Source organism: Ixodes scapularis, unplaced genomic scaffold, assembly GCF_016920785.2.
Source record: "Ixodes scapularis isolate PalLabHiFi unplaced genomic scaffold, ASM1692078v2 PGA_scaffold7__128_contigs__length_106722199, whole genome shotgun sequence".
NCBI classification, from domain to species: domain Eukaryota; kingdom Metazoa; phylum Arthropoda; class Arachnida; order Ixodida; family Ixodidae; genus Ixodes; species Ixodes scapularis.
This window is the reverse complement of record NW_024609882.1, coordinates 88,278,408-88,422,586: the sequence shown is the minus strand read 5'-3', so window position 1 is coordinate 88,422,586 and position 144,179 is coordinate 88,278,408. Positions and strand designations below refer to the sequence as shown.

The 144,179-nt window shown below is 48.4% G+C and overlaps 1 protein-coding gene across 1 annotated transcript; it reads right to left on the bottom strand.

The window, feature by feature from the left end:
* Positions 1-38,976: 38,976 nt before the first annotated feature.
* LOC8037139 (venom serine carboxypeptidase-like) lies at positions 38,977-138,276 on the bottom strand. The gene is made up of 3 exons (XM_040211007.3): positions 138,148-138,276; positions 75,409-75,739; positions 38,977-39,758 (listed from the first exon to the last, which is right to left on the bottom strand). The coding sequence occupies exons 1-3, from the start codon at positions 138,259-138,261 to the stop codon at positions 38,977-38,979; spliced, it is 1,227 nt and encodes a 408-aa protein (XP_040066941.3). The 5' UTR covers positions 138,262-138,276.
* Between the last annotated feature and the right edge of the window lie 5,903 nt (positions 138,277-144,179).

The window sequence follows — 144,179 nt, the reverse complement described above, 5'->3', positions numbered from 1 at the left end:
AATCTAAATGTTTTTGACTGACAGCTCGGGACCAGCTCGTCGTTTTCAACAGAATATTACTTATTTTCCTACCTTTTCACCCGCACACGACCCGGCGTCAACTATATCTATGCGCCCGATTCAAGGTGACTCCCAAAGCCCCTAACTGCCGCCAAAGCAGACGGTCAAGCGGCCATTGCCGGCCAAGTGTTCTCCGCGTCCGCGCTGCAAAAGCTAAGCCTGGCCGTGCTTGCATCGTAGTTTCGTATTTTGTTTCGGGAAACTCGTTTGAAGCAGGGCGGTCGCATCCAGAACAGTGTTCGGCATGTTGTTCAAAAAACATATATATGATATATCTTCAATAATAAGGTAAATACAACATGTTAGAAAAATAGACAAAACGAACGTTCGCCAGGTGGCGCTACCTAGCTGTACGTGCGTGTTGTGAGGTGGAGCCACTGATCTCTATGACAATTGCTGGATCGCGTTTGCCCGCTCCGCGAATGCGGTCACTGGCGGCCAGCTTTAGGTAGAGTTATATCACCTCTAGCCAATGTAAGCTGCTGCAGCCGCTATCATCCATCCATGGCAGATAGCGTTTTGGCAGGTCGGTTGGCAGGCTGCGGTCAAAATAGCGTGGGTGATATTGCGTGCTTGATTAAAATTATTTGACGAAACATGTTTTTGAAACCCGGCGTGAACAGTAGTCCGGTTTTTGAGGACCTGGTAAAAGTTTCACGGAATCGCAGCACCGGGAGAAAAGCAGCAATGCACGTATCGAAAGTCGCATCGAAAAAAGCATCGAAAGCAGACGACGGTACGGAGTCTGCTTTTGATGCGAGCTGCGCTGCTTTCCCCCGGTACTGCGCTTTCGTAGAACTTTTGCCGGGTCCTCAAAGATGAGGCTACCGTTCACGCCGGGTTTCAAAAATCTGCTTCGTCGAACAACTTCAATCAAGCACGAAATGTCACCCACGGTACAGTGTACTAGATCTACGGCTATTTTTATGGCAGCCTGCCGCCATTGCGCTGTCCGCCATATTACTATCATGGCTAGAGATGATATAACTCTACCTAAAGATGGCCGCCAGTGACCGCATTCCGGTCCATAGGAGCATAGAGTTATTATAATGTACGCTAGAGGTTCAACTGGCGCTAGTGTCTATGCGACTTCCGTGACGCAAATTGAAGCAGACAGCAACCAGTCTACTTTTGCGGTGCTCCTGTGCATTCCTATGGGAAAACGCGCGTGCATTTCGTCTCTTCGCCGTAAAATAACATGAATAACTTTGGTTATTTCGGTCGTACCGAATAGTATGTGTCTTAATTAACATCGCAAAAGTGTAATTGCTCTAGTTAGCGCATTTTTCTTCATCAGTGAGCAATGTTTAACTTCGCTGCATTTCAGTCCCAAACGTGTGTTCCGCAGCAGGTGTGTAAAAACAAGCGACGATTCAAAGCAAAATTATGATCGAAACGAATATAAAGTGTGTTCAAGGTATTGGTTCAAGGCTCGCCAGCATTCCGGTGACGCTTGTATATTGATAATATGCCAGTCCTGTCACCATATGAAAATGATCCCGTCGTGCATGAGCGGATAAAAACCTTCAACGTAGAGAATAAAGTCCGTGGGATATGAAAGGTGTCTCTTCGTATTATTTTCTCTGCCGGGCAGCTTTTATTGCGCACTTGTTCTCAAAGGTGTCTAGCGCGCGGGTGATATTTTGAACGTAGAACACGCAGCTTCGCTCAGGACAGAAAGAATAAAGCGGTACTCACTTATTTAAAATTGAATAGATTACGTGGCCTTCAATTTATTTTGATCGTAGATGCACTGCGAGTTACTGATCAGGTGCTGCTGCGTAGTTCTTGCCGCCGCTCTTGATTTTCCAGATGTCCTTCGTTCGGTCGTTTGGCATGTATATCCCCCATGCTGGAAATCGCCGACGCCGCGTTCGCGCTAACAGTGTCCGCCACTGCACATAAATACACGCTCGCAGCCGTTTTAGCACCGTTTTAGTGCAATAAATTCGAGAGAAAAACGCCGTAACTGACCAATTCTTTCGTCGGCCTGACTGAGAAATGTTCCAAACTACCTAGTAAGTACGAATTATTTGGGATATTTGCTCTTATGATCGAGCGCAGGGAGAAAATGCACTCACTTTTTCCCATAGAAATGCATTACCGGAAGTCAATTTTCGACTGGTTGCTGTCTGCTTCAATTTGCGTCAGCACACTAGCGCCACTTGAACCTCTAGCGTACATTATAATAACTCTATGCATAGGAGAAGCTGGTCAAACGCGATCCAGCACAGGCATAGTGTAACTTATATAGGAAGCACTGACCCATAGAGTTATTACAATAAACGCTAGAGGCTCAGATGGCGCTAGTGTGCTGTTGCAAATTGAAGCAGACAGCAAGCAGTCAGAAATTGACTTCCGGTAATGCATTTCTATGGGAAAAAGCGAGTGCATTTTCTCTCTGCGCTCGATTATAAGAGCAAATATCACGAATAATTTGTACGTACTAGGCGCATTGGACATTTCTCAGTCACGCAGACGAAATAATTGGTCAGTTACGGCGTTTTTATGTGAAATTCGTGGCATGAAAAACGGTGCTAAAACCGCTTCGTACATGTATTTATGTGCACTGTCGGACACTGTTAGCGCGAACACGGCGTCGGCGCTTTCCACCATGCGGGATATACGTGTCAAACGAACGAACGACATGTGGATAACCAAGAGAGACGGCAAGAACTACGCAGTAACACTGGGTAAGTAACTCCTTGTGCTTGCAGACGATCAAAATAAGTTGAAAGTCACGTAATATAGTCCGATTTGCAATAAATAAGTACTGCTTTATTCTTTCTGCTCATGAATATGTGCGAAGATGCTTGTTCTGTGTTGAAATCATCACCCACACGCTCCAAAATCTTTGCAAATAGGGGGAAGCCAGAGGACGGGTGCGCGATAAAAACTGCCCAACATAGGAAATAATAAGAAAACACACCTTTCGTAGCCCACGTACTTTATTCTTTACGTTTCGAACGTTTTTTTTAACCGCGTAAAGATGCACGACGGGGTCATTCTCATATTGAGGAGTTTCAGCGACGGTGTCACCGCCCTGGCGGCCGGTCGCCGAAAGAGAACGAGGGGGACAGGTTCGCTGGGCGGTCAGGGCGGTGGCTTTGTGTATATGCGTTGGCCGCGAACGTAGGCTTATGAACTTCGGCAGCAAGAATATTACGCGGCTCTAGTGTTTCGGTACGAGCAACAGAGGTGACACAATCTGCTACGACCAGCTACGACCACCCGCCGCAGCGATGCAGGCGTCGAAGGAGCGCAACCTGTGTACTACGCAGTCAGCCGCCGTCGCCCGACGCAGATAGTTCGGCATTCAGGGCTTTCCGCCCCGGGTTCTTCGCTTGTACTTGGAACCGAGTATTATTTCCTGTGCTTGTGTATGTGCTCAGTGGCTGGATATGGACCTCATAGAGCAGTTCTTCAGACTCAACAGCGATTCAAAGTTGACGGCGGAAGGGCTGGCAGCAACGCTTTCGGTTGGTGCACGGCTGCGACGACTACACGGATAAACTTTAAGATTGCTGCTTGCAAGGTGGGCCATAGTCGCTTTATGTTGACACGATTTTGAGTGTAAGTACTCCGTGCAAAGGCGAATCTATCGCGTTTCTAATCCACCTTTGTTTTTGTTGTTTTTAGCACGCACGACCGACTGCTAAGCACATGCTTCTGTACCGATCACGGAGTGAATGTCTTCGGCCTTACATTGCGGAACGCCCAATAAAAAGTCATATTCGTTCAGCGAGAAAACTTCCCTTTCGGGTGACCTTCTGATTGGTAATTTCTCCCGTACTTAAGTGCTTTAATCAACACGATCGATTAAGTTTGCTTCCCTAGTTAGGACATTTTTGTGCTACATGCGGCACTACTGCTTGGCACGATGTATGCCACTGGTGGTATTGTGAATTGGTTTACTTCCAAAGCTAACAGTGTGACAGGTGGGACCATTCAATTTGCTAAAAATGTGATGATATGGGAATTTCGTTGCATAACTAGCGTTTCACGTTTAAGATTGATAAGAAACATGCTCATGTGATAATGCATGTCTACAGCATAAGCTTTGCAGATCCAGAATAGATGTGCTATAGGCTACAGCCTCAAGATTTTTAATGGACCAAATTGGTGATTACACGGCAATAAATATTGTGGTGAAAAACTGCCCATTGACTCGGTGAGTTTTGATCGTGACCATTGGTGTGCTGTTGGCAAATTAGATAATGGCACACCTTTTCCCTGACCATCTGGCTTCAAGGGGCATTGCATCTAGATGTGCTTAAATATCTTTGTTTCAAGGTTCAGTGGACCCCTCTGCATCATTACAGGAAGGCAGTCTCAAGCCACAACGAACAGCAGTGAATATACAATGCATAATAACAGGCACCAGTGTCCAGGCGTATAGTCCGCAGAAGCCAATTTGAGCCTAAAAATGTTTCTGTTTTGTTTAGATAGTTTGCATTTGGTGTATAATCCGCAGGGCCCGATTTCCGCGCCCAGTGCATAGTCCGCCAAGCTGGTGCGTTGCGTCTTCGTGCTTTTTTTCCTGGGAGGCATTTTCTTCAGAAGTTCTTCGGTGAACGCTGTTGAGCCTGAAGAACTGCTTTTGAGGCCCATATCTCGCCATAGATCACACACAAGCACAGAAAATAACACTCGGTGCCAAGTACAAACAAAGCACCTAGGCAGAAAGCCGTGAATGCCAAACAAGCAGCGTCGGGCGACGGCGACTGACTGCGTTGCGCCCCTTCGACGCCTGCATCGCTGCGGTGGGTGGTCGTAGCTAGTCGTAGCGAGATGATCTTCACTTCAAGCAAGAAATCTTGTTATACCATAGTCAAGATATGTGTGCAAGTGTTCGACAACGTGGGCTCTCTCACGTTGGTGCAGTTGTCATCAAGAAAGGTGCATATCAACAATGTTGCGTGTTTGAGGCTGAAACTATGACGCATGCTTATCTAAACCTAAATTTATCGGTCTGCGGCTACAAACATTTTCGTTGATGTTGCTTAGATGATGTAACCATTCAGGCCTCGCATTAAATGGTGTTGCGACTCTTCGGTTCTGTATGAAAACCTATTTTTGCCCTAATAAAAGACATTTTCAAAAGGACATGTGTCTTCTGCTGATACATATCTTCCCATTTACAATGCAGAGGCAAACAGAAAATCAACTGCATACATCTACCACTTAGCATAAGCACCTTTGGCATTCATTCTTGAGCACACTCAAATATCAGCTTAGTTTGGTCTTGTTTTAGAAGCTTTGCCCTGTTCTGTAAAAAGAAAACAGTTAAAAAAGCTTTACCTTCGTTCTCCTTCTCGCATTTAATACAGACTTCTTTGTCAGCAGATATCACCGTGGCACATACAACTCGAATGACCGATGAGACTATTGCTATTACAATAAAGCTTTCCACAAGAGCCAAAACGAGGCTTGTAGGGGTGCACAAGCACATAGAAATGAGATTGGCGCTTCCGGGGCTTGTTTACATTACGCGTAAAAACAGGACGATCGGCTACCAGCTGATCGCAAGATAACACCAAGGATACCGATGTTTCGATACACAGAACGCAGGATAAAGACCTCAATCGTCCCTTGTATGCTGTATGCTATCCAACCGCTTTTTAGCACAATTAACTAGAACAACCGAAGAGTTCGCGACACCTTTTAATGCGAGGCCTGAATGGTTACATCATCTAAGCAACGTCAACGAAAATGTTTGTAGCCGCAGACCGATAAGTTTAGTCTGAGATAAAGTACGCGTCATAGTTCCAACGCGCGAACATTGTTGATATGTAAGTACCTTTCCTTGGACCCGCGTACATTCGGTTCAACTTGATGACAGCTGCACCAGAAGTGAGAGCTCACGTCGAACACTTGCACACATATCTTGACTCTGGCAAGATTTCTTGCCTTCAACTGGCTTGAAGACTTCATCTGTAGCATCACGGTAGGTCTTGGTTGAAACGATGATCGTCTCGCACACGGCAATAAACAGAGAACGACACGCTTTGTTTTATTTACACGCTACCGGTCTACGGGCGTCGCAAATCTATCCCCCTCTTGTCCGCCATGTTGGATCGATCGGAGCGCCCCCTATATTCGCTGAAACTCCTCAATAGTAAGAGGACAGGCATATTAGCAGTATATAAGCACCAACGGAATGCTGGCGAACTTTGAACACACTCTACATTCCTTTCGATCGTCATTTTGCTTAGAATCGTCGCTCGTTTCTACATACCTGCCATGGAACCGAGGTTTGGGCCTGAAATATAGCGAAGTTTAGCATCGTTCAGTGGTAAAGGAAAAATGCTGTAACTAAAGCAATTACGCTTTCACAATGTTAAAAAAAGTACATACTACCCGGTACAACCGAAATAACAAAAGTTATTAATGTTATTTTCCGGCGACGAGACAAAATTCACGCGCGTTTTCCCATAGGAATACACAGGAAGTCTGGAAAAGTAGACTGCATGCTGTCTGCTTCCATTTGCAACCGGAAGTCCCATAGACACTAGCGCCAGCTGAGCCTCTAGCGTTTATTGTAATAACTCTATGCACTGACCAAACCTATCTCTATGCACCAAACAGAACGGGATCGCCGAAGTCAACGGAGCACTGTCGTGAACCTTGGCTTGTGGTTGCGCACTCGTGGACCCTGTGACTCCCTTCGCTTTCAAAGCACACACGACGATTACGAATGATACTTTCCGTCTTCCGGGTCCATCACAGAGGCACTTCTCCCGGTCGCGTCTTCGCTACATGTGCTCGCAAACCGCGTCAAACGTGGACAAACCGAAGCAATACCGGCGCCATGTTGAACGTGCGTTGTTGCTAGATTTTCTCCGACCAAACAAAAACAACGAAAGCAAACCGGCTCTAGCTTCCAGCGTACATCGGCGTTGCGCCGTGGCCAGATTTTCTCTGTCAGCTCTAACTTAAAGACGACCTAAAGATGCAGCAACACTGGTATCAAGTTTTAACATGGCGGCCCCCACGGAGCGCAGTAAATTCTGAGGAGGGTGCATTGGAAGCGGCGGCACCCCCCCCCCCCCCCCCCCCCCCCTCTCCCCCCTGGCCTGCATACTCCGCCGCTTGCGGCAGCCAGAATGCATGGGAAAATGGCGGACCTTTTCCTCTAGAGTTAGTATGTATGATCTCTATGCGGCAGAGTATGTAGGCAGACCGGATCAACGTTATTAGAACAACCCAGTTCTGGAACTCCGCTCCGTAGGGGGGTCCCTTTGTGTGGCGCCTGTTAGAGGGCGCGCGCTCCGCATTAATACTCGCTATCATCATCATTGACGGCGCGCTTGTGGCCGTTGCCATAGAGATCGTACATGGCCGTTGCATCTGGCCTACTGAGCTTACGGATGTTCGTGGCGCTTTTTCTGACAGTAGCAGACGACTTTCAAATTGTTTCTGCTGCAGTTGGTAGTCATCGGTACATCTACTATTACAGTATGTACGAACTTGCCCTGATTGTAGCCACCGGATTGTGGCGCCGACGAATTTGGGTTGTTCGAAACGCTTCGCGCTGTCAGCACAGCTAAAGCAGCAGCATTTTACAACAATGCAAAGCGTATGCCAAAACGGTCGTAGCGCTTTTCATGCTCAAATTGTAATTTTTACTGGCGAAAGAGCAAAAATTAACCAAAAAACATGCTGAACCTCGAGAGGAGTCGGGACTCGCAAGCAGCCGCGGAGCAGTAGCAGACGAAAACACGTGAATGGATGGATGAATGGGAGGATAGATGAATACAGCTGAGCCCTTTGGATGGGTTTACTACAGTTGATCGAATGCCATTTCATCGAAGCACGTTTTAGAGAACGGGCTCGTTTTATCGAAGCACGGTTTAGAGAAAGGAGAGTCTCAGTTTAGAGAAACGTCGTTTATCGAAAAGGGAACAATATTTAAAAACGGCTTTCCTACTTCGCGCGTGCTTCACTGGTGCGCGTGTTAACCCAAGCCCCCTGCTGCGCTCCCGCCGCTTCGCGGCGGCAGTCTACGGCGGCTCATTACAAAAATGTTAAATCACCTGATTTACCCGTACACGCCGCTTCGCCGCGGCCGAATTCGCTAAAAGGAAGCTCATCGCCATTTTCTCTAAACTGGGTTCTCTACAAATGGATTCGATAAACTGGGGTCGGTAAAATGGCGTTCGCTAAAACGAGCTTCTCTAAACCGGATGACTCCGCCTTTGGATCGGGCGGTAGCTTACGCCACCTAGCCATTTTGTTTTATCATTTAAGCTTAGAATATTTAAATGTGAAATCTATATTCGTTCCGCAGTGCAAAGAAAGTGAGGCGATGAAACCCCCTTGCCATCAGTGAATAAGAAAATATCTAGTTTTCTCTCGATTTCTGCCACCATTCACTTAATCTTTGCTTGGTAATCTCTACAGTCTTGAAATCCACTCTCCCTTCGCTGTCTCTAAAACCCAATGACTTTATTAAATCTATGTTGTCTTCGGTAGGCATAGGGTGAAGCCCTTACAGTAGAGTATCAAGTGCTCAGCCGTCTCGTCCTCCTCTCCACAAGCAGTTCACACTGTATCCATTTCCTGGTACTTCACTCTGTATGTTCTGGTTCGCAGAACACCCGTCCTCGCCTCAGACAAGAATGAGCTTCCCTAGAATTGTCATATATGCTTTCTTTGGCAATAACTGTTTTGTTTAATCTCAAAGTGGCAATGCAGGCGAGTTGGTTCATCGTTACAAAATGGAATCAGCGCGCAAACAACGAAGAGACAAGCAACGAAGACACAAGACCAGCGCTTGTCCTGTCAATTTCTCTTCCTTGTGTCTTCGTTGTTTGCGCGCTGATTCCATTATGTTGTTTAATCTATAGCTTTCCAGAGCCGTCTTTGTCTGCATTCCCTCTAGCCACCGATCTCTTTCTGTGGCCTTAACTTCCTTCTTAACTGAGACCTGTTCTTCCGTATCTTCGCTATAGCCCAAAAACTTTCCTCTTAATTTCCTAGTGCGCTGTCTTCACTTTGTGTCTACACTCCTCATGTATAAATAGCTGAAAAACTTTCGTGCCCATTGCCCCCCATCCATTTGCCTCAATCTATCCTCAAATTCTATCTTGCTCACCGCTTCCCTGCTTTCAAATGACGCCCATCCCATGTCTCCTTGTACTCCCTGGTTTGGCGTTTTGCAATGTGCCCCCAAAGCCAGTCTACCTACTCCGCGCTGTTTTATTTCTAGTCTCGCATGCACTTCGAATTTCATGCATAGCACTGCGTTTCCAAAAGTCAAGCCAGGCACCATGACCCCCTTTTCAAATCTCTCTCACCACCTCATACCTGTTGTAATTCCAAAGTGCTCTATTTTTCAATACATGTGCATTTCTGTTGCCCTTACCTATTATATACTTTTCATGCTCACTGAGATACTCTGCACCATCACATATCCATACTCCTAGATACTTGTATTTACTAGCTCTCTCAACTGTAATATTCTGTATCTTCAGCCTCTCAACTTCATCCTCGTTAAAATCATGACTGCTGATTTTTCGCTACTGAATTCTAAACCTAATTCCTCTCCTTCCCTACCACAGATGCTCATTATTCCTGCAACTCTGTCCTGTTGTTAGCCATTAGTACGATATCATCCGCATACATCAATTCCGGTAAGGATTGCTGAATTTTTTGGCCTAGCTTACTGTAAGAAAGGTTGAATCCAAGCCCACTCTTCTCTAGTCTATCCTCCAATCCTCTCAGATACAACATAAACAGCAAAGGCGATAACGGGCACCCCTGCCTAAGGCCTCGTCTTATCTCTATTCTCCCTGTCGCCTTTCCTTCCCATGTTATAATCACCTTGTTATCTTTGTAAATGTTCCTCAATAGTGCTGTTAGTCCTTCATCTAGGTTTAAGCTCTCCATTATGTCCCATAGGTTCCTTTGGTTCACATCGTCATAGGCACCCTTGATATCCAGAAATGCCAGCCAGAGCTGTCTGTTTTCTTTTTGCGCTATTTCTATACACTGTGTCAGAGAAAATAAATTGTCCTCCAACCTTCTTTGTTTCTGAAACCCGTTCTGTAACTCGCCCAGTATGCCCTCGCAATCTACCCATTCCTCCAGTCTGTTCTTTATAATCTGCATTACCAACCTGTAAATAACCGGTGTCACGGTTATGGGACGATAATTCGTAATACCAGACTTATCTCCCTTTCCCTTATATATCATACTCATCCTACTAAGCCTCCATTCATCTGGAATATTTCCTTATGTTATCATGATACCCATTACCTCCCTTAGTTTTGCCTTAGATTTAGGACCCAAATTCTTCACCAGCTCGATTGGGATACCATCTGTGCCTGTCGACGTACCACTAGGGACTCTTCGTTCCGCCTTTTCCCATTCTCTTTGTCCAAAATCCGCGATGTCACAAACTGAACTGCTACTTCCTTCGGTTCTCCTATCTTCCACATGTACCCGTTCCCGAAATTTCTCCCCCATCACTGCTCCTATATATTGTATCGCATCATCTCCCTCTAATTGATCTCCCTGATGCGAGAGTATGAACCTCTGTCTAGCTTGCGTCGTTTCACCGAGTGAGTTCAAGTGCTCCCAAAACTTCTTGGCTGCGTTTCTATCTTTCTTACTTACATTACTCATCCATTCCTCACCCTTTCTCTTAATTTTCGCATTGATCAAACTGGATGCCTCTCGGCGACATGTTATAAAATTGTCCCATTTTCTTTTTACTTCTGTTTCGGACTCCCCACTACGCTTGGAATACCTGTGTTCTCTAGAGGCTTCCTGACGCTTTTGTATCGCTTGCTTCAGTTCTTTGTCCCACCAGCTTTTTGGTCTATATCCTTGCTTCCCCTTTCGTTTACTCTGAACTTTGTCTAGTTCCAGAGCAAAAAGCCTAGTTAGGCTCTCCTAGGTCCAATCTGTATACCGTTGCCTGAAACTGCTGCCTCTATTCTTTCAACAACTATTTCCAACACTTTGTCGCTGCAGAAAGTTTGCTTTGAATTATGTTCTCTAGTTTCAGCATTTACTTCTCTGGCAAAATTCAGCTTAATACGTTTGTGATCACTACCAAGACTTTTGGAAACTCCTTCATCTTTTTTCATTACTTGTAACTTACCATATATTTTGTGTGACATGAGTACGTAATCTATAGTTGAATGTACATTGCCAGTTTCCCAAGTTATGTGCCCGTCACACTTCTGACTGGTATTACATAAAACTAAGTCATGTTTTTCTACCAGTTCTAGTAATATGCTTCCAGTTGAGTCCGTATACCCATCCAGACCCTCAATATGGGCATTCCTGTCTCCCATAATAATTATTTCGGAGCCTTCCCCTAGTTCACTAATGTCTCTTGATATGCAATCAATCATTTTTCTCTTTTCCTCTTTAGCACCTGTCCCTGTCCATAAGTAAACGAGTCCAAGGACTGTTGAGTCCACAGCGACTTTTCCTTTCGGCCACAAATGTTCGGCGCACTCCTTTCTGATCCTTTGAAAGTTCATATTCTTCTTAATAAATGCTCCAATTCCACCTCCCTTCCTCGTTCCCTCCATTCTGTTGCATTCTTCCCACACATAGTCAGGGTTGCAAGGTGGCTGCTCCATGTCTCTGAGATGTGTTTCCACAAACCCATACACCATTAAATCCTCCTTTCTTAGTTGCTCCTCTACCTCTTCCCATTTTAACCTATTTCTACCACCCTGCTTGTTAATATATCCAATGTCTGATTGTGCAGTTTGTTTATACCTGTTCTTACGTTTTCTCCTATTTTTAACCCTGGGTGCCTCTCCTGACTTTGTTGGGTTTTCAGTTACTTCAGTGCCCCCCGGGCCCTCGGTCCCCCCAAAAAAGCAGTCACCGTGCGGCCCATCCTATCCCCCACCCTGTAACCCGTGGCCTCACTGTAGTGAATGCCATCTGTAAAAGGGCGGGAGCCAGCCTCGTACACTTCCCTGTTTACTTCCATTATGTCGTACCGAAGCTGTCGACTCATACCCTTAATTACTCTGTTGGCTTCGACAACCCTCCTCTCCGTTGCCCCGGACTGCCCCCAAACCTTTGGAATGGTGCACACAACCACGTGCACATTCTCAGACACGTCCCTCAGCTTACGCATTCCCACGTTTAGCTGCTTTCCAAGGTTCTGGCTCCTACCCTTGAGCACATCATTAAGCCCCGCATGAACTATCACGTGCTGCGGTCTTAGCATCCACCATACACTTCCCTGGCTGGACCTCTACGGTTACCCTCTGGTCTCCCTTCACCCTGTTATGTACACCCCTCCTAACCCGTGCTACGTTAGAGCTCCCCACTACCAGTACCCTAAATCCCCCTGGTGCCTGCACGCCTTTGTCCTGCGACTTACCTCCTGTCACCTGACTGCCCGACGCCTGCTGCTCGAAGGCGCCATTGAGCTGAGGTTCAATCAACTCTCCAGCGTCGTCGAGCCCGCCAGCCAAGAGGCCAGGCTCCCGATCACTAGGGACCCCAGCCAGCAGGCTGATGGTTCGTCCCGCTAGAACTGACACTTCTTCCTTTCTTCCCTCGCTACTCTCACTCGCTCGAATTACCCCTTCCAGGCGCTCTACCCTACTGTCACACTCTCTCTTACGCTCCTCTAAACCCGCCTTCCATACTTCCCCCAGCTCTTCCGCCTGCTTCTCGAGACCGACGCGCTGCTCCCTCTCATGATTAAGCTGCCTAGTCAGCTCCTCTACCTGGGCCTCGAGACCCACCCGCTTCTCTCCTTCTGCCTTAAGCTGGGCCTCAATCTCCCGAACTCTACCCTCCCATTCCCCAGTTACCTGCTGAAGCTTCACACAAAGCCGACACTCGAAACTCATCCCCGCCGCCTCCTCCAGGCTCCCAAAACCCGTCTCCTCTAGGTAACACCACCTCCCACACTCCTCGCACTGCACCAACCCGTCCCCACCCTTGTCATGCCGACCCAAATCTAGACCCATGTCTAGACCGGTACAAACCGTCCCTTCCCGCCAAAAATTCAAACAGAGCCTACTTTGCGAAACTAACGTTAACTGCTGCTGTTCAAACCTAATAGACGCTTTGCACACTCGCCAAATTACAGCCGCCATTGCTGACCTTCTCTTGTCTTACCGAGATGCCGAGCAACTGAAACGGTATTTGGCGAGCCTCTACAAAGGTCGATGCTTTAGAAAAGGACACAGTTGAATCTAATATGGCAATAACCTGGCCTGCTATGGTAATGATGAAGTGAAATAAACGAAATAAAAGGAAACAAAAACTGAGGTCAGTTATGGCGGCGTCCATGCACAGCTGCTGCAAAGCGTCTATACTGCTACCGCATAGTCACTTCCAATCAACTCTCAAAAAAAGAGAGAGAAAAGAAGAAAAACTGGCACTTAGCTTCGGATGCTCGAGGAGAACCAGGAAACACGTCCGCTCACCGCAACTGACCTAGCGGCAAAAAAAAAAATCGGACACGGTTTCGAACTTCCTCCAATGTACAGCGTCTATGGGAAATTCCAAAACTGAGTTGATCTATAGACAATTGCAAGCATGGCGCCACAAGTGGTGCCCCATGCGTGCAAGCGCGTGCAACGCGCGGGTGAACGTAGCTTTGGCAAGCTCGTAATCGCACGGGCGTGCCTGCTCGAGCAGAGACATGGCGGCGGCCAGTCGCCCAGCTTGCAATCGTCTATACTCTGTTTCACCTTATGATGTACCGCAGGAAAGGCTACAAGCGCGAGCTCCTTGCTCTGGGGCACATCTCGGCGGCACAAGCTCTCGTGCGGCTGCCAACGCTATGAGCTCGCGCTTCTAGCCTTCACCAGGCCGGCGCAGCCGTAGCCTTGGCTATTGTAACGCGCTCCGGGCGCCCGAGCGAGCGAAGATGCAAAAAAAGCGCGACCGATGAGCGAAAAAAAAAAAAGTGAAAAGTAGGGTGACGTCACGGCGACGTCAGATATGTTGATGACCCCCTCCGGCAACTAAGACGGGTAGAGCCGTTAACATCCATGTTCCTTCGGGGCGCTCTTTCTGCTCTTTCTGCGCTCAAGCGTACGGTTCTTGTTTCTGCCGCCTCAAAACATGGCGTTGCAATCGCCGCCTCTACCGGGCCGCCCTTACTCGCCCCTAGATGGCGCAAGTTGTCCTGTCTCTTCCCCGGCGGCCGGTTCGCGCCCGCTCGCTAAAACCTAATGATTTTAGAAACATCACGCGCCCAGCATTTGGTACTAAACTCCAATAAATTTCATACAAAAAGAGTCTTTTTCGTTTGTTTTTACGCAAAAACATGCTTTCTAAAAGCTCAAGGTGACCACAGTACAGACAAATGACAAAGAGTGGCGCTGTTGTCGTATTTAGCTCGGTCTCGGTGGACGCCAGCGGCCCAAGTTTCGACGGCAAGTTTCACAACTGAGTGTTCTACTAACGTTGGCTGCGGTACAACATAAGGTGAAACGAAGTATAGTAACGTTGGACCGGATCAACGAGGTAGAGGGGCTTAGAGCGATAAACCGGGGTTCCGGTCTGCACTCGAAAGTGACCCCCATAAAGGGGTGTCCAAACAGGACACTACAAAACCCGCGACTCCGACAAATCGTGAAAATCGAAGCGGACGCTTCTATTTTTACGGTCTGTCGGAGTCGTGAAAATGTTAGCAGGAGTCGTGAAAATTTTTACGATCACGACTGCTCCCCTCTTCAGATTGACGTCACACGCCACCTGCGTCTGTCTCACCTCGCCAACGCCCTCGCGTACCGCCGTCGCTTCGGCTCGAAGGCCAAGGAGGTCCGGCTTTGGGTGGATTTGGGACATTCCTGCGTCGAAGGGTGCGTTTCGCCCGCCTCGGATCTGCTTTCTTTGTCGAGATTCACTTTCGTCGTGATGGCGTCCGATGCGGTTCCGTATTGTGAACGGAGGCCTTGAGCAATAGGTGACCGGCGTTTGAGCCGGAAGTTTCGTCATCCGAAGCGAGGCACCACGTGACTTCACGCTTCCGGTTCGTCCGGCGCCGGTCGCGGTTCGTCCAGCTGCATCAAGAGCCCTTCTAGGCGTGGTGGCCGTGCTGTATTCGCGGTGAAAATGGCTTACAGTTCCGCGGTACGTTGTTCTAACGCAAGCCATAGAGGGCATAAGATGTTCCAGTTCCCGTGTAACAAAGCATGGAAGCAACGATGGGCCGTCGCTGTTAAGCGAGTGAAAAAGCGAGATGACCTGTGACAGACAAACGTCGGTGACCGTTTATGCGCGGCCAATATTGTTACAGGCCAGTACAACGTGTTCTCTCTTTCTTCGGGTAGGGCCCGCGGGAAATAACGATCTCTAACAGTCTTTTGGCACCCACCAAAAGCGTCTCGATTATTCCACGAAGGGGTGAGCACTGCTTGTCGTACAAGGCATCTGCGAGAACGCGGGGTGCGATCTCGCAGGCAATCAGTTCATGGCACGACGTTTCGTCAACATACAGTGCCATTGCCAGGCCGTTTAATCGTTACATCGACAGCTCGGATTAACATTTTCTGTGATGAGCCGCCGCAGACTGTTCCCGGGAAGCGGCGTGGATGGGTGGCTTGCTATAATATAAATAAACAAAAGGACAGGTCAGCTTTTTGTAATATAAAGAAACAAAAGCAAATGGGCAGCACCTTCATATTGACGGATAATAAAGCAGTAGCACGACCCTGCGTAGCTCACATCAAAATCGGTGCTCGTTTGTGTATGCTTTCTTTCTCGACATCATTAAAAAAAAACGTGCGAGAAGGGGGAAGGGGGGCGGAGGGTTATTGTAGTTCACGGGGGACAACTTAGTTGAAGTACCAAAAACGCGTGAGTGTTAAAAAGCAAGGATTGTCACGTAGTCAGATGTCGACGAAACTAACTTTCGCACGGAAGTGGCGTTTTAATCGCGCGAGAAAACATACTAGCTGAGTTTGAAACGCCGTCTGACCGACTTCTTTCCCCGTCTTAAACTTTTGATTGCCTGAAGATTTTCTTACCCAGGCTTAGGTGTTCTAACAAAGTGAGAAAAGTAGACCTCCGACCGGGCATTTCAGCTGGCCGTGTCTTACGGCTTACATTCGCGCCTATTTCAGTCGGTGATGTGATCTAACGCAACCACCAAAAATAAGCAGAACCCAAATGAAAAACGCTGGCTCAAAAGGAAAACGAAACAACCAACCTGAGTTTTCATGCGAAGATTCGGAAAGCGCGGTGCGAGTGCAGCTTGCCGCTGGCCGCACTCGCTCTGTGCTTTCATGGCCGTTCTCGATGCTTCTGCGTACCGATTAGTACTTAACATATCCGTAGAAGTAACTTGAGACGTTCAGAAGTGTGTAAGTCACCCAGCAGCAGAGGAGGGTGGCCCGGATTGATCGGGTTTCAACACCGCACACGCTTCCGTAGCCGCCATGGGGCTGCGTCGGCTGCTAGCTACGAACCGGAAGTGAATATTACCCAGAGTTCTTTGAGGCTGCTGCCAAACGCCGGTCACCTATTGACCGACAGCCAACAGAGCGTGCGAGTGGCTCTCCGGACCCACGTGATAAGCAGAGCAAGGCCGCCGTGGAGGAAGCGAGGGGGAGATTTGACGGAGGGAAGTTTCCCCCCGGGAAGAATTGACGGAGGGAAATTTCCCTCTGACGGCCGGAAGCGGATCGCGGCAGAGCGCGGCACGATTTGCCGGAGTCGCGGGTTTTGTAGTGTCCTGTTTGGACACCCCTTAAGGCGGCTGCCATTGTACGCAAATTTGACCACACGTCACATGACCAAACCAAATACGTGACGTCACAGGGAAGATGGCAGCGCCCATGCAGCGGCTGGCCCCAGCTGGGCCGGAGCTTGTCAGATGCTTTGTTGGTTGTCGTTCGTCTCGGCGAGTTGATTTCAGACGTGGAAGCCGTCATATGAAGCCGGTCGAAAGCGAGTTCAGAGTTCAGCGTGGTGTTTGACGTAGGTATGACGTGAAAATACGGAGGAACGGTGTGCATTTCGCTGGTGACCGACCGGGATATTGCCACGGAAGAGACAATCTGACCTACGTTGCTCGGACCTCGGATTGATTCGGATACCGCTAGGATAAAATTTAAGGCGACGTCTCTGTGCTCTCGTTGACCATCGGAATCTTCGAGGTTTGCAGTGAAGCGTGTGCAATATATTTGGATACACAGTTTAGCTACGGAAATTGCGTGAGTCGTGATTGGCGGTGTGCAATCGTGGTGCAGCTTCGATCAAATGACCGAGGGCTCACTTCGGTTGTGCGGCGCACCGGAAGGCTGCCTTGAAGCTGGTAGTTCCAGTGCCGTGCTGAATGATGCTGTGCTGCTGACAAATTGTTCCGGCGTAGAAGTGCACTTTCACGGAGCACAGATGTGCGGCGCACCGAAGAGCTGCCTTCAAGCTGGTAGTTCCTGTGCCATGCTTAGGTGATGCTGTGGTGCTTCGGAAATTGTTCCGGCGTAGACGTGCACTTTCACGGAGCACAGGTGTTGCAGTTGGTATTGATCCCGCTGGTCTGTCGCACGTTTCGTCAACACAAACGTTTCATCCACACTCGTTACGCGAATTGCAAGCTGTCCGGACATTTCATCGAGCGTGTTACGTACCCAGCTCACGCCGCTTTGTGGCAACAGTCTGCAGTGGCTCACTACCAGAAAAGTGGTCCCACATCCATTTCAGTTCAGTTCGTCCGCGGCAGTCGCCAAACCCCGAAGGAGAGGATTTATTCAGACAATGCCACTAAAGCAATGCAGCTTCTTCAGTGGTCAGGATAGATTCTCTTCTGAGAGTTTTGTTATACTGTCACGGATCCTTGTTCCAGTCCTATCTTCTATCAATATTCACTATTCTGGGACACTGCAGGTCATGCTCAGCTGTAATCGTATGTTCTGGTGGAGGTGCTGGGCACCCATATCCCTTCACTCTGTGTGAACCCGGCGGCTCTTCAGCCAAGTTACTCGATAATGGGACACGGCTGGCGGACTATCCTGCGTCTTATACCCCCGTCGAGCCGTAAGCAAAGCCCTGACCCGAGCCTGGCAGAACAACCGCAAGACGACCGAGTACCACAAGGAGTAACCTCGGAAATACACCACAAAGCACCTGAAATCCGAGCCAGTTGCTGCTACCAGGAAAAACCACCGGAATTCGGTCTCCTGTCAGAAAATCCGAAGCTGACTAAGCCAACAATGACAAACCTGTAGCAGCAAACCCTGTCCCCTCCCACCATTGTTTGCATGCTGTCGCAAATCATACTCCGACGCTTTTTCACGCTAGCTGTATGAATACGTTAAGGACTGGATTGAACAATATGACAGTGTCGCCCGCCACATTGGGTGGACAGACAACCAGCTCCTGCAGAACCTATACTTCTCGTGGAAGAAACTGCCGGCGCTGGTCTGAGAACCATGGATCCTCCTTAACGTCATGGGAAGTTTGCAAGATCGAGCTGAAGCGCGCATTCGTCAGCCACCATCAATGAGAGAGAGCCGCATTCTTGATTCTGTCCAGGACACTGCCCCAACGAGAGCGCCACCGCACTCGTGGAGGATGTTTTGCGCTTGATCGAGCGCCCACGCCCACGCCGACCTTGATGCTACAGAAGACAAGAACCTAAGAATCCCATGCCCCTCACGTGAGGGACAACACCTTCGGCAGCCTTGTCCGCAACCCCCAAAAACAGTCGAAGCGTTCATATCACCGAGGCTTCCAACATGGAATGCGCACTGCATGCCCGAGCCTAGCTGTCACTATGAACAACTTCTTGGCGTCTCGACACTCGAGTTGTCCAGCTGCTACTTTGACGCCAGCCTCCCAGGCATCCACGACGTTGTCTGGGGGGAGATCAGGAAGCTAATTCCTGCCATCAGTTGCCCGGCTTTTATTTTGATTGCCGAGATTGTTTCGGAACAAGTTTGACAGGTACTTCAACCGAGACTTCTGCGAGCGAAGCGGCATCTGACAAACCAAGGGCAACTTACGCCACAATGGCACGACGACCGCCACCGGCTGCTCCTTAGTATTCAATGCCAATTCAATGAGACACTCTAACGCCGAAGCATTCCCGACATCGTGTGTAGGTCTGTGCTCAACAAAGTACACCGAGGAAAACGTAGGTGATGCGAATGTGCGACCGAAAACCACTTTGCTACCACTGCATGAAGCCGACCATGTCTGCCAAAGCAGCCCGTACCAATGAATTGGTCTGCGAGGGTTCGTGCCAAACGACCCTCAATTACGTCTCGAGGAGCGACCACGGGAGATTAAGGATTACCTTCGGCGACCTTTGTCCCTGATGTTGAAGGTGCTGAATCGAAGATTCTGAATCCCTGATTACCCCGAAGCTCCTCATGTCCATCACCTCAACAAGAGGTAAGCACGACAAAGCAGGTGAGCGGCGATGCAGTGACAGTGGATTTGGTGTCGGTTGTCGTCCAAGGACAATGCCTAAAAATTTGCTGACATCAATTTTCTGTGTCCACTCCACGAAGCACACAATTTCCAACTTTGAGGGAGTATGCCCCTGAGTGACTTGAAGGAATAGAATGGTTGGTTGCTCTCAAAAGTGAACTGCAAGCATCACCAGACTTGGATAGCAAACAAAAATTGTTGCCAGCTATCAAGTCAACGGTACAGCAAAAGGCACAGCCACGTAAGCAATACATGCCCGAGCTTGCTGCATTGATGCCGAAAACTACCAGGAAAATTTTTGGATTAGAAGCCAGCTCTGCAGCTTCAGTGCATCAGACGTCAGTGGCCGCACATGACGTATGATTACAAGACAGCATCAGTCGGTCAAAGTTGCCACTCGACCAAACTGAACACCGACGTGCCAGGAGCGTCATCTGGCAACAAGGTCCACAGGTACTACGACTGAACGCCTGACACGAGACTGTCGCAGAAAGAACTCGTTGTGGAACCATTAACTAAGAATCAATAATTATGTAATCAAGTGGAAATAAACATATTTGATACACTGACCAGATAAACATATTTCCGCTTGCCTTCATGCCTTGAGAGTCTACACACCGAGAATTGTGTTCACTGCACGCTCTGGACCTTACGAGGACACTCGCATCTCTGACCCTTCAATATTAATTAAGGGGTCATACCAGACTGGCAAACTTCTTGCAAGGGGCTGCGCTCGTTCATCCTTTCCTGAACATGTGGTGCATCCGAAAACCAACTCCAATGATGTGAAAATGTTATTTATTAATTTATTCCTTCCAGGGGCCTTTGTAGGCATTGCAGAGAGGATACTTAAAACTACACACATGATAATAGCATTAAAGCACACTGCTGTAACTTGTTAATTGGAAAAACAAACACACCTCTGAGCATATAGTTTAATAGTATGTGTTGATGCATTGTTATATAGCATGACACTTGCTATATGTATGACGCAATAGACCCTTTGCAGAACCTTATCAAGCAACACAACTGTCACCATTTTTTTCGGCGTAAAGCACACGAATGGGCCCCAGTTCACGTCGAACGCTAATGCAGCATTCGAGTCCAATACGTGCTGAGCCGAATTCACAGGGATGGCGGACATAACATCCTTGTCGAACAAATGCCCAAAAGTCTGAAAGCTTGGGGTAATTACAGTAGTAGCTACTGTAATTTGTTTCATCAGAATTTGGCAGACGGCAAAGGCTACGGTGTCGGTGAGTCAATACACACATTGGAGAGAGGCACATGACAACATATCACCAGAGTGCTCGTCTGCACAGATTTGTCACACACCTTCGCTCCGTCTCTCTGATTGGCTCGAGGGGGCTGTGGCGGTTGGCCTTTTCCAAGTTACGGTGATGCGAAGTATAGACACCTCACACTTTTAAAAAGAGTCTATTGAAGAGACCGAAAGGAATGGTAGTCAACATTTTTCAACAAGACTGCTCTCCAGGCAAGGGATGAACACAAATATGAATCATCTTATCCAGGTAATTAGAACAATTAAATAATTGACCGACTAATACAATGCACTCTTGATGGAAAAGAGTATAGCTGCAATAAATCCTACAAAACAGAAAAAATGCGCAGTTAATCTATGCATGCACCAAAACAGTTGTTCTTATAGCAAGTCGAATAGCTTTGAAGCAGGTGCCTGCAACGATTTATTCTTCCCCATACTCAATAAAACGCCATCCTCGTAGCTGAAAATAGGGGTGCACTTCGCACTCACACACACAAAAAAAAAAAAGGAAGAAAAGCGATCGAATGTAGAATCGTGGATTAGCACAAAAGAATCGCAGGAGCTTCCTCGCTAAAAGTTGCTATGGTTGTTCGGTGGTGACGGAGGGCTGACACAACTTCCCTTAGGCCCTAACGCGACGTATACATTTCGCGTAGATTCTCAGATATTTCAACGTTCAAACAAAGCTAAGAGAATGCGAAAATTTCATGTTAAAAGCACTCAAAGTTCTATCAGTCCTCGGACACATCCCGGAATCCGAGCACCGGTACGGCGATGCAGAGCTGATGCTGTCTCACAGACGTTAATATCCAGATGATCCAGAGCGATCTTGCGCAAAAACGGTATAAAGTCTCATTCCTTCATATTTTCACATTATATCTGCGTCAGCGAGCACGAAGAAGCCCGAAGTCGTCGGAAAGCAGCTGCACATCACGGCTACCGCGCACCGAACAAACTCGCATCCGCCAGCTCTGGGCGCTGCCATCTTACCTGTGACGTCACGGCTCTTGGGAGGTCACGTGACGAGTGGTCACATTTGCGTAAAATATGGCGGCAACCGGGAGGGTGCCACTTCCGAACTTCCGGTTTATCACTCTAAGCCCCTCTACCTCGTTGGACCGGATGGATAGACGGATGGATAGATGGATATTGGCTGTTCCCTTTATATCGGGCGGTAGCTTGCGCCACCTAGCCTTAAATTATTAATTAAAAAATTTGTTCTTCCTTTTCCCTTCTATTCTTTTTTCAATTTACCTCTCTGCAACTATCACCGGGCGGGTAGAGTACTTTCCAGGAGGACCTTTGGGGGATCGGGAAAAAAGAAATTAAACACCGCCCCCCGCCTCCTCCCCTGGGTGAGGGAGTCGCCAATTTTCCTCTGGTCAACCTTGTGGGTGTTCCTCCTTAAACCACACTCACTGGGAGACAGGTGTGAGACTTTGGGCCGGAGCCACGTCGGGAGGGAGTCCCAATATTCCTCTGCCCTCCTGACCCCCAGCTGTGCTAATTGTTCGTCCTTGTTTCGTTTTCCCTAGACTGTAGCCACCAGTTTTCCAATCTCCTTTTTGTGATGGTAACCCTTTTTTTCTCCATTCCTCCATCCTCGTCCGCAAAACCGAGCGCCCCCGGGGTCCCACCCTCGGGGCCCCACACATGGTTACCAAGACCTTTTCATCCTCCTCCGCATGGGCGCTGCCATCTTGGAATCACGTGACGCGGCAGCCATTAGGTTGCTTCAACTTGCTCCTCCGCCCACCCCTCCGCACCTTGGCGGATGCGTTGTATCCGTGTTTTTCGTTGCGTTTCACCGCGCTTTCTGGCCTTGCTTCGGAAACTGTAGTCCGATATGTCTACTCGACGACTAAAGCATCACGAGAATTTAAAGGTTCTTATGTTAACTGTGGTTTGTTTAGCAATAGTAACGGAACATTCCCAGCAAGAAGCGCATATAATTATATCGCGCATTTAGGATCGGAAGGCGTCAAGAATAGTCAGCGCAAGGAGACTATCGTTATTTCCTGAAAGTATCGTTCTTTGTATTCATAACATATCGAAAACAGTTGCTTTTGATTATGTAAGGAAACTCGCGGAGGAGATGGACAACGAATGTTTAACTTGTATTTTATCTGACGCTAGAAGTAATGGTACGTCAACATCAGGCGAATTGTTTGTTCATAATATCACACCTACATGTTGATGAGGTTCTCAATCTTTTTTTGCGACATGAATATTCGGTTGGTCGGTTTACTTATGAAGTTTAAGAAATTGTATACCGTGCTCGCTTCCATTTCGACAGACATTTAAGTGATTTATTGATTATATTTAGATAACCCGTGTCATCCACTCAATTTATTTTAACACAAAGGTTGGGACTTCCCGCGTAAGAAACTGCCACAGACACTTACGGTAGCGAGTTTTAGAATAGCGTGCACAAAGAAATAACGCCGTTTCTATTTGCAAATCCAAAACGCGGTTTGGGTTCGACGCATGCTCAATAACGACGACGCTTTTTTTTTATTTTTGCGTACGCGGTTTTAGTTTTTGTGCGTATCTAAAATCCGCAATATTTTACGCAAAAAAAAAAAAAAAAGAGCCGTTTGCATAACAATTTTTTTAGTCCAGGATTGTCGATGGTGCATAGAGGTTTACTTTTGGTGGCTGGCGACGCCTAAATTTAGAGAGCGAATCTGTTCAAAAAAATTAATATTTGTTCGCACAGGTTCGTAAAGTGGTGCCTAGCGCTAGAATTCAGCCAAACTATCCGGGGCATTTCTCTTCCTGAGCCCTTTAATTTTATTTGTCCACTTTAACGGAAGACAAATGCCAGATTTAATTTGACGTGCCTGTCACTTATATCTTCAGTAAGCAAATGTTCATATAAAAATAATTTATTTTCTAGGGCCAATATCGCGAAATGCTGCTTATGAGTACTTTAGCAGGGTTGGCAATTTAAGAAACTTCCTACTCAGCAAATCAAAGCATGCTCAAGTACTGAATTAAAAAAAAAAAAAAATAGACCGAGACGATACTACTCCTTTATACCATTTATCTGCGCCATTACACGAAAGGTTTTATTCTGCGAAGTTCACTAAAGGTTGGGTGCCCACGAAACCGAACAGTGAGTAGTAAACTCGCGAGTTCATCTGTTCTGGCCGATTCAGCACATTGCCGATCAAGCTGTCGATATGCTCATTTATATTCACATGTTAGTCTCTTCATTATATTGTTTTTCTGGAAACTGGTGTCATCGGGTACGGCTGTATACGATGGTAATTTCCCCTGTACACCAGTCAGGCGTTTCGCAACCGACCATAATCAGCTACATCAAAGGAGTGGGTAAACAAAAAGTCCACAATTTAGGCTAAGATACATCTTGTAGTTCTCAAGGTGACTCAATACCATTGTTTCATTTGTTGTGTGCTACAAGGAAACTAATCGAATCACAAAATTAAGCAAAAACAACGTGAAACAGCAACACAGCCGCGTTCACGTTGAAACCGAAACCAACCAAAGTGAAGCAACCTGATGGCGCCGAGTGTGTCAGCGCCCTCTATCCACCGGTGAGGCAACTAATAAAATGAAAAGGTCTATACACCGGCGTTGGGTCGACCTAGAGCATAGGGATCATGTCACATTCAATTGGGGCGCACGCAGCACCGCGAAAGTGCTGCCCCCAAGGCCGCGCCACCGCGCGGGTGCAGCGTATAACGCACTACCAAGTGAACACGAAGCATTCCGCCGTGCAACGCGCTTAGCGCGGTCACTTCAAGGGCAAAACATAAACGGGTGGACCACTGAAAAAAATCCGCCGCGAGTGGGGCGGCGGCGCGCGCCATCTAGCGAGAGTCTCCTGAGTCGCCATGTTTACCGAGGCGAGGAAGACGAAGCGAGGGAAAGAAGGGGCCGAAGGAGGCGGAGAGCGGTAGCTCAAGGCCGCGCCGGCCCGCAGTGCGCGAAGCTGCACGGTGTCCTTTCGACGGTGCAGCTGGTGCTGCAACGCGCCGGTGTCGTGCGCCGCACCAAGTCCCAAATGAACGTAGTGCAGCCGCACCGACACGACCATGTGAACGCGACGCGTCCGTCGGTGCAGCGCGGTGCGGTGTGGTGCGCCCCAATTGAATGTGACAATACTAACTCTAGAGGAAAAGGCCCGCCATTTTCCCATGCATTCTGGCTGCCGCAAGCGGCGGAGTATGCAGGCCATGGATAGAGTGCCTTCATACACACGCGCTTTTGCTTGAGTGGTGACATCTCCAGCCATTTTTCCGCCCAATCGTTCTTTTATGCGTCTTGAAGCCCACGCAATCTGGTGTCGCTCAGCTCGAGCGTGTAGCTTTGGCTAAGGCATAGTCGCCATTTTACCGCCCAAGTCACGCACCGAGTGCGCGAGAGCGTCACGCGCTGGCACATTCAGGGCAACAATGGATGTCTTCACCCTGAGACAGACAGACATGTAGGCACCCTAGCCATGGAGAATAGAAGGGTAGGAGAGGGCATGACGTCAGCCGCGTAGCCTCCACAAGCCATGCTCCCTTGACGCCTCGCACCTTTCTCATTTTCCTCCTTACTCTCCCCACTTATCACACCAACGTGACCAGATCACGTAATCGTAGCTAGCCTTCGTCTAGCTATGGTGTACTAGAATACACCACAGTCTAGCCTTCGATCTGATAAAACCTACCGGACGGAGCGCGCGCAAGCCCGCAATGAATCCTCCTACAATCAACCATCCATCTCGCACGTGACATGTCACGCGCACCAATCGCCAGAGAGATCTGCGGTCACGCTGGGCACAAAATCATTTAAGCTTTTTATGACTAGGCTTCACCAATATTGCAACCTGCCCCCTCCTAGTACTTCTAACCTCCTTGATGCAGGCAGACCCTCGGGCATAGAGATCATACATACTAACTCTAGAGGAAAAGGTCCGCCATTTTCCCATGCATTCTGGCTGCCGCAAGCGGCGGATCATGCAGGCAGACCCTCGGGGTCCCACATGGTTACCAACTGCCTTCGATTTCACAAATATATCATCAGAGCAGTTTCATGAACTTCAACAATCCACGAACTTACCGGTGGAAAGATAATCGCGTTCCTTTCGAAGCTTTCCTTTTGCATAGCACGCAGATGCACGGCCTCCCGTCAACCCTAAACTAAACCAGATAACCGGCTTCGGTTATCTGGTTTAGTTTCGCGTTTCCGGGCGCGGGTAGCCGCTCCCGGAAATACGAAACCGCGCAACTACCAGATTTTCGAGATTTCGACAGAAGAGAAGTTAATGCAGCGTAACCTTAGAATAGCTCAGAATTTAGTTTGCAACGTTAAATTATCACTGTTTTTATTGCTGAGAGTTTTCACTCTTCGCGATTACCATTGCGACTGTCGTCCTTCAGCTGGCAACACTAGTTTCTTTCTTTCGTGTTCTGTCGTTCTCTTTCGCGATCTTTCACTCGGGACCCAGGATGTCGGCGCGCGAAATATGCCACTCCTCCTCACCCACCTTTACCCCCCTGACCTAGAGCCACTCGATATGGCAGCCTATAGCTGCCAGAGTAGCCAGAGTTAAGAGGGCGCGGTACCTCTATTTATTCGTCCGTTTCAGCCACCAGATGGCGCGCGGCTCGTAACGTGGTTGAACGCGCGACTTCTAGATTGCGCCAGTATCGAAGTGTAAAAAGGCCCGCGTTATCCGCTGCGTGAAATAGATCCCCGAATCGTGCCGTGTTCTCCCGGCGGAGGAAGTTTCTCCCTCCCTCGCGCGCGCTTGGTATGTGTGGTCAGTCAGCTCAGTGTGCATTGCATCGGACGTCAGTGATAATACGCGCGGTGGCCGAGTCCGGCCTCTGCGCTGTGTGATGCAGTGGGTGGCGCTCGTTTCTGTTCGGAGGTAGGAATAAAAATGTCGGTCCCCTTTTTTACGACGCTCGTTTCTATAGCTTTTTTTTTTTTTTTTTATCTCAAGTGACCTACAGTACCGCCTCTTCGAAATCGTCCTTTGCGGTGAGCGATTGAGAGTCAGGTTAGCATTTTTATTTTGGTCAGCACTACACGTTCAATGGAGACCTCGGGCGGCGATGTAAATGATTATTGCTCCCCAAAATGTGTCCAAGGTGCGCAATGACAATTAGAAAGGGTATTGAAGGCGCGCGACTGCGGTTGGTAAAATACGCGCGTTAGATTCACTTATTCAGTCTAATAATTTTTGCCAACGTCTTTTATCTGTTTGGACAAATGACATGGTCGAGTCTATTGATAACCTTAGCTAGATTGGACGTACGGAGTGTCCGGGCTTTAAATAAATTTCCTTCGTTTATGCGAATGGATAACTGTTTTCTCTTTTCCGTGCTCGGTGCTATGCAAAAATCGCTTAGATGTTATGGTAGCGCAGTGTGGCGGCGTTTTGCACGCTGACTCGCTATTGCATTCGCTGTGCACAATATGTGTTCAGATGGAATGTGCCAAATCGTATTTCCGATCGATATGATAGATTTACTTTGCTACAGTGTTAATTATATTTTCCTGATTTAAACTGGTTCGTCCCTGATCTGAGCCTAAGTTGAAATGCGAAGGTGCAGACAGACCTAGCGTCGTAACAGCCGTAATGCGCAGAAAGAAATTAGAACCATGAAAGAAAAACAAAAGGATACGAGGTGGCTCGGTGTTATAGAAGTAATGAGTGTGCAAAAAATGCCATCGTACGTTGTTTTTTTTTTTTTTTTAATTCTCCGTATCGCTGGGAAACGCTCAAGGGTTCCCGGACATTTCATCGAACGCCGTTTCGTCGAACGCCGTTTCATCGAAAAAATGGACGTTTCATCCAACGCTGTTTTATCGAACGCCGTTTCATCGAATGTCTTTTATATAAAAAGTGTGAACGATGCTCTTTTATGCACGGATCGAGTGCATTTTCGTGTCATTCACCCATTTCATTGTCAGGTTTTTTAATCTCCAAACTTGTGGCTGTAACAATTTATTTTGATGCAAGTAACCCATGAGGATATTTGTACCAATTTTTATGTTTGTTTCGCATATCGTGCTTATCTGTTCATCCCCTCTGTATTACCCAATGGACCTTGAGGGTATTGTAACAAATAAATAAAAAGTCGCACTCCCGGTAAGAGCGCACTCCAACTCATGGAGGCCAGAAGGCGACTTAGGTTTTGCGCAGGCGCAACAACTTTAGCCATGTGAGCCTCCTAGCCTCTCATGTCTTTGTATTGATACTTTTTTACTACCCGAGGCTTGCAGTAGCTAAATCTGAGGTGCTATTTATGAAACTACAACAAAACATTTTTTTTTTTTTTTAAGGCTCAATGAAGTCAAAAGTAAATACGTCACTTCAAATTTTATTTGAAAACTTTCGGGGGTTCATGTGTTCGTGCGACAGCCATTCACCGTTTCAAATGATGAGCAACTGCCCTCAAAAAGTCCCCCACAGCCATGCTCTGTCGGTTCTCATAAAAAAGGCGAACCCTCTCACTTCTTGCCGCTATGGCCCTCCTCTGGCGAGGAGGCTCTTGGGAACTCAGCATCGCCTCCAGCCTGTCTTCAGTCAGTTGATGTTCTGCGGTGATGCACGTCAAAAACTTCCAGAACCCGGGATGGGCACCTCGGGCCAGCTTCAGGAAGCGGGAATGCCACCCGGGCGTTCGATAAGACGGCGTTCGATAAAACGGCGTTCGATGAAACGGTGTTCGATGAAACGGCGTTCGATGAAACGGCATTCGATGAAACGGCTTCGACGAAACGGCGTTCGATGAAATGTCCGGTCCCAACGCTCAAGGTACCAGCAAAGACAGCGAGCTGGCGTGAAATTTCCATCGAGCGGAAAACGAGTGTCACTTTTATTTCATCATGTGCTTTTATCTTGATATGGCTCAAAATGAGCGCGAAATAGCAACAGGTAAGGCAACAAAATTTAGATGTTAGGCCTGGAGCACCGCCATACACAGCCGTGTTGGGGGCATCTCTCGCGAATCAATACCGATACGTCAAAGGTATTGCGCGTCGAACTGTACGTGAGAGCTATCCATTTCAGCGAAACCTTGATTTCGCAAAACTATTGTGCGTTAGAGATATGCATCGTGTTAATCAGGTATGACTATACCCTATCTCACTAGTTTCGCGCAGTACTTGGAAGCCACGAGCGAGAAATAAATGACAATTGATTTTGAAGGACAATCGCGACGTGGAAACCCATAAAAGAGAGTCCCGATAAGACGAGAGCTTCCCCTTCTCTTCAAGTGCGTGCGTTACGCTCTCAACCCTGCACCTGTGGTAACACTGCAGGCTCCTAAAATCGTCTTCTCTGAAGAACACAGTAGCTACGCGAAAGCGAGCGACATGTCACGGGAACGAAGGCGAGGTGCTCCGGGCTTTGAAAACGTTCCTGATCGCAACAACAACTTTTTTTTTTTTTTTTTGTCGAGGCGCAATTTTTTTTTTTTTTCTTTTCGTCTATCTTGATACCCTATCAGCGCAAAAACCACCATAAAATAATAAAAAAAAAATAGTGGGCATACAACGACAACGCATCCACTGGGACCCGAGTCAAGGCAAGAACAACTAACTACTAAAAGGGGAAAAATCATGTTCGCATACACAGACAGAACGCCTCCATCGAAAGAAATGAATCATGCGCTTGTTCTGCCAGTCCCGTTGTGCGTCTGTCAAAAGCCACAAACGAGGAAGACAATCAGCGCCTACACCCCTCCCCCCCCCCCCCCCCCCCCCCTAAAAAGAAGAAAAGAAAGGTCTCTTGGGCGCGCGCGCGGTCGCCCAAGCGATGACCTTGGAAGGGTATGCGATTGTAGCACGTTTGTCCGCCGGTTGTGCCCCTGTCTCAAATGCCACGGTCCTTTTCTCCCAAGTACCCGTCTTATCTTCCCGAGTATCAACGCCGCAGTGATTCTGGATCATTCCGATGCTTTCCAACGTTGCAAAACGAATATTTGCACACAAGTATACACTGTTCGCAGTACTATTTACAGCGCTAAAATTCAAAAGCGCCGTGTTGGATTCGGGAACTCGTGTAGGTTTAGCTGATTGTTGGAACATTCTTATTCGCTCGATGAACTCCACAAAACGTGTAAATATTAGAACGAACTTTCCAGAGAACGATAGTTGTTGTCGGGGTTCCAGGCGACCGGACAGGTCGCAATTATTGGTTGATTAAAAATTTTATTTTATAATCACAATCGTATCATCAAGGGCACGCCATTTCCTCATCACTTCTTCTACGAAAAGAGTTGCTGTATTCGTAACACACAAACGGAAACGGTTGAGACTGTGCCCAAATAATAGAGAGTTTTAGTAGACCGTTTTCGGTTTCCCGCTCCGCTCTATGGAAAGCGGAGTCGCCATCGCGCATGCGCGACCCGCTCTGGGATTTGAGCGTGAAGCGTCAGCTCCGCTATCGTCGCCATTTTGAGAAGTACGTTCCACTCTCAGTGAAGGTTCACTAGATGGTGCTTTTCTGGAAAGGTGGGTGCTCGCTATTTGAAATCATGCTTGGGAGCGCGCTTGACCCTTATGAACCTCGCTGCACTAAGAAGCTGCGCAGACTTTGTTTGAAAAGGCGTCCCCCAGAAAACGTTTCACGGTAGTCAAGAACCTCTGGCTGCTTCGAGAAATCGCTGGCCGCAGTCCTTTCACGGCCCCTGAACGGTGGGGACAGGTGCTGCCTTGTCTAAGCCAGCGGGCTCGATTTTTCTATGCGAGATGAGGACGACGACGTTGAGAGGATGACACACCGGGCGACGGCGGTGTCTCAATCTGAGCCCTGGGCCTCGGTCCCTCGGAGGCGGCAGCTTCTACTTCGGCTGGACTACCTCCTTGGAGCATGATTCTTTGACCCCAGTGGACCCCAGTGAGCGATAGCGCCATTATGTTCCTGGTGCTCCTTCATGCACTGATCGAACGGCGTGCAAAATCTTCATAGCTCGCTGCTCACCCGCCCAACCCGCCTCCACGAAGTCTGGACTTCTGCGAATCGGACTGCCACCCTCCCCAATACCAACAACCCATGTCGTCGTCATCTTGCACGTATATACTCATCACATTACCAGGTTCCCTAGACGCGGCACCGCGGGCCTCGGTGGTACGGGCTGCTGCTTTCCGCGGTGCCGCAGCTCTCCAGAGCCAAAAATTAAAGGTTAAAGACCAAAGACTAAAGCAGTCGGCAAACGGACAGATATTTTGTTTGGTTACTTCAGGCATCAAGACAGTGAAAATTAGCGAAAGCGAGTGCTCCATTTATATCTCTACTTTTTTTTCCCGAATGAAATGAGTCTTTTCTTCTTCGTATGCCTCGGTTTGTGATATGGTGCCTTGGTGTTTATGTACACTGCGCGACACTGTTAGCGGGAGCATTCAATATCCTGTTTTCATTTTTCACCTTGAATTCGAGGGGCTGACATTTGCCTATTGGTGTGGAATAAAGCGCTCGTTTGGGGCACCAATCTGAGCGACACATTTTCAGCTTTTTCAATAGCTGTCAAAGAAATAAACTGCAAATAAAAGCGATTTTTTTCGTGTTCGCATTAACAGTGGAGCGCAGTGTATGTATCTGCCTTGGGGGTGACACGAAACCATTTTGCTTCACTATACACTTCTTTTTATTTCTTTTGTGTGTTTATGAAAGTGCGTTTTTCAGCTTAAGCTCCTGCCCAGTTTCTGCCTCACTTGTGCTACGGTCTCTTCTTGCAATAGAAGGCCACGCAACATAGTCTACTCTTACAATGCTGAATTCAACAGTAACACTGTAAATTGGTTAGATGCAATATTCACACGCACATCTGAGAAGTAAAATGGGAGTCGTTAGTAAACGTTTTTTATTAAAATATTTCTAGATGCCTTTCAGCCCAGTTGGACAGGTATTTCGCTCAGTACAAAAACTGGAACATAATTTACTGTGATAATTTTATGCATTCTAATATTAAACAACCAAAAAAAAAATGCCCATGGTCTTTGTAGGTTTCGTCCAGCCGTCAAATTATGCCGTCTGCGCACATCACTGCCTGGTGCTTCACGACGAGCACCCTCTTGTGCTCTTCTTCTAATTTTTTTGATGGACGGCATATGGGCATGCTGTGCGGTCAACAAAACCCTTGTCCTTGACGTTCCCTTGTCCTTGACGGCCTAATAAAAAAGACAAAGAAAAACACTCTTACAACACGGCAGTATTTAAACACTACCAAAACATGTGATATGGGACTTGTTACTCCTCTAAGATAAAGCGTATTTCCATTGTAGGGTTGTAAAAAACTGGGTATCGTAAATTAATATATATATATATATATATAGTTGTTTCTTAATTCTGCTAAGGTTTGAGGCCGTCAAACTGTGCATGCGAGGCCCGCTACGCCGGAATTCAAAACGAAACTTCTGAAAACTGTTCTAATCTACCACTATTGCTTAGAAGTCCAGGGTTGTGTTTGCTCAATTTTGCATTGTTTATGCCTGTCTGGTTTTCACCAGACAAAAAATTGACGTGGAATATTCTTTCGGCCGTTATTGGCAACTCTTTTCAAAACACCACCGGGTAACATATTCGGCCGCCATATTTTGGGCATCGCTTTTAGTGCGAGACTTGTGACTAGAACCCATTTCATATTCAGTATTGACGCAGCATTCGTGTCTAATACATTTAGACTCGCATCCGCGACAAACAATGACGTAGCTCTCTTGCCGCCTAGACACTTGGCCAAAATAAGGCGGCCTCGAAGACTAGCGGCACCATGGGTTGCACTTTTAAAAAGGCTGCATCCAAGTTTCTATTATTTTCTAAATCTACCAAGGAAATCCAACGCAAACATTTCTTGAGGAAAGTTAAACAATTCAAAAGTTGCGAGCGAGTGTGAATAAATAAAGCTAAGAGGAATGGTTTCTTTGGTGCAGCTTGCGAGTGCTATGCTCGTGGTCAGCTTTCAGTGGCATTTTCGACAGGAGGGCGCATGCACAGATATAATCGTCGTTCAAGCACGCGCACCCGTACATCTGACTGCATAGCCATAGGCCGTCCACAAAACGCGACGACTTTACCGACGCCGTGCTGGTTGCAAAGTGATACTCGTTCACTTCGTTTGATTATGCTGTTTTGTGTTACATAGAACTCAAATCGAATGGTTTACTTTTTACGCGCGGGGCGTACGCTTTACTTCTTGATTCGACCTCTTTCAAGCTAAGGTCACGGTCAAAAACATCGACGCGTATTGAATAAGTGCAGCCATCTTGAGATCTAAGCGATCACGCTAAGGACGCTGAGGGCAGTCCGCTCTACAACTTGCGAAGCGGAGCGCACGCTCACTCCGCTAACTTTACGCTCCAACTCAGAGCGGGCCACGCATGCGCGGTGGGGACGATGCTTCTCGCAGAGCGTAAAGTAGAGCAAAGAGGGCTCATAAAAGTGGCCTACTAATACTCATAGATTACGAACGCGCTCGTCGTGACTTCTCCTGACACTGCCCATGTACACCTTTGGCGTATAGAAAAAATTAACTTTTCACCAGACAGAGCAGCTGTGCTAGAAACAATGGAAACGCGAAATTTACACAAACCATGCAGGGTCTCACCTGTGAGCACAGCTCTAGTTTCGCCACGGTCAACCACCTATGTTCGTTTATGTCAGCAAGCAGGTGGCCGAACCTCTCGTTGATGTGACCCACGATGAGGTTCACAGAACTGAAGGACACCGACAAGTTCCGTCCAAACGCTCATCCAAGTACGAACAGACGGTCGGGATAGGCCAGTCGAGGAAGAACCATGCAAAGCGTCTCGCCAGATTGGCAACACCCTGCGCCGATCTGTCGGGTGCTGGTATTTGGAGGCCCGCACGCAGAACAGCCAGGTCCTTCTTTAAGCAGGATAGCTTCCTAAAGGGTTTCTTTTCTACGTTGGAAATATCCAGCAAACCGCGTTCGGAAAGGAAGCTTCGGCGCTTGATGGCACGAGGGATACGAATCATAGATTCGACGTCTCGCCATCTTAATCTCGTTAGTAGAAGTCTCCTTCCTTGTGAACAGCGGGGATTCATCGTGCAGTTGCCTTGCTAGCCTTGAGCAACACTGTACTCGTACTACGCAAAAGGATGTACTCCCAATGCGCAAACTTCGTCCTTTTCTCTTATTTTTCTACTTCGAATAAGTAAATATGTTTCAGTTTTAATTCGAGTGGAGCAGAAGCTACAAGAGCGAGCGCCGGCCTTTCAGGGTCCTTGATAAGCACGCGCGCTCGTGCAGTCCAAGCACTGTTTAGAGCAACATGCTCATGCTTATACCTTCGGCTTCACTCGCACACAAGGTGGAACGATTATATTTATATTTTATAGCTTAATATTTCTTCAGGTCTGTGCCTACTCTTTTGTGCTCAATATTCTCGCCTTCGTTTTTACTACCTCTACAATCACGCTCCCTTTTACTCTTTTGGTGTTAACGCTTAGGTTTTTTTGTTTTACTAGTACTATAAACGTCCACTTGTGGGGCTACGCAAGCAAATTTTTCGAACCCGCTCAAAACGCTCTTACGCTGAAGAAAAACGCTCTACTAAAACGCGTTTTTGGACCTCCGCTTTCCATTCCGGCGAAGCGGGCCGCGCATGCGCAGTTTGGCACCCTCAGAGCGGAGCGGAAGATGAAAACGGTATACTAAAACTCTCTAATATCTTCTTTTGGCAGGTATTGCGCAGCGATTACACACAATGCCTCTAACATAAACATGCTGCTCCACATGTGTATTCACAAGATGCAATACATCGTTCTCCCAACTTCGTTGAAATTTGGGCACGGAAGCGCGTAACCGTCGCTTTTTTGAAGTTCTACTTAGAGGCGAAGTGTTTACCGTAAAAAGTCGTTAATTATTTATTTTTTTCGTTCCACTACAAAGCTCGATTCGCTTCAATTTTTGTTTTTATGTCGTCTCTGCAGCGCTTTTACGTCAGTACTTTCGTGTTAAAGGACATCACATAATGTGCGAAAAAAAAAAAAAAAAAAAAACGGTACGATCGATGCTGCATAGCCTCTTTTTTGGGGTAGCGGACATTTCATCGAACGCCGTTTCATCGAACGCCGTTTCATCAAATGAATGGACATTTCATCGAACGCCATTTCATTGAACGCCGTTTCATCGAATCGCTAAGGGCTGTTTCATCGAATTTCTCTGTATCGAGTTTTGGGGCATAACAGTGCTTCATAGATGTTTTACCTTACATTTGTTAAGACCATACCTTGGCAAACCTCACTCATGAGGGCCCTCACTCACCCTCACTCACCCTCATCTTCACAGGTGAGGTGAGGGTGAGTGAGTTTCTGAACCAGGAAAATTCATGAGTGTGAGGGTGAGTGAGGGCTGTGAGTGCGGTGAGGGCGGTGAGGGCGGTGAGGGCGGTGAGGGCCGTGAGGGCGGTGAGGGCGATGAGGGTCATGAGTGCGTGAGGGGCGTGAGGGCGGTGAGTGGCGTGAGGGCGGTGAGTGCGTGGGGGGTGTGAGGGCCATGAGTGCGTGAGGGCAGTGAGTGGCATGAGAGGCGTGAGGGCCGTGAGGGCGGTGAGTGCATGAGGTGTGTGAGGGCCATGAGTGCGTGAGGGCGGTGGGTGCGTGAGGCCCCCTTCAGATCGAGCATCTTTCTCAGCAATTTTGGTGTTAATGGCGGGTTGTTCTCTAGCTTTCCCTAGATCAACACGAATTGCTGAGATCGGGTCCGGCTCGAAATAAGCAAGCAACTCGGAGCAATTCGAATACGTTTGAAGCGGCTGCATCCAATCAGGGACGCAAAATTTTCACGTGATACCTCGTGCCGGTGATGATGACACCGAATGACTTGGTTCTGGTCTGAAATCGATCGTTTTTTTGAAAATAAACTGGTTTCAGAAAGGTGCATCAGTATTCTTAACGAGGTTTAAATGCATAAAAACACGTTTATAACGTGTAATTCTGTCTAAATAGTGCAAGAAAAAGAAAATTTTATGATGACGATGGCAAATTGCAGCAATTGGTTGCTGCGTGTGATCCCGTGTTGCTGGTGTTGCGACGTAAAGTTTCCGGGCGAAATTGCCCCATCTGAAGCTGGCCTGAGTGGCGTGAGGGCCATGAGTGCGTGAGGGGCGTGAGGGCCGCATGGGCGGTGAGGGGCGTGAGGGCGGTGAGGGCGGTGAGTGGCGTGAGGGCCGTGAGGGCGGTGAGGGCGGTGAGGGCGGTGAGGGCGGTGAGGGCCGTGAGGGCGGTGAGTGGCGTGAGGGCCGTGAAGGCCGTGAGGGCGGTGAGGGCCGTGAGGGCGGTGAGGGCGGTGAGGGCGGTGAGGTCGGTGAGGGCCGCGAGGGCGGTGAGTGTCGTGAGGGCGGTGAGTGTCGTGAGGGCCATGAGTGAGTGAGGGCCGTGAGGGGCGTGAGGGCGGTGAGTGCGTGAGGGCCGTGAGGTTCAGTGAGGGTGAGTGAAGGGCTGAAGGTGAGTGTGACTGTGAGGGTGAGGGTGAGTGAGGGGCTGAAAATGAGCGTAGCTGTGAGGGTGAGGGTGAGTGAGGGGCTTAGGTGAGTGTGGCTGTGAGGGTGAGGGTGAGTGAGGGCGACCTAAAGTGCCGACCTCTGCTTAAATGTTTTCACTAAAAATAAACCATGTTCTGTTATCTAAACAACAACGAGTCCTTTCCCCAAATTCCACAAACACCACCACGCCACTCGACAAAAAGTGTTTTTTTCACGTCGATGCCAGATATTTTCTTACGTAGTTGCGCCATGAACTTCCTTCTCCGGCATTATGACGTAACCACTGCAGCGCTACGGCCTCCTCTTCTAGGAGGTGTTGGTGGCTGCGTATTTTCGGCACCGATTTAGTCTCCAGAGGGCGTGGCCAATGACGTCACGGACATCAAAATAACTGCTTTTATTTTGACGTCAACAACACGTTTTCTTTGGATGCCGCTGACTGCGTTTTGAAATGTCGGTCGCTCGGCGTGTGTGTGGTCGGGTGCTCGGCGGCTCGGCGGTGTCCGCGCTGGTGCGTGTTGTCGACGTTGCCGCCTGTACTCGTCGCGTTCTCAGGAACATCAAAATAAGCGTTCTCCATTTTCAAACTTGGCCCGGTGCCGTCTGTCACTCCTGTCGCAAATGAAGATTACGTCTACCGGAGGCGACAGAGCCCAGCCGCAGTAATTTTCTACGCATTTTTCTACACTTGTGTGTAATACGACGGATTATCACCCTTGCACAGAATAGCTGCAAAGGCCGTGGCGAGCGAGTAGCCTTGACTGGCATGGCTGCACCCGCTGCAGGAGTGCTCGTGCCGCGTGATCCAAAGAAACTAGCTCGCGCTTTTAGCACTGTCGTCGACAACATTCTTTTTCTTCTTTTTTTCAACGTTAATCGTAAAAAAGAAATGCCGTTAGTATCGCCAAATGCCCCAACAAAACGAAATGTTCCGAAAAAAGGAAAACAGTAAGCCTCCACTGCGGATCGAAACGCCGACCGCTTGCGTATGAGGCATACATCTTAACCGCTAAGCTACGCTACAGCTTCGGGAACCTCTTTTTGACAATTCGTTCTATACGAGACTTTCGGACGGCACTTAACACGGAGTATCGTCGGTGGAGTACCGTCGGACGGCGCTTGAACACTCTGCAAAAGTGCCGTCGGACGGTTCTGTAGTCGAATCTTCTTTTGCAGCAGGAGTGACCGACGGCACCGGCCGAAATGAAAAAACACTGTTTCTGGATGTGGGCAATGGATAGCGACGAGCCCAGGCGGCACGTCGACACACACCAGCGAGTCGAGCACCCGACCACGCGCACACACTCGCCGACCGACCGACGTTTCAAAATGCAGTCGGCATCCAAAATAAAATGTGTTTACATCAAAGAACACCAAACAGAATCTGGACGTCCGTGAATTCACTGGCCCCTGGACTTCAAATCGGTGCCGAAAATGCGCACCCGTTTTTCTATCGACGGTGGCCAGACTAGCTCCAGAAGTGCGGCTGCTTGCAAACGTCTGCAAGTCCTGCTTTAGGGCGCCGCCATTTTGCTCGTCTGGGTGCGCTTGGACGCGACATAATCGGATTGCGAAGCCTTGTTAAGGCGTCGTAATCAGATTATGGCCAAGTCCAAATGCACCCCACTGAGCAATATGGCGCCGCCCTGAAGTGGAACTTGCAAACGTGCATACCATACCAAGCATAACGAATCGTAACGCACGCATAACATTCTGCTCTCCCCGGGTTTGTCAGAATTATCGGGGCAAGTTTACTTTGTAATTCCTCAATACCTCCCACATTTTATCGGCTCCCATATTAGACAGATTACAAGGTGATTGAAGGAGACGCCAAGCTCTTTAGATCGACCGCAAAATTCGGTTTCTTAACCTATCGCGCTGCGACTTTGTGCAGCGTTGCCCACAGATGGTGCATTTCTTTTGTAAAATTTGCAAAGAGCAAACTTACCTGAGGAAAAAGTAGAGAAAGAAAAAGGCTTAGCTCCTATGGTAACGCAGCGACGCCACCGGTCTTCAAACAACACGGCGCCGTTTCGCACGGGAGACAAGATATGGCGCATGTAGTCACGACGCCAACTGCCGCCAACGAACGAGCATACGACACCGAGAGCCGACGTCTTTAGCAGATAGGGATCTGCAGTTCCTTGTTGATACCGCGCCTGTTTTTGTTTCTGTGACTGTCGCCGCCTGCGGAACGCCGCCGCTTTTGAGTCGAAAAGATCGCCTGCTAGAAACGCCGGCTCTCGGTGCCGTATGCTCGTACGTCGGCGGCGTTCGTTGCACCATCTCTTGTCTTCCGTGCGAAACGGCGCCGTGTTGTTTGAAGACCGGTGGCGTCGCTGCGTTTCCATAGAAGCTAGGCCTTTTTCTGTCTTTACTTTTTCCTCAGGTAAGTTCGCTCTTTGCAAATTTTACAAAAAAAAAAAAAAAAAAAGCACCATCTGAGGGCAACGCTGCACAAGGTCGTAGCGCGATAGGTTAAGAAACCGAATTTTGCGGTCGATTTAAAGAGCCTGGCGTCTCCTTGAATCACCCTGTAGTTAATTGATTAAATGTCGTTGACAAATAATCGGTGAACAGGCTTCATAATTGTGCAACATACGACTGAGGGACAGAGAAATAAAGTGAATGACAGTTTTTGTGGCTAGTCGTCCCGCGGATTGTACAGGATAATAACCAGCACTCATAATTTGATATGTTCATTCGTATTTATTAAGGCTTGCAAGAGTCGGGCGCGGAGGGCCCGGTTACTCGTGTGATATCCTCAGCGCATTTCAAACGAAAGGCTTGCCGTCTATGAACCTTGTAATCATATCGTATGCCACATCGGGTTGGTCGTACGGCAGGATGTGCCCTCCGTTTCGGACAAGGACCTCGGTGAAGTTGGCCGCCTGTCTCACGTAGCCGTAGACGTCCCCTCCTCCGGGAGTCCTCCAGACCTGTATGGAGGCAGCCGCGAGAGCACTTGCCCCGGTCCAATTGAGGGAAGCGAGGAAGTTCTCAGTGAAGGGGTACGCAACGACGATATCCAGCTGACCGCTGTACAGGAGGACCTTGTACTTCTCCAGCAAAGGGGTGAACAACGGCTTGGCAGACACCATCTGATCCGCATAGAAGTCATTGTACACCTTGTCGCTAGAGTCGTTAAAGGGGAGGCTCCCGACGTGTATCGACTTGCGCACTCGAGTTGTCTGAAGGAAAGGAACGTAATAGGCCTGATCTTCGGGCGCCTTGGTAAGGAGGTAATTGTAGTAATTGGTAAAGCCGGTGAAATTAGTGTAGAGGCTCGGACTGCCGTCGAAGACCGAAGAAATGGCGTCGTTGGCTTCCAGATAGCGTCCTTGCTTGATCAGGCCGATGGCGGCGTCGGTCTTCTGCCGTATGACGGCTGCCTGCTTCCTGTCCACCAGACTGATTCCGTACAGGTAGTCTGCGTAGTCCAGCATCGTTACGGGGTCGACAAAGCCGTTGCCAACGGCGATTCCCTTGAGGTTGATCTTGACCCGTGGCTGGACGGCAGTGTCGATGGCGTGTCCAATGGCGGGAACGTACTTGCCTGTCACCAAAGTATGGAGGAAACACAAATCAAACACAATGATTAATCAACAGATATCAATTGACTTACTTTACATTCACAGGCCTCTTAGGCATAATTAACGCCTCTATTTGCATGGAGAATCGGGAATATATCAGCTGGTCTCGTTGTTTCTTTGAATATCCTACGAGAAGTAAAAATATTATTTTTTCTGTTAATATTTTTTGTTGGTTTAATCTATGTATCTGTTTTAAGTTTAAATTACAGCAATAATTTGTCTTAACAATTATTTCGAGAGACATAAACTTCAACGGGCAGCAAGCCTCGGGAATACAGTTTGATCAACAAGGATATGTATTGTAACAAATAAAAACGTGCAGATGTAGACCATAAATGGTCTACATTCATCGACAAAGCCGTTGCCGTCGCCAAGGCTCCCCTTGAAGGGGAACCTTCAAGTTTAAAGAAAAAAGTCATCATGCGTCGGCGACGGAAGAGCGACTGTTTCGAAGCAGCCCCATACGGTTGCTTTGTCCGAAAGTGCTCTTTTTAACCTCGATCGCAAGGAGCAAAAGCGAACAATAATCCCGAACCCAGACGCTCACGGGAAGGGGGGGCTGCGTCGGCCTGCGCCGCCGCTTCCCGTTGAGGGCTTCTTCGCTGGTGTGCCGACTGCCGTTTCGCCGGCATCGGTCCTGTTTACCGCGGTATGTAAGTATAGTGCCCGTAATGTGAGAGCCGTGTGTCCATACGCCACTTTGCCGCTGTTTTGGTTTCCATCTAGCCGAGCCAGAAAACATCTCGCGACGAGTTGACCGCGCCGCGAGTGACGAAGAAGAAGCAAACATGACGACGGTTTGTGCGATTGCTTTGGTGGCTCCGGTGTTGAGTGTCTTCAACGTCCTCGTGAGAAGGTTCCCCTGCCCTTCGAAGTTATTGCAAGCACCGCGAAAGATGTGGAATCATCGTCTCAACTACAAATAAGCAGGCCTTCACAAGCAACAACGGTGCCGAGCAGGCGCTCGGCACAGTTGTGTCAGGCTCACGCAGCCAGCGGCACAGTTGTGCTGGTTGCGTCGTCAGATGTTCAACAACGCCGAGGTATTTTCATTTGTCATTTGGAATGGCTTCAAGAGTGGGAAATTAATCTATTTCGCGGATTGTTAACGCCGAGGCGAGTGCCCTCCGTTGCAGTGCCGTCGTCGCGCAAAGTGCAGAGAAAACCGGGTGGCGATGGCGGCGGTGCTCTTTGATCTTGCGCCGTCGGGTTCATGAAGTCCGGAGTAAACGCACGTACGTGCGTCTGCTGGATCGGTGTTTTGGACTTCCTCAAAACTCTTTCTCACGCGCATTTTCCTTGTGAAGCTTAGTAGCTCATTACACCTCATCGTCGACTGCGCTCATTTGACTACGACGGACGAGCCTGCGTGATGTGAATTTCACTGCCTAAGATCCTTGGTGTGCTGAAACGAGGGCTAATAAAATATCACCGCGAACTTCTGAACAAACGAGTCGAAGTTTCGTCTGCTATCATAACTGATCGCCTGTCACAATATTAATCAGTAGCGTTCCTAGACTCCGTCCTCACAGGCACCGTGCTTCGTTGCCCGATAGTGTCTCCTGGTACTGTTGTGTGTTGGCAACCGAGGATATCCAGGGATGCCGGTGAACTGGTGCACGCGCGCAGGCACGAGACGTTCGACTGCTCTGGCCCCAACCCGGTCGGTTGTGCCCGCTGTATGCTGTAATGTATATATTATGTAAAGATTAAATACACAACATTGGCGACGAAGTGGAGTCAACCTGCGGCGGAAGACCTTCTAGAGCGCCGTTCACGGCGCCATGGCAGAAGCAAAGGCATCAGCGGCGCCGGCATTCGGCGGCATTGAAGAGTTCGCACCGAGCACCGGTGCAACATGGCCACTGTACCACGAAAGACTTGAGTTCTACTTTATCGCTAATGAGATCAAGTCAGCCGAGAAGAAGCGTGCAATCCTGTGCACGGTCTGCGGGGCGGCAACGTACGCCATCGTTCGTTCACTCTGCTCACCGGCTCTACCTTCCGAGACGAGCTACGACGACATCGTCTCGCGACTGGCGGCCCACTTCAACCCGAGGCCGTCCGCCATTGTTCAGCGTTTCCAGTTCGGGAAGCGCGACCAGCGTCAAGGAGAAAGTATCGCCGACTACATCGCCGAGCTTCGTCGGCTGTCGGAGCACTGCGTTTTCGGGCCAACGTTGGACGACATGCTCAGAGACAGGTTAGTCTGCGGCCTCCGGGAAGAGTCCCTTCAGCGACGGCTTCTCTCCGAGCCGGAACTAACCTTCGCGGTGGCCAAAGAGAAGGCGATAGCAGCAGAGTACGCCCACCACCAGACAGAAAAGATCAGGGGGGCGTCCGCAGAGACCAGCGATGTGTGTCGTGTTGGTAAGCAAATGGCTCCGAGAGCTAAGCCTAATGCCGAGGCAGCAAGAGAAAGGACTGCGTCGAAGTCACAGCAAGACGCTGGCAAGTGTTTTCGCTGTGGAGGGTCACACGCACCAGACGAGTGTCGTTTTCGACACGCACAGTGCCACTTTTGCAAGCAGCGGGGCCATATCGTGAAAGTTTGTCGACGAAAAGCGAAACAGTCCTCACCGACGCCTAGGCCTACAGGTGGCAGCCGCCAGAACGGCCGGCGGCGCGACAGTGAAACAGCGGATGTTTTCGGCATCTTCCAAATGACTGCCGAGGAACCTGCTATCCGCGTGGTCGTAGAAGTGAACGGGAACCCTCTCGAGATGGAAGTCGACTCAGGAGCGGTGTGCTCCGTGATCAACGAGAGAACTATGCGTCAGCTGCGGTTGTCCAAGCACAAGCTGCGACCGTGTGAACTACGTCTTCGCACTTACAACCAGCAGGAATTGAAGGTGCTAGGCTCCGTGATGGTCCAAGTCACCTATAAAGGGCGTCAAAAACGACTGCGTCTCGTCGTGATCAAGGGAGCAGGCGTAGGCTTGCTTGGCCGAGACTGGTTCAAGGCTCTTGGGATTGAGCTGAGAGTCAATCAGCTGGAAGAAGCAACGAACAATCAGAGCCCGTCCAGCGCAGCAGTGCTGAGTCGTCACGCCGACGTTTTCCAACCAGGTCTAGGCAAGAGCAAGGGACCACCAGTTCGAGTCGAAGTGGAACCGACTGCCCAGCCCAAGTTTTTCAAACCGTCCAGTTCCCTTTGCCTTACTACCAAAAGTGGATGAAGCCTTGGACAAGCTCATCAGGCAAGGCATTTTGGAACCGGTCCGACATTCCAGTTGGGCGACTCCAATAGTACCTGTGGTAAAAAAGGATGGCACAGTGCGAATCTGTGGCGACTACAAGAGTACGGTAAACCCTGTGGTCCGTTGGGAAAGCTACCCCCTACCCACACCTGAGGAATTTTTCGCGAAGCTGGCAGGCTGTGCAAGGTTTTCCAAGCTTGATTTAGACCAAGCGTACCTGCAGCTGACAGTTGACAGTGAGACAGCTGACCTTCTCACCATCACCACACACCGTGGACTTTTCCGTGTCACGCGCCTACAGTTCGGAGTAGCTGTTGCAGTCGCTATTTTTCAGAGGTACATGGAAGAGCTGCTGCAAGGGCTGGAAGGGGTGCAAGTTTTTCTTGATGACATCCTGGTAGGCGGTAAAGATGAAGCCGAGCACAACACCCGTCTGCAAGCTGTGCTTCAAAGAATTCAAGACGACGGTGTCCGGCTAAAAAGGGACAAGTGCGTTTTTGGAGTGGATGAAGTATTCCTAGGATACAAGGTCAGCAAGGCAGGAATACAGCCGACAGACGACAAGGTCAAGGCTATCCATGGGGCACCCGAGCCAAAATGCAAGAAGGAGTTGCAAGCGTTCCTGGGGGCACTCAACTTCTACAACAGGTTCCTACGGGGAGCGGCACACACTTTGGAGCCCTTGTACAGGCTGCTCGACAACGGCCATAAGTGGAGATGGACTACGCAGGAAGCAGAGGCTTTTCTGCGGGCCAAGCAGCTACTGCAGTCTTCGGACGTCCTTGCCCATTACAGTGTCCACCAGCCACTAGTCATGGCATGTGATGCCTCTCCGTACGGACTTGGGGTGGTACTCAGCCACGTTGATAGCGAAGGCCGGGAGGTACCGGTAGCCTATGGCTCTCGAACTATGACAGCTGCCGAAAGGAACTACGCACAGACAGACCGGGAAGCTCTGGCGATAGGTTTTGGAATACGAAAGTTCCACAAGTTCATCTACGGTCGGCATTTTCGGATCGTGACCGATCACAAACCTCTACTGGGACTCTTGCATCACGCAAAACCGATGCCTCAAGTGCTGTCGCCGAGGATGTTGCGATGGTCGTTAATGTTGTCGGCTTACGACTACGAGCTGGAGTACAGGCCTGCTCATCAGCTCAGGAACGCGGATGCACTGAGTCGACTGCCTCTAACTGTGGAAGACAGCTCAACTGACGAGAAACTTTTTGAAGTCCGGATGCTGGAGACTGCGCCGGAGATTCCGTGGGATGCCCAGAAGATTGCCCGATGCACCCGGAACGACCCAACCTTGTCCAGAGTTCGACATTGGACGGGGGTTGGATGGCCTCAAGGCAGGCTGCCGGACGAGTTCAAGCCATTTGTTCGACGGCAGCACGAGTTGTCGGAGTATCGGGGATGCCTGCTGTGGGGATGTAGAGTCATCATTCCAGAGCAAGCGAGAGACCAGGTTTTGGAGCTGCTGCATACCACGCATCCCGGGATCGTCCGCATGAAGGCGCTTGCCAGAAGCACAGTTTGGTGGCCGGGTATCGACCAAGATATCGAAAGGAAGGTCCGAACCTGCCTGCCCTGCCAGGAGACAAGGCCGCAACCTGCACGTGCAAGACTGCATCCGTGGGAATTTGCCAGAAACCCATGGTCCCGAATCCACATCGATTTTGCAGGACCCTTCCAAGGAAAGGTTTTTCTTCTGGCGGTGGATGCGCATTCGAAATGGCTGGAAGTCATCCAGATAGCATCCATGTCGTCAGCAGCAGTGTGTCAAAGGTTGCGAGTGCTGTTCGCAACACACGGTGTTCCCGACACTATAGTCTCGGACAATGGGACAGCGTTCGTCTCACAAGAATTTGAAGAATTTTTGCAGAGAAACCAGATCCGGCACGTTAAGGTGGCGCCATATCATCCATCGTCAAATGGCCAAGTGGAGCGCATGGTCCAAGAAACTAAACAAGTCCTCAGGCGCATGGAAGGAGGCGACATGGCCACCAAGTTGGCCCGATTTCTTTTGAGTCAGCATATTCTCCCGCACTCAACGACCGGAAAGAGTCCGGCGGAATTGTTGATGGGTCGGAGACTCCGTACTGCACTGGACCGGCTTCACCCAGACCTACAAGCAGAGATGGTGGACAAGCAAGAGGAACAAGCGCTGCGGGGAAGACAAGGTGTACGTGAATTCGAGCCGCGAGAACCAGTCTTCATCCGCAATTATTTAGCAGGCCCCAAGTGGCTACCCGGTATCATCACTGAGATCACCGGTCCGCTGTCTTACAAGGTTCGCACCATCGACGGTCGTTTCTGGAAGCGGCACGTGGACCAAATCCGGAGACGGGAGTGGAGCACATACCTGGACGAGGAGGAGCCTACGACAGAGCTGTCACCTCAGCAGCTCTCCTTACCAAGCGAGCCATCGCTTAGGAATGAATCGGTGGAAGAGTGCCCACCATCTACGAGTCAAGCGGACTTCCCTGAGGAGTCAACCCCAGTGGCAACACCTCCAGCTTCCCCACTACGTTCACCTGCTTCACCCCATGAACCGAGGCACCAAACAGTGTTGCCAACTTCAGCGCCTGCGCAAGAACAGTCAAATCGTCCCCAGCGACAACGGCGACGTCCCGACTACCTAAAGGACTATGTGACCTAGGGGGGAGGGATGTTGTGTGTTGGCAACCGAGGATATCCAGGGATGCCGGTGAACTGGTACACGCGCGCAGGCACGAGACGTTCGACTGCTCTGGCCCCAACCCGGTCGGTTGTGCCAATACCACCTAGAACACAAGGCCTGCGCGTTTCCTCCTCTAAACGTCATCACTAGTAGATCCCCTCAGCGCCCCCTAGCTAGCCCGGATGAGCAACATCGTCTGCTACATCGTCTGCTCCATCGCCTGCTTCAGTGGTTTGTGTAACAGATAATGAAACAGATGCTCACGCCGAGTGTCTCTTGCAAATAGCATACGATGAAGTTAGACGTTCACGTGGAGCGTCAAATGCATGAGCGAAATTGCCTTACTGCTGCGCGAAGGGCTGTAAAGCCCTTCGTTGGACGCTGGACGCTGACGCTGGACGCCATTTTCGAGGGCGCTGTTTATACCTCGGGTAGCTGTTTCGAAGCGTTCTACCGCAGAACGAGCGCGCGCGCTAGAAATGCGCGTCTCAAAGCCAGGAGCGCGTGCTCGCTCGCGCTCCTGGCCGAGGGAGCGTTCGCGTGCCCGTCGCAAATGCACTGGAAGCTCGCTATCAGCTCGCGCTCAGCAGTCACACACACAGCTGCGGCCGCAAGTGAATGCGACGTAGTTGCGACGCGGCCTCTACTCTCGTCAAGCTTCGGGCTGTTTGCCGCGTGGGGCGGGTCGGGGATCTACTAACGAAACGTCATGCGCAGGCCTTGTCTTCTAGGTGGTATTGGTTGTGCCCGCTGTATGCTGTAATGTATATATTATGTAAAGATTATATACACAACAGGTACCTCGTAGAATTCCAGCTCCCACATCAAGTAAGTACCATCCTCTAGAACTGGCAATTAATAGTTTCGAACCCAGACGCTCGCAGTGTGTGTGTGTGTGTGTGGGGGGGGGGGGGGGGGGACGCGTAATAACATACTTGGAGCCCTCGTTTACGCCGCTTCGCAGCGGCAGACAAGGCGCCACATTACAAAAGAAAGCTAATCCGAGCTGTCTATGTAACCAGACCCATTCGCTCGTCATTCGATGAAACGTCGTGGTCTAGTTTTCATTCGCTAAAACGGCGTTCGATCAAGTGAACGCCTCCCACTTATTTCGGCTCGGCAGAGCCGCGCTGCCGCAGAAAGGCAAGCAGGTCGCGAAAATCGGTCTCAAACGTGCCACGAATGTAATGTCGTATACAAGAAGCCAACAATCAAGCATTTGAAAGCTACAAGAAAGCGGTAGCGAAATATTTACTACGCAATGAACCCGGACTGAAACGCGGATGTCAAGGGTCAGCAGACACCGAGAACATTTAAGACAAGAAAGGTTTTCTCTTGTTTTCTTGATCGAGATGGGTTCTCGAATGTTCGCGACATCTTATCTGTTGAAGAACGGGCCGCGGAGGCTTCTGGTGAAGACATCTTTCCCGATGTGCCGGTGCATTCGGACAACCTGCCGCATCCAGCTCCCCAAAGCGACGCCGCCAACGCAGCCCCCCCTCCTGCCTGCCAGTTCTCTCCGCGTGGTGGCGCGAGCGTTGATAAACATGGCGGCACCCTGGAATTGGCGAGGACACTGGTCTATAGGAACCGTGCGGATCTAATTCAAGCCCCGACCAGGGCGCCCCTAGCGGCAAATGGGTCCGTTGCATCGGGCATCCTCTGCCAGTCGCTGCGTTGGTTGTGCGTTGTAGTGGGTTAGCGCTGTAATTTCTGAGATGGCTATTCCGCACCAAGAAAGCCGCAACAATTGCTGCGTGGTCGGCAAGATCGCGCACGGCACGAAGTACTACATCGTCCCTTCGATGCCGTACGAGGCGGAGTACTGCGCGACCTGGGTACGACTTGTGCGTCCATACAGGTTAGTGGTGTTTCTTACCTTCCAGTTCACTTTGTTTAAGCTGCTGACGAATAATACAATTAACTTTTTTTCTCTTCTAGCGACGATGGAACAGCATCGACACCGACGGCAAACTCTAAAGTATGCAGCAAATACTTCACCGGAATCGAGAAGCGGAATGTGGTCGCCCTCCTAAGCCTACCGTTGGATGTTTCCATCAGCCTACAGGAAGATAGTAAAGAGAATCGCGGAACGGCGCGAAAAAAAATCGCCCAGTTATTGTCAAGCTGATTCAGAAATAAACGTACATAATTACCGCGGTCCACTCAACGCCAACAAAATTTTTTTGCGGGCGCGCTTAATTTTGTTTGCAGAGTACGGCGCTCCGTGACATCCACTTGTCCGTCGAAACAGACCTCCTTTACGTCGCACACGCGGCCAGATTCATGAAACAGTTTTCTCTTCGTCATATTGGCCCCACGGAAGAAGCTTTCTGGATTCGTAACCGCCTTAAACCCCGTCGTAATCACTCCGGGAACACTGTCCGCTGTGCTGCTAATCGCCACTGCTTCCCCCCGATGATTCTGCACCGGCTACCGAAGAAGCTTTCCGGACTCCTAGTCGCCCACTGTCCTCTGTGCTGTTCGTTGCTATTACTTCGCGGTGATTCTGAGCCGGCGGCACCGGCTTCCGAAGGAACTTTCCGAACTCGTAACTGCCTTAAATTCCGTCGTAATCACGACGGGGACACTGTCCGCCGTGCTGTTCGTCGCCATTGCTGCCCGATGCTCCTGCGGCGGCTACCGCCAGGTCGCGGCGAACAATGGGCGACCGCCGCGACACGGCCGGCTTGCTCGCTTCCTATAGAAGCAGCGGTAACACACAAAGCAGACACCCGGGAAAAACGACCATAATGGCCTTTCCTGGTTGGTCCGAGGTGAAATTCGATTCCGTGGCAGGTACGTGGGGATGTTTATTTGCCGCATTCTTAGCATGCTCACGAGTATGGCTATTGTTAATCCAGCATGTGCATGGAACAGGTAATTGACTGAACATGCGTACTTCAAAATTCCACGCCTTCACAGATCGTCATTGTGCAAAAGGTGGCCTTGCCAAATCAGACGATCTCTGCACAGCCTTCCATCCGCCAGCGTGAATGGTCGCGTACCCACAGCAGTGCAGGTCTTCTTTCAATACACCCAGATGAGACACATAGTTGCTGACCCTTAGTCTACGCTGCACCATAGCCTCCTCTACACTGACAAAGCCTGGCAGATTGCCATGAGGCGCGACCGCGGAAGGTGAAAGGTAAAGCGGCAGACAACGGATGAGAGGACAGGCATGTAACGGGCGCCCCGCTGCGGCGAGACGCCGAAACACATTTCTCCCGAGCGATGGAATGACCGCTCGTGCTTCTCGCGTTCTTCGGGCTACCGTTTCTTTTCTCGTCGGGTTTGAAAACCACGCCCCGGGTCCTCGCCGCTGCAGAAGCTGTACGCTGAATACCAGAGACACTGAATACCAGTGGTACCAGACTGTCGCGCTCCAAATCTACACTCTCAGAAAAAAGGGTATGGATAGTCGTCCCTTCGGGGAGGAACGGTCTTGTAACCTATGTTCCTTTAGAAAGGGAGAAACGTTCGTCCCTGAAGCAGGGGAGCAAAGTTCCTCCGTCGCTTGCATCTCAATATGGCGGCCCCGAATCGAGCAAATCGAGCCCAATAAGGCTTGACGAGGACGCTACGTCTCTCGTACGGGACGAGAGCAGCAGCAAATAAAAGCGCAACACGAGCTTTCCGCAAACTGTGTTTATTTCCGAAGCCAGATTCCCCTACAGGTACAGAAACTTGCGTTTCGAAAGCAGTTACTCAGTCTTCTCGTCGACAGCACTGCGATGTTAAACGGAGACAGCCGATACCCGGTTACTTCGCGCACTTTGCGTCTTACCTTTGGTGTTCCTCGAGTCACGATTCCTTCGTCAACCGCATATCACAGAGAAGGGCAAACTCAATCCGCGAAACCAAAAGCCGCTCTCGAAAGAACGAACTCGAAGCCGCTGTTTATCACGTGGCGTGAAAAGTTAAATCTCTAGCAACCAGATGGCGGGGTGGGTAAAGCAGAGTAATTGCAGGTAGCTGGGCTAGGTGGCGCTAGGTACCGCCCCATTCATGTTCTACAAAAAATAATTTGCTCTTTTTAGGCCACTACTGCGCTTGGGGATCCCTACTATGCACAGTATACACACATTACGCTTCTTACAAGCATCAGGTGAACATACATTGAGCACATACACGACACACACAAATATTAATACAACGGAACACCACACTAACCCGAACACTACACCCGTGCACTGCGTTTCCGTCTTTTATATTTGTCGTTAGGAACGTACGGAACTTTTCGGTGACTCCCTAAGCAATAAAAAAATATTCCCAGCATGTTGATTTTTTCCCAGCAATGTCATACCTCTGAAAGTATTTTGAATGGCTCAGGGGATTAATCTCCTATTAAAAAGTAAACGCTCGATCATGCCGTAATTATTTGAAAGCCAATAAATCAAGCCGCTTCAATGCGGTTCGAAGCGATGAGTTTGTTTCCCCACACGGCACGCCGTAGCCTGTATTTCTATTGGTTTTTCTATTTGCGATGTTCGCGCAAAGCTGCAATTGCCGTCTTGAATTAATCTCTGTAGAGCGGATATTCACTCAGCTGGAAGTGATGCTTCACGGGCTGAGAAATCGCTTTTCGATCAACTTGAATGCAGTCAAAGCCGCGACTTGCGGCAGGTGTTACGGAGCTACGCAGTGTCGAGCCCGAAAACGTCTAGCGCTCATCCCAGCGCGCCACTTGGAGGGCAGTTTCTCCAGGAACCGTAGTATATTTAAACAGCAAAATAAAGGGTAGCTTTTTTTTTTTTCGATTTTACCGACTATTGTTTTTTAATGCCGAAATTCCATACTGTAAATATACGTACTTTCCGTCACGATTTCGTACTGTTCAGTCCTTGCCCCAGAGCGCAATCGCTCTCGGGGTCGAGACAATAGACCCTTTCCGGAATTCAGTGCCATCTGGTGACTCAAATGGCGGTTTACCTTTTACTATACTAATCGCGGCAATGAACCTGTGGCCTGCAGTATTTAATGAAGCACCGTCACTTAAAGGTCAACGGTAAACGAAAATGTGCACTTCACTAAGATTATTTTTCAGTCTCTCATAGTGTCGATGGCGAAACAAACGCAGCCAGTCGGAACGAAGCGCCAACCCACATAGGCGCCTTGATAGAGTCCTGTACATCAAGGGGCTTTGAAGCCGAGTGAGTGCTACTAACAGATTGACTGGGACTGAGTTAGGAATGAACGCTTACGCAGCTCTTGAGTCAAATTCCTGCTTCACGTCGCGCTAACACCTAGAATGTAGAGGGCCTCGAATCATCTGCTTAGGAGCATCTTCAACTTCTTCCTTCATCAGTAACTAGCTCAACTCATTCCTGTAGTAAGTAAACAGAAGGCCGCCATTAGTATAGCGCATATGACGTTTTCACATGATGATGATAGTGATCAAAGTGGCCAGACTGAATTCCGGAAAGGGTCTATTCCCAGTCAAATTGGCCACTGTACGATAGCGATAGGAGCTTCTACTGTTCAGACCAGCGTTCCAACATGACTATCCGCACGTTGATCTATTGCACGTAATCCCTCAAGTGGTATTAAACTTTTTAATGTAAAGCGCAATGTCAACCTGCGACACCCGCCCCCTCCGATCACGGCCCGACCAACGGCATCAATGCCCGACAGTTTACGATCTCATCTTGTTACACCACTGATACGCGAACACACGGTCACATCGGCGATAATTCCACTGTTCTGTTCACAACCCACAACACTGCCATCACGATGTTGCAGCTATGTTGCTGACACGCACAAGTACAGAACCACGTTGAACGCCGGTTGCACTGGGCATCGGAAAAAAGAACCGAACTCAGGACGGAAGGCACCCAGGCAGCCGGCAGCAAAACCTGCCTGTCTTGGACGCAGTTCCTGCGGTTTCCATAACGTCGAAAACGTCGTCACAGTTCCGCGTGGTTTCGCTACCGTAATGACTGTAGTTCCGTGCCGCGCGAGTCCCGCACCCGCATTCCGGAGACGGCCATCCCCCAGTGTACGTGGCGCTGCTGGCATTGCTCCGGAACTTGGCTGTTTCTAGCGGCTTCGTTTGCTCGTTTGATAAAATTAGTGATGAAAACGTCAATGCAACCGAAATGTTCAGCACGTTTGGATTAGAAGACGGAATTACAGGCGGCCTTCGCTGCCGCTGAATTTTAATCAACTCAACATTAATTTATTAAACAACGTGCGCGACGTGCTCGAAAAACGAAACCGAAAGAAGATGAGTCGGGAGGGCGAAAGCTTTCTCCCGTCTGCCTGGAGAAGGAGAAAAACGTTTCGTTCCTCCCTGTTTCTTGTGTCCGCTTGGGGGCGCGTCAGTAGAAGGGAGGAAGACCCGCCGTTGCTACTTTTTTCCTCCATTTTTTCTTAGAGTGTACGACCGCGCACTCTATGGCTTCGTCGTCGAACTGCCAGGCTTTGTGAGTATAGAGGAGGCTATGGCTGCACTTATGACCACGTGAACCGACTTCTCTCGCGCCTGCCTGCTTGCTGCGTAATGCAAGCCGCAAGTGGCAAGTCGCGCGACTCTTTGTTTTAGACTTCTTTGTTGTTGTTTGTGAGCTAAAAAAAGTGAAAGCCGCTTACAACTCCCTGTAACGCCGAATTAGAGCGCAGCTCTTGAGGAGGAGGAGAGAAGGGCACTGGGGGGGGGGGGGTTAAACTAACCAGGGGGGGCCACGTGACCTTGGGGGGTCACGTGACCTTGGGGGTCGCGTGACCCCCAATGCCGATGATGTCATCACTGACGTCACTGATGACGTCATCAGTGACGATGACGATGCGGGTACCGATGACGTCATTAGTGACGTCACTGATGACTTCACCAGTGATGATGACGATGACGATGCGAATGTCGGTGACGTCATCAGTGACGTCGCTGATGACGTCATCAGTGATGATGACGATGACGATGCGGATGTCGGTAACGTCATCAGTGATGATGACGATGACGATGCGGATGCCGGTGACGTCATCAGTGATGATGACGATGACGATGCGGATGCCGGTGACGTCATCAGTGATGATGACGATGACGATGTGGATGCCGGTGACGACATCAGTGACGTCACTGATGACGTCATCAGTGATGATGACGATGACGATGCGGATGTCGGTAACGTCATCAGTGATGATGACGATGACGATGCGGATGCCGGTGACGTCATCAGTGATGATGACGATGACGATGTGAATGCCGGTGACGTCATCAGTGATGATGACGATGACGATGTAGATGCCGGTGACGTCATCATTGATGACGTCATCAGTGATGATGACGATGTGGATGCCGGTGACGTCATCAGTGACGATGACGTAATCGGAGGGTCACGCGACCTCGATGAGGGGTCACGTGACCTCAGAGGAGTCACGTGCCCCCCACGAGGTCACGTGACCCCGGTGGGAGGCTCGCGCGGTGCATTATGGGACATTTCCCATGATGCACCGGGGTCACGTGACCTCGGGGGGTCACGTGCCCCCCACGAGGTCACGTGACCCCGGTGGGGGGCTCGCGCGGTGCATTATGGGACATTTCCCATGATGCACCGCGCGGTTACGCCGACGGCGACGGCGACGGCGACGCCGCTCAAGCCGGAAACGGGCCCCTAAGAGCTGCGCTCTAAAAGAGCTACAGCAAGCTGGCTCTCTCTCTCAGCTTATTAGAAATAAGCTTGACAGTTATGGCGAATTCCACTGGGCGTTTTGGAGCGCGCCGGGATCAGTTGACCAGATCCGGATTGGAGCACAAGATCCGAACGGGGTCGCGCCACCTACGGATCCTCAGTGGAACATGACCACTGCTCCGGGATCGGCGGATGCCTTCCCGTCATTCAACTGCCCGGGAATCCCCTTTTCGCGGCCGCCGCAGTCGTTTCGAAGACGTTTTCGCTACGCGGAGCTAACACGTGTTCGACGCACGAGTGGCAGGAATGGCTCAGGCGCTTCTAGCAACGATTGTTGGAATGCCCGTAGCGCCGGCAAATACCTTCTCTTCTCCTTCCTGGAAAACGAACCGGCTGTCGAGCCAATGGGTAAGCAAGCGGCCATTAGGAATTCTTCTGATGTCGAGACAATCTAGGAGCCCAGCCCGCGACGTGCTTCTTCTTCTTCTGAGACGAGACGGGCGAGATCAGGCGAGATGCTCCACGAGAAAGGAAGTCACGTGTGTGCGCCGAGGGCTCCGAAATCGTGGGAACGACTTTTCTCGTGGCGAATTCCACGGGTCGTTTTGGAGCGTGCCGGGATCGATTTTCCCGGAGCGAGCCTATTTCACTGGGCGATCGGGATCGAGATGAACTTGTTCACTGGTCGTTTTGGATTAGCTCCCGCTCCATATCTCGATCTGGATCCGAGAAAAGTCGCTCCCCCGATTTCGGCGGATTCAACCGGAAGCCAGCCGGGTCAGCCCTCGGCGCACACACGTGACTTCCTTTCTCGCGGGCATCTCGCCTGATCTCGCCTCAGAAGAAATGGTAATGGCCGCTTGCTTACCCCTTGGCTCGACAGCCGGTTCGTTTTCCAGGAAGGAGAAGAGAAAGATTTTGCCGCGCTACGGGCATTCTGGCAATCTTTGCTAGACGCTCCTGAGCCATTCCTGCCGCTCGTGCGTCGAACACGTGTTAGCGCCGCAATCTCAAAAACGTTGATGCTTGGAACTTGGAACCAGCCGCTACCAGACAGCTGAATTGTTTAAGAAAAAAACAAAAAAACAAGGACGTTTTGGGGGAATGAATAGATCACATAGCAGGCGGTAGACAAGTAGACAGCATTGAAAACAATTTATTCCACCGATTGTTATGAAGGCCGATGGTGCCGGTGTCGCAGTTTTGGAGCACTGTCAGTTCAGCTCAACAACAGGTTACAAAAGACGGTTTGGGGTACTGCCGGTGCTAACGCAATTTCACAGTAGAAATAGGAATTGCATGAAAGAACCGGACAGAAACACTTTATACGGTGGCGTAAATGCCGAACATACAGGGTGTCACAAAAGAAAATTTACACGGTCTTTTTTACCGCAAATATAAACTAGGCATCGCCGAACGCTCATTCTCCGCCCAAAGGTAGTGCTATAGGTCACAACCAGATGCCAAAGTTTCAGCCCGATCCGATAACTTAATCAAAAGTTATAAATGATTTTCTGAAAATTTCAATGGGAAAATGGTGGCCGACGGAGTTCTCAAACACATGGGGCTCTATGGCACCAGAAACCGAAAACGGGCGAAAATGGGCTCCATTTTCCCATTGAGATTTTCAGAAAATCACGAATAACTTTTGATTAACTTATCGGATGGGGCTGAAACCTTAGCATCTGGTTGTGACCTCTAGCTCCACCTTTGGGCGGAGAATGAGCGTTCGGCGATGCCTAGTTTATTTTTGCGGTAAAAAAGACCGTGTAAATTTTCTTTTGTGACACCCTGTATATCAGCGATGTCACTTTCCTCGGTTAGGGCTATCTGCTTTGTCAGCGAATGAAGAACATCTCGATAAAATAAAGAGCGGAAAATACTCCCCGTGTCAAGTTTTCTAATTACAGCCACTGGTTGATGTCGTACCGTAGTAATTCCCGGCCCTTCGGACGCACTAGCGCTTTGTAGAGTCACATTTCCAGCGATTCCGCGCCGCACACGAACGAAGGTAAACAATCAAGATGGCGGAATGTTCCCCGTGTTGTCCTCGCCATCAGCACGGTGTGACAGGGTTGTCGGACAACAAATCGGGCAACACTCTTGCCGGGCGGCAGCAACATGTTGCCCGACTGTAGTTGAACACGTGTTAGCACCGCGATTGCGAAAACGTCTTCAAAACGACCGCGGCGGCCGCGGAAAGGGGATTCCCCGGCAGTCGAATGACATGAAGGCAAATGCCGATCCCGGAGCAGTGGTCATGTTCCACATGGGGATCCATCGCCGGCGCGACCCTGTTCGGATTGTGAGCTCCATTCCGGATCTGGTCAACTGATCCCGGCGCGCTCCAAAACGCCCAGTGGAATTCGCCATCGGATCCAGATCGAGATCTGGAGCGGGAGCTAATCCAAAACGACCAGTGAAACATGTCGGTCTCAATCCCGATCGCCCAGTGAAATAGGCTCGCTCCAGAAAAGTCGATCCCGGCGCGCTCCAAAACGACCAGTGGAATTCGCCATTAGTCCATGACCCAAGTAATTTAGTAGCGTTGTTGGAAACTGAGGTTGAGGAGAAGAAAGCGCGCAGGGGCGTAAGAAAAAACAACCGAGCTCTGGTTGGAATGATTAATGGGTAGACTCGAAGCTAGCTGCCCTTCTACCGCTGTTCGAAAGCGAACGCCCTACGCCGGCTCTCGGTGTTCGAACCCGTTCCCACCAGAGTCAGCTGTTCTGGCGTCCCCGAGCGTGTAATGTTCCAATTAAAAAAATAACCGGGCTGTGTACGGAAATATGTCAATCTTACTCAAATCGGAACTTTAGAACATTTTGACAAACACTAATGATTGAGAAATATAATGAATGTAGGGAATCAGTTCTGCCATAATACAACCAGAAGTTTGTCAACCCCATTGAGCGTCTGGTGACTCAGCTGTAGATAAGACATTTTGCCAGTGCAGTACAACATTGTATTCTTTTCACCCTTAAGTTCAGACTCCATCCAAAGCTACAAGCACGAGCTAGCCCGCACTTCTGGCTTTGAGAGGAGCATTTCCAGCGCGAGCGCTCGTTCTTCGGCAGAATATTTTCAAAGCAGCGACCTTGTGCTCTCGCACTTGGGGTATGAGGCCCGTAGCTCTCAAGTTTTGAGCAGCGCTCCAGGCGAGCAAAATAGAATATTTGTGGCTCGCGTTTCGAACATGCGTTATTACGCTTCTCCACTACAGTTTTCAGCGTAGCAGAGGCTAGACGAGCAACCTGGTTCAATCCCCACCCTTGCCCGTTTCGATCTGGATGAGCATCGTACCGGCGTGCGGTCGCGTATCACTACTGCATGCGTGGTGCACGTTAAAGACCCCAGGCTAGCACTCGTACTGCACTGGGTAAATTTCTCACCTTCAGCTGCGAGACAAGTCGCCCGGTGAGAAAGACTGGTTCACACAGACCCGTTTTCTTAAGGCTCGTTCACACAGACCCAGTGGCGTAGCCAGGATTTTATTTTTTCGGGAGGGGTTCAACGGTATCCCCCCCCCCCCCCCCCCTTCAATGACGCAGGGTCAGTTCGCGACACGGACGCTCAGGCAAAAATTAGGGAGGCGCTGTTAAGATGAAACGGGGAACGCTGCATTGTCATTTTTCAAAGCGGAGCAGGCTTCATTTACAGGGATACGGGCGTGGCAGCTCACTGTTTTAATGTCGTCGTACTTGCGGCCCACCAACTTTGAAAGCTTCCTCACAGCACACAACTCCCTCCGCTTTTCGAGGTAGCACTGCAATATAAACGCGTGAAGGCCAGACAAAACACAAAAATAGCTATACTTTCACACACACAAAAAAAGTTATACAGAAAAAAAAAATCTCGACACTAAAAAATTGAAGCAACCGACCACGCACAAACACTAGGGGCCCATATTTAGAACGAAAGTAATTCTGACCGATAACAAAACCAAAATCTATTATCTATTAAAGGTTAAACAAATTCGTGCAGATGCCGAAGGAAAGAGAGTGTTATCTTTGCACGGGCCGTTTTATCGTGCAGCGTGGTCCAAAGGCAGCAGCATCATATCCTCGTGGTGATGAGAAGTGATCAGTCCGAACTCGTCGTTCCGTCACTCGGAGAAATAACACGACACACCAAACACAAACACGCAAACCACACTCCGAACGTGGAAAGAAACTTGACTACCCTTGCGCCTATGCGTAGTGAGAATATGAAGGCTTGTCTCTTGGGAGTTTCTGATGTTCCGTGCAACGAAGAGATTCATCTAATAAAGAATTGCATCGGATGCCACCTCGACATACAAAGCAGAAAGCAAGACGGACTTGATCGCATCCGTGAGCGACGATTTTCGCAAAGTGAGGGAAACTTGGCCAAAAATAGGGAAATGTTAGGCGTCCAATGCAAGAGGAAGAAACGCGAAGCGCCCGTCACGTCTGCGCTCTCGGCGGTCGCCCTCCGTACGGAGGCCCCATTTCAGAACGTCCGTCGTCTCCTCAAGATCCTAGCGACTCTGCCCGTAACAACGGCGGAAGCTGAGCGCTCGTTCTCTTCACAGTTGAAAACATACCTGGGAGCGTCCACTTCGAATGAGCGACTTTGAGCTTAAATCCAGACGCAGTCGATACTACAAGCACCAGCATGTGGCCCTGAACAGTGCTTGCACTGCACGAGCGCGCGTGCTTGGCAGGGACGCTGAAAGCCAGGAGCTGGCGCTTGTAGCATCGGCTGCGTCTGGACCCAAGCTGAAACGAAGTATAGCGCTTTTGTACGTTCACCGCGACATTAAACTTCAAGCGGAGGACGTCCTGGAAATTTTTGTCCGTGAACGCAGGCGACTGCATTTTATTGTGTAGGCGCTTGGCATAAATGAGATGATAAAGAGAACCTGTAAAATGCTTTCTAATAAAACTTGTTCGCTTTTTATTCGCGGTAATTTCTAGTCGAAAGAAATTCTGATAACAAGAGGTGTGCGTGAGAGCAGCGCCACCCGTTGCTTACAGTGCGATTGTTTTTTCGCAATCTATTGATTATTTCTTACATCACTGGCACTGTTTTCTATTACCACCGTGTGTTCGTTCTATTTTGTTCACTTCGGTTTGATTGGACTGTGTATTTCAGTGAGGATAGTTTGTTATACTTTGTCTCGAAGTTGTCATCCTCACAAATATTTCGAAATATCCGTTCTCCATATATCTGAGTTCTGCATCCCATCGAATAAACATAAGGCAATATTGCATATATTTATCAATTTGAGCACCTGCTACCCCACAAACAATTTCCCGAAAGCATATAAGCTGGAGATGCTCCGTGCTCCCCCGTTGCTCCGTGCCCCGTGCAAAACCGACTTCGTGAGCAGGGGAGCGAGCGGGGGCCCCGTAAGGTGTTTTGACCCCCCCAATCTCCCCCTCTGCCTACGCCACTGCACAGACCTAGAGTGCCTCAATGTTCGTCTGTTTAGGGTGATGCCATTGTTTGTAGTACCCGATGCCGACAGCACGCGCTCACAGGGAAAATACAAAGAAATCTCAGGAAACAAAATGTCGCCGTGGCACAGTCAACGCCACGAGCGCGTGCAGGGACACGCTCTTTCACGCGCTTCAGAACAAAAAATATAAATAAGCGCTAGAAACAAAATGGTCAGATGTCATCACCCCAAGCAAAGCGCACATGAAGGCACCCTACACAGACCCGTTTTCTTACGTTACGTTACGAAAGGTAATCGCGAAATCTGTGCTTCGTATTAAGCGGGGCTACCATTTCAAGGAGATAGCCTGGCACGCGACATTCGAGCCACGAATGTTTCGGTGACTTAGACGTAACGTAAAAAAAACGGTGCTGCGCGAAAAGTTGAATTGAGCTCAACTCCTTACGTTACGTTACGACTAGGGTTCCTTCATGTGCGCTTTGCTTAGGGTGGAAACATCTGGCCATTTTGTCCCACACGTTTATTTTTTGTTCACAAGCGCGTGAAAGAGCGTGTCCCTGCACGCGTCTGCGGCGCTGACTGTGCTATGGCGATATTTTGTTTTCGTCCATTTCTTTGTATTTTCTCCATGAGCGCGTGCTGTCGGCATCGGGTACTACGAAGGGTGGCATCACCCTAAACAGAAGGACATTGAGGCACGCTAGTTACGACGAGCTTTGTGTCCTTGCTTACCACGGTAACTCACCGTCCTAGCTCGTCGTCACCGAAACATTCGTGTGTCGAATGTCGCGTGCCAGGCTATCTCCTTGAAATGGTAGCCCCGCTTAAGAGGGCGCGGTACCTCTATTTATTCGTCCGTTTCAGCCACCAGATGGCGCGCGGCTCGAAACGTGGTTGAACGCGCAACTTCTAGATGGCGCCAGTATCGAGGTGTGAAAAGGCCCGCGTTATCCGCTGCGTGAAATAGATCCCGAAATCTGCCGTGTTCTCCCGGCGGAGGAAGTTTCTGCATCCCTCGCGCGCGCTTGGTATGTACGCGCGGTGACCGAGTCCGGCCTCTGCGCTGTGTGATGCAGTGGGTGGCGCTCGTTTCTGTTCGGAGGTAGGAATAAAAATGCCGGTCCCCTTTTTTACGACGCTCGTTTCTATAGCTTGTTTTTCTTTTTTTTTTTATCTCAAGTGACCTACAGTACCGCCTGTTCGAAATCGTCCTTTGCGGTGAGCGATTGAGAGTCAGGTTAGCATTTTATTTGGGTCAGCACTACACGTTTAATGGAGACCTCGGGCGGCGATGTAAATATGCATTGCTTCCCAAAGTGTGTCCAAGGTGCGCAATGACAATTGGAAAGGGTATTGAAGGCGCGCGACCGTCGGTTGGTAAAATACGTGTGTTAGATTGACTTATTCAGTCTAATCATTTTTGCCAACGTCTTTTATCTGTTTCGACAAATGACATGGTCGAGTCTATTGATAACCTTAGCTAGATTGGACGTACGGAGTGTCCGGGCTTTAAAGGGACCATGAAATGATTTTAAAATCGAGTTTCATCCACCGCACGTCGTAAAAGGTGTGAAAAGAAACACAAAAACACAAAAATAGGGAGCCCAAAAAAATTATTTGCTATAGAACTTTTAAAAGAAAACTGGACTCTTTTGCGCCTTCCTTCCTTCGCCTGTTCACTACGATGCATACGCAGAATCGGTGCACGTCAGCCGAATCCACATCGCCTATTGGGTAAGAGCCTACCTCACCAGCACCGCGATCGTAAACAATAAATAGCCGGCGAATGTTTCCTAAAAGTTTTGTTAAATAATATTCAGATCCACATTTTGTAGCATAATTAGAGATGTGTGGCGAAAATTGCCAAATTTGATAATGCTGAGAGCCAAGCGCCATCTATCGTGTGGTAAACGAAGCAACTACTGCGCGTGCGCAGTAGGGCAGGGCCGCCAGTTACTTGGGTGACGGTGACCGACGAACATTTATTTTCTTTGTTTTCCTTCCTCTCAAAACTCTGACTGACTGAACGTTTATTTTTCTACGTGTTCTTCCCGCGCGTGCCGACTTCAAGCAGCAAGAAAACAGTACTTAAAACAGACCACGACGAACAAGAACGCTGGATTCACCGACTCCGACGAAGCGTAGAGGCCTAGCAGGCATTCCGACTCGGCGCTGCGTTGCTTCGTCGCAAGACCGTCTGCCTACGACCGGCTGGCGTGCTAAATGGAATATGCCCGCGCGACCCTTGTGGACCCTTCCCGTATTATAGTTTGATCACTGACCTCAATTCTAGATTAAGAGGTGAGGAGGTCAATCTCTTCCCCTTGTTTTCCGAGGCAGTGTTGACGAACACTCGTCGAAAAGGGACTCTCGTCGATTCTATCTTCTTGTTTTGTGTGATATAGAGCTGAAATAAACGCCGTATGGATTGCCTTCGTAACACGGTATGTACACTTTGTTATTGGTATGCCATTTTTATTCTGACAGACTGCACGTCACTGTCGACCCCGGTCCAACCTTTCTTTGCCGAGTGTCGCGTCAGTATCGAGTTGCAATCGTAAAAGAACGGTCCCGAAGCGCTTACCAACAGCGCGAATACAAGACTTCCATCAAGCGCGCGCGTCCGCTCCGAGTGTAAGCAGGTATTTACGTGGCTCTTGCTGACACTCGTAGTTCAAACGTATCTTTTTTAACGTCGGCTCGCTCCTGCATCTCCGAGGCCGCGAAAAACGCCATCTACGTCGCTTTGCAAACGACTGACACGGGCCGGCCCTTCTGCCAACAATGACGGGGTGGTGACAAGACTCGCTGCACTTCCCAACAGGCATACCGGCGTATGGGACTAGTCCCATGCTGTCGCTGTAGCGCAACATATCTCATTGAATTTCGCTCAGCTGCGATGCGGCGATGAGAGGCGCCGATTCAGGAAATACGTCGGTGACATCAGCGCAGCAAAACCTACCGGCGCACCCCAACTCGTTGCCGCTAACACTCCCATTCTCCTACTGCCGAGAGAACTTCCGGTTCCGGAAACGGTCTACGTCACGGCTTCTTTTGCGGTCAGTTGGAGAGAATGAAAAAGTCGATGTTTCAATAATTTTTTGTGTAAAAGTTAATAAACCGAGACGAAAACGGATGCCTGTTCGGCATTCAGTGAACATTGACGGTTTAATGTAAAAGTTATCTGGAAAAAGTAAAAAGGTCATTTCATGGTCCCTTTAAATAAATGTGCTTCGTTTATGTGAATAAATAACTGTTTTCTCTTTTCCGTGCTCGGTGCTATGCAAAAATCGCTGAGATGTTATGGTAGCTCAGTGTGGCGGCGTTTTGCACGCTGACTCGCTATTGCATTCGCTGTGCACAATATGTGTTCAGATGGAATGTGCCAAATCGTATTTCCGATCGATATGATAGATTTACTTTGCTACAGTGTTAATTATATTTTCCTGATTTAAACTGGTTCGTCCCTGATCTGAGCCTAAGTTTAAATTCGAAGGGCAGACAGACTTAGCGTCGTAACAGCCGTAATGCGCAGAAAGAAATTAGTACCATGAAAGAAAAACAAAAGGATACGAGGTGGCTCAGTGTTATAGAAGTAATGAGTGTGCAAAGGATGGGATACGGTCCATTCGTCACATGCACACTCGTCACAGGACGATTGGTCACAGGACGATTCGTCACACAGGAACATTCGTCATAGGATGACTCGTCACGCGGCCAACCGGCCTCACAATAGTTCGTCCCCCCAAAAATGTATTGTTCAATTTGGTTCGGGCGGACAAAGGCGAAGAATTTGTAAGGAACGTTTTAGCTACTGATTCGGTCCCGAACATTGAATGTTGGTTGGGCCTCAGAAAGTCGGTCACCTCTTATCTTAGCATGTCTTTCGCTTCTCGAGGTCAAAGAATTTGTAACAGACGTTCTAGCTATCTGGGTCCGTCCTGAACGGTGAATGCGGAGGCCATAGAAGAGCGACTATTTTTGAACTACATTCAAAAGGATGGAGGTGATCGCAACAGAGAGAGCCATGATGCTGCACGAGGGGTACTCGTACACATTCGGCAGAAGGAATTCCGATACTTGTTGGTTTTGTCGAATAGGTGTATGCAAGGCAAAACTAAAAACTAATTTGGCTGCCAGTCGGATTATTGCTCGTTCAAGCCTGCAACTGAGATCAACCTGCTGAAGACCCGTAATATAATGAAAGGAAAAGCGGATGAGTATTGTAATATTAGTTTATATAACCATTGGTTTACGTGACAGTGGAAAATTGTGAAACTCCTCATCAGGGTATGTAGGCAGATGTTGAAATTTACAATTTACTATCGTCCCCTGCTCGATCAATGAGACCAGTTGCCCGCATGACGAGTCATCCTGTGACAAATGTTCCTATGTGACGAATCATCCTGTGACCAATCGTCCTGTGACGAATGCGCATGTGACGAATCGTCCTCATCCCGCAAAGGATGCCATCGTACGTTTTTTTTTCTTTTTTTGTTTTTTTAACTCTCCGCATTGCTGGGAAACGCTCAAGGTACCAGCAAAGACAGCGAGCTGGCGTGAAATTTCCATCGAGCGGAAAACGAGTGTGACTTTTATTTCATCATGCGCTTTCATTTTGATATGGCTCAAAATGGGCGCGAAATAGTAACAGGTAAGGCAACAAAATTTAGATGTTAGGTCTGGAGCACCGCCATACTCAGCCGTGTTGGGGGCATCTCTCGCGAGTCAATACGGCAAAGGTATTGCGCGTCGAACTGTACGTGAGAGTTATCCATTTCAGCGAAACCTTGATTTCGCAAAACTATTGTGGCTCGAGTCGTGGCTTCCAGTACTTGAAAGCCACGAGCGAGAAATAAATGACAGTTGATTTTGAAGGACAATCGCGACGTGGAAACCCATAAAAGAGAGTTCCAATAAGACGAGAGCTTCCCCTTCTCTTCAAGTGCGTGGGTTACGCTCTCAATCCTGCACCTGTGGTAACACCGCAGGCTCCTAAAATGGCTTTGAAAACGTTCCTGATCGCAACAACTTTTTTTTTTTTTTTTTGTCGAGGCGCTATTTCATTTTTTTTTTACTTTTTGTCTGCCTTGATACCCCATCAGCGCAAAAACTACCATAAACTAAAAAAAAAATAGTGGGCATACAACGACAACGCACCCACTGGAACCCGAGTCAAGGCAAGAACAACTAACTACTAAAAGGGGAAAAAAATCATGTTCGCATACACAGACAGAACGCCTCCATCGAAAGAAATGAATCATGCGCTTGTTCTGCCAGTCTCGTTGTGCGTCTGTCAAAAGCCACAAAGGAGGAAGACAATCAGCGCCTGCACCACTCCCCACCCCTAAAATGAAAAAAAAAAGGTTTCTTGGGCGCGCGCGCGGTCGCCCAAGCGATGACCTTGGAAGGGTATGCGATTGTAGCACGTTTGTCCCCCGGTTCTGCCCCTGTCTCAAATGCCACGGTCCGTTTCTCCCAAGTGCCCGTCTTATCTTCCCGAGTATCAACTCCGCAGTGATTCTGAATCATTCCGATGCTTTCCAACGTTGCAAAACCGTTAGACGAATATTTGCACAGAAGTATACTCTGTTCGCAGAACTATCTACGGCGCTAAAATTCAAAAGCGCCGAGTTGGATTGGGGAACTCGTGTAGGTTTAGCTCATCGTTGGAATATTCTTATTCGCTCGATGAACTCCACAAAACGTGTAAATATTAGAATGAACTTTCCAGAGAACGAGAGTTGTTGTCGGGGTTCCAGGCGACCGGACAGGTCGCAATTATTGGCTGATTAAAAATTTTATTTCATAATCACAATCGTATCATCAAGGGCACGCCATTTCCTCATCACTTCTTCTACGAAAAGAGTTGCTGTATTCGTAGCACACACAGACGGAAACGGTTGAGACTGCCCAAATAATATCTTCTTTTGGCAGGTACTGCGCAGCGATTACACACAATGCCTCTAACATAAACATGCTGCTCCACATGTCTATTCACAAGATGCAATACATCGTTCTCCCAACTTTGTTGAAATGGGCATGAAAGCGCGTAACCGTCACTTTTTTGAAGTTCTACTTAGAGGTGAAGAGTTTACCGTAAAAAGTCGTTAATTATTTATTTTTTTCCGTTTACTACAAAGCTCGATTCCCTTAAATTTTTGTTTTTATATCGTCTCTACAGCGCTTTTACGTCGGTACTTTCGTGTTAGAGGACATCACATAATGTGCGAAAAAAACAACAAAAAAACGGTAGGATCGATGCTGCATAGCCTTTTTCTTTTTTTTTTGTGGACATCAAGAAAAAAAAAAAAAGATAGTAGTTGTCTTCACTTCGCACTGCATGTTTTGGCACGGAAGTTCCTATTTGGTTATGATGTCTTTACTTTCTTAAAAATTATATACAGTAATTTAAATTACCGAATTACAAAAACGTCGAAATTGTATAATTGCTTTTCGTTGGGACGCCATGACGACAGCGACACTCGTGTTCCCTCGTGGTTTTCGCCAGCATTTCTACGATGAATTGCCAGGATCGCGAGATGCAACAGCGTGACACTCCGTCTTCTGTGACGTCATTTGTTGCACTTCGGGACAACTTTTGATGTATGGCCAGCATAAGACGCTAACCACACCAGTCGGAGACGCGCTGCAGGTGCCATAGTACTGCTCGTAAAAGTAGCTGTCACGTGCTTTGCTCCGCGACTGAGGGTTGCCAAATTACGGTGAAACGGAGTATAGACAAAACAGACTGGACGACATTTACCGGGCATCTTTAGAGCTGCGAAGCTCAAAATCACGCGTACTCATAAGATTTTTTTTTCTCGCGTGTTTTAATTTTTATGATGTCCTGCAAGCTAGAAAAAAATATATATGGTGAAGTCACTCCGAGGGGGTAGCGATAACTGCGAGCCACGAACATGAAGGACTCGCTAACATCCGTCAGGAGTGTGAACGGTAAATCGTCACGCAAACATATTCTCACAAGCTGCAAATATTTATTTGGCTTAGCAAGTAGAATACTAGTATACTAACGACATGTGATTATTGTACACAAGATACCATTTCTCGGTTCTTCAAAACCATTTCCCAAGTCTGAACGGTCGCGCTACGGGCCGCGGCTAGCCGTGCCCTCGATAGACTACGGAGCTGCGTTGTGTCGTCTGCTACTGTACCGCCAACAGGAGAGCGATAGCTCTGTGTGTTCCACAGATGCGTGTTGCGGTATAACTCTGTACGTCTGTCCTAGAGGAAGACAAAGAGGTAGGCTCTGTGACCCCCTCCTAAGCTAACAAAAACAAACAGAAGTATACTCGTTTGGACTGAAAGGTTTACAAAATAGTGACCAGACATTGGAAAAGCATATGTCACAGAACTTGGTTTATGAAATGGCATCATTGTTTCGAGCAAGAAATCACCTTCTCACCACTGGGACGATGAAATCGTCACTATTTATTGCGTCAGGTATATTTGCGCTCATGAAGAAAAATCTGAACACATCCTTCTCCCAAAGTCCTATGTCGAATAATAAACACTTTTTTAAACATCTATGCACAAATAACTCATTTTTTTCTACACTTGTATATGCACGTTAATTGACGTCAAACCGCATTTTTGATTAGATCTTGATGTCTACACCAACTACATTCATATTTTTTAGGGCTTTATTGAACGATAACTTCAACTATAGTTAATGGAACACGATGGCTCGATCTCGACAAAAACCTCAACGTGCGAAGCTTCCACAGACGGTCGCTAGCGAGTATTCTCAATGTGAGACTTCAGAAGCTTTCGCTTGCCGTAGGGAGCTTGCTTTCGACTACAGCACTGCACGGGCCCGGAAAGCGCTGCTGTGTGGAGAGGTTGACTTACAAGATGACGTGTTACGTGGTCACGTAAGATGGCGTCATTTCGTGCAGCGTGATCACGTAAGATGACGTCATTTCGTGTAACGAGATCATGTAAGATGACGTGTTTGTGTCACGTCATCACGTAAGATGACGTCAGTTCGTATGAACTGACGTCATCTTACGACAACGCCAACAACATTAGTGCCGTCCGGAACCATTGACCTTAGAAACGCGCTTCTTCGCTTGAAGAGCTGATATGCGTTGATTGTTATTTGTTTCTTTTGCCTACTACAGACCATTCAAGAACTCGCCTTCTGGGTGCCACCAACTTCGTCTACTGGGCTGTAAAGCGCGTTCGAGCGTGCGCAATACCTCTTTAGGCCGAAAGATTGTACACTGAGTATGCGTTCACAGCTCAATCACTTTGGCATTTTTCGTCAGGATAGATGCTCCCACGAGAAGAGCGTAATGGATATGTGAATAGAATTGGAAATTTGAAATGTTCTTGTCCAATCGCATTTTTCTTTGGTTATCAACGCTTTTTAGCGTCATCACAAGACGTTCAACCCATAATACACTGGTGATTAAAAAATAAGCACCGAAAAACATGCACCGATTTTCGCTCAAAAATAAACACCGGAAAAAAAACATACCGTAATCATTACCCATGTCACCTTTTTGGGTGATATGTGAATTTCCAGAAGAACAGCGAGTTATCACCCTCCCCTAGGAATACCCTGACTACAGAGCAGGCGACCCGTTTTTCCCCGCGTTAGATTGTGGTGACCACGAACCGTACGGAGGTCACAGGACGTCCGTGAAAAATAAAAAGGAGGCAAACAACGATCTACTCTGTGCACGCTTCATCCCCAATTTCCACGACCCCAAGGCCGAAGGACGTTTGTGTGAAGGATAACAATAAAATAAAACTTTGCGTCAAAAAAAAAAAGCCCGTTTTTAAAAGAAAAAAAAAAAGTAGAAACAAGCACAACGCGTTGACGGACCGCGAGGTTGTGGAACACCTCGCGGTCCGCTTGCCACAGGACGGTTGTCTTCGACCCATAGCTCCAAGGTGAATTTGCCACTTGCGAAAACACGGAGACCTACCCAGCGAGAACCAGGAAAGCAAGACACGCACACTGACGCCTCGGCGTGCAGAATGAAACAGGATACGGGCGCGGAACACGGCCGCGGAAGAACACCTCGCACAGTGCCGATCCGGCCGATCTCCGAACGGACGATTTCGCATTTCGTGGACAGCGAGCGCCACCGCACGGGAGAGAGAGGTACCTTAAAAACGACGAAAACAAGCACCGACACCTTGGTTCTTTATATTTGCTGTAGTTACGGAACAAATCGACTTACATGAATAATTTGAATATTATTCGATTCCGTAATAAATTTAGAAGACATTAAACGCAATTCTTCTTATGTTTGAATTTAGATAATTTTGTAAATTCGCTCCGAACGCAAGAGTGCCGAATTAGCCGATTTTGACCATTTTCATGATTTTTTTAAAGAATATAATTAAATTTATGACGAAACATCTGTTGCGTTTAGTGTCTCGATAATGACTCAATGTCTTTAAAGCCGAAATTTTCAAGAAGATCCGCGCAGCCGTTATTATGTGAGAATTTTTTTAATTTGGTGAAAAACCTAATGTATTCTCTATGGGGCTCTGAGGTGCGCCCCCTCTTAATGCGAAGCAGAGATTTCCCGGTCACTTTTCGTAACTTAACGTAAGAAAACGGGCCTGTGTGAACGAGCCTTTACGTTACATTACGTTACGAAAGCTTATGTCCAAGTCACCGGGAAATCTGTGCTTCGTATTAAGCGTGGCTACCAATTGAAGGAGATAGCCTGGGATGCGACATTCTAAACACGAATGTTTCGGTGACGACGAGCTAGGACGGTGAGTTACCGTGGCAACGAAAGACACAAGGCCCGTCGTAAGGCAACGTAAGGGGTTGAGTTGAACTTTTCATACAGCACTGTTTTCTTACGTTACGTATAAGTCACCGAAACATTCGTGTCTCGAATGTCGCTTGCCAGGGAGGATTCGCTGGCGGCCATAGCTGTGTGCGCGGCTGCTGAGCGCGTGCTGACGGCGAGCTTCCGCAGTTCTTTTGCAACGCGCATTCCGCACCATCAATATTGCCGATTTTAACAGCCTATTAATGTGAGCTCGTTCTGACCATGCGCTCTAAACAGCACCCTCAAATATGGCGTCCAGTGAATACCCCCTATACCTCCTTGAATTGGTAGCCATGCTTGATACGAAGCACAGACTCCCGTGTGGCTTGTACGTAAGCTTACGTAACGCAACGTAAGGGGTCGGGGCTGTGTGAATCGCTAGAGGTTCAACTGGCGCTAGTGTCTATGCGACTTCCGTGACGCAAATTGAAGCAGACAGCAACCAGTCTACTTTTGCGATACTCCTGTGCATTCCTATGGGAAAACGCGCGTGCATTTTGCCTCTTCGCCGAAAAATAACACGGAACACTTTGGTTATTTGGGTCGTACCGAATAGTATGTACCTTGATTAACACTGTAAAAGTGTAATTGCTTTAGTTAGCGCATTTTTCTTCATCAGTGACCGATGTTTAACTTCGCTACATTTCAGTCCCAAACGTGTGTTCCGCAGCAGGTGTGTACAAACAAGCGACGATTCGAAGCAAAATTACAATCGAAAGCAATGTAGAGTGTGTTCAAGGCTCGCGAGCATTCCGGTGACGTTTGTATATTGATGTGCCAGTCCTGTGACTATATAAAAATGACCCCGTCGTGCATGAGCGGATAAAAACATTCAAAACGTAGAGAATAAAGTCCGTGGGCTATAAAAGGTGTCTCTTCGTATTGTTTTCTCTGCCGGGTAGCTTTTGTCGGGCACTTGTTCTCAAAGATTTCAAGCGTGCGGGTGATATTTTGAACGTAGAACAAGCAGCTTCGCTCAGAGCAGAAAGAATAAAGCGGCAATTACTTATTTAAAACAGGAATAGATTACGTGGCCTTCAATTTATTTTGATCGTATATGCACAGGGAGTTACTGATCCAGTGTTACTGCGTAGTTCTTGCCGTCTGTCTTAATTTCCTAATGTTCTTCGTTCGTTTGGCACGTATATCCCCCACGCTGAAAAGCGCCGACGTCGTGTTCGCGCTAACAATGTCCGACAGTGCACATAAATACACGTACGAAGCCGTTTTAGCACCGTTTTTAATGCGATGAATTTGAAAGAAAAACACCGTAACTGACCAATTCTTTCATCGGCCTGCCTGAGAAATGTTCCAAGCTGCCTAGTACGTACGAATTATTTGGGATATTTGCTCTTATGATCGAGCGCAGGGACAAAATGCACTCACTTTTTCCTATAGAAATGCATTACCGGAAGTCAATTTTGGACTGGTTGCTGTCTGCTTCAATTTGCGTCAGCACACTAGCGCCACTTGAGCCTTTAGCGAACATTATAATAACTCTATGGTGTGAATCAGCCTTAAGTGCTAGGCTGTATAAACAGACACACACCCCAATTATTAATAATTATTAGAAAAGCAACATCCGCACTTGCAGTGTCCCTGCCAGGCACGGGCGGTCGTGCAGTGCGAGTATCCTTCAAGGGAACATGCTTTTGTAGCTTCGGCTCCGCTTTCACTCAAAGTGAAGCATACGTGTTGACGGAGGCTAGCTGAAAGGAATGTTTGATAAAGCGCTGAAGCTGTGAACTGCGTTTTTTTTTTTACGTTTTTTTTATTGCGCGTGGACCGATGCTGCTGGCAGACGCTTGTATTCGAACGTGGCTCGTACGTAATCGAACGTTATAGCGCCGCTTTTATGGTCGTATCGCGTGGACGGTGCAGCCAGCATTAAAGTCACTGGATCCTGGAAAATAACGCCAAGCTCCCTATGTGGTCGCCATCTTGGTCCGTGAAATGAGCAATTTCTCCTTGACTCCTCCGTTCTTGGTGAGCCGATCTAGTATCGCTGGTGACGGGTAGCTTTATGGGGTGGTGTTTTGTATACCGAGATTCTGCTAACCACACACCGGCGAAACAAGCGTACACCTTCGTACCTCCAACAAATGGTGTGTCGGTGCTTGGAGGCACTGAAAAATAAGTTCACTGTCTTGAAATGCGCAAGAAGAACAATATAATTGTAAGAGATCCATGGAGATGGGCATGATTAATAAGTTGATCGCATAGGAAGTGCCAAAGACTCTTATATTGACGAGGAACGCTTCCAGTACGATGATGCTCCATGGTGATCGTTGCGCGACTAGTTTAGAACGACCCCCTGGAAGCTTCGAAGATTTAAATGGACCAAGATGGCGATTTCTATGGCAACCTAGGCCGATTAGCCAATCGCCTTGCGAGGTTTGGATCGTCTGTATGTTAGTATCCGTTTGTGTCCGGCTAGCAGGTACGGAAGGCAATGGCGCTACTTTTTAGCCAGCATAACATGGTCGCGTCTTGCGTAAAGCCCCTCTATCCTGGGAAAAGTGGCGCCATTCATTGTTGTGGAAATGCTCGAGACACGTGCCGCGCGCCACTTCTGAGGAATTCATGGCGTCTGAAATCTAGCCCAGTGCTGCGCTGTGCCGCCATGATCTTCCCAAGGGCTGCACTAGAGCCACTAAATAAGCTGCGCTTAGAGTATCGGCACTCCGTTCCCCTACATTGTTGTGGGCGCCGCCATTTTGGCTCGTATGCAGAGCAGACGCAACTGCCGATTGTCATGATTTGAAAGTGCGACTTCCTCAGCATTAGATTCGGTGTTAGGAAGGTCATGTAATATTGCTTTGCTCTGCCGCGACCTGTCTAAACATTTGTGGAGGACAGAAAAGCGTTTCCTGTGATTTCAGATAATGCTTCAGATAACTGGCAACCATGATTTTAAGACACAATATGGCCAAGTGTCGTTACTCTGAAGCGTAGCTTATTTAGTGGCACTAGGCTGCACGTTGCACGTACCTCGTGCATCGACGAACCTTGAGCTACTTTTGAAGCATAAAGGGGCTTTAGACTTGCGTAAAGCCCCTTCATACATCCACGAGACCCAAATTTAGCAAATTGCTACTTTACTAAAAATTCCTAAAGGGTTTAGAGACTCGTCATGTTTTTTTGAGAGGGCTATAGGGTCTGTTTCAATCCTTTCTGTTAAATCACGGCACCCACTAAAATCGTTTTAACAGGTCTGTGGGAGAGGTAACGTGGCCCTTCTGGATATATGTGTCGGGGTAGCCGCTTTGCCATTTTGTATCTGACGGCCGCAACGATTTTGGGAAATCGAGGAGACGTTTTACCGTTCTTTTTTGTCACTTTGGCTAACGCTTCCCCGTCGCTGTGTCTGTGTGTTTTGTGTACGTGTTTTACGGGCTGGACAAGGAGCACCCAAGGACGCCAACTCCCCGCTCACAAGGGAGAGAGGGCGCGTGAGGAAATGAATGGGGGGCCTTTTTCTGTTTTTTTTTTGAAGATAACCTGATTTTCGTCAGTCGAAATACAGCCTTCGTCTTCGACAGAAGCTAGTCACCAGGTTTTTTTCCCTGCCAACGAGAGCAAGCTAAACGCGCAACAACCAGCGGACGCTCGGTGTCAGCTTCCCGTTCCATGCGTGTGACCTCTCTTCTAAAACAGCTGGGTGCGCAGATCAAGAAGGTGTGCTTTGTTTCTTGTGCCTCTTTGTCCGTTTTACTTCAGAAGCATCCAGCGATCGAAAAATACACCGGAAGCGCCACCGCGACGCCACCATGGGACGACATCGTGACTGTGCTCATGATTTCTCAACGGCGGCGGATATGTTGGTTGCGTGCTCGTGGTTTTCTCTAAAGGTGCTACTGAAAGTGTGTATGAATGCGTACGTGGTGCAACTGCTCAATTTTATGAGTTGGACAACCGTACATCTCTGGAATTTACCCTGCGGCATTGTGAGTACCTCGAGAGGTATTTATTTGCGACAAACAACTCGGTTGTCTCTATTTCATAGGATCCCTTTCGTCTACAGCTGCTTGCACACTGGTCTGAGTAAACGTTGGTTGTTATTGTCTTTATGAGTTACAACAAGTATGTGAAACTCAATGTCTGAATAAATTTACATTAACGTCTACGGTTCACAGTCATTTGGGCGTCTAAAGTGTTGAAGGGTCATGTAGCCTGGAAGGCTGAAGGGTGTGAAGAGCTGGAGGTGTTTGAATGGCTGAAGGGGTTTGAAGTGCTGAGAAGGTGCCATAACACATCAGAGGTGAAGTGTTTTTTTTTTCGATATAGGCGTCAGAGCACTGGACGTGTCAGAGCGCCTTAAGCATGAGGGCGCCGGACACGTCGGGGCACCAGGTACGTCGGAGCGCCGGACGCGTCAGGGCGCGGACGCGTCAGAGTGCCAGACGTGTCAGAGCACCAGATGCGTCAAGGCGCCGGACGCGTCAGAGCACCGGACCCGTTAGGGCACCGGTTGCGTCAGGGCGCCGGATGCATCAAAACACCGTACGCGCTAGAGCGCTGATCTCTTAGAGTGCTGCGGTGTCAGAACGCCGGACGCGTTAGGGTGATGCACGCGTTAGAGCGCCGGACACGTCAAAGCAGCGGACGCGTAAGGCTGTTATAGGCTCCTTGCATTGACGTCACATCGCACACATTTGCACACCAAGTAAAAGGAGGAGAGGGAAGCTGCTTTTGTAAGAATTTTGAGTGACGGGTTAATCTTCTATAATCTTCTGGGAGGAGAATAGCGACGCCTGTGCAAATCCAGAAGGCACAAAGGAGGGTCCTGATAACAGGGGAGCTCCTTCTCCCCCTCTTCTCTGGAGGGCATCGGAAATGACGTCATGTGCAAGGAGCATATACGCATCAGCCCTGGGCGCGCCAAATACGGGCGCGCCAGAGCGCCAAATGCGCCAGAGCGCCGGTCGCGTTAAAGTGCCTGACACGTCAGGGCGCCGGACGCGTCGGGGGGCCGGAGGCGTCAGAGCGCCGGACATTTCAGAGCGCCGGGTGCGTCAGGGCCCGGAACGCGTCAGAGAACCGGACGCGTCAGAGCGCCTGTTGCGCCGGACGCGTCGCGGCGCCGAATACGTTAAAGCGCTGGACGAGTCAGGGCTCCAGACACCTCGAAGCGCCGGACGCATCAAGACGCCTGACACGTTAAGGCCGAAGACACAAAAGAAGAAAAAACATAGGCAGGTATAACAGGGCCGGCTAGAGAGAGCTATAGGATAAGATATCCAGTCTTCTTTACAAGACCATACAAAAATCTATAGGCGGCTAAAGAAACCACACAAAAACTATAGATAGCTATGGCAATGCCAGCTAAGAGAACTATAGGGTACAAAATAAAGAATTGTTTAACAGACCATACAACAAGCTACAGACGGCTAAAAAAACCAAGCTCAAAACTATAGGCAGCTACAGCATACTGACTAGAGGGAACTACTAGATAAGCGATAGAATTCTTTGAACAGCTCATAGAAATATCTATAGACAGCCAAGAAAACCAAAGAAAAATCCATTGGCAGGTATAGCATACCGGTTAAAGGGGCCCTGCAAGGACTTTTTAACTGATTTTTAATTTGCACCAAACCTGAGCGCATTGAACGCAGTTACTTAATGAAACATTTCTTTTCTCAAACTTCGCTTTATTTTAAAAGTTATAGGCAAATTAAAATTAGAAAAACAAGCAAAAATAATCTTCTTCATGACGTAATTGGTTGCTTAAGTGGCGGTGAACTGGAAAAGGGGTAGTGAGCTAAGCGAGCGCTCACGGCTGCCGCACTCCGTGTCGAAGGCGCGAGGGGGCGCCACTAAAGCATGTTCTGGATAGGCTGTATGCTGCGGGCAGCCAGAGCGGCTCTCATTGCATTTGCTGCGCGATTAAACACTATTTCGGCATGACACTTCATTGACCACAAACGACAGCAAACACGGGGTACAGATCGGTCCAAAATTGGAGCCACTTCGCGCTGCCATACCGCAAAACGGCCAAACCTCAAGACAATGCTGCTCGCCGAAGGCCTTCGGAAGGCTCGGAGCCGGTCGGATCCTCCAGTCGATACGACCGCAGCGCCGCCACATACATCCGGGATTTATGTGTGTCGGCGCCTGATCCCACTACTCCTTTCGAGTATGCGCTGCCTCTTCCACCGCTTAGTGGCGGGTATGTCCGACGGGTCATTTCTTCTTTCCGTACTTTATAAACTGCATTTGTTTCTTTTCTGAACTAAAGTACTGAACAAAAACTACTTTTATAAATAATTGAAACGGTTCGCGCCAATATATTTTGTATTTCGACTAAAAAGAAGCTTTTAGCGGCTCTGACCAGTAGTAAGGCCATTCGGTACCGCGGGTTGACCCCGTAGGTGGAGGAGGTTTCCGCGTCGTCCGTTTGAACTGACGCTCTGATATTTAATTACTCTCTCCGTGCCCGCTGGATTTCCCAAACTCCAAGAGACGTGGAAACCGCGAAAAAGGTAGACGCTTAAATATGATTGCAGGGTCCCTTTAACGTGCCACAAATAAGCCATAGAAACGTCTTTAGGTAAGGATAGATAAACTAAAGGCTCCTATAGCTAACGATAGAATTAACTAAAGGCTCATACAGGACTAGATGGAAAGCTAGACAACCATACACCATAAAATTTTCTTTAGCTATCCATAAAACCACTAAAGAGTCCAACAGCAAGACGGATCATAGGGTGAGCTAAGGACCAAGCTTACGAGCGACCGTAGGATAAGCTAAAGACAGCGATAGAAATGCTATAGCGGATTCGGCCAATTTTTTGTCGTCAACCATTCGAAAGATTTCTATACGATATGTTTGTATGGGTAAGCTGAAGATGCGTACCTGCGTAGGACTCCCCGGTGGCGTAGAAGTCGTTGCCGACGTATTCGGGGAAGAGCGTGAAGAACTGCTGCAGCGCCTCGAAGAGATCCCGGCCTACATCGCTCTCGTTGTGGGCGTAGCCCCGGTCCTGCTGCGTGAAGCTGAAGCCCACGCCCACCGGGTTGTCCACGTAGAGCATGGAATAGCGCCGCGCCCACGTGACCTTCCGCAATTGGAGGTTTCCTCCCTTGTCGACAAGGTACGGCCCGTTTTCCACGAACAGGCCGAGCATGGAAGAGCTGCCGGGTCCACCCTGCAACCAGAGCAGCACGGGAGCGGTCTTGGGATTTTCCTGCAGAACCGGTCGAAGCCGCTTTTTAGCAGTGGGTTTAGGACGATTTGTCGAACGCCCATTCGTCGACGGACAACTGGCGGAAAGAGTATTCGTCAAATAGGGTGATTTGCACTAGGCCGATTTGTAGAAATTATAACTTGTCGAAACAAAACAGGTATTTGTAAAAAACGACTACTATAAAACTGAGGCAACAATATTTTATTTATTTAAACTCCGTCCGAAATTTGTGCCTAATGTCCACACCAAAATTTGGACATTATAAATAAAAAATAATCATAAAAACGAGACGACTAAACCATAGCCTAAGATAACTTGCTTGTTCAATATATAGTCTGTTGGAGAAATCTTCACTAATACATCAATCGTGTATTTACTTTAGAGATGCATGAATAGTGAAATTTCATCTCGAATGGAATCTGAATAGCGAAGGGAGTGAAAAATAAACCGCTAAGATTACGAAAAAAAAAAGAAAGACCTTTACAACTCCTTGTAACGCGGAATTAGAGCGCAGCCCTTGAGGAGGAGGAGGGAAGAGTATGGAGAGAAGAGTATGCCCCTCCTCCTTCTCCTCTCCTCCTCCTTGTGCCCATCATCTTCACTCTCCTTCACTCCCCCTCGTGACGTCACTCGTGAAGGCCTCGTGAAACTCGTGACCTTCAGGAGTGATGGTCACGTGAAGGTCGTGACCTTCGCGTGACCTTCACGAATGTCTTTAGTGACGTCAGTGGTGACGTCACTCGTGATGTCATTTGTAACCCTCGTGACCGTCGTGACGTCACTTGTAACCCTCGTGACGTCACTTGTGACGTCATTATGGAAAACGTCCAGTGATGCAACGCGCGGGTCACGAGTGACCCGCGCGTTGCATCATAGGATATTTTCCCTATTGAAACGCGCGACACTCTCAAGACGTCACAGGTGACGTCACGTGTGAAGTCATCGGAAACGTCCCATGATGCAACGCGCGGGGCACGGTTGAGACCCGCGCGTTGCATCATGGGACGTTTCCCATAACGCAACGCGCGGGATCCTTGTGACGTCACTCGTGATTCCGTGACATCACACGTGACGTCACGTGTGACGTCATTGTCGAAAACGCCCCATGATGCAAGACACAGGTCACGAGTGAGACCAGCCCATTGCATTATGGGATGTTTCCCATAATGCAACGCGGGGTTAAGGCGACGGCGTCGGCGACGCCGCCCAAGCCGGAAACGGGCGCCTAGAGGCCCATAGGCACATTCGCGTTTGAGCGCGGTGCGTTCCGTAGCGGCAAGCGGACGCGTTGCGTTGCGAAGACCGCTTGCGCCAAACTTGTACGCACAGTTGCGTTGACACGCAGTCAACCGCAATCAAGAGCCAATAAGAACGCGCTATCGTCGCTAGTGGCTCACCAATAGTAAGCGAAATCCAAGGCAACATGGCGGTGCACGGCGACAGCGTCGAAGCGTTCGATCTTGGGACAATCTCGCCGGCTTCCCCGACGCTTTGTCAAGCTTGAACCATCGCAGCCTTGAAAAATGCAGTGTCCACTGCTCCCCAAAACGAAAAAGCAAGCACTGGGACCGGCGAACCGGCTCGCCGAGTCGGCCGGAGCGAACACGTCACCCCCTCTCCTCTTTCGGCTTCTGATTGGTCGAACGCGCCCGAACGCACCGCAACGCTTCGAAAAGTTGAGCGAGTCTCTACTCGCTTGCGTCGCGCTACCGAGCGTCGCGGGAAGGCGCGCGTCGGTCCGCAAGCGACCGCGCCTGGCCGCAAGGACTCCGCAACGCACTCAAACGCGTTCAAACGCGAATGTGCGTATCACACAGCCGTTTTTTCTCCCGGCGAAAACGCCGGCCGTCTTTTGCGCCGGGGGAGAGGGTGTTGGGACCGGTTTCCGGCCGAAATCGGGGCGCCGGACCCGAAAAGGGCCGAACGAGGATGTTCAACGTCCCCGCCTCCCCGGCACCGGCGGGAGACCGGGCCGCGTATTTCCAAAACCTGGCCATTCCAGATCTGCCGCGGAGCGGCGTGCTCTGATTGGCCAGATTACTGCCGCACAAAATATTGACGGCGACGCACATACGGCGCCGGTCGGCGGCAGGAGCGTCTGCTACACTCCGGCGGATACTTTGGTGCCGTGGTCCGTGGTGACTTAGTGGACGCGTTGTTTCATCTGCCAGTGCATATCCATTGAGTTATTCCGCATATCACGCGCATAAAAGTCGGTAGCAGAAGTTTCGAGCATGCCGATGTCCACAGTTCGACTGCTCCAACCTCGGCGATTCTCTACCCAAGCTCGAATGAAGTAGGCCTCGCTGCTCTGTTCCGTAATTGAAACCGTGTACACGTGGAGTACTTGCAGTGCTAATGCGCAGTGCTTTTCAACCATAATTCAAGAAGCGAGAACGATAGCCCTGCACAGCGTGTGTGGCTGGTGTCAACGTTTTCCGTGTGGCTCTCATCAAAGTAAGCCTTGTCGCCTTCCTACGCGCCCGCGTAGCGCCCGCAATCCTGTCAATCGTACCGCTGTTTTTCTTGCTCTGAAACGCTATGCAGATTTTATATCCACTTCAATGCTTCACAGCTGAATGAACACTTGTTTGTCGCTGAACAAGATTGCTGTAAGGATCGACGAGAGCTCCGCGGGTGGGCCGTTAGCACCAGGGAGATTTGACTGGGGGGAAAGCGCTGTTGTAAACACTTCCCTTGGCGGGCGACCTCGAGAGACAGGCGTACTTTACGACGCGGGGTTCGGGGCGCGCGTTTTCTGCCGAGAGAATCGGAGCGTGCGTTCCGGGCCGGAAAAGTAAAGTTACACCACCACCGCCACCAGAGCGCAGTGGCTCTGGCCGGCGCTGTTTACACGGCGCGTTTACATCGGTTTAGTCTTTCTCGCCCGAGTGTGGGGGGTCGCGGCAGAACGGCAACGTCAGACCGCCTCTGGCAGAATGAATTGCGGGATGGCTCACTTAGTCGGCGCTATCCACACTGGGGTCGGTTGTCCGCTTTGCCATGCGAGAAATGGCTTTGCTTGCATCCGAACCAGCCCGACCTTTGACCGTGAGATGAACGCAGACCGCGGGTTCCCACCCGGGAATGCAGGCAATTCCCACGTGGCGAGAAGGTGAGCCGATTGGTTGGCGGTGGGAAACGCCTGTCTCACAACGCGTCGAGGATTCGCCGGTCCACAAAAAGGGGACGGACCAACGAGTAACTGGGATTAGAAACTCAGCGAGTGAGGTCAGTTTGTGCTGGGGCTCGAGAGCTGTCGCTCCGTAATCGAGTCAGGTCGTGGGATTCCGAGGGACTTCTGTCCCCGTAATCGGGACGTAATCCCACGAGCCAGCCAACTCCCGAGCTTGGAGAAGCTAACACCCGACCACCTCCTTCCCAAACCCGTACAGGGGAAGTTACCATTTTGCAGTATCGTTTTTCTTTGTATTTTCATTCGTTTCAAAAGTATTAAATTGTTTTGTTTAAAAGTAATTCCCAAAGTCAACTGAATTAGTCGTCGACAGCCAAGGGAAGCAACTTCGTCTCCGGCAAGACCCGCCCAGCTTCCCACAACGAAGCCCGTCACCCCATCCGGACCTGGCGGTCTGGACGGCGCAAGGTGACCAGAGGAAAAAAAGAACCCGTACTGGCGCAGTCGACAGGATTGGCTTCGGCGACATTAAAATTCAAGAAACATCATCGAGCGGCAACAGAACGACTACCGCAGAGAGCCCACGCATCAGAGACCGACTAGCGTCAAGGGAGCCCACTGTCACCCCGTGCCATCCAGTCCAAGGGAGACTCCGCGGCGCCGGTGAGTGGAACCTTCACGTCTCTTTGGTGTGTGTGCAGACGTAGGAGTCAGTGTGCAGGAAAAGATGAAGAGATCGGGGGATAAAGCGAAAACTGCGGAAGGGGACAAAGGGACCGACGGAGGAGCGGAAGGGTCAGAAAGTCGGTCCGCCGACGAGCGCGCTGCCCATGCGCACGCGGAAGCCATGCGGCGCATGGAGCACGAGCACGAAATTGCCATATTAAAACTCAAGCTTGAGAGCGAGGAAAGAATCGCGGCAATGCGTGGACCGAGTGTCGGTGGGGCGGCTACCGTGACGACGGGAATGGGCAGGCTGGACCCTGTTTCGCAATGCGCGAAACTTCTTAAAAATCAGAAACTGCCACCTGACGCGGAAGTTCCTGTTTGGTTCGACGGTGTCGAAAAGATGTTCGCGGCCTACGGAGTGCCGAATGAGAGCCGAGTACATCTGATAATGCCGGCGTTGTCAGAAAGAGTTAAATATCTTTTTACGAGGTTATCTGCGGGGGAGATAGCTAGCTACGACACGGTCAAGGCCGCCGTCCTGGACGAGCTCCGACTCACCCCTGGCGAGTACCGGAAGCGGTTTGCCGGCGCGCGTAAGCGAAAAGACGAGGGGTGGGCGCAGTTCGCCTCGAGGACGGCGAGCTATTTCAGCTACTACCTGGAGGCGCGCAATGTAGAGAGTAAAGAGGACCTGATTCATCTGATGGTCGCAGACCAGGTGAAGTCGAGCCTCAGTGAGGAGTGTCTCCGGCACGTCACGCTGCGTGAAGAGACAAAGTGGCTGCAGGCGCACGAGCTAGCTAAGGTGGTACAGATGTACGAGGAGGCAGAAAGAGACGGACGAACGGCGAGGGGCATAGAAGTCAGAGGCGACGGCTCGAAGCCAGAGACCGACGCTTCTAAGCAGAGCCCTCCTCGCACTTCGCCTCGTTGCTTTGGCTGCAACCAAAGCGGGCACATTTCGCGAAACTGCCCTAACCGCAAAGAGCAAGACGAAACGGCTCGAAAGCCACTCGTGCAGGGAGTGATGGTAGGGGACAGAACTGCTGTTTTGAGTTTCCCTCAACAGCCAACGGCTGCAGTAGATAAGAATGACAAGTGGGGACCCAGAAGTTCAGGACTGATCCTAGTCGAACTTTTCTCCAGCGACCAAGAGCTAACGGCCGTGCTAGACACCGGAAGTGAAATAACAGTCGTCAGAGAGAGCGCCGTTCCGCCGGAACTGGTCGAGCATAGCGGCACAGTTCGCCTTGTTTCTGCCTTTGGGCAACAGGTAACAGCAAAACTCGTGCGTTTGCCGCTGCAGGCCAGGCTCCGGGGAGGGGTTGCTCAGAGTGATCCGGTCACCGTACTGTGTGCGGTTACCGATACACTGACTATCACGGCAGATTGCTTACTTTCATCGTATGACTGGAAGTTGCTGAACCGGCACAAAGACCAAGATATTGATGGGGGTGAACACAGGATAGCATCACCGAATGCTTTCGTGGCGGCTTCAGGTCCTGTGACTCGGGAGGGCGGAACCAAAGTGGTTCGTGCGAGCCGGCTGAGAAACAGCCGTGCTCGAGTGGGACATGTGGGAGTCATGCTTCACGAAGATGCTAACTTTGGAGAGGTAAACTGCGCGCCCCCCGAAAACGGCGCCACTGAACAAACAGGTGAGCTCATTCACGAGAAGTGTCAGGTTGCCGGGGGGTCAGTCACCCTCCCCGGGCACGTCGTGGGGTCTGGAACGAATAAACACGACCCAAATAAGGACGCCGCGACCGAGGGTTTAGATTACCCGCGTAATAAAAGGGAACCGCAGAGTGTCCCGGGACCGTGTGGCTACTTCCGAGAGTACGCAAAAGGCTACGCTGCTATCGCCGAGCTCTGCACGGCCCTTGCCAAAAAGGGCGAACTGAACGAAATACCTAGGCCGGAGGGGGCGGAGGGCGCATTCCCGCAGCTAAAGACAGCACTCTGTGAGGCGGCGATCCTTTCGACCCCGAGCTTGCAGGAGCCTTGCTGGCTTTTGACAGACGCGTCAGCAGTGGCACCAGGGTCGTGCCTGGGCCAGATCGGGAGTGGCGGAGCCGAGAAGCCGATTGCGTTCGCCAGCCATACGTTCACTCCTACTCAAACACGCTGGTCCACCATTGGGCGCGAGGCGTTCGCTCTCGTTTGGGCGCTTGTCACATTTTATGGCGGGCTCTTGGGCGCAAAAGTGCACATCGTGTTGGACCACAACCCTCTGTCCTACCTGACGTCCTGCAGACCGCATGGGGCAAAGCTATCAAAGTGGGCTCTAGCGCTACTGCGCTATGATGGGATCATGACCCACGGAAAGGGGTCCGTTAGCGGTAACGCAGACGCTTTGTCTCGCTTGCTGAACAGATTTTGGGGTACCACTGACTCAGCGCTGCGCCCACCCGAGAGCATGGGTGGTTCCGCCTACCGCGCGGCCTGACTTGTATACCCCAGGAGTGTGGTCTTGCTGCTGTGTCCGTGCGTGAAGAGACTTCGTCAAACTTCGTGGCTGCTGTGACTTGAGATTTTCCAGTGCACGAGCCTAGAGACAATTGTTTTGCGAAGCATTTTTTTTTTGTGTGTTCCGATGCGCGGTTATTGCAGCAGGCGTGTTCCGTTCAGCGTTCTTCTTTTTTTTTTTTTGTTCCTGGCGTAAACGTTGATGCCTGCATTGTGACATGTGCGCGTATTTTCTTTTATAGTGACGTACTGTCATTCAATATGGGGACATTGCATGGCGCGTGTCTAATGGCGTTTTTTTTTTGTCTTTTTGGTTTTGCAGCGTTGAAGAGCTCGGTCATGTCACTTGTATACGTATTCATCTTCAGTATTATGCACTGATGTTTACGAAGATAACCGTTTTTTTTTTCAACGCCACTTGCGTTTTTTTTTTTTTTGTGCATCGTATGTAGAAATGCGACTGATGTCTTCGATCCTTTTTTTCATGTTTGACTCTTAGATGTTCTTTCAGTCCAGCAAGAGTCTTAAGGGGGGAGGTGTAAGGATCGACGAGAGCTCCGCGGGTGGGCCGTTAGCACCAGGGAGATTTGACTGGGGGGAAAGCGCTGTTGTAAACACTTCCCTTGGCGGGCGACCTCGAGAGACAGGCGTACTTTACGACGCGGGGTTCGGGGCGCGCGTTTTCTGCCGAGAGAATCGGAGCGTGCGTTCCGGGCCGGAAAAGTAAAGTTACACCACCACCGCCACCAGAGCGCAGTGGCTCTGGCCGGCGCTGTTTACACGGCGCGTTTACATCGGTTTAGTCTTTCTCGCCCGAGTGTGGGGGGTCGCGGCAGAACGGCAACGTCAGACCGCCTCTGGCAGAATGAATTGCGGGATGGCTCACTTAGTCGGCGCTATCCACACTGGGGTCGGTTGTCCGCTTTGCCATGCGAGAAATGGCTTTGCTTGCATCCGAACCAGCCCGACCTTTGACCGTGAGATGAACGCAGACCGCGGGTTCCCACCCGGGAATGCAGGCAATTCCCACGTGGCGAGAAGGTGAGCCGATTGGTTGGCGGTGGGAAACGCCTGTCTCACAACGCGTCGAGGATTCGCCGGTCCACAAAAAGGGGACGGACCAACGAGTAACTGGGATTAGAAACTCAGCGAGTGAGGTCAGTTTGTGCTGGGGCTCGAGAGCTGTCGCTCCGTAATCGAGTCAGGTCGTGGGATTCCGAGGGACTTCTGTCCCCGTAATCGGGACGTAATCCCACGAGCCAGCCAACTCCCGAGCTTGGAGAAGCTAACACCCGACCACCTCCTTCCCAAACCCGTACAGGGGAAGTTACCATTTTGCAGTATCGTTTTTCTTTGTATTTTCATTCGTTTCAAAAGTATTAAATTGTTTTGTTTAAAAGTAATTCCCAAAGTCAACTGAATTAGTCGTCGACAGCCAAGGGAAGCAACTTCGTCTCCGGCAAGACCCGCCCAGCTTCCCACAACGAAGCCCGTCACCCCATCCGGACCTGGCAGTCTGGACGGCGCAAGGTGACCAGAGGAAAAAAAGAACCCGTACTATTGCCATGAACGGATTTACTTCCGCGGTTTTACGCCCCGCAAGTGTTTACTTTTTCTGCCGTATTTTAACGTTTTATTTCACAGACTGCTTTGATTTGTACCCGTTTTAGGCTATTTGGCGCATACCGAGTTTTGTGAAAGTAAAAGGACGCGAATTGGTTTCAAGCTGTTTGTTTCTTACGCCTATCATGACTTCACGTCGTGTTATTTTGATCAGCACTGGAGGTGAGCTAGGACTGCTCCAATAAGTTTTTTTAACCCCAAGGAGCAGAGAATAAAAACCCATACAGAACTCGGTTTTAATAGATGGGGGCCTTTTCCTGGTGCCTTTTTGTTCACTGTTCCCTTCTCTGCACTTGATACATAGGTACGTATGCCACCTGCCCTTTCAGCCTGTGGAGGTCCATAGGAATTAGAACGGAAGCATTAAAGCCATCTTCAGAATTACTTGTGCATTAAATCCTGTTACCCACGGGACATTCTTGTGTGAATCCAAAGTCCATGCTATTGAGAGCTTCTCCATGCTAGTGATAGACTCCAGCTACAATCTAGTTTTGTCATCTTTATTTCGGTCCCATCAATTTCCAGCTGCTGATGTCATCACTGTGTAATGCTGAAGTTCTAAAGGTCCCATAAATTACAGGCAGATCCAGACAATCCAGGACACTGCGCACAACGAATGCAATGCTGCTGGTTCTCACGACCAGCGACTTATACGCACACGCCCCTAACATGCCCCAGGCCGAGTCCCTAATAACTGCGTCCCACTAGAGCAACAGCGACAGACGACAATGAGCGACATACAACACCGACAAACAGCCCATTTGTCGGAGTCCGCTGTCCCACCTGGCGGACACGACACAGAAAAAGGGGACAAGGAAACTTGTTTCCTAGTGGGACTGGAGTTGTCAACAAAACACTTCAAAATACAGAGACAGAGCATCGCGACGCGGTTTTCGCATTTCTCTCTTTGGCCGTAAAACGCACCGACAAACACGGTGAAAGTGGAGACGATTACTTTATCTCTTGTTTAAAGCTTCTGCTTGTCTTCATTTGCCATTGGCGACTTTATGAAAACAGTCGTGACAATCGACACCCAACTTTTTCCAGACTAGAATTTCTCAATCGTTCCTCTTTTGGGTCGTTCGAAGCATTCCAGATGGGCACCACGGAATTTCAAGTCGATTTGAGGACGTTTTTAATTTCATATCCGAACGACCGAGGGCAGGCGTTTTATGGGGGACAATACAGGGGTAGTTTTATGGGGGACAATCACAGAACAGATGACAAGTCTCTCGTTTTGCCGGAATGGCTTGCCGCAGAACTGGTGGAACGTCGTGTCCTACTTCGTGGTGAGCGGTCTTACTTTGGTCAGTCCTCGCACATGGGTGTATCCATCCTGATGCAGGGGCGTAGACTTCGGCATCTTGAAGCACCAACCCGCGCGCCAAGTTTTCGCGAGCAAAACCAGCCGCAGCAAATTCCCTTTTGCAACACGACATCTAGCAAGCAAGCCGTGCCCGCGACTACTACGAGCAATCCAGGAATCGGAACTGCGGGAGCAGGAACGATCAGCGGCCGCCAAGGACTGAGTCACGGGAGGTATGGGAGGAAGGGTAGGAGGAGGGTGGCGAAGACAGCAAGAGAAGGCACAAGCGGGCGAGAGAATTAAGTTTGTCCCTGACCGATGTTCCTCGGAGGGCCTGCTTGCTGCGGCGTTTGTCGCGGGTGTTGGTCATTACAGTGGAACAGCATCAGCAACACAAAACTTTGTGGTGTTGCAGGACACAAATCGGTATTTGTCGTTGTAGTGCCTAGGTGGCCAGGCTAACCCGGCCTAAGAGCCACAAACAAAACTACGAAACTTTCAAGAGCCACGAGGGGGGGGGGGGGGGGGGACTTTTGTCTACAGAAATTAACGAAGCTCGAACTACTTTCAATCTATCCGAGTCAAAAGCAGTAGAACTGTACGTCAGGTAGCAGTAGCACAAGACTATCAAACTGTAACCTGTCTTTCGACTTAAAACGCGTTCCATTTATTTTTTTGGGGAAGTGCTCGTGTGATCGGGAGGGAGGCGGGCGAGGGGAAGGAGGGGGGGAGGGAACCGCGAGCTGCACTTTAACACGCGAAGTCGCGAGCCGCAGCTTGGCCACCCCTGCTCTAATGGGACGACGCTCTAAGAATTTTCTTCTCAAAGTATGCAAATCTACGCTATATATCCCTCGGGAGGCCTTTCCCAGAATTAGCAACACGTTCCCAGATTGACAATCATGGATGAACCCCTGGTCTCAATCCTGGCAGTGTTACAGCAGGGGAGGGTGAGCACTGAAGATGCCTGTTCTGCTGCGACTTACTAGCAAGTCAGTCGCGGGAGATTGAAGGAACTCCAAATTGGGACGTTGCAACCAAAGCAACATTTTCCCCCCTCTGCTTGGTCCCTTTGCTGGAACTTCTAGAACGAGCCACACCGGAATCAAGACAATCTGCACCAGTACATGGCAGCTCCTATGACCCATCTTGTAACGCCTTCATCTCAACCGCCATTCTCCAGCAGTTCTTTTAGGCACAGTTTTCAGAAGGTAATCAAAAGAGCATGCACAAGCTACGTCAGAGGTCCAGGCGCCGTTCAAGGTCTTGCATCCGAGAAATAATTCTCGACAGTCGCCACATATGCACTCTTAAAAAAAAGGGTACTGTAGTACCCTCCTTGAGGGGGGAAAATGACGAGCACACAGGGCAACTCTTTTGGAGGTAACGTTACCGCCTGCAACGAGGGTGCAAACTTACCTCCTTGGTTAGGGTGCAACATTGCCTCCCTTTGGAGGTAACCTTAGTTCCTTTTGGTGTTAAAAGTGCATCCTTTCAGGGTCAGCCTTTACCTCCTTTAGGGGGTAATTTCAACCCTTTTGAGAGGTAAGACGACGTAATTGAGGGGGCTGCTTTTACCTCCTTTTGGAGGGAACTATGATCCACTTTGGGGTTAAATGTACACGACGAGGAAAACTGCTCAGAAAACGCGCACTACGAGGAACAAACACGACAGGACAGTGCTGTCCTGTCGTGTCTGTTCTTCGTAGTCCGCGATTTTCGAGCTGTTTTTCCCATCATGTATAACAGCAACCAACTGGCCCAGTTCACCTCCTAATACAGGTTAAATGTACACTTGATGGAATCACTTTTGCCCCCTAAAACAAGGTACTATGGCCCTTTGTGGGTGTGATAGTACATGTTTCAATGGTGGGCCTTACAATAGATGGAGACGGCCTAGTTCTGAAAGTAAATGACAATGTTTTATTGTGGCTGTCACAGACAAAATGGCATAAAAATCAATGGCATGACTATACATCTTATAAAAGTTCTCAGATGAAACCACTAAGCGCAATAAAGACATCTGGAACAACACTTTCGGGGCTCTAGTTCGCGACAGTCAATAAAATTATCACAAAAAGTACATAAACAATCGGTGTCTACCCGGAAAATAACAGTGAATGCTTGGAACACCGCTTGGAATAGCGAAGCTTCACTGGGGTGAACTCAAATGATTGAGTTTTGTACAAACCAGAATCAAAATGAACGCACTGTGATATAAAATAAATTTTTTATCACATATATTGCAAACAGCAATACAAACCAATACACGACTAGCAATGACTAGTACGTTGCAACTCGAGGAGAGCAGTACACTATGCCCGTCCTATCCAGAGTAGTGGAATGAACGCTGGAGTAGAGGAAAGCAGACTCCGGGATTTGCTCTTCCAATGTGGAAAGAAGAAAGGGCTTGTATCTCCTGCTGCTAATGAGCTGTATTTAAACCTTGCAAGCACAAATCAGTGTGAACATGGAACCACAACCCTCGAATGCTTTGAGGCACCAAGTATGAAGTACACTAAATAAATTAAGTATGCTAATGCTGCACAAAGCAAAAAGCTGTGAGTTCGGAAATTACAAAAATGTGACTCTAAAGCAATATCATTGACCTTCTGTAACTCTCAGAATCAACCATCTTGCCTTATGTCAGACAAAAAAAAGCATTAAACAAGTGACATAAAAAATTCTTAAACCTGCATAAAAAGGCATTAAAAGAGAAACTACTTTTTGGCATTTCGTTTAGGTTCGAAAGCAATTCGTTGCACGTGACTCCACATTTGAGTATTTCAGATCAATTAAGTACTCTAGTGCAATGAATCTGCGCCTGAACTGGTGATGATACGTGTAGTCAAAGATGAAGTAGAGGCAGAATGCCACCAGGACTGCCTCAGCAGGCGACGCGGCTTCGAGGTCTCCCTCCACTGCCACATCGCTGGGCGCCTCAGGATTACTTAGGCTTGAGCTGACAGCCACCGGGTAGATTGCACCGCCTGCCTGGAACCAAAAAATGTGGAAATCATGTGATATGAAGTTGAAACATATCATCCCCAATTTAAATAAACTGGGAAGAAATATGAGATTTTTCTAAGACGCATTTTGAGCATTTGATGGGCCACTGATTCTAGCATTATAAAGCATCAACCATACTTACCAGACGTGACTAGTTTAACTGTTGACTAACCACCACTGACTAAAATTATCACATGGCGGGTGGTAATCGTAGATTAGTAAGCACTTTGTATTCGCCGGTCATGTTTAAATTTGTCACCCCGATTTACTTGGAAGACTAACAAATCTTAGTCAAAGGGGTACAACTACTGTAGCAGGTTAGTATATACAAGTGCTGATTGTTGGGCGAGTTGGTATTGTACGTGAAAAAACATGAGTGCGCTTTAAGACAAGGACAGAGGAAGAACGTACACCACAGAGCGCTACACCATATTAGCTACTCAGCACCACAGCAGACCCACATGACCGCCAACCCTAACTGCCGAACTTCGGCAAATATGCAAATATTTTTGCCGAAGTGCTCTGCCAGATTAAAATTAAATGTATGTTTTATTTAAACATGAGAAGAACAGTACACAAGGACGAAAACAAAGAAAAAGAACACACCCAAAAAGAACACACCGAAAAAGACACGCTCAAGCGCCTTGTGTGTCCTACTCTAGTTTATTTACTCGAAGTATACCCTCAATTTTCTCTGGAAAATGAACGAACACCACACACACAAAGAAAATATTAAAATCAAGAACCTCATTTCAAGTGCCCAAATGCGAACAAGAACAACAAAATAATATATCTGACTACGCTTACCTGCAGTTGCGTCCAAGGTAGCAGGCATCCAGTACCCTCGACGAAATCACCCTACAACGTTGACGCAGTAGGAAAGAAATATATTCAATCAACTTCAAATAATGCAAACATGAGCCATCTGACTTGCGCACTGAATGATCAGCTTTTAAAAATGCCTGATCAGACGCAAGGAAGAAAAATGCCAAGACAACAATATACTTTCTAGTCTCTCTGCCGACAATAACTTAATGACCTTATTCAGTAATATACTACTATTAATGTTTGCGAAGCGCACGAATAATTTCTAACTGCCGAATGTTGAACTTCGACAAATATGTAAATTTTGTTGCCGAAGTGATTTGCCTGATTAAAATTCAATGTATGTTTTATTTAGACACGAGAAGAACAGCACACAAGGACGAAAACACAAAAAAGAATACCGAAAAAGACGCACTCAAGCGCCTTGTGTGTCTTACGCTAATTTATTTACTCGAAGTATACCCTCAATTTTCTCGCAGAAATGAAAAGAGCAGCACACACACAAAATAAACATAAAGATAAAGAGCCCCATTTCAAGTGCACAAATGGGAACAAGGAAATCAAAATAAAATATCGAACTACGCTTGCCTGCAGTAAGCAGTATTAAGAACTGTCACGGGATTTGTCCAAGGTAGCAGGCATCCAGTAACCTCGACGAAATCACCCTGCACTTGACGTTGCCGCAGGACGAAAGAAATATATTCAATCAACTTCAAATAATGCAAACTTGAGCCATACCTAACGCGCCTACTGAAAGATTATTACTATAGACTTTTAAAGAAGCCTAATCACACGCAAAAAAAAAAAAAGTCATGACGACATTATAATTGCTAGTCTCTCAGCCGGCAACAACTTAATGACCTTATTCCGTAATATACTACTTTTAATGATTGCGGAGTGCACGAATAATTTCTAATTGCCGAATGTCGAACTTCGGCAAATATGTAAATATTTTTGCCGAAGTGATTTGCCTGATTAAAATTCAATGTATGTTTTATTTAGACATGAGAAGAACAGCGCACAAGGACGAAAACACAAAAAAAGAACACCGAAAGAGACGCACTCAAGCGCCTTGTGTGTCTTACCCTAATTTATTTACTCCAAATACCCTCAATTTTCTCTCGGAAATGAACAAACAGCACACACACAAAATAAACATAAAGATCAAGAGCTCCATTTCAAGTGCACAAATGGGAACTAGAAAATCCGAATAAAATATCGAACTACGCTTACCTGCAGTTAACAGTGTTAAGAACTGTCACGAGATGAGTCCAAGGTAGCAGGCATCCAGTACCCTCGACGAAATCACCCTACAACGTTGCCGCAGGACGAAAGAAATATATTCAATCAACTTCAAATAATGCAAACTTGAGTTATATCTAACTCGCCTACTGAATGATGTTTTAGAAATGCCTGATCACACGCAAAGAAAATGCCAAGACAATATAATTGCTAGTCTCGCTGCCGGTAACACCTTCATGACCTCATTCCGTAATATACTACCATTAATGTTTGTGAAGCGCACGAATAATTAGCTCAGACATTTATATTCGGTATTTCATAACGTGACATTTTGCCAAACTATTTATTAAACCTCGTTAAATTAAAAACAAACAAACAAAAACGTTGCTATTAAAAATCTGTGTTCAACACTGACTTTTACAAATATCAACGACGTTGAGAATTAATCGCGCCTGTTGGCCGGTGCCGCCAATGAATGCCTGATCGACTACTGCTCTGCGAAAAAAAAAGACACCAACCACCTTATGAGATTTTCAAATATTTGATCAGATCCTCAATTTAACGTCCGACGCGACACACCAACGGCCCCAAAAAGAGAAAACCTCCTACCCCCTCACGCCTTAAACCTAGGCGACCCCCGTAACAAAAGGCGCCTTGTCGCCCGGCTCGCCGAACCGCCGCTCTCCCCTTCCTCCACCCGCACACACATACACCGGGAAAAACTGCTGGTTACGCCACTGGTTAGCGAATGTCAACCTTCTAAATATGCGCTAGTGCAAGTGACAGTCATTTCTGTTCTTGCTCTTTATGAATTTCGATGGTCTAAACCGTGTCTGCGTTCGCGCCACACACTAATTTTATCGAACGCTCGACGCCCTCAAACGTGCCAACATGTCCGCCAAGCCTTTGTCTAAGGAAGACGGAGGTCGCCTTCCCGGGCGGTCATAACCGACGCCAACTGCCGCCCGCGCAGAATATTTCCTTACCTGCATACGGTGCACACGACTTGGATCTTCGACTGAAGTCAATGCAGTGCTCTCAGTGACCTCGTAAGAAGAGACTGAGCCGAACAGAACAATAAGGAACGTTCCTGCGCAGGGACGCCTCCGTCGAACGTTCGAGAAGAAAGACCGTTATGCCGTTATGACCGGGAGCGTCGACGGGGAAGGCGCCGACCTGTGGCGCCGACGCTCCCGGTCGGCCGGGCGAGAGCTCTCCCACGCATGCGCGAAGAATGACGTGTCATACGAGGAGACCAATTAGCGAACTGGTTTGCGCCTTTCCACAGCCAATCGCAGCGCCCAGGCTTTGGCAGTACTCGAACACGTGCACCCTCTGGGAGGTAATATTTACCTCTTCGGTGCCCCTTCGAGGCGAACTTCACCTTGTAGCACCGCATTCCTGGTGTCCGCAGCGCCTGAGGAGGTAACAAGCGGAGCGCTTCCCCCCTGGCCGGGAGGAGGGTGGTAAAGGTGGTCTGTTACCTCCTTTTGGTCCCCTTTTTTTCTAAGAGTGTGTTGATGAACACCAGTGTTGCAGGCAATCATCTGCCAGGAAACCACACTTGATCATGCAGACGCTTGCTTCCCAGAGGTTGATTGCGCAGAACCGGATGGTGCAGCTTGATCCTGCCCATCAACCAGGCCTTTGGCACGTTCCCTCTGTGTAGCATTGCAGATGCTTGAAGTAGACTGTAGACTGCCTGCCTGATGGGGAAAGGAAGACCAAGCAATCAATTCAAGCCACTCTTGAACCAATGTGCAGAAAAGGAAATTCAAACATGGAGATATGAAACATGCTGTAGTCAAGACAGATTGTAAGTCGCTATGCTTGTTCTGGGTGTGTCTTGATCAATCCATTAAGTGGGAGCAGGAGACTCGCCCTTTTAAAGGGCCCCTGAAAAAGAAAAAAAAAGTGTATTTTTTAACAATCTATAGTCGGTGACAGGTCAAGAACGAAGTGGATACTCCTCCCACCTCTTTCCACTTTAGCAGTGCGAACTCTGGAGAGGAGGCGACCTCCTCTCCATTGTTTACTCCGCTGAAGTGGAAAGGGGTGGGAGGAGCTTCCACTTCGTTCTTGACCTGTCACCGACTATAGTTGGGACACGCGTGTCAAAAAAAATTTTACGCGAGGAAAAATATTTTTTAGAGCAATATTGACGGCGCAAGACGCGATTTAGTCGGCAGTCACGTCCCTTACGGCTTGTTTTCTCTCTCGGCATTTCAGGCGCATGGAGCAGAGGTCGATCGCCTTCGCCTTCACGACCAAGATGTAATTTTGGAATGACCCATGACGTCATGGACTTCGCGCACAATTTCAATTAAATCTCTCGCAAGCAATATTGCTCTAAAAAACATTTTTTTTCGTAAACCCTTTTTTTAGCACATGTGTCCCACTAGACTGTTTAAAAAAACAACTTTTTTTGCTCTTCAGGGTCCTTTAAGTTAGCCACAAAGTTACTTCCCAACCAGCAAGTTATCCCTTGAAGTCCTGCTGCATGCTACCTTAGGAAGAAAGTTGAAGATGGGAAATTTGCATCAGAATGAGCAAGAATGCCTTCCAAGGCGAAAAGCATTGACGTGCACGCTCCGCCAAAGCTACATTTCACCAAAATGTAATGAATTTATGCCTACATTGCACCATAAGGGAGTTTTCGTTTATAACTACCGAAACTAATAGTTCAGGCGTCGCAGTACTGCCAGATTGTTCCTGTAACATTGTGCAAATCGTTCAGAACTTCCGGTTATCGCTTAGAATAACGTGCGGTTTGATTTTGATTTACACACCGAACATGACTCAGTATTCGGATGTTTCGTGATCTCTCTCATTGTACGTGGTATGTTCGGGCAGTCTAATTATCTCCATTGAGTGCGCTTCTCACACCATGCACTGGTGCACTGCCGAGAAGCTACACCCGTAGCTTCTCGGGAGTAGGCATTGCAATTCTGCATATGTCGCTTTGCCGCAGCGCAGCCTTGTCTTAAAGGGGCACTAAAGTGCTTTTTGAGATCCTCGTTTTATTGTTATAACTCAATCTACAAGCACTAACCATCCTAAAAAAAAAATTACATTCATCTGCGGTCGATTTGCATACTAAAACAATTGATCAAAATTCTCGACACTTAGCGTCAGCGCAGAATGGCAGATGGCGCTACCGAACCTTGGTGAATATGGTCAGACAACGGACGGCACGTGTCGGCCACTCGCGAGTGATCGAGTCCACCGTGGACGAGGTGCCGACCAGTCGTGCACGTCCACGCGGGAACCCATCGCTCGCAAGTGGCTGACATGCGCTGCCCGTCGCTCGACCATATTCAGCAAGGTTCGGTAGCACCATCTGTCATTCTGCGACAATGGTAAGTGTCTGGAACCATCACTTTCTTAAGATACGAATCGACCGCGGATGAATGTAACTTCTGGTTTTTTTAGGATGATCAGTGCTCGTACATTGAGGTATGACCATAGAACGAGACTCTCAAAACACGCTTTAGTGCCCCATTAAAGGAATACCGAACCGAAATTCGGATTTCGCAAAATAAGGACGCATGAGAGTTGAACAAGACGCTGGCAACTCCAAAACATGACTCGTACATCAGTATCTCCAACAGATGGCCGCACTTCTGGAAAAAAATAAGGGCGCAATCGAGGTTTTTGACGTCATTGTCCTCCGGCAGAATTTCAGAATGAGGGGAAGCGGCATCGCTTCTCTCCTCCTTGCTTCGGTTCACTAGCTCGAAGGGACAAAGCGAGAAGGAATGGGAGTCGTGACGTGACTTGTCTCGTCGGCTGTGTTCACTCGCACACTTCCAGAAATACAGAGATCCGATCCGTTAGAGGCATCGCTGCATGAGTGTTGTTTCGGGGTTTTGCAGCGTCCCGCCTATCTGTCCACCCTTGTTTTGTGAGCTCGAAATTTCTGTTCACTATCCCTTTAAGGGTAAAAGCACTATTCCAGGGTGAAAGGTGGACAACAAAGCATGAATTAGAAAAATAAATATATATGTGAAAGGAAAGGGAACTTGGTGAATGCTGATGTGATATTTACCTTACACTAAACTTTGCTAAATAAAAATCCGGTTAGTCTATATCAGGGGTGGCCAAACTGCGGCTCGTGAGCCGCATGCGGTTCATCACGGGTCCAAGTGTGGCTCGCTGGTTTTGGGTAAGCATGCCGCCCTACCCCTCCTGTGTTCCAAAGCCGAACAGATTTTAGAATTAAAAAAAAGAAAAGCTCACAGACTTGGCAGCCTTGTATTACACAACGTAGATACAGCTGGACTGGTCTTTAACACATTAATGCGTCCGGTGACACTGTTTCCTTTATCGTCCTAGAGAAAATTGGAACCGTATACGCATAACAGACGTCGGGGGCAGTGGCTGGCTAGCAAACCAGCCGAAGCTTTCATTTCTGCTGAGCGGTTAAAGTAACATTCTGCTGCTTGCTGTTATTTGTTGTAGTCAACAATTATACTTGTTCCTTTTTAAAAACACTGTTCCCTCCATATAGCTTTTTTTTTCTTTTTAAAGTAGCCTTTTTTCTTTTACTTTCCTGTGGCTCTTTGAACCTTTGTCGTTTTGTCTGCGGCTCTAACCCCATGTCACTTTGGCCACCCCTGGCCTATATGATAGACAATGACACCTTGAAAATATTACACACAATTCCTTTATGTGGTTAGCATACTAATTTAATGATGCTTGCTTATCCAAAAGTGCTCATCAGTGAGTAAATAATAATCGTCCCCAGAGCCCGACCTGTATTTCTGGGGGTGTGCTGTGTAGTATGTCATTTATATATGTCAAGACTGACTCCAAAACAGAACTGCGAGCTGGCAGAGGGTTTGCAACATTACCGTTGCTTTCCACACTTAGGCTTCAATTTGTTAGGTGGGAATCAATCCAGTTAGTTATTGCTGATTCCATCTTAAATGTTTTGATTCTGGCCACAGGTCTCCAATGTGGCACTCAATAAGAGGCCTCATAGAAGCCCAAAAAACATATAAACCTGCTCTCTGTCATTTAGTGCTAATGCAATGAGCTGTTTCCTATGCTCTGTTCACCACCAAGTTGACAGTGCGATGGGAGCAACACATTCACTGGACCTATCGACCGCCTTCCACTCGTCTCCGGACCCTGCTCCGGACGCATGGATGTAGGCGGGGGAATGTGATCAGATGGCAAATGATGGGCGTACAACTGGTCCAGCAAGCACGTAGCTTCCAATGCACCGTGAGCTTAGGGGTGAGCGGAGTATACCAGTTCTGCGACTGTACATAGGCCAGGTCAGGAAATGAGATACATTTAATTCTCTCATGAGCTACAAACAACGGAACTAAATAGCCATAAAACTTTTATCCACGACGACACATACGTAGCACCCGAAACGAAGGTGTGGGATGGCGATAGGTGATACCATTAAATGACAAAGCAGTACAACATCATGCTTGTGTTTAATATCTGTTAAAGTGGCTGGTGGTTCTGCAATAACCCGCACATTAAATTGAGAAAACTAATTCGCAACTAGCAATATGGTTTTGTAGAAATCAAATATTGTTTGGAATTTTTGTGTGACGCTTGATGTCCCCAGTATTTAGGTTCATCAAAATTGAGTGCTGAAAAAACATAGATTCAAGGCTTTTACAGTATCTCTTTCCTCATTCCATTTCATTGAATGGCAGTAACAGCACCATAGGAATTGAACAAAGAGTGAAATCTGCCACCTTGTTGACAAACCTACCTGCTGAAGGTGGCCACGAGATTCCCTTGTCACCACTTGGTCACTTGAATACGCCGTTAACTATTGTATCTAGATGTACTGTGGCAGCATTGTTGTAGCTGTGATGCTCGTCGGGCCAGGTCTCCTTTCAGATGTGCATATTCCCGTCGAAAAGTAGCCCATCGCCGTGGCAGTTGGTATGACAGGAGTATAAATACATTAGCCAAAAAATTGAACAATCAAACAAGCTAGTCTACATGCCACAAAATTCTACACATGGAGACTAAAAAAAAAAGAAAGCAATGCAACATTGTCTTTACAGGGCTTTGCATTTCAACTCTCTTCTCTAGCCCTGCGTTGACCAAGACGTGATGTGTGCATAGTTGCAAGTTCAGACAAAGTGGGACAATCTACCTACGTCGATCTCTATAGTTTCCATTGCAAAAGCAAACCATGTTTTTTATGTCGGCAGTGACAAGGTATAACACACGCATTACAACCATAATCTGATTTTCTTTTTCTTTTTTTAGAATATAACAATTCTGTAAAGCAATCCCACGTTACAGCCTGTACCATGTCTAAGTGAGGTGACTTAAATTCTGGTTGCTCTCCTGAATATTTATAATAAAGCACTATACACCTAGCTGTGCTAGAGCATTTCTTTTTCAGAGGCTACCCAGCAGCACAAAGCAAGTAAGGGACAGAACTTCCTTCAGTTGTCTAAGACCGGAGAATGAACCTCTCGCAGGCGTGAATGAGCACGAAAAACACCATTAAGAAATGTATAACAATGAGTGTGGGCCGGATGTAGGTAATACGACAGATGTATAATTTATGGCGCCATTGAGCGTATGTACAGTCAGCACGGAAGGAAACCCGAACGCCGCAACGCGTGGCCATTGTCACAGGCTGCTCCACCTGGAGGGCCCTTGAGGACTAATGGAAATGCACCGGGGTGCCAGGGTGCGTGTCCTACTAAGCTGTGCTCGACCCTCGACCACCGGCAAACGCGGAAGTCCCAGGTACGTCACGTGAGGGTCGGGCACATCTTAGTAGGACGTGCACCCTCGCTCCAAGGCACATTTTCATTAGTTCTCAGGGGCCCTCCAGTGGAGCAGCCTGTGACGATGGTTTCATTCTACGCTGACTATACAATGTCTAGACATGCGAATTTGCTGTCCAGGCAAACATGTTCCCCCCTGCTTTATTCTGAGCGACGATTGCTACTCAATAACGTCACTGCAGTGTGGTGGTTTCAGACGGTGCTGTGTCATTAGCTATTTTCAGACGTTGGATACTTAGCAGCAGACGGAAAAACTACTGTCGCAACTTCTACATTAATTCAGCCCAACTAGCTGACTAATAAAATCATAACTATACTCCGCGACAACTTTTCTTGGCAATGCAGTGGAAGGTACGTCCCGCGTCCCCTCTCCCATTTTGAGTGTACGCAGGCTCTCCTCCTCTCCTCGGAAATGGGGGAGGAGGAGAGCCTGCATACACTCAAAATGGGAGAGGGGATGCGGGACGTACCTTCCACTGCATTGCCAAGAATAGTTGCCGCGTGACATCTTGCTACACGAAAGATTGTAGTTGGTCTGGGCGTTTATTTCCAGTGGGATGGCCCGTGGGGCAGAGAAAACACTGCACGCAGGTACAGCACCCGACAGAGCTCAAGGTCAAGAAGCATGCAACCAGACAAGCTTGCAGGTCCTCCGCCCCCCAAGATGCACCTGATCAGGTAATGACCGGTCGTGCATCAGGCTCACTACACTGCCGGTTTCTTTGGCATTTCAGTGGCTCCAAGGCAAGGCACCGGCCTACAGACCCCAGGTGGCAGGTTTTAATCCCGGCCCAGGTGCCCGCACTTTGACAAAGGCTTATTGCCGAGAAGGTCGTGCAATCAAGCTTTCTGTGGCACGTCAAATGATCCCCAGGTGTTCCAAATTAATCCTCAGTCGTCTGCTCAGGTGTTCTGAATGCCCGTCGTCTGCTTGGCTTGTAAAACCCTCAGATTTGATTTTGCATAGCTGGGTCTTCGTGCTTTCCCTCTTAGAAAAATATGAAAACAAGTGGAGATATTAGTCGCTTTTAAAATACAACTGGATAATGACGATAATGGATCAAGTGCCTATCCAGTGTTGCCTCTCACGAATCGGTGTCACTTTCAGTGCGCGCCTTTCCCCAACTAGCCACAACACGAGGAGATTGGGCAACTTGCATTCAAAAACGGCCAGGGTTATGAACAACCATGGATGAAGGAAGAATAAAACAATTAAAACAGGGACAACACAACCACATCTTTCAACTAGCAACAGACGAGTAAGCTTTCCACAGCGAGCAGCCGACTATACCCAGGAGGGAAAGGGGGGAGAAGGGCAGATAAAAAACGCAAAGTGCAAATCAGAGAGGTGGGTTTATCTCGAATTTTAGAAATTCAACCTCAGTTTTCATCAGCAGGAGGGCAGGGTTTGACACGTTTTTACAGCAGCAGGGAGATCATAATGAACACAGCAAAAAAACAACGTGTCAAACACTTCCCTCCTGCCGACAAAAACTGAGGTTGAATTTCTAAAATCCGAGATAAACCCACCTCTCTGATTTTCACTTCGCGTTTTTTTATCTCCCCTTCTCCCCACTTCCCCTCCTGGGTATAGTCGGCTGCTCGCCGTGGAAAGTTTACTCGTCTGTTGCTTGTTGAAAGATGTGGTTGTGTTGTCCCTGTTTTAATTGTTTTATTCTTTCTTCATCCATGACATGAACCAACACGCTCTTCTCCTAAGCAAGCTTATGAATAACGCACCAGTAATGTGCCTTCATCGGATTTCAAACCTGCAGACAAGGGACCTAAAGTTTACTTTGGGGCAACCTACGCAGTTTTACACGGTACGACTTTCAGGTACGAGGCCAGCCGCCACTACAAGCGAGTCGTTGGTAGCACCACCACATCTTTGTGTTAATAATATTTAAGACCTTATACGATTAAAGTTTCTTCACACTTCGTCAAATTTCTGTTCAAAAGTTCGAAATTCGTCAAAGTTCTGTATGTTTCACTTTGAACAATTTTTCCCCTTGAAGTGGAAACCTCAAAGATTATTTTTCGGTTTCATTTCAGAATGAAAAAAATTATTATGTTTCGATGTGATTCCGGTTTGCACACGAATAAGTTTTTTTCTGACGTTTGGTTTTCTTTTCCGTTCAATGCCCTGGTGCCCAACAGCTCATTACTCCTCAAAACCTTAATCTTTTTTTTTTTTTCTTTTAGGAAGAGTTTAGTGTTATCATTCCATGTGACTGCAGAAAACAGAGTGAGGGAAGCCCTGAGCGACAGTCTCGAGATTACGAGTCACGAACATTCTTTTTAATGTTGGGACCTTCTTTGTCGTGTTTATGTAAACTCCGGAAAAACATAAATACCTCGGTGCTTTACGATTCGAAATACGATAACATAATCAATGACTTAAAAGAAACGATATTAATGTCATCTTCAATGTTATCGTCTTTTGAACTGTAGAATATAAGCTCTTTGTCACTGGCCCGTCAGGTGTACTAATTTCAGGGAATTAGGTGCCAAATGTAAGAAAATAAGAAGCACAACCGTGCTTGCAACGTTACATCGCTCAAAAGGTCTCCATACCAACACAAGTCTTTAGTAGAGTTGATAAATACAACGTCGTTCGTGTGCTAAGCTTCTACACTCCGCATATTACAACACGTTCAATTTTGTCTTTCAGCACCGTCGAACATTTCTATTCGATCCGAACGTTTCATTCCTCTGTGTAGCTTCCATTATTTCCTTTTTTGTAAGGCCGCTTAAGGTGACGGAAATGCCCTGTGATCCATGCTTTAAGGAATATCTTCTGATACATGCACAAGAAATCTTCATGAATCGTGAATACATACCGTTGTGTTGCAGCGGGCGACTGCTCAGATTCAAATCACTTCACTCCCAAATGTATTTTCAGCTTTAATTAAATAGAAGGGAACGCTACAGTTTTATTTATAGCATGTCGACTTTTCAGAAATTTCGTGTCGAATTATAGTGGTGTACGAGCTTACAACTAAATCCAGTAACGTAGAATGCCGTTAACTTGACCACTGCAGCTTCTGCAGCCTCAACTGGTCGCAGCCATTTTGCTTGTTGTCGATTTCGTTTCTGTTCGTTCGTAATCGTTAGGTTCGTTAACATTACGTTAACGTATTAAAGCATTAAATATGTTACAATAAATAATAAATAACAATTGTAGTTAAATGTTTTGTTTTGGTTTACTTATAACGAACATAATAGGCAACCAAAGTTGATGTGCGAAACTTTCTGCATCATAAAATTCGAAAAATAGAATAACTGTCATGGCTGCGCCCATCGTCTGTCTGGCTACACCACGATGGAAGAAGCATTTCGTTTCTTCCACCTTGGGCTACACCAAGGAGGGCTACATGAACCTACGTCGCCTGCGGACTGCGTCCCTTGGCAAGTTTGCTCCTATTGCTTATTAAGTGACGCTATGCTCCGATATATGTGAAACATTTTGATGTAACCTGTGGGTACGAGCATCAAGTCTGATTTTAGCCATATAATGAGTACAGAAACAATCGTGGTGCGCATTTCGCATGCCGATCAAAAACAAATACCCGAATAGCAGGCTGCCAGCCTTGATATGATTAAACTTCAGAATTTGTTGCGGAGTTTCTAACGGGCAGAAAGAGATCGGTGTAGCCCCGTTTGATTTCATGTTGCTGAAGGCAGATTTCGAGGCAGTGACACATTTTAATTATAATTTCTTTGCACAAGAGATTGGTGCGTACACGACAACGCGCAAGGCTAGGCAGAAAGGTTGCAACCCTTACGCATGTGTGACTGCTAGCCGGCCACCGTGTACGCTCGAGCCAGTACATGGATCGTATTACATTTTCCAGGATAGAAGAATATACATAATTAATCAGGTGGCATGTACGATGACACTAGTATCTCAGACCAAATTACTTGAAAACATGCTTATCCAGGTGTCAGTTTTGTTATCAGTGCCTAACCCACGTTTGCAGGTCTCATATCTGTGTCTGCAGACTTTGTATACATGCCTTGCTGGGACTGGACATTTCATTGAACGCCGTTTTGTCGAACGCCGTTTCATCGAAGCCGTTTCATCGAATGCCGTTTCATTGAACGCCGTTTCATCGAACACCGTTTTATTGAACGCTGTTTCATCGAAGCCGTTTCATCGAACGCCGTCTTATCCAACGCCATGGTGACAGCTTCCTGAAGCTGGTCGGAGGTGCCCATCTCAGGTTCTGGAAGTTTTTGACTTGCATCGCCACAGAACATCAACTGACAGAAGACAAGCTGGAGGCGATGCTGAGTTCCCAAAAGTCTCCTCGCCAGAAGATGGCCATAGCGGCAAGGGATGAGAAGGTCCGCCTTTTTTATGAGAACCGACAGACCATGGCTGTGGGGAACTTTTAGAGAGCAATTGCTCATCATTTGAAACGGTGAATGGCTGTCGCACGAACACATGAACCCCCGAAAGTTTTCAGATAAAATTTGATGTGACGTACTTACTTTTGACTCGACTGAGTCTTAAAACTAAAAACAAACAAACAATGTTTCATTGTAGTTTCATAAATAGCACCTCAGCTTTAGCAACTGCAAGCTTCGGGCAGTAAAAAAGTATCAATACAAAGACATGAGAGGCTAGGAGGCTCACATGGCTAAAGTTGTTGCGCCTGCGCAAAACCTAAGTCGCCTTCTGGCCTCCATGAGTTGGAGTGCGCTCTTACCGGGAGTGCGACTTTTAATTTATTTGTTACAATACCCTCAAGGCCCATCGGGTAATAGAGAAAGGGTGAATAGATAAGCACAATGTTCAAAACAAACATAAAGATCGGTACAAATATCCTCATGGGTTACTTGCCATAAAATAAATTGTAACAGCTACAAGTGTGGACATTAAAAACCCTGACGATGAAATGGGTGAATGAGGCGAAAATGCACTCGATCCGTGCATAAAAGAACATCTTTCACACTTTTTATTTAAAAGACATTAAATGAAACTCCCGTCAGCGATTCGATGAAACGGCGTTCGATGAAACGTCCATTTTTTCGATGAAATAGCGTTTGACAAAACGGCGTTCGATGAAACGGTGTTCGATGAAATGTCCGGGAACCATGCCTTGCACGGGGCGTCATATGGCACCATACCAGCTGCCATTGCTGCACCGTACCTTGTGCAGCATACATTTCGCACCATTCAATTTGTTTATTTCGGCAAGCCTTGCCCAGAAGACAAATTTGATGGTGTCAAATGTATGCTGCAGAAGGTACAGAAACAGGCGCATGGTATGGAGCAATGGCGGCTGATGTGAGGTTAATGCAAGCCATGTATACCTGGGCGCATGTGTGAACTCGGAGAGAGGAGGAAAGGGAAAGGCACCATTTTTGGGGGCTCTCTCGTCCACTCAGTCCCTCAGACAGGATTGGTTTGGCTTGACTACCTCCGTTATTCTCACGGCTTGGCTTCATAATTGTTATGCCTCATCACTGTGCAGCTGTAGGTTGTGCAAATAGCAGCAAAAATGGTTCAAATTAAAATTTTTATAAGGTTTCAGCAGCCTTTTGCGTGTGGTGCACGAAAGCACCCAATGTGAAGCACCCTGCCCCTTTTGCCCTGCTTTCAAGAGCTCGTGTTTCAGAAGCCTATGATGCGAATCCCCTGTGTCAGCTGGCCGGGTCCTCAATGTGATAGCGAGACATTCTGCTTTTACCCAGACAGCTGGCCGGGGTCACACTGCTCATACATCATACAAAAGACAGTCTGCACACGCAAGTCACCGCGATATGTGTGGTTCGAATGTTGAATGCTAAGTTTCTCCTTGAACCCATTGCCAGGCTTGCCCTCAAATCTGTATGCAGACTGTCTTTTGTATGATGTCTAAGCAATATGACCCCAGCTTAACGTAATCAAGCTATACCCAGTACTTAAGTAAAGAATGACGGATTAAGCTTTTCGTTCTTAAGGTGTGCGCTATACTCCTTCACATCTTGCCACTTTAAAACTATGAAAAAAAAAAAAGAAAACAGAAAATACCAGTTACTGACAGAACCCCGTAACGGAATGCCTTGAAAACCAATTGTGAACTCTCCTGTTCGCAGGGCCAACTTCGTTGGAGGTTCGTAGATGTGCTGAATTCAGAGAAAGATTGTTTCTAACATATTGTTCCTTACTTTTTGACGGTGCAGGCGAGCTTTCGTGATATCAAGACCGCCCGGATTTCACCCGTCCAAGTTTGCTTACATGTCCCCAGTTATGGCGGTGCCTCCTGCGCTCGCAAGGTATACAGTACAATGAAGCTACGGAACGCAATAACCTTGAATAACTTATGTGCTCAAGGAGAGTGAAATCAGCTGTTTGTAATGCCCCCCCCCCCCCCGGCCATTCTAACCGGTGCTCACAAGCTCTGCACGAGGTGGATAGTTGGGTAGGGACTGGAACTGGTCACCATTACTTTCCTTACACAACACTGTGCCTTGAAAGTCGACCCCTTTTTCGGTTGCTTGCACGACACGACACTGAAGTGACGATTAAGTGACAGAGTCGACGGTACAAACTGATGCTGCGTTGGCGGTCTGTACATTTTTCAAGGTATAAAGACGAAAGAGGTCATCTATATCGTAGACAGTGGATTTCATTAATCCTCCAGGGCATCGAACTGAAAAGAAAACCAAACATAAGAAAAAACTCCAATTTGTGTACAAACCGGAGTCAAACCAAAATATTATAATTTTTTTATTCTGGAAAAAACTTGAACTGGAAACCGAAAAATAATCTTTGAGGTTTCCAGTTGAAGGGGAAAAATTGGGTATGTGAAACATACAGAAGTTTGACAAAGTGTGAAGAAACTTTACCCAAATCGGTGCCACCAACGGCTCGCATTGGGGTGGCGGCCGGCGTCGTACCTGAAAGTTTTTTCTCCTACTTTCGCACAGAGCCTCTACCGTGTAAAACTGTGTAGGTTGCCCCAAAGTAACCTGCAGGTTTCTTGTCTGCAGGTTGGAAATCCAACAAAGGCACTTTTCTGGGGCATTGTTCATAACCCTGGCTGTTTTCGAATGCAAGTTGCCCGATCTCCTCGTGTTAGTGGCTGGTTGGGGAAAGGCGCGCACTGAAAGTGACACCGACTTGTGAGAGGCAACACTGGATCGGAACTTGATCCATTATCGTCAGTATCCGCTTGCATATTAAATCAACTAATATCTCCGCTTGTTTTCTTATTTTTCTAAGAAAAAAAGCGCGAAGAACCAGCTATGCAAACTCAAATCTGGGTGTTTTACAAGCCAAACCGACGAGAAGCATTTGGAACACCTCAGCAGATGACTGAGGATTAATTTGGACTACCTGGGGATCAGACGTGCAACAGAAAGCTTGATTGCAAGACCTTCTCCGCAATAAGCCTTTGTCAAATTACGGGCCCCTGGGCCGGGATTAACACCTGCCACCTGGGGTCTGTAGGCCGGTGCCTTGCCTTCGAGCCACTGAAATGCCCAAGAAACCAGCAGTGTAGTGAGCCTGATGCACGACCGGTCATTACCTGATCAGGTGTATCTTGGGGGGCCGGGGGACCTACGAGCTTGTCTGGTTGCATGCTTCTTGGCCTTGAGCTCTGTCGGGTGCTGTACCTGCGTGCAGTGTTTTCTCTGCCCCACGGGCCATTCCACTGGAAATAAACGCCCAGAGCAACTACAAACTTTCGTGAAGCAAGATGTCTTGCCTTGGCGACTTTGTCTGCACGCATCAACTTGTATATTTTATTGTCTCATGCCAGCATCTCATTTAGGGGTATTCAATCGCATTGCTTCCAGTTTGCAAAGAGGTAGCAATTCCTGATGCATACCAGACCGCCTCAAGTCTTGTCGCTGAACCGTCCAACCAACTCAAGGCTTGTTTCATAAATCATAGTAAATAACGAGAAGTATCCTAAGAACCCGGTGCCGAAAAGAAAGTAGTGTTTATGGCACAAAATAAAATGTGCAGCGTTTTTAGTCAACTTTGTAGCACTTTCAAGTTTTTTCCAGATGAGCCCTTAAACACTTTATTTTAAATTGTGGTATTTGATCTTGTACCTTGAGATTCAAAAACCTAAATTTGAGTTCTTCGAACATAAATAGCAAATTTAGAAATTCGAAATTTTCAAACTTTTCATACTCAATCTGTAAATAGAGTTGAAATCTTCAAACTTGAACTTTCAGAAACTTTACATTATCAAACTTTTCTAATTCGAAACACAGCAGGGTTTGAAATTTGCAAACATTTCAAGTTCAAACCTTAACCCCTGCAATCTCAGCAGGTTTGCGACATCCCTATACTCCGCGGCAACTATTCTTGGCAATGCAGTGGAAGGTACGTCCCTCATCCCCTCTCCCATTTTGAGTGTATGCAGGCTCTCCTCCTCCCCCATTTCCGAGGAGAGGAGGAGAGCCTGCGTACACTCAAAATGGGAGAGGGGACGCGGGACGTACCTTCCACTGCATTGCCAAGAAAAGTTGTCGCGGAGTATAGTTATGATTTTATTAGTCAGCTAGTTGGGCTGAATTAATGTAGAAGTTGCGACAGTAGTTTTTCCGTCTGCTGCTAAGTATCCAACGTCTGAAAATAGCTAATGACACAGCACCGTCTGAAACCACCACACTGCAGTGACGTTATTGAGTAGCAATCGTCGCTCAGAATAAAGCAGTGGGGAACATGTTTGCCTGGACAGCAAATTCGCATGTCTAGACATTGTATAGTCAGCGTAGAATGAAACCATCGTCACAGGCTGCTCCACTGGAGGGCCCCTGAGAACTAATGAAAATGTGCCTTGGAGCGAGGGTGCACGTCCTACTAAGATGTGCCCGACCCTCACGTGACATACCTGGGACTTCCGCGTTTCGCCGGTGGTCAAGGGTCGAGCACAGCTTAGTAGCACACGCACCCTGGCACCCCGGTGCATTTTCATTAGTCCTCAGGGGCCCTCCAGGTGGAGCAGCCTGTGACAATGGCCACGCGTTGCGGCGTTCGGGTTTCATTCCGTGCTGACTGTACATACGCTCAATGGCGCCATAAATTATACATCTGTCGTATTACCTACATCCGGCCCACACTCATTGTTATACATTTCTTAATGGTGTTTTTCGTGCACATTCAGGCCTGCGAGAGGTTCATTCTCCGGTCTTAGACAACTGAAGGAAGTTCTGTCCCTTACTTGCTTTGTGCTGCTGGGTAGCCTCTGAAAAAGAAATGCTCTAGCACAGCTAGGTGTATAGTGCTTTATTATAGATATTCAGGAGAGCAACCAGAATTTAAGTCGCCTCACTTAGACATGGTACAGGCTGTAACGTGGGATTGCTTTACAGAATTGTTATTTTCTAAAAAAAGGAAAAGAAAATCAGATTATGGTTGTAATGCGTGTGTTATACCTTGTCACTGCCGACATAAAAAAACATGGTTTGCTTTTGCAATGCAAACTATTGAGATCGACGTAGGTAGGTTGTCCCACTTTGTCTGAACTTGCAACTATGCACACATCACGTCTTGGTCAACGCAGGGCTAGGGAAGAGAGTTGAAATGCAAAGCCCTGTAAAGACAATGTTGCATTGCTTTCTTTTTTTTTTAGTCTCCATGTGTAGAATTTTGTGGCGTGTAGACTAGCTTGTTTGATTGTTCAATTTTTTGGCTAATGTATTTATACTCTTGTCATACCAGCTGCCACGGCGATGGGCTACTTTTCGACGGGAATATGCACATCTGAAAGGAGACCTGGCCCGACGAGCATCACAGCTACAACAATGCTGCCACAGTACATCTAGATACAATAGTTAACGGCGTATTCAAGTGACCAAGTGGTGACAAGGGAATCTCGTGGCCACCTTCAGCAGGTGGGTTTGTCAACAAGGTGGCAGATTTCACTCTTTGTTCAATTCCTATGGTGCTGTCACTGCCATTCAATGAAATGGAATGAGGAAAGAGGTACTGTAAAAGCCTTGAATCTATGTTTTTTCAGCACTCAATTTTGATGAACCTAAATACTGGGGACATCAAGCGTCACACAAAAATTCCAAACAATATTTGATTTCTACAAAACCATATTGCTAGTTGCGAATTAGTTTTCTCAATTTAATGTGCGGGTTATTGCAGAACCACCAGCCACTTTAACAGATATTAAACACAAGCATGATGTTGTACTGCTTTGTCATTTAATGGTATCACCTATCGCCATCCCACACCTTCGTTTCGGGTGCTACGTATGTGTCGTCGTGGATAAAGGTTTTATGGCTATTTAGTTCCGTTGTTTGTAGCTCATGAGAGAATTAAATGTATCTCATTTCCTGACCTGGCCTATGTACAGTCGCAGAACTGGTATACTCCGCTCACCCCTAAGCTCACGGTGCATTGGAAGCTACGTGCTTGCTGGACCAGTTGTACGCCCATCATTTGCCATCTGATCACATTCCCCCGCCTACATCCATGCGTCCGGAGCAGGGTCCGGAGACGAGTGGAAGGCGGTCGATAGGTCCAGTGAATGTGTTGCTCCCATCGCACTGTCAACTTGGTGGTGAACAGAGCATAGGAAACAGCTCATTGCATTAGCACTAAATGACAGAGAGCAGGTTTATATGTTTTTTGGGCTTCTATGAGGCCTCTTATTGAGTGCCACATTGGAGACCTGTGGCCAGAATCAAAACATTTAAGATGGAATCAGCAATAACTAACTGGATTGATTCCCACCTAACAAATTGAAGCCTAAGTGTGGAAAGCAACGGTAATGTTGCAAACCCTCTGCCAGCTCGCAGTTCTGTTTTGGAGTCAGTCTTGACATATATAAATGACATACTACACAGCACACCCCCAGAAATACAGGTCGGGCTCTGGGGACGATTATTATTTACTCACTGATGAGCACTTTTGGATAAGCAAGCATCATTAAATTAGTATGCTAACCACATAAAGGAATTGTGTGTAATATTTTCAAGGTTTCATTGTCTATCATATAGGCCAGGGGTGGCCAAAGTGACATGGGGTTAGAGCCGCAGACAAAACGACAAAGGTTCAAAGAGCCACAGGAAAGTAAAAGAAAAAAAGGCTACTTTAAAAAGAAAAAAAAGCTATATGGAGGGAACAGTGTTTTTAAAAAGGAACAAGTATAATTGTTGACTACAACAAATAACAGCAAGCAGCAGAATGTTACTTTAACCGCTCAGCAGAAATGAAAGCTTCGGCTGGTTTGCTAGCCAGCCACTGCCCCCGACGTCTGTTATGCGTATACGGTTCCAATTTTCTCTAGGACGATAAAGGAAACAGTGTCACCGGACGCATTAATGTGTTAAAGACCAGTCCAGCTGTATCTACGTTGTGTAATACAAGGCTGCCAAGTCTGTGAGCTTTTCTTTTTTTTAATTCTAAAATCTGTTCGGCTTTGGAACACAGGAGGGGTAGGGCGGCATGCTTACCCAAAACCAGCGAGCCACACTTGGACCCGTGATGAGCCGCATGCGGCTCACGAGCCGCAGTTTGGCCACCCCTGATATAGACTAACCGGATTTTTATTTAGCAAAGTTTAGTGTAAGGTAAATATCACATCAGCATTCACCAAGTTCCCTTTCCTTTCACATATATATTTATTTTTCTAATTCATGCTTTGTTGTCCACCTTTCACCCTGGAATAGTGCTTTTACCCTTAAAGGGATAGTGAACAGAAATTTCGAGCTCACAAAACAAGGGTGGACAGATAGGCGGGACGCTGCAAAACCCCGAAACAACACTCATGCAGCGATGCCTCTAACGGATCGGATCTCTGTATTTTTGGAAGTGTGCGAGTGAACACAGCCGACGAGACAAGTCACGTCACGATTCCCATTCCTTCTCGCTTTGTCCCTTCGAGCTAGTGAACCGAAGCAAGGAGGAGAGAAGCGATGCCGCTTCCCCTCATTCTGAAATTCTGCCGGAGGACAATGACGTCAAAAACCTCGATTGCGCCCTTTTTTTTTTCCAGAAGTGCGGCCATCTGTTGGAGATACTGATGTACGAGTCATGTTTTGGAGTTGCCAGCGTCTTGTTCAACTCTCATGCGTCCTTATTTAGCGAAATCCGAATTTCGGTTCGGTATTCCTTTAATGGGGCACTAAAGCGTGTTTTGAGAGTCTCGTTCTATGGTCATACCTCAATGTACGAGCACTGATCATCCTAAAAAAACCAGAAGTTACATTCATCCGCGGTCGATTCGTATCTTAAGAAAGTGATGGTTCCAGACACTTACCATTGTCGCAGAATGACAGATGGTGCTACCGAACCTTGCTGAATATGGTCGAGCGACGGGCAGGGCATGTCAGCCACTTGCGAGCGATGGGTTCCCGCGTGGACGTGCACGACTGGTCGGCACCTCGTCCACGGTGGACTCGATCACTCGCGAGTGGCCGACACGTGCCGTCCGTTGTTTGACCATATTCACCAAGGTTCGGTAGCGCCATCTGTCATTGTGCGCTGACGCTAAGTGTCGAGAATTTTGATCAATTGTTTTAGTATGCAAATCGACCGCAGATGAATGTAATTTTTTTTTTTAGGATGGTTAGTGCTTGTAGATTGAGTTATAACAATAAAACGAGGATCTCAAAAAGCACTTTAGTGCCCCTTTAAGACAAGGCTGCGCTGCGGCAAAGCGACATATGCAGAATTTCAATGCCTACTCCCGAGAAGCTACGGGTGTAGCTTCTCGGCAGTGCACCAGTGCATGGTGTGAGAAGCGCACTCAATGGAGATAATTAGACTGCCCGAACATACCACGTACAATGAGAGAGATCACGAAACATCCGAATACTGAGTCATGTTCGGTGTGTAAATCAAATCAAACCACACGTTATTCTAAGCGATAACCGGAAGTTTTGAACGATTTGCACAATGTTACAGGAACAATCTGGCAGTACTGCGACGCCTGAACTATTAGTTTCGGTAGTTATAAACGAAAACTCCCTTATGGTGCAATGTAGGCATAAATTCATTACATTTTGGTGAAATGTAGCTTTGGCGGAGCGTGCACGTCAATGCTTTTCGCCTTGGAAGGCATTCTTGCTCATTCTGATGCAAATTTCCCATCTTCAACTTTCTTCCTAAGGTAGCATGCAGCAGGACTTCAAGGGATAACTTGCTGGTTGGGAAGTAACTTTGTGGCTAACTTAAAGGACCCTGAAGAGCAAAAAAAGTTGTTTTTTTAAACAGTCTAGTGGGACACATGTGCTAAAAAAAAGGTTTACGAAAAAAAATGTTTTTTAGAGCAATATTGCTTGCGAGAGATTTAATTGAAATTGTGCGCGAAGTCCATGACGTCATGGGTCATTCCAAAATTACATCTTGGTCGTGAAGGCGAAGGCGATCGACCTCTGCTCCATGCGCCTGAAATGCCGAGAGAGAAAACAAGCCGTAAGGGACGTGACTGCCGACTAAATCCCGTCTTGCGCCGTCAATATTGCTCTAAAAAATATTTTTCCTCGCGTAAAATTTTTTTTGACACGCGTGTCCCAACTATAGTCGGTGACAGGTCAAGAACGAAGTGGAAGCTCCTCCCACCCCTTTCCACTTCAGCGGAGTAAACAATGGAGAGGAGGTCGCCTCCTCTCCAGAGTTCGCACTGCTAAAGTGGAAAGAGGTGGGAGGAGTATCCACTTCGTTCTTGACCTGTCACCGACTATAGATTGTTAAAAAATACACTTTTTTTTTTCTTTTTCAGGGGCCCTTTAAAAGGGCGAGTCTCCGGCTCCCACTTAATGGATTGATCAAGACACACCCAGAACAAGCATAGCGACTTACAATCTGTCTTGACTACAGCATGTTTCATATCTCCATGTTTGAATTTCCTTTTCTGCACATTGGTTCAAGGGTGGCTTGAATTGATTGCTTGGTCTTCCTTTACCCATCAGGCAGGCAGTCTACAGTCTACTTCAAGCATCTGCAATGCTACACAGAGGGAACGTGCCAAAGGCCTGGTTGATGGGCAGGATCAAGCTGCACCATCCGGTTCTGCGCAATCAACCTCTGGGAAGCAAGCGTCTGCATGATCAAGTGTGGTTTCTTGGCAGATGATTGCCTGCAACACTGGTGTTCATCAACATATGTGGCGACTGTCGAGAATTATTTCTCGGATGCAAGACCTTGAACTGCGCCTGGACCTCTGACGTAGCTTGTGCATGCTCTTTTGATTACCTTCTGAAAACTGTGCCTAAAAGAACTGCTGGAGAATGGCGGTTGAGATGAAGGCGTTACAAGATGGGTCATAGGAGCTGCCATGTACTGGTGCAGATTGTCTTGATCCCGGGGTGGCTCGTTCTAGAAGTTCCAGCAAAGGGACCAAGCAGAGGGGGGAAAATGTTGCTTTGGTTGCAACGTCCCAACTTGGAGTTCCTTCAATCTCCCGCGACTGACTTGCTAGTGAGTCGCAGCAGAACAGGCATCTTCAGTGCTCACCTTCCCCTGCTGTAACACTGCCAGGATTGAGACCAGGGGTTCATCCATGATTGTCAATCTGGGAAAGTGTTGCTAATTCTGGGAAAGGCCTCCCGAGGGATATATAGCGTAGATTTGCATACTTTGAGTCAGACTTGTTCGTAATCCGTTACAAGTAACGAAATTACTTGTAATCCCTTACATTCATCAGTAATTTAGTAACGGATTAATTAGATATTTTCTAGAGTAATTTTAGAGTAATTCCGTTACATTGTTTACGTAACGGATTCCTTGTAATCCGTTACATTTTTTTTTGTCAGAACCAACCCCCCCTCCCCCCAATTCTAAATAAAGCTTTTTTTTTTTCATTTTTGTAAAGTCGAGCGCAGTGACACTGTCACGGGAATCGACCAGCGCAAAGAGAGCCTTGGCACTCTTCAGTTCCGCAAACCCTTTTTTTGCAACACCAAGCCCCTGAATCTATCTTTTTTTAGACCCTAACATCCATGTCACAAAAAAAAGGGGGGGGGGGGCAAGTCATTTTCGCTTTTTTTTTAGTTCCTTTGTTTTTTCTTTGTGACCGAAGACGGTGAGAGGAGGACACCAAGTGATTGTGCGCCTCTTCGAGAAGCTCGAGGCGGTAAGTGCACTGAAAAGAATTAAACCATTTTTATAATGTCACAACACGAGACAACGCTCCGTCTACCCTACCCTTTTTGTGAGTCAGCCTTTTGCAAGCACTTATAAAATGGTAATAGTCTTCCTTTCTTCTTCTTCCAGTTTTGCCCCAGCAGGACGCATCTTATCTCAAGCAGATATTTTTACAAATAAAACATAATGGTGGCTGACTAGACTTGATATTCTGGGCTTGAGGAGAGAGTGAAATTCGTGAGTGGGGCCATAGCGCGGCTTACTTTGTACTCTACCCTTTGCTGCCCGTGGCATCAGCGGACGTCTATATATCTGGAGAACACCGGAGTAAACTGTAGTTGGTCCCTGCTCCGTGCGTTTTTGAACGGCACCAAGAAAAGTACACACGGCAAACGTGCGTTTACATTTCCTTGTTTTAACCGACGCTCTAATTAATTGTTGTTATGAGTGTCCTTCTTTTTCTTTTTTTACTAATACTTATATACTGGAAACTTTTTTTTTTATTCACCAACGTCTCAAGTGAGGCTCAAACTGGTTCAGAACCAAGGGAAGAAGAATATTGTCACGGGTGGTGACGAATAAACAAGAAATGAACAGAAATAAATAAACGTTTAATGTGGCGAACTTGTGCCAAAAATAAAGAAGGCAACAGAAGAAAGCAGAGCGTCGCGGGCGTCGAAGTCGGCGTGTCAGCAGAATCGAGCGCTGAAGCGAGACTGACTCGACAAAGTCGCTGGCGGCCTCTTATCTAGAGTGAGCGCTATCTCGAAGTTTCGGCGGAGAAGGTTCGAGCGTAGCGCGCTCGGCGCGAGAATGAACATGCACATTCTGGAAAAACAAGAGCAGGGATAAACGATAGAAGTTATGTCAGTAGTAAGAATAAACGAGAACCTTCTACAAGTCCGTGACCTTGCGCGCGGCATTATCCCCCCCTTTAAAAGCGCATCGTCCCGATGCAGCACAAAACGAAAAACAAATCCACAACTAAAGGACAGTAGAATTGCGAGCCATAGTTCACAGTTCACCAGTTCACTGTTCACCGTTCACAGTTCACAGTTCACACGTCGACGACGGTGGAAAGTGCTATCGTTCGTAATACGGCTTCAGCCGGACGACGTGCACCACCTCGGGTCGTGGCTGGCGTCTTGCAGATGGACGCGTTCCGTCGGGAAGGACTTCGTAGTTCAGATCGCCGAGCCATCGGATGATCTTGTAGGGTCCGAAATAGCGTTTCAGAAGCTTCTCGCTGAGACCGCGGCGACGGATGGGCGTCCACACCCACACCCTGTCTCCGGGCTGGAAGTGAACGTCCCTGCGACGAAGGTTGTAGCGGCCCGCGTCGACGCGTTGCTGGTCTTGAATCATGAGTCGGGCGAGCTGGCGGACTTCCTCGGCGCGTTGAGCAACCACCTGGGCGTCGTTGCTCTGATTGTCAGATGGCTCATGGGGCAGCATTGCGTCCAGCATGGTCGACACCTTCCGACCATGTACCAGCTGAAAAGGGGTGAATCCAGTGGTCTCCTGAAGCGCCGTATTGTAGGCGAACGTGACGTAGGGCAGCACCTCGTCCCACGTCTTGTGCTCAACGTCGACGTACTACATAGAGATCATGTCGGCGATTGTCTTGTTCAGTCTTTCCGTCAGCCCGTTGGTCTGCGGGTGGTACGCAGTTGTACGACGGTGGCTGGTGTGACTGAGTCGGAGGATTTCTTGGGTCAGCTGCGCCATGAACGATGATCCGCGATCTGTAATCAAAACTTCTGGAGCGCCGTGCCGGAGGACGATGGACTCGATGAAAAACTTGGCGACTTCAACAGCCGTGCCTGCTGGAAGGGCTTTCGTCTCGGCGTACCGTGTGAGATAATCGGTGGCGACGATAATCCAGCGGTTTCCCGACGTTGACGGCGGGAAAGGGCCAAGTAAATCCATTCCGATCTGCTGGAACGGCATAGACGGGGGAGAAATCGGGTGCAGAAGTCCTGACGGCTTCGTCGGCGGTTTCTTGCGTCGCTGACACTCATGGCATGATCGAATGTATAGGTGAACGGTCTTGGGTAGCCTCGGCCAGTAGTACTTTTCACGAATCCGGGCGAGCGTCCTGCTGTATCCAAGGTGTCCAGCCGTCGGGTCGTCATGGCATGCTTGAAAGATTTCCTCTCGCAGGCTGGCCGGAACAACCAGCAGCCAGGCAGTGTTGCTCGTTCCGAAGTTCTTCTTGAAGAGCACGCCTCGCCGCAGAACGAAGCTTGGCAGGTCTCGGGCCAAGACTCGCGGAACTGAACTTCCTTGACCTTCGAGGTGGCCCATCACGGCGCGAAGTTCGGGGTCGTCTCGTCGAAGTGCTCCCATGTCAGTATCCGTAAGTGCTCCGAGAAAACGGGCGTCATCGTCGTCGTCGGTGCTGTCGGGTGGAGATTCAATTGGGGCCCTAGACAAACAATCGGCGTCATTATGCTTGCGGCCAGACTTATGCGCAATGGTTACGTCAAATTCTTGCAGTCGAAGGCTCCAGCGAGCGAGGCGTCCTGACGGGTCCTTAAGGTTGGCGAGCCAACAGAGAGCGTGGTGGTCCGTGACAACGCGGAACGGGATCCCGTACAGGTACGGACGGAACTTGGTTAACGCCCAGACGACAGCGAGACATTCCTTGTCGGTTGTTGAGTAATTTTTCTCTGCCTTGGACAGTGCCCGGCTTGCGTAAGCGATCACCCTCTCTGCTCCGTATTGTCTTTGGACGAGTACCGCGCCTAGTCCGGCGTTGCTGGCGTCCGTGTGAACTTCCGTTTCCGCTGATGGAATGAAGTGTCCGAGAATGGGGGGAGACTGGAGTCTTTCCTTCAGTTCGTTGAACGCTTGTTCTTGCTCCTCCCCCCACTGGAAGTTCACGTCGTCCTTCGTCAGATGTGTGAGCGGTGCAGAAATCTTAGCGAAATCGCGAACGAAACGCCTGTAGTATGCGCACAGCCCAAGAAATCTTCGCACGGCCTTCTTGTCTGATGGCTTCGGAAATTCGGCGACAGCGGATGTCTTTGAAGGGTCAGGACTTACACCTTGAGCACTCACGACATGGCCCAGGAATTTGAGCTCGCCGTAAGCGAACTGACATTTCGACGGCTTCAGTGTCAGTCCGGCATTCTGGATAGCCTGTAGCACGGCTCGCAGGCGTCTCAGGTGCTCGTCGAAGTTGGTGGCGAATACCACGACGTCGTCGAGATAGACGAGACAACTTTGCCACTTCAAGCCGGAAAGAACGGTGTCCATTACGCGCTGGAACGTCGCCGGTGCTGTGCATAGTCCGAACGGCATAACTTTAAATTCGTACAGCGCGTCCGGCGTGACGAAGGCGGTCTTTTCACGATCTTGTTCGTCCACCTCGATCTGCCAGTACCCACTCTTCAGGTCCATCGACGAAAAGTATCGGGCGTGGCGCAGCCGGTCCAGGGTGTCGTCGATGCGTGGCAGCGGGTAGACGTCCTTTTTTGTTACGGCGTTAAGTCGGCGATAGTCCACGCAGAACCGAAGGGTCCCGTCTTTCTTTTTCACCAGGACTACCGGTGAAGCCCACGGACTCCTTGAGGGCTGAACAATGTCGTCATCGAGCATTTCTTGGATCTGCTTCTGGATGACTTCTCTCTCTTTGACAGAGACACGGTACGGCGACCGATGAACAGGAAGCGCGTTGTCTTCAGTGACAATTCGGTGTTTCGCAACGGTCGTTTGGCGCACCTTTGACGACGTGGAGAAGCACTCGTTGAACTCGACGAGTAGGTCACTGAGTTGTCGTCGTTGTGGGGTAGGCAGGGTTGGATCGATGTCAAACTGCGAAGGCGGCGTTGTCTTGGGTGGCCATGAGGAGAGGTCTTCTGATATTCCGGCGATTGCGGCTGAGTCCGGGAGTTCCTCCGCGTGACCCACGGCGGTGCCTTTCGTAAGGTGCTGGGCCTCCTGTCGGAAGTTCGTTACGAGTGCGACAGTGTGTCCGTCTTGGAGCTCCGTGACGCCTCTTGCGATGCCGATCCCTCTTCCTAGAAGCAACTGGAGGCTTCCTTCGAGCAAAACGTCGCCGCAGAAAGTCTCATCGACCCCGACGGGTACGAAAACACTTGACCGCGGTGGTAGGTTCACGTGGTTTGCGAGGACTCGTACCGCGGATGACGTCGCTTTGGGGTCCTCCTGCGGTGGAGCAGGTTTTCGTAGCGTCAGCCGGTTTGCTCCGAGGTCGATGACGGCGCCATACTCGCAGAGAAAGTCCATTCCGAGGATAATGTCCCTCGAACAGTCTTGCAGAACGACAAACTTGACAGGGCACGTCTCACCGTGGATCTCGACGCGAGCAGTGCATCTCCCAACCGGCGTGATGAGGTGCCCTCCGGCGGTTCGTATTTGAGGTCCATCCCACGGCGTCGTGACTTTTCGAAGACGGCGGGAGAGCCTCCCACTCAAGACTGAGTAGTCTGCTCCGGTAACCACGAGTGCTGATGCGTCGTGGCCGTCGATAACAACGTTTAGGTTGTTGGACACCGATGCAGAAGCTTCGTTGCGATGCGTGGCGTCGGGAGAGTGGGAGCGCTCCGTCGTTCTTGGAGGCTCTTTACGTCGGTCGTCTTCGGCAACTCCACCTCCAGGGGTTGCCGCGCCTAGTTTCCCCGGCGAGGAGCGAGGGGTGACAGGCTTTCACGTCGGGGTCGGTGCATCGGCGAAGCCGGACGTCGTGGCGATGGCGACCGGAACTCTCGGCGGGAGGCAGGCTCGGGGGACTGAGGTCGTCGAAGGTACTCGTCGATCTCACGAGGGCGTTCACCGTAACGGGGGCGGGGGTCATTCGGGTGGAATCCGCGCAGCCCGAGTCGTCGGTATGGGCATTGGCGGTAGGTGTGGTTCGCTTCCCCGCAGTGGAAACACAAAGGACGTCGGTCGGGTGTTCGCCATACGTCGGTCTTCCGAGGTGCGCGGGGCTCCTGGCCGGCATACTGGACCTGGTCGTCGCGGTGGCGGTCGTGCTGCGGCGCAAGAGATCGACGTCGGGGCGGAGCGACATAGGCTCGAGGAGGAGGTGGTGGCCTTCGGGCCACTGCGGCGTAGGTCAGGCTGGGCTCCTCGGGTGCTGCTGCGATGACAGGAGTCTCCGCCTGGAAGGCTCGGTGGACCTCCTCTCGTACGACTTCGGCGAGTGAGAGAGAAGACGGGCTATCTGCAGCAGGTAGGATCTTGCGGAGCTCTTCCCGGACGATATCCCGGACGATCTCCCGGACGATCTCCCGGAGGTTGTCGACACCGTTGGTATTTGGGTCCAGTAGGGAAGCTGTGACGGTTGGAGCATTAGGCGCGCCGGCGAGTCGGTGGTAGTGGCTTGCTCGGGCCGTCAGTGCGCGCTCGATGTTGGTGGCTTCACTGACAAAAGCATCGACGGTCGTCGGGGGATTCCGAACCAGGCCTCCAAAAATTTCTGCCTTGACGCCTCGCATGAGGATTCGAAGTTTCTTTTCCTCTGTGGCCTCCGGGTCGGCTCGGGCGCTTAAACGCAGGACATCCTCCACGAAGGCGGTGATGCTCCCGTTGGGCCCTTGAGTCCTGGTACGCAGTAAGTCTTCGGCTCTCTCTCGGCGATGCTGGTTGACGAATGTCGCCTTCAGCTGGCTCTTGAAAATGTCCCAGGATGTCAACGAAGACTCGTGATTTTCGTACCAGCTTCTGGCAGTCCCCTCGAGCGAGAAATACACGTTTTGCAGCCGTTGCTCGTTGGTCCAGCTATTGTGGCGGGCGACGCGTTCGAATTGGTCGATCCAATCTTCAACGTCTTCGTGGAGTTCGCCGTGGAACGGAGACGGTGTCCGAGGAGCGACGGGTAGGTAGACGACGGCAGGAGCGGCGGGGGTCTGCGACTGGTTGGCCATCGTCGGCTGCCTGGTCCTGGGTGGTAGAAGTCCGTATTCCGGGTTTAGCCCTTGGGTGTGGCGACTTGATCGAGTCTCGATCTGGTTTTCGTTGGGTCCTCGGGAGCTTGGGTTCGGACTTGTACTGCGGGAACTCGGAGGGCTGCGCTGCACGAACATGCGGTACCCCGCACCTCCACCAGAATGTCACGGGTGGTGACGAATAAAGAAGAAATGAACAGAAATAAATAAACGTTTAATGTGGCGAACTTGTGCCAAAAATAAAGAAGGCAACAGAAGAAAGCAGAGCGTCGCGGGCGTCGAAGTCGGCGTGTCAGCAGAATCGAGCGCTGGGGCGAGACTGACTCGACAAAGTCGCTGGCGGCCTCTTATCTAGAGTGAGCGCTATCTCGAAGTTTCGGCGGAGAAGGTTCGAGCGTAGCGCGCTCGGCGCGAGAATGAACATGCACATTCTGGAAAAACAAGAGCAGGGATAAACGATAGAAGTTATGTCAGTTGTAAGAATAAACGAGAACCTTCTACAAGTCCGTGACCTTGCGCGCGGCAATATCGAGCCAAACCTTATTTATTATTTTATTATTTATTTATCCCCTTACTGTTACAACTATGTTTTGCTGTTAATGACTTCTACAGCTTCGCGATTTAGACAATGGAGACTTTTAGTAGATCGGTCCGATGACTACAATAATGATATCCGATACTTCTCCGCCGTCTTTGCGTATGCATCATATCGTTATCGGGTACCGTTATCGCGGGTATTGGAGGTATCGGAAGGATCTACTAAATCTTTCGAATAGCATGGCAACGACTGCAACGACGAAGCTTTGCTCTACATTTGAGGTAAATAGTACTTCCCTTGCTTCGCTGAAAAAGCTCAATGCAGAGCATGAAGCATTTGTGAGGAACAATATGGCACTCCCATCCAGTGCCTCAGCTCAAATGGTGTTCAGCGTAGCAGTCGACATATTGAGTAAGAAATAACGCAAAATGTCTGACGAGACTTTCGAGAGACAGCTGTTGCTCAAAATACTCAAGGTCATTAAATGGAACAGGTGGCAACAATAAGAACTTGAATAATCCTCTTCCATTTGTTTCTTACTTGAGGACAATAATGTTAAAAGTAACGCACGAAAGTAACGGATTACAATTTGGGGTAACGGTCAGTTACTTTCATGGGGAGGTAATTGTAATTGTAATAAATTACAATTTAGCCTCGAGTAATTGTAAATGTAATTCCTTACTATCTTTCAGTAACGTGTACAAGTCTGCTTTGAGTAGAAAATTCTTATAGCGTCGTCCCATTAGAGCAGGGGTGGCCAAGCTGCGGCTCGCGACTTCGCGTGTTAAAGTGCAGCTCGCGGTTCCCTCCCCCCCTCCTTCCCCTCGCCCGCCTCCCTCCCGATCACACGAGCACTTCCCCAAAAAAATAAATGGAACGCGTTTTAAGTCGAAAGACAGGTTACAGTTTGATAGTCTTGTGCTACTGCTACCTTACGTACAGTTCTACTGCTTTTGACTCGGATAGATTGAAAGTAGTTCGAGCTTCGTTAATTGCTGTAGACAAAAGTCCCCCCCCCCCCCTCGCGGCTCTTGAAAGTTTCGTAGTTTTGTTTGTGGCTCTTAGGCCGGGTTAGCCTGGCCACCTAGGCACTACAACGACAAATACCGATTTTTGTCCTGCAACACCGCAAAGTTTTGTGTTGCTGATGCTGTTCCACTGTAATGACCAACACCCGCGACAAACGCCGCAGCAAGCAGGCCCTCCGAGGAACATCGGTCAGGGACAAACTTAATTCTCTCGCCCGCTTGTGCCTTCTCTTGCTGTCTTCGCCACCCTCCTCCTACCCTTCCTCCCATACCTCCCGTGACTCAGTCCTTGGCGGCCGCTGATCGTTCCTGCTCCCGCAGTTCCGATTCCTGGATTGCTCGTAGTAGTCGCGGGCACGGCTTGCTTGCTAGATGTCGTGTTGCAAAAGGGAATTTGCTGCGGCTGGTTTTGCTCGCGAAAACTTGGCGCGCGGGTTGGTGCTTCAAGATGCCGAAGTCTACGCCCCTGCATCAGGATGGATACACCCATGTGCGAGGACTGACCAAAGTAAGACCGCTCACCACGAAGTAAGACACGACGTTCCACCAGTTCTGCGGCAAGCCATTCCGGCAAAACGAGAGACTTGTCATCTGTTCTGTGATTGTCCCCCATAAAACTACCCCTGTATTGTCCCCCATAAAACGCCTGCCCTCGGTCGTTCGGATATGAAATTAAAAACGTCCTCAAATCGACTTGAAATTCCGTGGTGCCCATCTGGAATGCTTCGAACGACCCAAAAGAGGAACGATTGAGAAATTCTAGTCTGGAAAAAGTTGGGTGTCGATTGTCACGACTGTTTTCATAAAGTCGCCAATGGCAAATGAAGACAAGCAGAAGCTTTAAACAAGAAATAAAGTAATCGTCTCCACTTTCACCGTGTTTGTCGGTGCGTTTTACGGCCAAAGAGAGAAATGCGAAAACCGCGTCGCGATGCTCTGTCTCTGTATTTTGAAGTGTTTTGTTGACAACTCCAGTCCCACTAGGAAACAAGTTTCCTTGTCCCCTTTTTCTGTGTCGTGTCCGCCAGGTGGGACAGCGGACTCCGACAAATGGGCTGTTTGTCGGTGTTGTATGTCGCTCATTGTCGTCTGTCGCTGTTGCTGTAGTGGGACGCAGTTATTAGGGACTTGGCCTGGGGCATGTTAGGGGTGTGTGCGTATAAGTCGCTGGTCGTGAGAACCAGCAGCATTGCATTCGTTGTGCTCAGTGTCCTGGATTGTCTGGATCTGCCTGTAATTTATGGGACCTTTAGAACTTCAGCATTACACAGTGATGACATCAGCAGCTGGAAATTGATGGGACCGAAATAAAGATGACAAAACTAGATTGTAGCTGGAGTCTATCACTAGCATGGAGAAGCTGTCAATAGCATGGACTTTGGATTCACACAAGAATGTCCCGTGGGTAACAGGATTTAATGCACAAGTAATTCTGAAGATGGCTTTAATGCTTCCGTTCTAATTCCTATGGACCTCCACAGGCTGAAAGGGCAGGTGGCATACGTACCTATGTATCAAGTGCAGAGAAGGGAACAGTGAACAAAAAGGCACCAGAAAAAGGCCCCCATCTATTGAAACCGAGTTCTGTATGGGTTTTTATTCTCTGCTCCTTGGGGTTAAAAAGACTTATTGGAGCAGTCCTAGCTCACCTCCAGTGCTGATCAAAATAACACGACGTGAAGTCATGATAGGCGTAAGAAACAAACAGCTTGAAACCAATTCGCGTCCTTTTACTTTCACAAAACTCGGTATGCGCCAAATAGCCTAAAACGGGTACAAATCAAAGCAGTCTGTGAAATAAAACGTTAAAATACGGCAGAAAAAGTAAACACTTGCGGGGCGTAAAACCGCGGAAGTAAATCCGTTCATGGCAATCTTGTTCAGCGACAAACAAGTGTTCATTCAGCTGTGAAGCATTGAAGTGGATATAAAATCTGCATAGCGTTTCAGAGCAAGAAAAACAGCGGTACGATTGACAGGATTGCGGGCGCTACGCGGGCGCGTAGGAAGGCGACAAGGCTTACTTTGATGAGAGCCACACGGAAAACGTTGACACCAGCCACACACGCTGTGCAGGGCTATCTTTCTCGCTTCTTGAATTATGGTTAAAAAGCACTGCGCATTAGCACTGCAAGCACTCTACCTGTACACGGTTTCAATTACGGAACAGAGCAGCGAGGCCTACTTCATTCGAGCTTGGGTAGAGAATCGCCGAGGTTGGAGCAGTCGAACTGTGGACATCGGCATGCTCGAAACTTCTGCTACCGACTTTTATGCGCGTGATATGCGGAATAACTCAATGGATATGCACTGGCAGATGAAACAACGCGTCCACTAAGTCACCACGGACCACGGCACCAAAGTATCCGCCGGAGTGTAGCAGACGCTCCTGCCGCCGACCGGCGCCGTATATATGTGCGTCGCCGTCAATATTTTGTGCGGCAGTAATCTGGCCAATCAGAGCACGCCGCTCCGCGGCAGATCTGGAATGGCCAGGTTTTGGAAATACGCGACCGGGAACGCCGGCGCCCCGCCCCATCGAGGGACGGCCAATCACAAAATCGGAAACTTTCGCTGAATTTGGCGGATTCGCAAAAGTTGGGTGACCATGGGCACGACCGCGGGAGGGAGAGTTGACCGTACTGTGCCCTAACGCCCTAACGACGAAGCCAACAAAGCTATTTTCGGGAAGCGTGGAGGCCAGCGAGGCCAGCGAGACGACAGGCGCATTGTGTGATGTTTACGGCTAGTGAACAAAGGGCATACAGAGATTTGGATTTACCGCTGAGCTGCTGCTCGAAATGGTGAGACCACATCGGTTCCTTTGCGATAGACGTAAATGCGATCTTAAGGAAGAACAGCCGAAGAAACAAAATGCGGTCGTCGATCATCGGGGACGAAATGCGGCGCAAGGAGTGATTGATGTGAAATGTGCTTGCGGTGAGTCTTGTCGTTTTTGTTTCGAAACGTGGAGACAAATAAAATGTTTTGAAACATGCAAGGTCGTTATCGGTGACCCAAACGCAAGCTCCGAGGAACAAAACAGTTGTGGCTGCGCCCGTCGACGCCGATCTTCCGCTGCATTTGGTGGTCCACGCCGCCACAAAGCAGCCACAAATACGGGATTACAAGATTGGTAATAAAGACCGAGGGAAGTGTGTAATTGCGCACGAAATAATAGGTTATATCGGTTATACAGTTGTACGAGATACAAACGTTGAAGCGGAATTTGAAAGGTACACCAAGATTTTTAAGCTAGGTGACGCAAGCTACCGCCCAGTATAAGGGGGCACAGCCGCCAGCATCGCCGGCAGCTCCGCCGCCGCCGCTGGTTCGAACACTCCTCCGTCCCCGCACCGTCCCGTTTTGGGCACGGCGCCCACGGCGCTTTCGCCTGGACGGGGCGAGACGCCGGCTGTGTGAATGAGGCCTAAGAGCTACGCTCTGAAAAAAAAAACTCTACGTCAGTGTTTCTTAAATGATATGTCACGACCCCCAATGGGGGTCGTGACAGTTTCAGCAGGGAGTTGCGAAACGGCTCGGGAAATTAAAATATTCAAACCTGGCTTGTCTGCGATGGTCTCCATAAAAAAGGAAGTGCAGGTCGCAGCTCAACATCGAACCGGAACTGAAAGTTGCGCTGTCCAAACTACGCTCTGGTTAGGAGCAACTGGGCTCTAAAACACAGGCTCATGTTATTCATTGGAAAGAGTCATTCCTCCTAACTGGCACGCGTCTTTTTAATGCGAAAGCATCAATTGGTCCCATGGAGCGAACCGGCGTTATCAGCTTCTGAAGCCGCGCCGATGCCGCGATCCGAACGGCACCTAAATTCCACCGTCGCAATGGAACGAAGTCTGGCGTCTGTGGCAGCGATTTGGTGGATAGGCATGGGCTGGCACGCCTCATAGTTTCAAGGAACTCCAACCCATGGCCGGTAAAAGGAACACGGTGGCGCGTGTTGGGGCCTATCTGCTCCCCTCGATGCCGACGAACATGGCGGCGCCTCCAGCATCCACATCGCCGGCGACCGCAACCTTGGCAGAAGCCACGCAAGTACACCGCAGACGAACTAAGTTGAGTTGAAAAACGTCTTTATTTAATGGGATGCTGAACCAAACATTTCAGAGTCTATGAGTGGCGCACGATACCCAGCAGCCGCCGGTGTGCGCGAGCACACGCTACGAAATTGACGTCATCATATCCCCCATTCACGCTTACACCGGCGGCTGCGTGAATGGGGGATATGATGAGGTCAATTTCATCACGTGTGCTCGTGCACACTGGCGGCTGCTGGCTCGTGGAAAGATCGTGCGCCACTTATTATAGACACTGAAATGTTTGGTTCAGCATCCCTTTAATGAAGGCAGCCCAACGAGCGAGGAGGGAGGCAGCGAAATCCACCATCGTTGTCAAGTCTCCGAATACACGGCGGGCGGAACGAGAGCGGCGCGAAAAAGGTTGTCGAAAGATGTAATCTTACACCCTTTGTCCCATATAATACACCTCAGAATTTCAATTCGATGTACAGTGCCCCACAGTCGAACAGAGGGCCCGAAATTTTACGAGGAGCTTGATAGCCGTGTGGTACAACATTTTAAATAACTAAAGTACTTATCAAAGACCACATAAAGAAAACACCGAGTTTTTACAGTAGTTCCAAGAAAACCCGGATTATTTTTTTCGTGTTCAGCAAAACGTACATGACCTATTTTAATAAGTTGAACCACACGGCTATCAAGTCCCTCGTAAAACTTCGGGCCGTCTGTTCGACTGTATAGGGCGCTGTATGTCGACTAGAAGTTTGGTGGTGTATTATATGGGACAAAGGGTGTAAGAATACACCTTTTGACACCCTTTTTTCTTGAGGGTGTAGGAGACAGAAGAAAGCCTTTCGAAAGCGCGAGGCGCAAGCTGTAGGGGTCGCCAACTAGGTGCTACCACCATGTTTCGATTCCCGAGATGGCGCTACATATGTGCCTCGCCTATGTATATAAGGGAATGTTCGAGAACAAAGTTTGGTTGATTCCGAGAGAGTCACCGGCGCACTCGCCTATCTATCGCCCGATACCGTCCCACCCACGCGGCGCCGAACAGAAGCGGATTGTTATTCAAGGAGTCTCAAGCGGCAAGAGGACGAGGCCCTTCGACAACGCGAGGCGGAAGGAATGCGTCGCAGGAGGCATGCTTTCGCATTCACAACTCATAAGAAGTGCTTAGGTGTCCTCGGACGTTTTTGATGGTCTGGTGCCCAGATGATTCACTCTCAACTAAGAAATAAAATTTTAGAGCCAATTTTGTGTTTACTGGTTCTGCACTGAAGTCGAAAACCTACTGGCATCGCGGAAAGCCGGGGGTCGCGGCTTGATATATTTTGGACGGGTCGCATCGTATTAGAAATTAGAAAGCACTGTTCTGGGTGTTTTGCGTGCTAAACCAAATAAGGGATTCTGGCCCGCCCGTGCGGAAAACTGAGGATTCATTTCGACCACCTAAACGGTGTTAATGAGAACACTAAATTGACAAACTTGATAGCCCCGTGTGGATAAGCAGCTTGCGGAATAATAGGAGGGGTGTGGCCGCCTGAATCGGGTGACGTCTATAGCATCACCTAGCCATGGCACCTCGCTCGACGCGGTGAGGAGCGACGGGTCAGCGAGGGGAAGAGGTCGCTTCAGTTATCGCTGGTATCATATTTTGGTAATAATTTGTCCTTTTATGAACGTATCAATCGAGAATAGGTTTATAATGCAAAAAGCTGCATGACCTTGAATCCAAGATGGCGACGTGCGTGGTTTACCGAATTTCGTCGAGCGTATCCAAGCTGAGCATGTCCGCGTCGTTCGAGGAACGCATCAATCTACTTTCTCTCGAAGTGGTTCGTTCTTCAAGGCTTTTATATGCAGCCTTCATTTGGATCCAACACAGGCCCACGAGGACTATTTCACCGTGTAAACAACATTTCCAGATAAACGTTTTTAGTTGTTGTTTTTTTGTTGTTAGGAGTGTATTGAGTGTTTTAGAAAGCTTGAATACTAGGAATTCGAAAGTCATATGAAATTATTCAGATAATCGTTATTCGATTTGGATTCGAGACTGAAATGTTAGCATACCCCTAATTTATTTATTTGTTTATTCATTGTTTTATCCTAAATGCCTATATCCGTCATGGCTTAAAAAGGGGGGGGGGGGGGGGGGTTCTAGAACAAAACTTCACCTACCACGCGGTTAAATGATTAGATAAAATGAAATCAAAGAAAATCGTGCTAAGAAAGCTTATCTTCAAGAAGCAGTCCGTAGTCATTGAAGCATGTAGGTACCAGCAAACAAGTTTTTTTTTTTCATGTGCCCTCACGGCTAAAGTCTAGGGCATTAAAAAGATTGGTCACAAACTACTTTAATGAGGTAATAAAGTACAGCTATTATTTGTGCAGTAAAATGGCTTCTAGTTATACAAACTTGGCTATGACCTTATGGTGTACTGGAATACTGGCTTTATTCGACTGTTGTTGATCTTCGCTTGACAATGTTGGCGCAAGAAGTCTATTGCACTTTTCTGATGTGCGAGAAAAAAAAAAGGCTTAAAAAGCCTTAGTTATACCCGTGGAAACCCGACCTTATAAGCCTGTTCTAATCGAGATAAAACTTATTAGATTTGGGTCGGGAGGGGTGCCGGGGGGGGGGGGGGGGAGGGGAGGGGGGGGGGGCGGGGGGATAAGGGGGGGGGGGGGGACGGGGAGGCGGGAAGGGGAGGTTGGCGCGGGTTTGGCGCGTAGGTAACGTTGATGAAACAACTTGTGAAAGGGGCAGAGACCAGATGTTTTACGCCGAGATTCTTGGTAGTTGAAAATTAGAGATCCTTGTTCTGATACTTGGAGTTCCGTTATATCGTTAGAGAATATAAACAGAATGAACAGATATGAACACAACTGTCTCGAAACATTTCTAATGAGCATGGTAAGAAGGTCCAACCACATGGCACGTTTTATCACGCGCTTGGCCCGCGTCGGTGCCACCTCGCGTAGGCGTGCGTCGCTCCGTTCCTGTGGTTGATATAAAGCAGTGCTGGACAAAATACTCGATAAAAATATTTAGGTTAAGTTACAAAATACCTGCTTCATAAAGGATTTAAAATACTACTCAAGTTACCTTCACTGTAAAGTACCTTGAGTAGAGAACAAATACTTAGAAATGTAATTCAATTACTTTTGAAAATACTTCCGGATTGCGTAATTTTTATCGACGCCAGTGACAAGCACAATAATACAGTTGCGAAAATCTGGTTTACCAGAATTGCTTTTTGGCGATTCCAGCGAAAGCGACTTGGCGTAGCGGAAACGCCGAGTAGCTCAAGAGAGGAGGTCGTTTTGACTCGTCTGCTACCGCTGCCTGGTTCGCGTAGACAGCATAGAAACAAACATCGTTTCCAGTAATTATTTCTGTGCTTCCGCCGTGTCAATCCTACAGACTGACTAGAAGGTTTCTACCGTCAAAAAATTGCTTTGCTTTCATATGTATACACCGAGTTTACGCTGGAGTGCAAGAAATGTATGGTGGTCCGCGGGCTGAACGACAAAAATGACCTTTACTCGTTCGTCGTTCAGCACGCGCACCACCATAAATTTCTTGCACTGCAGTGTAAACTCCGTGTGTACACATGGAAACAAAGCGATTCTTCGATGCTAGAAACCCTCTTCTAGTCAGTGCTTACGAATGACACGGCGGAAGAATAAAAATATTTACTGGAAACAATGTTTCTATGCTGCCTACGAGAACCAAGCAGCTATAGCAGACGAGTGTAAACGACCTCCTCTCGTGAGCTACTCGGCGTTTCCGCCACGCGGCGTCGATTTAGCTGGAGTCGCCAATAAGGAGCAGGAAATCACCGATACAAGTTACAAAACATTTCTGGGACAAAGAAAATAAGAAGAAGTCGCTTCAGTAATAGTGACATCGCTGAATATCACGTCCTGCGGTGCAACGTAGACGCACCGTTTAACTACAATCCATATTCGCGACTCCAGCGACCTATAGGGGGCGCCACCACCAAACAAGCATGGCGGCTGAGTCCAGGTCGCGTCGGCTCGGCCGCGCCGCCTGAATGGGTGGCGCATTCAATTTAACAAATTTTCTTTTGTTGTATGCCCAATTTTATGGGTATTTGAACTGAGACAGTTAAGTGAGCCGGTGCGCATAAACTTGCCGAGCATAGTTTTGTTTTGCCGGTGTTTTTTGTTCTTTTCATGTCAAACTTTCGTTTCGGAGACTTCGATCAAAACCGAAACTATGGGCTCCGGAGAAACGGTAATAGACTCTAATTAGTTTTGATCATCTAAGGAAAGCGGCGAGGGCTACAAAACTGTTCCACCGATAGTAATTTTTAGCTAACTCGCATGCCTCGACCATGCGACTTATCTGTCCGCGAAATGGAGCTTTTGTGCCTGTCCGCGTTTCAAGAAACAGCTCTAGTCGTGTGCTCGGTCAAGAACACAGGCTGCAGGAAAATTACAAAAAATTAAGCAAGCGCTTCTTGAGCCAAGGAGCATGTCAACTCGCTGGCGCTTCACTAAGCAGCTGATACTCGTATTTCAAATCAGGTTTTAGTAGCAGTCGAGAAGCCATTTTGACGAATATGCGAATTATGTATTATATTACGTACTATGTCCCACTAAAGCGATATTAGTATATTCTTCGGGTTGAAATATGAACTTAGTTAACTAACTATTAGGTGAACTGTTGAATAAAAGTATATTTGACAGACAGAGAGATACTACTTGAACTTAGCCAAATGGTTCTAGCCGGTAGAACGGAGACGAGTGCGGACAAACTGAAGAGAGTCTTCATTGGAGATTCACGCAGAACCTCTCTGGCAGTGAACTTGACTTCGAATCCTGAACGGATAAAATGAGTATTTTTTGTGGCCGGTCAACCTGAGCAATGTAGACGTATATTGCTGCTGGCTTCGACAGGGGTTATAATATAAATATTGGAGACGCGATAGATCCTAATGTCGTGACAGCTTCTGACTTTGCGAGACGCGTCCCCCACCTTTTGAAAGCAGATAATTTCCCTCATTAATCATATGCAGCGAGCAGGTTTTCTGAATCAAGTAATTGCGAAATTAGCCCAACTCCTTCAATGTGGTCTTTTTCGGCGAAAAGCCGCCAAGATGAATAGCCAACGTACCGGCCGGCGTTAGTGGCTAAATTAACTTGAAGCTAATCGAGCACAACCAAACTCACGGAAAGAAGCTATCGAACCTTCCCATTCACTTGACTGCAACATTGGTGTTCTCTCCAGTGAAACACTTCGTCTGTCGACCTCAGTCCACTGTTCTACATCCTTATAAAGAAGCCACTTATCAGTTACAAAGCAGTCGTCACTTTGAATGTGATTAGAGACAGACGAGAAATCAAAACGTTTTCCCGTGATTCCTCCTCATCCAAAAAATTGAAAGCACGCGACCGTGTGTTGTGGAGTAAACGGGCTTTCAAACACGTGATGGAAAGAAACAATCTACTGAGGCTTCACCACACTAATGCACACTCAGGCAAACTTAAAAAAATTACGGACCTTCGTCAAATTACATTGCTCGCCCCCGCGCCGACAGCACGGTGTCCGCGAAAGCCATCAGAGACGCGGCGGGGCGCGGAGCGACCTGGACCGACTGGTTCCCGGTTTTCCCGCTTGGCGGCGTCCGTTTTGCTGGAGTCGGGAATTCCCTATATGGGGAATTCACTATAAATAAACTTGGGATACGGAAATGAGTGAATGTATAACAAAGAGAACCCACATAACAGCCACGGCACTGGTCGCACCTAAAGCCCCTTGATAAAAGTGTTTTCACAAGTACCGCCAACCATTGTTGTGGAAATGCGACACGTGCCACGAGCGGGTGCTCTGCCGCCATTCGCTTCCAAGGGCCGCTAATTTCAGTGCTGCGCCGCCATTTGCTTCCAAGGGCCGCTCGAGCCCTGGGCCACGTGCGCTCGCGCATTTGGCGCTACTTGCAAAGACAAACGAAAACATATCGAGGGGCTTTAGTCGCACCTTCTTCAAGTAGGTTGCGTTCAGAACGGCATTGTTGTCGTGGGTCGTTTTTCGTTCTGTGTTGCAGCTTAGTGTGGCAATCTTTACTTCCGCAAAACTGCCCCATTTGTTTGAGGATTTTTCGGGGGGATCGATAAGAAACAAAAGGCGCCTTTGGGCAGGCGAGGGGAAAACCTTCATTGTACGAACGCTGAAATATGAGCCCCAATCGGAAAAATGTTTTCACGAGCTCAATCTAGGTCAGCGTAGCTTATCGGAGCTAGCGATATGGTTGCTCGAAAAAACGCCCATGCCACTTCATACAGAAAAACTCAGAAAATGGTGGAATGTCAAAAATGTATTTAAGATAATGAGTAGAAGATCCTCGGAATTGTAATTAAAATAGAGTATCAAATAATCTCACTCAAAAGTATTTGTAAGATACCAAGATACTTAAAAAGGTATTTTAAATGCAGTACCTTGACTTGACGTTACTAGAACCCCTTAGTTGGGAACCAGCCATAGAGCCTGCACTCTAAGAAAAAAAGGAGGAGAAAGGTAGCAACATCGACTGTTCCTCCTGTCTCTTTTTTCTGTTACTTTTGCTCTTCAAAAATTCCCCCCAGTCTCAGGGTAAACGACGAAATGGTTGTTCCTCCTTGTTGCGGACAAGTTGCCCAGAGGAGGGAGGAACGGCAGTTCAGATGAAAGGAGGAAGGCGAGTTCCTCCTTGTTCAGTTGGCGCAGGGGTAAAACATCGCGCTACTGATCAAGTGGTCAAAGGTTCGATCCCCAGAGGAGCGGGTTTTTTTGTATTTTTTTCGTAAAGTTTTTTTTTTTTTTACTTACCAAAACACACATAAACAAACCCAGACCGATGAAAGGAAAATTAAAGTCCTTATTATTCACCGAAACGTTTTCCTCCTTCTCCAGGCAGACCGGAGAAAGCTTTCGCCCTCCCGACTCATCTTTTGGTTTCGTTTTTCGAGCACATCGCGCACGTTGTTAAGTAAATTGATGTTGAGTTAATTGAGCTTCAGCGGCAGCGAAGGCCGCATGTAATTCCGTCTTCTAGTCCAAACGTGCAGAACATTTCGGTTGCATTGACGTTTTTACCACTAATTTTATCAAACCAGCTAACGAAGCCGCTAGACACAGCGAAGTTCCGGAGCAGTGCCAGCAGCGCTACATACACTGGGTAGGACGGCCGTCTCCGATTTGCGGGACACACGCGGAACTACAGCAGCGAAACCACAAGGAAATGTGTCGACGTTATCGACGTTATGGAAATCGCGGGAACTGCCTCCAAGGCAGCCAGGTTTTCCTGCCGGCTCCCTGGGTGCCTTTCGTGCTGAGTTCAGTTCTGTTGTCCCGTGCCGAGTGCCAACCAGCGTTCAACGTGATTCTGTATTTCTGCGTGTCAGCAACATCGTCAACGTGGTTCTGTATTTCTGCGTGTCAGCGACATCGTGATGGCAGTGTTGTGGGTTGTGAACAGAAGACTGGAATTATCGCCGATGTGACTGTGTGTTCGCATATCAGTAGTGTAACAACAAGATGAAATGATGTAAACTGTCGGGCATTGATGCCGCTGGTCGGGCCGTGATCGGAGGGGGCGGAGTGTCGCAGGATGACATTCCGCTTTACATTAAAGAGTTTAAAACCACTTGAGGGATTAGGTGCAGTCGATCGACGTGTGGATAGTCATGTTGGAACGCTGGTCTGAACGGTAAGCTCCTATCGTACAGTGGCCAATGTGACTGTCGGTCCCCGAGAGCGATTGCGCTCTGGGGAAAAGACAACACTACGAAAGTATGACGGAAAGTACGTATATTTACAATGAAATTTTAGCATAAAAAATATCGGTAAAAAAAAACCAAAAAAAAAAAACCGCTATCCTTTATTTTACTGTTTAACTATAATACGGTTCCTGTAGAAACTGCCCTCCAAGTGGCGCGCTGGGATGAGCGCTAGAAGTTTTCGAGCTCGCAACGGCGTAGCTCCATACACTTTACAGTTGCCGGAAGTCGCGGCTTTGACTGCATTCAAGTTGATCGAAAAGCGATTTCTCTGCCCGTGAAGCATCACTTCCAGCTGAGTGAATATCCGCTCTACAAAGATTAATTCAAGACGGCAATTGCAGCCGTGCGCGAACAGCACAAATGCAAAAACAAGCACTACAATATAAATACTGGCTACGAAGGGCCATGCGGGAAAACAAACTCATGGCTTGGAACCACATTGGAGCGGCCCGATTTATTGGCTTTCAAATAATTACGGCATGATCGAGCGTTTTCCTTTTAATAAGAGATTCATCCCCTGAGCCAATAAAAATAGTCTCAGATGTATGACATTGCTGGAAAAAAAATGAACATGTTCGAAATAATTTTTATTGCTTAGGGAGTCACCGAAAAATTCCGTACTTTGAAAACGACCAGTATAAAAGACGGAAACGCAGGGCTCGGGAGTAGTGATCGGGGTAGTGTGCTGTTGTATTGATGTTTGTATGTGCGATGCCTGTCTATGCGCTAAATATATGTTCACCTGATGCTTGTGTTAGAGATTCCCGAAGAAAAGGAAACGCAATTGTGGCCTAAGAAAAAAAAATATTTTCTTATATAACATGAATTGGGCGGTACCTAGCGCAACCTAGCCTAGCTACTTGCGATTACTCTGCTTGACCCTGCCATCTGGTTGCAAGCGATTTAACATCCTTTTACGCTACGCGGCTTCGCCATAATTTCGTGTTACCGTGCTGAGGTAAGCCAAGAGGATGCTTCGGATTTGCTTTTTTTTTAGAGCGGCTTTTGATTTTGCGGGCGAATGATTTTCACTCCTTCGTGATGTGCGGTTGACGCAACGGTTGACGAAGGAATTGTGGCTCGAGGAATAGCAAAGGTAAGACATAAAGCGCGCGAACTGGGTGCCGGTTGTCTCCGTTGAAGATCGCAGTGCTGACGATGAGAAGACTGAGTGACTGCATGCTTTCGAAACGTAAGTTTCTTTACCTGCAGGGGTAAATGAACTTCGGAAATAAATACAGTTCGCGGAAAGCTCGTGTTACGTTTTTATTTGCTGCTCCTCTCGCTTCGTACAATAAACTTAGTGTTCTCGTTAAGCCTTATCGAGCTCGATTTGCTCGATTCGTGGCCGCCATAATGAGGTGCAGTCGACGGAGGAACTTTTGCTCCCCTGCGTAAGGGACGAAAGTTTCTCCCTTTCTGAAGGAACATATGTGTCAAGAGCGTTCCTCCCTTTAGGGAGGACTATACTGACCCTTTTTTCTAAGAGTGTGCTTTAAAAAAAGTGGCTCCGATCCGTACTCGAGAACCGAGCTAGTAGCGGTCGCAACGCCGCCATTTCTCCCGCAGCGTCCACTCCCGGAGCTGCACGGCTGCACGTCGAGTCGGGCAAGGGCCGGTGGCGCCATCTCGCAGGGCCATCTCGCAGTAGTTATGTAAAGCAACTTTCATGTTTCATCTCGTCGCTAAAGGATGGCGCTGTTATCGTATTACGCTCCGTCTCGGTACACGCCAGCGGCCCAGGTTTCGAGGGTGAGCTTCCCAACTGAGGGTTTTAGTAACGTTGACTAGGGTATTTGAGATAGCCACAAGTCTGGCGATAAGCCACCTTATTAGCCGAGACAAGTTGCACATGGTTGAAAAAGTTGCTTTGCTTTGCTTGCGATATCACCGAAACACGTTTTAATCGTGGCTGCGAGTCAGGTTAAGAAACAACCTGAACATAATCTACTAAAAGAAGTGAATGCTTCGACGGGCTGTGACACAAAGTGAGGCAAATTTCGTCACTAGCACGTGACCCTGCGGCGTCAAACGAGCGTTGTCCTTCCGGTGGGTATCGCGCTTTTGGTTTTGGTATCACCAGATTTCCAGAACAAAATTTGACGATAACTCAAGCTACGTGCTCGATCCAGGATTTTTTAAAATTTGGCAGGCCTTCAACATTGATTTTCTCCATTTCTTTAAAATGAACATGGGCCCTAATCAATGCAGAGGTGCAGGCGAGCTGAAGAGGATAGACAAAAATAATTTGATAAAACCCGTTTGCTCTACTGACGTCTAACTCTTGGTCAGCTCAGTTGGTATAGAGAGCTCCAATGGAAATGGAGATGTCTCTGGTTGGATTCTAGCACCAGGCGGATTTTTTCAGCGCGTACCAGTCACCTAGCTGTGTTTGAAGGTTAGTGTTTGTCTTTTGTCCCCCATGTTCCCTTTCTCCCGGGGATTATTATCGTTTATGTGCCCTAAGACTTCGTTTTCCTCAATTAGTCATCTATTAGTTGCATTCCCTTTTGAACATGATGTCCCCCTGGCCGTAAAACTCCCTTGCGCACACCGCATTTGTATAGCTTTCACGAATTAATAAAAAAAAATGTGTATTCGATAAGAAAAAGCATATATATACGCGTAAAAATACCCGCAGGCATACAACACAATGTATATAGCCCGAGCTCAAGTTCACTGAGAGGCGTGGTGTCCCTGAACAGACACAATGCATACGACAACCTGAAACACGAAGCAATCCTGCCCAAGCACGCCAACACGGGATGCAGACAATGGAAGTACGAATACGTGCACGACTTCCTCACAAACCGGATGGCATCCAAAGCATGTTCAACGAAACAAATTCTACCTTTTCAACAGAGTAACACCTCAAAGCTCAATTATATACACCACACTATTCAACCTCCAAAGCATGTTCAACGAAACAAATTCTACCTTTTCAACAGAGTAACACCTCAAAGCTCAATTATATACACCACAGTATTCAACCTCGTGATGGCAGATTTACCAACACAGCTGAACGGCATCCCCGATCTACACCACTCCATTTATGCAGATGACATTACGTTATGCACCACACCAGGAAGCCCCGGAAAACTCGAGAACACTTCAACCGGGCTGCGATGCCATCGAAGTGTACACCCCTGCGATAGAGCTTACCTTATCGCCCACTAAATCTAAACTACCGAACCCATCGTCGGAGAAAGAACCGGACCCCGGCCAATAACCTTCTTTTTAAAGTGTCGTGCCCCTTCAACAAAAAAAAAAAAAAAAAAAAAAAAAAACCGCATTTTTACGTGGTGAATGATGTTGATTGGGGCGAAGCTCGGGTGGTGCTGATGATACTGATTTTGGTCATAGGTAGTGCTGATGGTGCCGTTTTCATTCATGTCAGTAAAAGAATGTGGTTTTCTTCTTTTTCTTTTTTTAAGAAGACAGATGGGATGGCATCTCAGAGCCCCCTATTTTTTTTCTTCTTTTTATTTATTTTTTCATCTTTTTTTTTATTTTTTTTTTGCTCTCGCTGTTGAACTTACGAGCAGGAACTCGTGAGCTCCTGCTCGTGAGCTCACAAGCAGGGGCACGCCGGACGGTGGACGGACATACGGACATGGCTAACCCCTAAGGAGCTTCGCCCCTAAAAAGTGTCGACTAACTCATCATTGGTGTGCTAATCTCGGCAGAACGCTGTTGTCAGTTTTCGAGTCGCTGTGGCTGAGTTTGATACTGCTTTTGGCTGGTGATATTGAATCTAATCCCGGACCTATGTCAAAACAGCAGGAAGAGCAGCTCGCGTAAGTTCTTGCTATTCTAAAAAAAATAGAAACTGGTCAATCAACAATGCTGAGAAGTATTAAGAAACTAGAAGCGAATCAGAAACAGACTGAAGCAACGATCAAATCTTTGAAAGAGCGAGTATCACTGTTAAAGGGAAGCTGAAACACTTCTTGAAAAAAACGAGTTAGAGGTGAATTCTGGCGTATTTTTATCCCGTGAATCTGAATATCACTTTTGTTTTCCCTGAAGATGCAACTAAAAGCGAGAAAAAGCGAAAAAACATTCGACCAGTCGTGACGTCATACTAGGATCTTCGGGCCGCCAAGCGCGTGTCGCTCGTGTGGGCAGCGCGTGCAACGGCAAGCTTGCCAGGTATATTTCCCGCACTGACACCAGTCGTGACGTCTCTTTCTGACCTTTCTGAAAATAGCAAGAGTGCGCGTGCATAGCTTTGATAGGCGCTGAAGATGCGCGAGAGCAGAGATTCCGAAAGCTCCTAGTGTGACGTCACGCCCCGGGAAGGAGGGGCTTCGGCGGTACTTTAAAAATTAATTTCTGAAGCCTCCGTGCACCAAATTGAAAAATAATCTTGATATTCCTGATCCTGGAAGTAGAATGAAGGCCATTGAAATGTTTTTTTCTGAAATAGAGAACCGCTTCAGTTTTCCTTTAAAGAATAACCAAGCGCCTACCACAAGTTTGAACTCTGTCCAGCTTGAGAACGAGGTGCACCGGGACATTCTTGTGTCTCATCTTCAATCGAGGGTTGATGAATTGGAAAATCGGTCACGTCGGAATAATCTGATCTTTTTTGGAATAAAAGAAACAAGTGAACGTGAAAGCTGACCGGATTCCGAGAAGCTGATTATGGAACTGTGGGAATCGAAGCCTGGTGTAAAAGTGGAAAGCATCTCCAGAGCACATCGACTAGGTTGTTTATCAAGTGATAAGCACAGGCCAATAATAGCCAAATTCTTGAATGAAAAAGAAATGGGAAGTGTTCTTTCAAACGGATTTAAACTAAAAGGCACTGAATTCAGTGTTAGCAACAACTACTCAGAAGCAGTTAGAGTCAAGGGTAGAAATCTGCTTAAATTTTCTAAAACTGTTGTGAAGGCTGGGGACAAAGTACGCTTGCGTTTTGACAAACTTTTTGTGAATGACGCAGCATATGTCTGGGACACTGCCCTTGAATCTGCAGTCCCACTAGTAAACGCGACCGATGTAGATGAATGACATGTCAACTATTCGTTATCGCAAACTGTTTTTCCCAGTTCCCCTGCATGTGTCAATATACCGTGTCGGGTTTACTTCGCATTCTACTGAAATATATCGGAATGTCTTGTATACCAACATTCGGAGTGTGTTATAAAAGCGAGACGACATCTCATCTTTGATTGAATCTTGCTCGGCTGATGTCATTGCTCTCACGGAAACCTGGTTGAATGATGAAGTGGATGACACGATTATTTTTGACGGCGTGTCATCGTTTACCATATTTCATCAGGAAAGACACCTACGCAGGGGTGGCGGGGTTATGCTTGCTGTCAGGAAAAGTATAGTTTGTACACGTATTTGCGTTGACACGTGTTTAGAAAGTGCCCATGGTTTTCCTTAAAAACAAACCCCAAACTCTGTTGTGTTTGAGGTCTGTTACAGACCTCCTGATTCTAAATTGGGCTTTGTTTCAGCTTCCCATGATATACATTGTGATTTGTCATTACGGTACCCTGGCTGCTGCTTTACAATTTTCGGTGATTTTAATTATCCTTCTATAGATTGGTCTCAAAGTCAACCTTCTTGCCAGGGTAACATTGCTGATTGCGAAAGTTTCATCGAGGCTTGCCTTGACTTCAACCTCTCGCAGCTCGTAACAATACCTACACACTCCACTCCCTCGACCTCAAATATTCTTGACCTCATCTTGACTACACAACTCGACTTGTTTCATCCAATTACTACCCTTCAAGGGTTATCTAATCTCAACGTCCTGTTTGCGTAAATCATTCTGCCAGTAACAAGAAAGGAAACCATTCGTAAACCCATTAGAAGTTATGGCCGAGCTACAGCGGCTTTGCGGCGGTTGCGGACCCATTCGCGCTGCTGCGTACGTCGCCGCTCATTCCGCAGCCTGTCTCCTTTCCCCGAAAGGGCGCGCGGCCGACCCATCGTGAGTCCAAACCGAAACTGATAAGAATGTAGGAGCGTAGGAAACAGAGCGCAAAACAGACGAGGACGAAGAAACACACGTGACGAGCGCTGCGCTCGTTACGTGTGCTTCTTCTTTGTCGTAATCTGTTTTTTCGCGCTGTTTCCTACGATGACTTCCCACCAACGCGCCGCCCAACCATCCATTTTTCTATGATACCTGGAAAGGTTGGCGCCATCTACCAGTGACGGCGGCAACCATACTGGTTGTGTGCTTGCCGCCGTCGCTTATAGATGGCGGTAGCTGTCCAGAGGCGTTTTTGTCGACAAGTGTTTTGTACCGGACACGATCCTCGGGAATCTAGCCCTTAACAGCTGTTGTAAAAAATACAGAAGGATACATGTGTGGATTCTTAGGGGATGCGTTAACATGACTCCTGGAAAATGCCACACAGGTCCCCCTTTGAGAAACGCTAGCGCTGACCCAGTAACAAGGTAAAAAAGAGGCAGCAAAAAATAGTGGAACCCTAAGGGGAAGCCAAAAAGAAAGCTAAAACAGAAAAGCCAAGGGGTGATCGTTAGCGATTCCCCCAAAAGACGTGTGTGGCGTTTTCTAAGGGTCGTGCATTGCCTAAGAACCCACCAATGGATCTTCCAGTATTTCAAGATCGTTCAGCGGTTATAGATCGACCGACCTACATATTTCGTTGTTACGCGGCTCCTGAGGTTGGTTGACCCTATAATGCTGTCGCTTTAACACAAGCTCCTCTCTCACAGATGAGCTCATATTCCACAGGTGAGCATTGGAAGGCGGGCCCGTCACATGCTAGCACCAGCCGCTTATTGAAAAGTTATCTGGTGGCGTCGCTTGCAACGAAGGCGAGGAGAGGACTTTATCTAACAGCTGCGACGCCCGAGGCGTTCACAGCTGTATATCTTACACCGCAGCCCGGATTTTGAATCGCCCAAACACCAGACCCTGATATTACTGCTCCCTCTGGGCCAGGAGCAGACGGACTTGCTCGCTGCACTATAATGCGCGCATTTTGCTTGCAACTCACCATGGCAGGGAAGAACCAGAAGAAGATGTTGCTGCCCAAGTCTGGGTTCACGGTAAGAAATCCCGAGTAACTGGGCACGTCCCGGATCAAGCCCAGGAACCCCACGCGGCTCATGGTTCTCGCCTTGTTCAGCTGGTTATCGTTGATCAGAGGAGTCAGGTACAGGGGCTGGCCCGGGCCCAACAAGTCGGAGATCGAGGTGCCCTGGCTGCGCAGAAAGCGTTTTTGCCAGAGCGTAGAAATCAGCGCCGCCGTATCGGAAAGTGGTCGTCATACCAGTACGACGCCTGGACCGCGCCTCCGATTGGCGTGCTTAGCGTCCTGATCCGCCCACGCATCGAAAGTGGTCCCGAACAGTCAACAAAAGACATCACTGAAGTCGGGGTGCTACGCTGTCGGATGTCACGATCCGTGCGGTTGGTCGTAGAAATGCCGGCGAGAGAGCACAAGCGAACGCAGTGTCGCTGTCGTCGCGGCGTCCCGATTCCTGGCTGCCGAAGCTTCCCTGGGCTGTCAAGCTGAAGAGCGACCTGTAGCAGAACAGCTACAGAACAGAACAGAACAGCCTGGCGGTGTCACAGCGCTGCTGTGACACCGCCAGGATCGCGGTCGGTCACGGCACGTCACTTGGGCGACGTCGACAGGCGGAAATAGAGGCAGCCTGTTTTTGGACGCGGTAGAAACACCAGTCGGATACGCGTTCCAGGCTCCGTAATACCAGAGTTTCGTCGAAATTTCATCAGATTTCACCGGGCGTCAAAAGTAGCATAATGCTAAACATGTTTCCATCATTCTGATAAACCTATGGAGCACAAAATCCGCCGTGCGTGCATAACGCGCCGCAGTCACGCTGCACATACATCATACAACAAAAAACGTTCGGCAGAGACACTTAAGATTGCTTACGTGCAAGAATGCAAAAGAATTCCTACACGTAGCGCATTCCTACAAGAAGCGCTACGTCTTCCTTTCGCACACGGTGCTCCGGCGGTGACACCAGGCGCCCCCACTCCGCAGGCGCGACGAACCCCGCCGGCTTCACGACGGCTTCCGTGACGAAGCATTGCGTTGCTGCACTTTTCTTTGTGTTTGGTTTGTGTGGCGCGACCGCTTTGACCTTGAGCGCACCCGCCGGCTCCCGTGACGAGGCATCTGCGCTGCTGTGCTTTTCTTTTTGTTTTATTGGGAATCAGAATTTAGGTGGCGTTTTTCGCTGCTACAGACAACGCCTGCTTGACTCCGTGGGACAGTTAATGTTTTCGAATTAAACCGCGGTTAACCATGTTGAATAAACCTGAGTCTCAGGTTTATTCACCATGGTTACCATTCACCAGCTCACCTGCACCCTCGCTATTGTATCTCTAAAACCGCGGTGTTTGCTGCAGACAAGGTCGAGGATTGTTCGATGAATGTTTCTTGCATGTATGCATCGAACATGTGTGCAGACAGTCTTTGTGTGCCCCGTGTGACGTCATACAATCCAAGCCCCAGACAGTGCTGGCAGACCGTCAATTGTTCGACCGAATAGCAGTGTGACCGAGGCTTTAGGTTTTGATACGCTTGGTTACGGGGAGATTCGGCTGGTTTTGGATGCACACTCGACGCCTCATGCGCTCACCGGCTTGATCAGAGTGATCGAGACAGGTACGAGTTCGTTCAGGAGTGAAGTGTGTTAGGGGTATAGTTGAGTGACAAGTTTCTTCGAGTTTTGAAAATACTTTACCATGTAATACGTGTTACTCCTCGAAAATCCAATAGCCTTACTGCCCACAGCTTTTGCGTAGTTGGAACAATTGGATCGCGCGCAGTCTCGGGGGCACTCACCCCTCCCTTTGAATTGGGAGGGGTGAGTGCCGCCATGTATCGTGTGAGCCCGTCGAGACAACGGAGAACACCATCTCTGCTGTCTGGGCAAATCCGGTATCTCACTGCGTCGACGGCAGTCTTCTCCCTCGACGGCAGCGCTCTCCCTCGGCGCAGTGCGAAAGTGGGACAGCGTGCACGGCCCGATGCGCAGGCGTTCTCTCGGACGGGAGGTTTGCAAATTGCTCGGGGAGGCTCTGAAGGCGCGCTGTTTAATGGAAATGTGCAAAGTAGAATGTATTCTGTTCGTAAACTATTTGAGTCTTCCTTTCAAATTTGCGTCTAGCACCTTGGGTCGACGTACAGTCGGGAGCAAAAGTTTGCGGGGCACGGGAGCGCGTGCCGAAATGCATTGCCGCGCCGACCGACGGCGCACCGCCGCATTAAGGAGCCGCGCTTTGCGCGTGCCCGCTATGATGTCTCTTTTGCTCGTTTCTTTCCGACGCACTCCTGATAACAGGAGCCGGCGCCAGGGGCGCGAGTTAGCGCTTCGCTGGCTGTCAAGCTGCGCGTCCGCTTCAGCTGCCTCAGCCGCCGCGCTTTGTGACGGAGCTCGCAGGGTGGGGTTACCAGGCGCTTTGTCATCCAGCGCGGCTGCTGAGGCAGCTGAAGCAGACACGAGGCATGACAGCCAGCGAAACGGTAACTTGCGCCCCTGGCGCGGACTCCGGTTATCAGGAGTGAGTCGGACAGAAACGAGCGAAAGAGACATGACTGCCAGCACGAAGGGCGCGCATGCGCCAAGCGCAGCTTTTTAATGCGGCGGTGCGCCGTTGCACGGCGCGGCGATGCATTTCGGCACGCGCTCCCGTGCCCCGCAAACTTTTGCTCCCGACTGTACAACTCTTAGATTGCGAGAAGCCCCATGTGGTAACTGATGTAATCGCGAGGTCCGGACGTTCATTGAACCCGCTAATTTATCTATCGAATGCTGCGCTAAGACGTGACGTCATATTCGCTCTTCGCTGTCCTTTGGTTCGTCATGAATCACGAGCTGCTCCATGACGATGGAGGATCACGTGGAGACGCGCAGCTGGCTCCCGTGACTCGGGAGCCAGCTGCGCACGTCGACGGTCGCCTCTTCACGCCGGTTCAGGTGAGTCACGCTTGGTCCTCCCAAGTGTCGTGCCCGTTACAGAAAGTAAGAAAATAGCCTTACTCGTTACTTCGTCGCAAATTAACGCGTTCAAAAATGTTCGAGGCTAAAAAAAAAAAAAAAAAAATGGCGAAAAGGAAACAAGTTTGAGTGTTTTGCGTCTTTCTGTGTATCATTTCTTAGATGGCAATATGTAATCGGCGAACGTGAACAGAGCGCTCTGATCTCGTTCCCATAAACTTCTAATCGACTCAAAGTAAAAAAAAAAGAGAGAAAAGGCGATGAAGCTGATAAAATAGGCAGAAAAAGATTGTGACGAATTCGTTACGGAGCGATGGGATTGTTTGCTTTACAAGTTTTACCACAAAGAAGGCATCCTTCGGGAATACGAGTCGAAACGTGTTTCCTCCGGAGGGTGAGAGGACAGGAATGGACCCGAAGAAAGTGCGCTTACATACTCGGCTTGTGAACCGCGATCCCGAATGTCTTTTTGCCCGAAGGACCCTTTGCGTGGACTTGGCTGAAGAGAAGTGCCCCGTCCAGCTTGTTGCGGGGACGGATTGTCACGTTCTAGAATAGGGGTCTCAAACATGCGGCCCATGGGTCACATGCGGCCCGCGGGCAACACTCTGCGAGCCCCCATTCCCATGCCTTGAGCGCTAAAAATGGCATGCACTAATGTTCTCAATTTCTTACGTTCATAACGGAATTCAAAGCAAAGGTGCGAGTGCGCTGGACAAGAATGACGAAAATAATCCCCGGAGAAGGGGAACAAGTGGCAGGCTAAAACGAGACGCGTAAAAATTTTTGATCGCAGAGCGTTTGACGAATTATTTGCACTGGGACAATTTCTTGAGGTTTTCTAGTCAGCAGGAGGTGTATTTCAAGTTCATTCAGCTCTGGAGAACTTTTCCTGACTGCAGCATAAAAGTGGTTACAGTTAAAAAGCGTCGACTTGAACTCGCTCGACTAAATACAAACAACTTTAATGGACGCGCAGTCGACACTCACCGAAGAATGAAAAATTGCGGATTAAATTTCAAAGTGAACATAATAAAGTAAGCGCAATAATCAAATTGGCTAAGCGTAACCATGTTAAAGCAAAGTTAGTTGAATCACGCTTTGACACACGGGTAATTTGATCCAACCAACTCCGTGATGGTCCCAGTGCTAAACGCTCGGTTGTCGAAACCGTGGAAAAGTATTTCCCGTGTAGTCCACTCTCTGCAGCCAATGCTTTCAGCACCTATTTTGGAAAGTCCTCGAGCATATTGCGCGATAATCAAGTTGACATTTCGCCCCCAATCATTGCAAATGTAGCGTCCGCTTTCCTTCGTGAAATAACGGAGCAACTACGCTGCTTATTTTTAAGCCTCGTATATATCCCGAAATCGATGGTGTGGAAATGTCTGATCTCTGTAGCAGTTACAACTCAGCAAAGAATATACTTCTATGGATGTTGGACGGTTTTATAGCTTCATGCATAATTCCAGGTGGCCCTAAAACCAGGGTGTCGAACCGGAACCGAACCGAAAACCGGAACCGAACCGTTATTTTTAGCCGAACTGGAACCGAACCGAAATCTTCGCCGCCATCTTGGAACTGAACCGGAACCAAACCGAAAAAAATATATAACGGTAACCGGTTTAAAACGGTTCGAGGTATTTTTTCTTTTTTTAGTTATCACAAAATGAAGCTATGGGAATAAAAAATTGGCAGCTGTATTTCTATCTATTGATCGAATCGTCATATACAAAATTGCAAAGAATGATAAATTGTGGATTTTCGTGGCGCTTTTGTATTGTAACTATGATTACCTATGTGTCACGTTGCCACGTGACGTCATGGTGTGAATACATGCTGTCAAGTAATGTCACGTTGCGACGTGACGTCACGTGACTCACTGCGTCAACTCGATTTAATATGACAGCGTGACGAAACATGCCATCACGACTTCGCACCGATAGTCACGGGACAGCGTGACGTAAGCGATTTTCATAACCCCGAGTCGAGTGTTCATGACAATCAGCATCACCAAACATTTGGGTAACCGCTCGTGTTCAAGTAAAGGTGATAATAGCCCAACTCTAAAAATATATTAAGCTCAGCCCATGCTTTTGCTTTCCAAACCCTAGCGCTTGACTATGGTGAACACTGACGGTATATATATAATTAGCGTCAGATCACGTGGCCGTTTTTTTAAATTGCAGCTCACTCTCTTCTTTATTTTTTTTCTGCATCTGCTATTGCCCGGAGGGGAAAGCTATTGGATGTTTTCACAAGTATCAACGTCAGGGGTTACTTCTTAACGGTATTTACTGAAAGTACAAAAATATGTTGCGCGACCAATTTTACATTATTGAGACACCCAAGCATTTTTTAGTTGTTGCTGAACTGCATCTGAAAGATGTCGCCGAAAATAGAAGTATTGAAATGACTAAATCTGACTTATTAAACGGACGTTACATAGAACTATACGTGTGTTCAAAAAAGATACTTAAAAAAAAAAATTTAGTGGCTTTAGAGGAACAGCTGAACGTTGGCAACCACTCTCAGTCTCACACGAGAGTCGTTCTCAAGTTATTGCCCAAGTTTCGACCACCTCTTTATTTTGCTTAAAAAAAACCATAAAAATATTTTATATATTCGCTCAATACTACTTAGAATCACTCCCTAACGTGAATAACTGAATAAACTTGGCGTTGCTTTTCTTTCTAGGCAATTGCTGTCGCCAAAAAATTAGAGAAATCTGAGCACAGACTTGTACACGTTACTGAAAAATAGTAAGGAATTACATTTACAATTACTCGAGGCTAAATTGTAATTTATTACAATTACAATTACCCTCCCATGAAAGTAACTGACCGTTACCCCAAAAAGTAATCCGTTACTTTCGTGGCGTCACTTTTAACATTATTGCCCTTAAGTAAGAAATAAAGGGAAGAGGGTTATTCAAGTTCTTATTGTTGCCACGTGTTCCATTTAATGACCTTGAGTATTCTGAGCAACAGCTGGCTCTCGAATGTCTCGTCAGACACTTCGCGTTATTTCTTACTCAATATGTCGACTGCTA

Coding starts and splice junctions, on each gene's coding strand:
- LOC8037139 (XM_040211007.3), bottom strand. CDS start 138,261: ATGAGCCGCGTGGGGTTCCTGGGCTTGATCCGGGACGTGCCCAGTTAC. Junction 75,740..138,147: donor TCTGGTTCTTCCCTGCCATG/GTGAGTTGCAAG, acceptor CCGGTTCTGCAG/GAAAATCCCAAGACCGCTCC. Junction 39,759..75,408: donor CACCGGGGAGTCCTACGCAG/GTACGCATCTTC, acceptor CTTTGGTGACAG/GCAAGTACGTTCCCGCCATT.